We start from the raw sequence: 122915 nt of genomic DNA, 5'->3' as shown, positions 1-122915 counted from the left end.
AGGGGGTCGAGCAAGCAGAGTGGTGATGGGAGCACGCCTGGGCACACGGTGCTGGCAGTGGGGAGCTCTGCTCCAGGGCCAGGAGCCCTCCCAGCATGGGGTGGGCTGGATTTACCCCCCTCAGTTCCTCTCCACGAAAGGCAGGGAGATGTGGCTCCAGGGTGGGGGACATGCAGGCATAGATGCACATTTCCATCAGGAGATGCCAAGTGGCCTGTTGACACTTGGGGGATACCACAAAGCCACAGGAAATCCACAGGGAAGGAGGGGTGGGTTATTCAGGAAATTCGTGTTTCACCCCCACCTGTGACCCCCTTGTGGGGCTGCACCCCCAGCAGAGGAGCTGCTGGTTCCATAGCTCCAGGCTGTTGCTTTTAGACGAAAACCTGTTTGGATTTCTGTAGGGGTGCAGTGTAAGCCCAGCCCAAGGGCAGGGATGGGGCAGGATGAGCCTGGGAGCACATGTGCGGGGTGGAGGGTGCCAGAGCCCCACAGGGAGCCCAGACCCGACCCGTGCCAGCAGCACTGGGTGCAGCATCCAAATCCAGACTGCTGGGACACGAGGACCTGAAATCCTGCCTTGCTGTCCCGAGGGACTGGGGGCTCTGTGTGATCCTGCCAGTGCTCCTGTGCAGGGAGCTGAGCTCGGTTTTTTTCAGACATAACCGTGGGGTTTTTAAAAAGGGAGTTGGAGGATGGGAAAGATGCTTCTCTCCATGGAGTGCATCCCACTGAGTCTCACTAGCATCCCAGGATGGCTCATGGGAGACCTTCTGTGCGAGTTGAGTGTAGGGGGAAAGTTTTCTACATGCCATAAATGCCCCAACGCTGGGTCTGCAGCCCCCCGTGGTGTGGGGCTCGACACAGCTACAGCAAACTCTGCTCCTTTAGATGGAGAAGCTCGCATCTCTGGGAGCTATGGGAAGGGATGTGTGTGCTCTGAACTCTGTGTACATCCACTTAGGCTGGAGAGTAGCAAGGGATCCAGCACCAATCCTTCAAAACCACAGGATTGGCAGCAGCTGGAAACCTCGGCAGTTGAGGACTTGGGGAGCCCTTTCCTGCTCCAGTGCTGGCTCACCCCATTGCCCTTCCTTGTCTCTCCAAGGACCTTGAGCCCAGGGACTCAGGATTAGGAAGCCCTGGGGAGACACTTGCCTCAGCCCTCCCACCTCCAACCTCTGCATCCTCCCCAGGATCCCTGTAGCAAACCCGTGTTGCAGATGGAGCCGGAGGACATCCCACACCAGGAATTTTGGGGAGTGCAGGTGTACCTTCCAAAGAGCCGCCGTGTGCTCACCCCCCTCCCGCCTCCAGCTGTAATTAGCAGCTTCGTCAAGGTCATGCAGAGCAGTGCCAGCTCCAGACTGTAAATTTACCAGGAGCGTTAATTAATCCATGATTGCAGTGGGAGCGGCTGGGCCAGGCGCGGCGGGAGAGCGGGTGGACACGCTCCTGCCACAGCCCTGGGCTGCCACAGCAGGGGCGTGGCTGGGGGACAGCCTGTCCTCCACCACGGGGACATCTCTGTCGGATCTGCCTCCTCGCAGCCCCTGCTTCCTCCAGTTCCCCCCATCCTGCCCAGCTTTGAACCCCCAACTCTCTCTCACTCCAGCTCAGTTCCAGCCCTTTGAAGCCTCCTCCTGCCCCAGCCGTAGCTGCATTCCTTTCTGCTGAGTTGGTGTAACCCAACCCCACACTGCTTTTGGGGAGGGGGTGGTGGGAGACCCTCCTGCTGCCAGGCCCATCCAGGAAACAGGGAAAGCCAAAACTCTGTGCAACAGCGAGTGTGGAAAATGGCACAAGAGTGTTTGTGTGGGAGAAGGTGGTGGGTGTGCTGTGCTCTGTGGTGGGGCGTCTCTGGGGAGAGGGGATGGTGTTTGGAGGCTCCTGGCAGTCTCTGTCCTGTCTCCAGCCCATCTGATCCTTCTCTGTGGCACAAAGCATCCCCCTGGCTCTCCCCAGCACGATCCCTGCAGGTCAATGAGTTCTTCCCCAAAACGTGCAGTGATGGGAAACATCACCATCTGCTCCTTCCCCTCAAACCACGTGGACAGCTCTCAGGTTTGGGGGGTTTGGAGGTGAGTGACTGGGGGCAGCATTCCCCTCGCTCAGCCCAGTCTCTCCATGAGCCCCAGCAGAGCCCCTCTCTCAGTTTTATGGCTCTGGATTGGAGCTGGAGCTGCCTGACGCCGGGATGCAAAATGAAAACCAAATGTTTCCACAACCGCCGGCTCAGCCCGCGGCAGCTCTGGGAGGCAGCGAGTGTGGGACGGCCACGTGAGCCAAGGGTGTGGCCAGTGGGGCTGGGGCTCGTGGCCATGCAGCACCCACTGTCCCCTGTGCTGCCCAAATACCCTGGGGAGCAAAACACCACGGTGGCTTTGTGTCCATCAGGAGAGGTCATCCAGTTCCAAGCCCCGACTATGGGCAGGGACACCTTCCACTAGACCAGGTTGCTCCAAACCCCATCCAACCTGGCTGTGAACACTTCCAGGGATAGGAGCTGCAGGAGGTGCTGGAGGATGCCTGGCAGGAGAGGGGATGCTGTGAATGGGGTGGCAGCCATAGGCCAGTTTGGATGTGGGAGATAAGATTGTGGCCCCTGGGAACAAGCCTGATCCTTTAGGGAAAGGTGGGAGACCAAGATGCAAAGCAGAGGCTGCTCCTGGGCACCTGGATGGGGATGCCTGATTGGAGATGCAGATGGGCAGTGGGAAGCCCCAGGGAGCTGTGTCTGCAGGACCTGTGGGAAGGCACCTCCATGGCTGGTGTGTGGAGGTAAATGTCCCTCCCCAGGTGGATGTGGCTGGTGGGAATTCTGCTCTGGAAAACTCCTGGTTCCACTAAAGTGCCATCCCTGGGCTCCTCTCACAGGTTACAGATCCATGTCCCACTGGTGGTACTGGACCTACCTCCACCCATCCCAGCTATAGGCAGGCAGGGAGCAGTGGGGCTGAGCTCCACATCCCAGTTCCCTCCCTGAAACCCGGCATGGCAGCTCGGCCTCTTGCCTTGGCTCCGGGCTATGGCTCGTGACTCACATCCCCAAAGTGGTTTTAGGCAGAAATCCACCAAGCTGGAGAGCTCTGGAGTAGATTTGGCCCCACTAGGCCTGACTAAGCAGGTTTCCTCAGGCTCAGTGCCTGTGTTGGACGTGCACACACGGCCTGGTGGTAGCCCCAGGACTGGCTGCATCCACCTCTGCCATGGAAGTGCTGTCTCTGGCCCCTCTGGTGCAGGGATGGGTCATCCTGGCTGGGGAACAGGCTGGTGCCGATGGTTTTTGGGAATCAGGGAAAGGCTTGGCTGCCCCAAGGCTTTCCCAAGCCTCCTGTTCCTGCACACCTCACCACCCCAGCGGGCTGTGACAATTTGTGGATGAAAAACGGTGCCACGGTCCTTAAACATGCCACGAGCTGGGATTCATGGGTGCTGCAGTGGCCTCTGCTAATGGTTTGAGTAACCTGGCTGTCATCTTTGGGAAAAACTGCAGTCCTTTTCCATATGAAATATTTACACTGGTCTTTGCTTCATCATAACGGAGCCGGAGAGTCAGGAGTGGAAGCTCACGGCTGCCTCAGCTCAGCCCAGCTCTCGTTTATGGCTGTAACACCAAGCAGCCAGATGAAAACCTGCATTTGAACCCAAAATGCCAGAGGGGAGATCTGTGTGAGGGATCTGGGAGTCACCAAAGCTCAACCAGGGAGCAGGAGCCCCTCTGAGTTGGGTTTCCTGGCCCTGCACCCAGACCTGCTGGAGATGGGTTGTCATCCCCCCGCTCCCTGGGATCCCCAGCTCCATCTGTCTCTGCTCTATAGGGATGGACCTCTCAGCCAACCAGGATGAGGAGGGTGACCAGGAGACCTACCAGCTGGAGATCAACAAGGACACCAAAAAATGCGCCTTCCGGACCTACACTGGGAAGTACTGGACCCTCACCTCCAACGGGGGCATCCAGTCCACTGCCTCCACAAAGTGAGTCCCCTGTCCCAAGCAGGGCCATGCCTGGGCTTCAGGAAACCCTCTGCATCTCCCAAGGGAATCCAAGGGGGATTTTCCAGCCTGGGTGCTCGCCCCAAAACGCTTCCCAGCACAGGCAGTGAGTGCATTCCCCAGAAAGCCAGGGATGGGCTGGGGTTTGCCGCCCACGATGCTTGGCAAGTCCCTGGGGTCACGTAATCCTTCCCGGCCGGCTGGGGCTGTCGAAATGCTTTTCCCTGCAGTTCAACCCTGACAGCCAGGCGGAAACCCCAAAAGCACATTTGGCTGCCTGCCTGCCTCCTGCCTGCGGGGCAAGGGCTTCCCAGCAGGATGGCCACCACAACACGGTTCATCCTGCAAAAACAGATCGAAGCAGGGTCTCCTGATCCAGCCGTGGCCCTTTCCAAGCCAGCAGGGTGGCACTGGCAGGGCCCCCATCCATCACATCCCGCTGACCGCCCTCTCTGCCCCCCAGGAACGCGAGCTGCTACTTCGACATCGAGTGGTGCGACAAGCGCATCACCCTGAAAGCTGCCAACGGCAAGTACGTGACGGCAAAGAAGAACGGGCAGCTGGCAGCCTCCATGGAGACAGCGGGTAAGGCACCCCCTTGGGGACCCCACCCCGCACTGGGGCGGCAGGGGATGAAAAACGTCCCCTCCCTGAGCCAGGCCCTCCTTCCAAGTGATGCTCAGGGATGCAGGCAATAAGTTTTCTTAGTGAGTGTTTCATGTGAAGTGAGACGGGGGGACGTGGCAGGGGTGAGAGGCGGGTGAGGGGTGTGCCCCTCCTCCTCACTGCTGCCTACCAGCTGTGGGGTCTGCTCTGTGCCCCTGGCTGCTCTCACAGCCCCTCTGCCCACAGGTGAGACGGAGCATTTCGTGATGAAGCTGATCAACAGGCCCATCATCGTCCTGCGTGGCGAGCACGGCTTCATCGGGTGCCGGAAGGTGACCGGCACCCTCGACTCCAACCGCTCCTCCTACGACGTCTTCCAGCTGGAGTTCAACGACGGCGCCTACAACATCAAGGGTGAGTGTCCAGGGGTGGCTGTGGGGTGACGGCCATCGGGGTCCCCATGGTGGCTCACGAGGCCACCTTGTCCCCTCTCCTGCAGATACCACTGGGAAGTACTGGATGGTGGGGAACGAGTCATCCGTCACCAGCAGCAGCGACACCCCCGTGGACTTCTTTTTTGAGTTCTGCGACTATAACAAAGTTGCCATCAAAATCAATGGCAAATACCTGAAGGGGGACCACGCCGGGGTCCTCAAGGCATCGGCCGACACCATCGACGCCTCCACCCTCTGGGAATATTAATGCACTTTAGGGTACCTCCCATTGCCAACTTCTCTTTCCCTTCTTCCGTCCTCTTTTCCTTTGGGTTCTGTTTCTCCTCTCTGTAACAGGATTTTCAGACTGGCTTGTCCTTCCCTCCTGCCGTAGAGTTGGTGCATTATGTGGGAGGTGGGTCTCCGTAAATCCCTGTAAGAACTGGAAAAGTGGTGGGGCAGCCCGCCTATAGCTTTGTAGAAGGGTCTGTCTCTATCCCCCATCCCTGTTTCCCTCCAGGTTTGCTGGGCTTGGAAACCGCCGTATCCCCCTCCCAGCCCCGAGCATCACCTTAGGTAGTTGATTATCCTCTCCTTGATTGAAAAAAGGGAATAAGATCACCTCTGAGCTCACTTCTGCCATATCAGCACTGGCACTGCCTCAGTCTGTGCTGCCAGTGTCCCCTGGAGCATCCTCCCATCCTGCCCTGCTCCAACGAGGGGCAGAGTGACGGTGCTGGGCTCAGCCAGCTCCTCCCGGCTCCTCTGGCAGCTTCTCTCCCCTCCTGGCTTTCAGGGCAGGTCCATCCCCAGCTGAGCTGTAAGAGGTGACCTTACATATCACAGCATCCCTGGGGACGGGGCTGGTGTGTGCTGGCACACATCCCTGCAGAAGGGCCAGCAAGCTGCCCCCTCCCCTCCCCATACACCTGGAAATGATTCTTTAGGGTGATCCCGTCTGGAAAGCCTCAGCCTTTCATCTCATAGAGCCCTGCGCTCCTCATGTCCCTCTGCCCCTCCTCACGCTTCTGGCTCTGGAGGAGCACCCCAGACCCTGATGGTGGGTCCAGCCTGGCAGGTGCCTGCCCTGAGGCTGGTCCTGCTGCTGTGCCTGGAGGGGGGGGCGTGGGGGGACACAGAGCCAGCCCGTGCTGGGGTGGGGGCTTCATCCAGCCCACCTCTCGTGGGGCCTCGGTCCCAGCAGGAGCCTGGCTGGCCCACGCGACCTCCCCGGGGTGGTGGCTGGAAGCATAAAGTGCAGATTTTGGTTTACAGAATAGAAAAGTTCCTTAGCAAACTTTGCACAGTGATACTTGCTCAGTACCTTTGTTGTTTTTTTTTCTTCCTCTCTCATAAAATACTGGAACAGTGAAGTGAATCACTGAACACCTAATGCTGAATTAGGAAGCGCCCGCTCCTGCGGGCTCCCCTGAAGGGGCAGCTCCTGGTCCCACCACCCCCGGGGCACCTGGGCTGGGCTCTCATGAATCACAACCCTACTGGAAAAGAAAAAAAAGAAAAAAAGACCAAAACAGTATTTTTGTTAGTCTCTATTTATATATGCTCTCCATGGCACTGTGTGACCAGCTGTTGTCTGTACTAGGTCTGCATTAGAGTTTAACGCTGTCTGTAATGGGTGATGCTACGTGTTCTTTAGGGTGTTGAAAGGCACTTTATCCTTTGGGGCCTTCCCAGGGCTGGTATTTGCTCCCTGCAAACACACCAAGGAGCCTTTTCCTGCGTGGGCCCCCTGCGGGGGGGAGCGCTGGTCCCAGCCCACGCCAAGGGTGCTCGCGGCATCACTGCCGTGCCAAACCAGGGCCGGTCCCTCTGCCAGAGGCCAGGCAGGGGCTCGTCAGCCTTAAAGCCATGAGGAGGGACTCCCTCCGTAGGAGCTTGGTGCTAAACTCAGCTGGGAGAGCGAGCGACTGTCCCCTGCCAGGGGGACAACTCCGGGCTGGGATCCCTTGCCGGTGCAGGGGATCCCGGCTGGGACTCTACCTCGGCTCTGCACTCACATCCAGGGGCTGCCCGTGCCCCCCTGGCTCCACGTGCCCCCCCGGGCACCACGCTGCCCCTTGAAGGACCAAGTGTCTTGATGAAGCCCTGCGTGACCCTGTGACTCGACACACACTTTCGCTGGCCTTCACCCCCACCCCGTGTTGCCTCCTCCCCGTCCCTGTTGCAGTTCCAACCATGTAATTCCCGCTCCAGCTTCTCCCGTGTGACACTAGGTCAACATCTCTCCTGTTTCCTCTTATCGGGTGTCGTGACTCTCTGAAAACATCTCACTCTGAAAATTTAAAGTTTTGGGTTTGTCCATTTTTTTTTTATTATTATTATTTTTTTGTAAGTGCCATTTGTATAACTTAAAAAAAAATAGCTTCAAATGGAGAAAGATTAATTAAAAAATAAAACCTGCATTCGGATTCAAACTGGTGTGTGGTCTGTTAGGGCTGCAATGGCCTTTAAATGAGAGGCATGAGCCCATGGAGATTTGGGGTGGTGGAGCCTTTGGGGACCAAATTGCCTGACAAAGATTGGGCTGGCTCTAGGGGGCTGAGGAGTTGGTGGGAAGGGAACGGTGACCAACAGGCTCATCTCCGTGGAGCAGGTGTAAAGCCAAAGCCAGCTGGAGTCAGGGTCACCTCTGGAGATGCCCAGAGCAGCCTGAAGTCACTGAGCCCACAGGGCTTGTCTGGGAATGGGTGACACATGGATGGGTCAGGGGGAAGCACCAGCAAACCATCTCACCTGCAAAACCAGCTCTCTTGCCCTTGCAGTCAGGAGCAAAGCCATGCCCTCAGGGAGCTTTTTCTCCTCCTGACTCCAGTGTTTCACCTCCATACCACGGCCCAGCCAGGAGGGAAGAGCAATGGGATGTTGGTTTTGGGTGCATGGTTTAGTGGGGGTCAGCAATCAGCCCCCTCTGCTCAGTGATAAGGAGAAGGGGAAGATGGACTAAGGAGGGAAGGAGGTGGGGAGCCCAGCCCATGTGTCCTGCCAGAGCAGCCTGGATGGCTGGGATGTGCCCACAGCCCTCCAGAGACAGCTGAAACCGGCCCTGAAACTCAACCAACCCACTCTGGTGTGATGCTGGGGCCGGGCCCAGTGCTGGCTGTGCAGGGGGGGTGCAGCAAGTGCTTACGGGGGACTGGGGCCAACTCCTGCACTGAGAGCAGCCACCCTTCACCACCACAGCCTGGCTGGGCACCTGCAGGGAACTGGTGGGCTCCTGCTTGGCTTTAAAAAGGTAAAGCTGGTTTGAAAAAAAGCAAAGTTTGGGAAAGGGGAAGCTCCCCCCAAACACACACTGTGGGGGGAGAGCGGGAGGGCTTCGCCTGCAGAGACCGTCACCATCAGAGGGGGGTTTGAGCACTGCAAGGGCCAAAGGAAGGAAGGATGTTCATTCCTGACTGTAAACAGGGAGAAATCAGGGCAGAGCAGGAAACGCTGAGCAGCTCCAATTGCCCTCACTGTGACACCCGTGTGTGCCTGGCTGTGGCACCAACTGTGACACCAACTGTGACACCCGGCCTGGGGAGGAGGCAGCTCTGCCAGCTCTGGCAGTGGGTGCCTGTACAGGGACGGGACTCTGGAGCTGCAGGAAGGACTCTCATCCTTCCCCTCTCCCCCAGCTGCCAACACACATTTCTTTTTTTCCCCTTAAGGCCGGATTCTGCATTTACCAACATTCACCAACACTCCTGCAAGAGGGGAACCCCCCTTCCTCCCCATCCTGGTTTCCATTTACAGGAGAGACTGGAAACCATTTTCTACCCCATCCAGTTTTATCTTGGGAGCATGTGGAACATATTAAGCTGTTCCAGGAGGGTCAAATGGGTTTTGCCTTGCGACCTGTGGAGCTTTCACTGGCACAGGCTGGGATCTGGCCCCACGCCCTGGCATTATACCAGCACCAGGCTAGCACAGGCAGGATGGGAGGATGATGTTTTGGCTGTTTCAAAAGCACAGAGGTAAAAGCCAGAGTGCACAAATTTATTTACAAAAATTCAAATTACAATATAATACAGGAACTTTTTACACACAGAATATTAGAACTGTTTACTACCAGAATGTAAAGAAAAATATTTTTTGGGGTTTTTTTCCTTTTTTTTTTTTTTTAAATAAACCACCTATTTATTTTCAGCTATTGTTATACAAAGTTGCAGAACATGCACATCTTTACAGGTTTTTTTTCTTTTAATACAACATTTTGCTAAGTGCAAATACTAAGTTTCTCTCTCCACCTTTAAGGCAAGTAAATGGGACACTGCAATTAGCCATAAGAAGTACCTGTTATGGGATCAGCCTGGGCACAGCAACCTCCCCGATGCCTTTTGACCTTTAAAACCTTTAAACAAGTGGCTCCAAGGACTGTGGGGCAGGAGGGAAAAGGGGATAGAGGAGTTAGAGACCAAGTCACAGCTGGATCTGGTGGTTGTGCAGTAAGTTTTGGGGCTTTTTTCTTCTTTTTTTTTTTTTTTTTTAATAAATCAACAGAGACTCAGAAACCACAACTCAAGGTCTCTCAGGTTAGGGGGGAGGAGCAGCCATGAGCTTTGGCTGCAAATTTTTTTGGTGCCAGGGGTGTTTCCTTGGGGAGAGGAGCAGTGCTGGGAGCCCAGAGCCAGGCACGGTGCACATCACAGACCAGGCATCTATTGATCTTCTCTTGGACCCAAATAAGCTCTTGGTTTTGGAAGGAGACATGGGAATCACAGTCCTCTCTTCCCCTACATCCTCCAGGCTCCTCTAGGACCATAACCAGGGCAGCAGTGACCCTGATGGATCAGTCACCAACCTCTGCCTGATGCTTCTCCATCCCTCCTTGCTCTCTCTCTGCACTTCCCTCTGCCAAGGCTCAGTTCTCCATGCCCACACACCTCTAGACACACACTAAAAGGTGGGACTGGACCACCAGTTTTGGCTGGATCACCATCGTATTTCCTTCATAGTTTGGGCCTCTGGTCCAGCAGGTGAGCTGTGCCCCAGCTGCTGCCCCCCACACTCCTCTGGGGAAGGGCCACTGCCTCGGGGAGCCTGGAGGGCTCACCTAAACCAGCCCTTGAGCCCAAAGAATCTCACCTATTAAAAAAACAGGATTGCCTTTCAACAAAGGAAGCCCCCCCTGCTTCTTCTGACCTGTCTCTGTTTTCTTACCCCCTGCTGCTGCTGTGACACATCCCTCCCTCCCCAAATCCAGCAGGACACCCTGCTCCTGGCTGCCACAGGACTCACTCGGTGCAAGGCAGCATTTAAACCTGGCTAAAACCCAGCTGAGCAGCAATTCATAAAGCTCCTGCAGCCCCCAGAAATAAATTAATTTAAAAAAATTCCAGCAGCAAGGGAATAGCAGTTGGTTATTAATGCCAGAGAGACCACGGCATGGACGAGCCGAGCGGAGCAGCCACAGGGTATGTTCGACCCATAGGCAAGGGGAAAAATTGCTGTCTGAGCTCCAAAAGGCATGGAAGTCCCTTCTGGGAGACCTTCCTAGGGACAACAGTCCCCAGATGCTGTCCCAGGCTCCTGTCCAGGAGCATCCCACCGACACCCTGCACCCAGCACTCCCTGCACACCCAACACGGGCTGGGGTTGCGGAGAGTGGCACACAGGGGTTGGCAGGAGCTGTGAGGTGGAGACAGGGAGTTTTACCTGAAAAAAAACCAATTAAACCCACAAAACACCTGGATGCTCAAATACAGGGGAGAATAACAGGAGGAGAAATGCACCCAGAGGGTTCCCAGCAGGACAGAACAGGATGAAGCCCAGAAAAAACCATCTGGAGAACAACAGCACAACTGGGCTGCTAAAAGCAGTCCAAGAAGAGGGGTGTTATTTCACTCCAAATATTTTCTTTTCTAGAAGGGGCCTGTACCAGACAGCAGAGCCAAGGGCTGTGGGGAAAAGGCTTTGTGCCACCCTCCTCCCACAGCCCAGCACTGCACCCGCCGCTTCTCACAAGGAAGTTTTGCTTTTCCCTCACTTCCTAAGCCCCGCAATACACAGGTTTAACTTTTAACACGCTTTTCCAAAGCCAGTACAGCTGACACACGCATTTGCAGAAGTTATTTAGTGCCATGGAAGCAGCCAGCTTCCTGCAGCATGAGGCTACAGTTGCCTGTTGGGTTGTGGGGGTTCAGGGACAGGGGCTCCTGGCCCACCCTGTCTGCATGCACAGCTATGGGAGTCGTTCCCACTTTTCCTACTACAGCACAAAGCACTGCCTACACATCTATCCGGGTGTTTCCCAGGCAGTTTTTGTAATAAAGGGCACAGCTTCAGCTCCAGGTGGTTCCAGCTTCTGTCTGAGCACTGCAGCCAGAAGCTGGAGGAGGTTTGGGATGCCAGAGGAGAACAGCAAAGCAAAGGCAACATTTTGGAAGCACCCACCTCTGGGGGAAAAGACTGAGCCCTTCAAAGGGGGGAAAGTTCAGTCCAGCCAAGGATTTGGGTGCCCAAATCTGCCACTTGCTAACACCTCCCAAACAGAACATGGCTCTGGGCTTCCCACAGATCTCAGCAATGGGATGGCTGCTGCAGCCCCTCACTCCACTTGCAGAGTGAGGAGTGCTAAAAATGCAAGATTGACTTGGTTTTGAATGGTTTATTTCTGCTGGGAGGTGCCAGCAGGGTCCAAGGATGCTGGAGAACATGGGAACCCCAACCCTGTGCCTCTCTGCAGGCAGAAGGATGGGGCAGCCACCTCCTGTTACCTTGTTCCTGAAAGTCTTACTCAGATGCCAAGTCTCTCCACCCTTCTCCCAAGACTCACATGACTGTGCAGCAGCTGCTCTGGCCAGCAGGAAGGAGGGATTTTTGGAAAGCCCCCGAGGAATGGCTGTATCCTTGTGCTCCACAAAGTCTCACTTTCCCTCCCACCAGCTGCCTGAACAGGCTTTGTCAAAACAAAACATCTGGATGCCCAACACAGGGTGGAATTCCACCCCTTGGAAATGCAGCACCAAGCCCTGTTGCAGCAGGGTTGCAAATGCTGGATTGCAAAGGTTTGGAGAAGCCCTAGAGAAGGTGCAGTGCAGGGACAGTGAGTCCCCTGGCTGCTGGCTAAACCCAGAGGGGCTGGAGAGGGAAGAGGGTGATGTGACGGGGTGGCTTTGCCCTGCAGTGACTCTCCAGGTCAGAACCGGTGCCGGGGCTGAGGGCCAAAGTGCATAGGCAAGTTGGGCTCCAGCTGCACATTGATCTGGGGAAAGTCAAAGTTCACCCTCATGTTGGGCAGTGGGGGCACGTAGGGAGCGGGGATGGGGCCGATGTTGAGGGGGATGTTGTTGTACATGGGCCGGACGGGAGGCAGCGGGAAGGGCGGGTGCACGAAGGGGTAGGGGGGCATCCGGGGTTGATGGAAGTTCTGAGGGACAGGTCTGGGGATTACTTCAATCCTCTGGATCTTCTCCACGGGCTTTTCCACGGGAGGGCCGATCCGCTTGAAGCTGTTCTCTGCAGAGGAGGAGAGCAAAGAACCAGTCACCCCACAAACCGAACTCCCCAGGCTCCAAGGTCTGACATTTGCCATCGGCCTCTTCCATCCCCAGCACAATTCCAGAGCCTGTTTCTCCCCACAGCATCACTGCTTACCCTTCCCTTGCTCCAGGTGCCACAGAGCACAGCACCAGCTTTCCAGGTTGGCTGCTTTATCAATGCCACCCCACAAAGGGGAACATCCCCTTCTCTCAGGATGTGGGGCAGCCCTTGTGCTCCCCACAACACAGCACAGAGGATTTGCTGCCCTTCAGCTACTTTGCCAAGTGGAGAGGGGACAGGTCTGTGTACCCACGACACTTGGTGCCACATCAGAGCTGGACACAAGCCTTGTGCCTGCCCACAGTCCCAGCAAAAGTCTGCAGGCAACAGCACTTTAAAGTTACATGGGTTTCTGGGAGGAACAGAAGCCAGTGAAGACACAGAGACTTGTCAGAAGCTGGGAACCCTATGTTGTCCCATTATCCTCAGTCTGATCCCAAAGCACAGCTACAGACTGGGACTTACCTCCATTCTTCTTCCTTTGCTCCTCTTCAGCCTCCTTCTGAATCTCCTGGATTATCTTCTCATCGTCTTCCTGGAAATCAGAGGAATACCCAAAGTCAGTGGGATAATTCCTGCTGCAGCAGCCTTCTGTTCTCTCAGTGCTGCTTTTCTTTTCAGCACAGGGAAAACAGAAAAGGGTGAATTTGGCTGCATTGTCCTCCTTTGGGGCTGGCCCAGGTCTAGCCAAAAGCAAGGCTGCAATGGGGGAACTGCAGCACAAATAACCTGCACTCTATGGAGTATGACCAAGAGGCTTGGATCAGCTTTCCAAGGAGATCAGCACTAAAAATCATTGACTTGATGGAAACCAGAGAACTGCAACCCAGTTCCACCCCTCTGAAGAGCTGTTAATCTTTTAAATGGCAATAGTCTATTAAATATTTACATTATACTAGCACTTGTAGAGTTTTTGGCCCAACAGCTGGAATTAACACAACTTAAATCCTGGCTCTAGTAGCTAAATGGTGCCATTTAGATCTTATCTGTAACTCTTAGAAGGGCATAAATCGCAATATGTTTCTTTAATGTCTGTCTGGAGGTTATAGCAAGAATATTCAGAGCTGCTGCTGAGAACACAAGGACAAGCCAGAAATTGAAATTGTCCTTCTGCCTCTCATCAGCCTCTGTTCTCTCGACGCAAAGGAGCATCGGCGAGATCAAACGGCGCGGTGAGGCCTCGGGTGAGATTCTGCACTGCACCACACAAAAAACAGCTCTCAGGGTCACAGAGCCCACAGCTCTGAGGACAGAACTCCCTCCCAGTGCCAGGCACTGCCATATGTGCAGCGATGGCAGCAAGGTCCTGCCGATCCCTGCAGGGCTGAGCTGCTGCTGCTCCGTGTCCCTCAGGGTGAAACCCTACCTGGCGCTTTCAGAGGGAGCAGCCAAACCTCCTGGAACGTGTCTGATCCTCGGTGCTGGTTATTAGGGAAGGAAGGCAGAGAACAGGAGCTGTTGGGTGACACATAACATCAGGCACTCTGTGCTCCTGCACCCAAAGGAGCGTTTGGTTTGCTCCAGCAGCTCTCCTGCAAGGGGACCAGGAGAGTACCCAAGAACCCCACAAGGTACAAGGCTCTGCTCTGTCTGATTCATCCTAATTTCAGTACTGCCAAAGCACACAAATTTCATCCTGAACGCTTTCAACATGGAAAATTAGGTATATTTTGAAGAGTGCTCTGGAACTAAATTCAAAATATGCTTCATGTGTGCAGCTATGTTGATATTATTTTAAGCTTCCCAGTTCTCATCTCACAGTCCTGCACGTGTCCAGCAGCAATGCCTGGGAAGCTTGGGGAAAAGTCCCCTCCTCCACCACCAGATAAGGTTTCCCTGGGAGACTGCAGTTATCTTAATGTGCAGAAAGCAAAAAACTCAATACTTCCCTCCCTTTTATTTTCCTGTGAGTCAATGGTTAAAATTAAGACTTTCCAGGACATGCCTTTTTTCTTTTCCAAGCAGGCTGCTTCCATGGACTGTTAATTACAGCCTATCTATCTCCATAAAAACTGCTGAAGAATGGCTCTTCTGAGCCTATAGGGAATGTCTAACTACCCCCCTTGTATCAGATTGTGATGTTCCCTGGCTGGAAAACCACCTGGGCATGTTCCACAGGCAACCAAACATCCCCTGCTCCTTTGCTGCCACAGAAGTGCTCTCAAAGTGTGGCCCCAAAGCTTTAAGACTTCATATTTTTTAATTCTCAGACTATCTTTTTGCAATGCTGTTGAAAATGGAGATAATCACCACTCACATTTTATTGCTACTTACTGAAAAAGATGTACTTGAAGGTGTTTTGCTTTTTTTTTTAGTTATAAGACAGGAAATATATTTTAAGCTCAGTTGAGCAAGATCACCCTATCTCCTTTCCTCACACAAAGGTACAAACCTCACCTTAAAGCCTAAAAACGTGCAGAAGTGTCTTTTAACTTCAAAATAAAAAGCTTTTACTTTAGTCTAAGTCTGTGATTATGAAAGAAATTCTTTCCCATGAGGGAGGTGAGGCCCTGGCTCAGGTTGCTCAGAGAAGCTGTGGCTGCCCCATTCCTGAAGTGTTCAAGGCCAGGTTGGATGGCTCTTGGAGCAACCTGGGATAGTGGAAGGTGTCCCTGCCCATGGCAGAGGGGTGGAGATGATTTTTAAGGTCCCTTCCAACAAAAATCTACGATTAACCCTCTGAAATGGTGCTTTCCAGGGACACCACCACTGGTGATGCTGCAGTTCCAGTCAGCCCTGCACAAACCTGGAGAATCAGACACACCAAGAGCACAACTCTGCACATCCTCCTGCAGCAAAGGCTGCTCGACCCTCCCAGTTTAAACTGCAGCTGACCTCCTTCCTAATGGGGCTGGACACATCCATCTGCCCCAGGGCCAGGAGCCACCTGCACCCTCACCAGGGTGACGCTGCTTCAATTACTGCGGCTCCCAGAGCGCCACGGGAAACACGGAACAGCAAACCCCATCTGCCAGACCTCCAAGACGACTCCTAACTCCCAAGGACAACATAAAACACCCCCCACAAATGCAGCAGCCAGAGGTCCCCACTTAACCCCTCTTGGGTTTCAGCTCACAGCACGCCCCGGGTGCAAAAAACCTGCCAGGAACAGACCTGGATCAGGATGATGAGTTCCTGACTAATTCTGCAAATTGCAGCAGAGGCACAACAAACCATGTGCCCAAGAACAGCACTTATCAGCTCTGTTGCTTCTCTGCTGATAAAAGTGTATTTTCCCATTGGAAGGTTAAGAAGTGCTTACGCTTAATCCCACATACCAACCCTTGGCCTGGAATTTTTTTTTTTTTTTTGCATCAGTATTTCTGAAAAACTGGTATCCATTAATATCAAAAGAACAAAAATACATTGCACAAGATGCACCTTCCTACTTAAGAGGTTGACATTAAATTTGGCAAGTGATGAATACACAGCACAGTTCAATAACTGCAGTATTTAGGAAAGAGCCACATCCCCGATGGAACAAAAGAATTGATGATATGTAAACAGCAAGATAATTTTAGGGTGTTCCTGAAAGAAAACTGATGCCACAAGTTCTACTTAATACATATTGTGCAGGTTAGAATTTAAAAAAAAAAGTCTCAGTGCTATTTTAGTGAATTTTGCAAAACACCTCTAATTCTTTGGTTGTTTTTTGATTCCACAGTAATTAGAGAGAGATGACAGATTCATCGAAGGGTGAAGCACCCACACCAAAAATTAAGATTTCATTAGCACACTTATGGCTGGTTTTGTGGTGAGAAACCATTTAACATCACATGAGGTGGAGGCTGCAGATTTCAAAAGCTCCTTGTGTCCGTTTCCCTGAGCAGGTTCATGCCCCTTAATAAAGGATTAGATTATAATTTTAATAGCCTGTTCACAGGCTGTGTGGACTGAGGGGATTCATCTTGTCAAGTTACCAGTCATCTTCCTGTCAGCTGCTTTGCCTACAGCAAGAAAAAAAAAAAGGGGGAAAGAAAGAAGAGAAAGAAAAAAGCAACCCCCCACACCCTGAGGGAGTCTCAGCACTGGCCAGCCCATGTGTTTTTGGAGCAAGGATGTAACTTGGCTCTCCTGTGAGAGCAGAAATGCAGGCAATGCTCAGCACAGCCCTTCCCCACACTCCGCTGCATCACGGGAGAAGGGAGGTGGCCAAGAGGAAAATGCAAAGATCTCTGAGATGTATTCACCCTCTTTATCTGCAAACACTGCAGAAAACAAAAGTGCTTATTTAACAGCAGCTGTGTTTTCAAGAGGCAAAACAGGACTGAGCTTTGCCCCAGACTCACCGTCAGGATGTTCCGTGCAGGAGCCATCCCCAGTCCCAGAGCCAAAAAAAATAAACACTCATCCCTGGTCAGTGTGGGAGCCTGCCCTTGGATCCCCCACCTGGGAAAGGATCTGGGCATGGAGGAGGCTTCTCCTTTCAGCCCTCTCCCATTGAATCCAGGGAATGCGGGAGCACGGAGCCAATCACAGCAGAACGGATGGCTCAGTCTGTGGATGGATTAGCTGAGGAGACGGGTTGGGTTGCTAAGAGAGACACTTTTTCATGGCAGGGAGGCCTGTTACAACAATGCTGGTGCAGGGGAGCCTCATCCAGCACCCACACAGGGTCCTGCCACATGCAGAAAGAGCCCAAGGAGAAACAAGCTGCCCTTGGGAATGAGAAAATACAGCAGCAAAGGAGATAAAAGCTCAGCAAGTCACACAGAGACAACCTCCCCCCAAATAAAACCTCCTCTGCCCAGAACAAAAGTGCCAGCCAGGGAGCTTTTGAAAGCTCTGTTTTTATCTCCTGTGCTTCTCGTTATCTTTAATTATTAAGTGTCACAGGAAAGCGGCTGCCGCCTCCTGAAAGGAGGGAAAACAAGAGACCTGGTGACTATTTCTGGGCTGTGCAACCCCTCCCCTACTTTAGAAAGTGCTCCACCACCACTGCCTCCCCCCTTCTGCCCCCTTTTACTGCTTTCTTTTTCCACGTACGTGTGGCCGCAGCCGTTACTAATAAACTTGAAATGATTTTTCGCGACAGAGGCTTCCAAAGGACTAAGGGGTTTTGTTTCAAATCATTCCCAGATCAGCTGCGGAGAGCCTGAGCAAGAACAGGCATCGGCTGTCTCCGGCGTGTTCCTCCATGCAGCAGGAAGCAGGGATAAAAGCAGGCTGTGTTGTAACTGGAACAGGGCATCCGCAGTGCTGCAGGAAAAGGGGGGCCGGGATGGGGACGAAGCACACGCTGGCGTTTAAGAAATGCAGAGTTATTTTAGCAACAGGCATTCCACATGGATGGCTTTCTGCGAATTCCCTGGATTAACCGTATGCTTATGACCGAGGCATTTTATAGCAGTTAAAAAAAAAAAACAAACACCCAAAAAATCTACCACAAACCCCACATCCTAAATTTAGGGGAGTTTCCCCCCCGCCTTCCAAATCCTGAAGGCAGCGCCGTGCACTTCATGCATTTCCTTAATGCATTTGAAGTTTTGCACAGTGTTCGCTCAGCATCATCTTTTTACGACACCAGAAGGAGGGATAATTGCAAACACCTCATGATGATTAGCCTTCTGCTTTGAACTTTAGCAATGAGCCTTTGGGAGGGGTTGAAGAGTTTACCGAAAACATCTTAAACTTTGAAGCCAAAAAAAAGCCTCTGTGCAACATTACTGATAGCCCAGAGATGAGTATTAAATTCAAAATGATACATTTGAGAGCAGAACCTGGTTTACCAAAACAGCCAGAATGCATTAATCAAATTGCATCACGGGATTTGTAAAAGCTGGATAAAATGCACACAGCAAGCTCAGGTTTGCCACAGATATTTAGAAATCAGGGTAAACACAGCCCCCGTGTCCCAGAGCCAATTTATAGAATCTTAGACTATCCTGAGCTAGAAGGGACCCATAAGGATCATCCAGTCCACCTCCTGGCCCTGCCCAGGTCACCCCAACAATCCCACCCTGTCCCTGAGAGCACTGTCCAAATGCTCCTTGAGCTCTGGCAGCCTTGGGGCCACGACCACTGTCCTGGGGAGCCTGTTCAGTGCCCAGGCACCCTCTGGGGGAAGAACCTTTCCCTAATATCCAACCTAACCCTCCCCTGACACAGGTTTGTGCTGTTCCCTTGAGTCACCAGAGAGCAGAGATCAGAGCTGCCCCTCTGCTGCCCCTCATGAAGAAGCTGCAGACTCTGATGAGGTCTAACCTCAGCCTCCTCTTCTCCAACTGAACAGACCAAGTGACCTCACCTGCTCCTTGTATGGCCCCTCTAGACCTTTCCCCATCTTCATGGCTTTCCTTTGGATGCTTTCTAACAGCTTTATTCCCACTGCTCCTTCCCTAGCTTTGTCTCTGGCAATATTGCATCAGCCCCTCCTGCAGCTCCCAGCAAGCCGAGCCAGAGCCCCCATGGGCTGCAGGACAGGCACATGAGGAGTTTTGGCCAAGCAGCTTCCTGGGAAGATCTCCTGGAACATGTTCACCTCCTACAGGGGCACAGGGCACCAATTAGCTCCAGAAGAAACGCAGGGATTAAACAATTCCTGCTGCCCACAGCCTGACTGCAGCTTGTCCCAGAGCCAGCAAATATTGCAGCGATACTCTTCAATCAGACTCCAGCCTGATTACAGCGTAGGGACAAGATTTTAACTAACCTTTAATTATGGGAAATGTTGAAGCTTCTGCTTTACTCTCTCAAGATCACTTGAGACAAAGACTAAGAGATGCCGTTCCTAGAGGACTGTCTTTAATTTGTTTTTAACCCAAGCTAATGAATAGGTTTTACTTATACTTTCACAAGAATCATTTCAGGCTCGGAAAACATTAAACATGTGGAAAAGAACAAGGGTTCCCCATTTTAAAGAAACCTGAATTTTGCTGTAAATAATAGGGAGCGAGACCCAAACCAGATCCTTCACAGGTGGAGATCATCCCTGACAATGGACAGGACACTGCTGATGCAATGGTCTTTTGCTCTTTCAAATCCTCCAATTCCTTTCTCCTCTTCACACCCACCAGGATAACTCCTGTTTTCACATCCCATATGAGAGCACAGATCACCCAGGAAGGGCTGGGATGGTGTCACTAAGCCCCTTATGAAGGAGGAAAACACACACAGGTACCCACCACCATTTCGGCTTCAAGCCAGCAGTTGAGTCTCACGTTACTCTTTGCACTGCAGCAAGGACAGTCACCCAGCTTCACCTCCCCAGCCCACCAGCGCTCTGTCATCCAAAAAATAATAAAAAAATACAAGGGCAGGCAGTGCCAGCCCTGTGCTGACAGCGGGAAATTTTTCTTTGCCACAACATCGGTTAATTAGAGAGCTGGAAAGGGCCTGGTGACAGTGGCCTCTTTGTGCTGCTTATTTATTTATTTATTTGAAAGTACAGTACGAGCTTTTTGAGGGGCCTCATGTTTTCTCTGGCTCTGAACAAATGCCATCACCCAGCACAATCACCAGCCTGACGGGAACAACGGATGACAGCGCTGCCGGACCCTGGATTCGCATCCTGGTGGAAAATGGGGAGCAGTGGGACAGGAATCCCAGAAGCACGTAACCAGGTGTTGGAAACACTAGAGGGGTGCCTGGAAGGAGGTGTCTGTGTTGGTTTAACAGCTTACATTGACAGGATAATGCAGGGAATAAAAGCAGGCAAGCAGAGGACTAGGAAGTTTATGCTGGTTGAGACATGCTGGGAGATCCCCAAGAGCCTGCAGGTAGAAGGGAAGGATTTAGAGTGGCTTTTCCTTGGCTCCATGCAGACACAGGACTGTGCACATCCCCTGCAGAGAGGGGGGCTGGGAGCAGCCTGGAAAGCTACAGAAGCCCGAGACAAAGAAACACTGGGAAAAAGGAAGCTCAGACAAGCCCAGGGAAGGCAGATCCACATTGTTGCTCTACAGCTTTGCTGAAATCAGGAAATTCAACTCCTGCTCCTACCAACATTCCTTCTAGATTTCTGGTATTGAAGACCTCTATTTACAGAGATGCTGCAGCAAGTTTTCCCATGTCTGTCACAGCTATGAGCTGTATTAAGTTACTACAGCTTCTCTCACAGCTCTCTCCATGCTTCAGCTCTCCCTTTGCAGCTGTTCACAACAGCCCTGAGAACAGACTCAACTACAACTCCAGGCTCCCAGACAGCTTTCCAAAGGTTCCATCGCTGTGATGGGACTCAGAATCAGCAGTCAGATGATCTGGGCACCAAAACCACAATTACCTTTCCCTCCAGATGCCAAGCCATGCCAACACCATCTCAGCTGCAAAAGTAGAAATGAGTCCCAATAATCCCAATGCCAGCTATTGTGCCTGGAGCCAGCAGCTCCCCACCAGCTCTTTCCACAAGCCTTGCTCCCCCAAACAGTGCTCAGAGCACTTCCAGCCCTCATCTGACAGAAGCTGTTTTACCTAAAGCGACACAAGCTCCTTCCAAGCTGTGGTCAGATGTGACCCTGTGCTGATGCAGGACAGTGTGGTTTTTAGCTGCCCTTGGGAAGGGAAAAAAGTTGAGTTGGCTAAAACCAGCTGTTCTCCCCAGTGGAAGGTGCATATTTCAATGTGCCGGCGTGCAACGGTGATTGAAACTGGGGTGAGAATCATTCACAAAACCCCTTTGTTACTTACTGTGGGATCTGTCCAGAGGGAGCACTTGGCACAGTCCTGGCAGGGCGCCCCGGGGGAGCGGGGGTGCTGGCAGAAGTGGTCGTAGCCGTTGATGGCAGCCCGGCAGAGGTAGCACATCTGGGCGCCGCAGCGGCACGACATGCGGTTGCAGCCCTCGGACTTAATCAGGCCGGTCCCACACTTGTGGCATTTCCTAATCCGGGCAGCTGTCATCTTCTCTTCTCTGCAGGAGGAGGGAGAAGAGTTACCAAAGGGGTGTTTTGACTCACCAGCCTGTGGTACAACTACTGTTACACTGCCCCAGCGATGCTTTAGCCCCCTCCTCTTTCCTCCTACACCATCCCCACACTCCACCGCTGTTCCAAAGAGGTCCAGGCTCAGCTCCACTTGGAGCCAGCCCACGACAACTCAAGAACAAAATAAGTGAAAAAAAAGTCAATCACTGGCTGCATGCTGCAGCCCTGATCCTGGTTTCCATGAGAGCCAAAGCACCAGGCTCTGGCTTGGGAGGAATTGGAGCAGCAAGTTCAAGGGCCAAAGGGCACGTGGATGCTTGACTTGGCTGCAGAGAAATACAGCCAGGGAGATAAAGTTCGGGAAAAGCAAACCCTTGGCTGTCACCTCTAGCTGGTTTTATGTTGCTCTGGCTACAAGTTGCCACGACCATACATTCTTTTCCAAGCCTGGCTGCTACGCTCCAGATTTATTTGGTTTTTTGTTAAATTTAAATCAGGAAGTGAAAAATAGTCACATCTTTCCCCATAGTCTTGGCTTTCCCTCTTCTCCTAAAATTCTCCTAAGATTTTCCAGAAAATTGGAAAATTGCTGTTTTAGGTTTAAGAGATGGGTTCATTCTAAACAGAGCACAAGTGGGAATCCAGGACAAAAGCACAGTCCCTGTTCCCAAGGGACACTCTGGCAGCGACACACGCTCCAGCACAGGCTCAGCTCGCAGCAATACTATTTTGGCACAGAAATGGAAGAAAGCCTTGGTCATTTAATTAAAAGACTTAAGAATATAAATTATCATCCTAAGGGCCAATTTCCTAACCGCTGGAGATCATGTTACGCTTTAGTTCACAACCTAGAAGTGAGATTTGATGACAGAAGAGCAAAGACAGAGTGTTTTCATGGAGGGAAGCACAGTTCTGTGCTGGCCTGGCAGTGGGGAAGGATCATCCTTAGCCAGGCATCTCCACCCAGCTACTTCAGCTACTTGGGAGATGGCAGGGAGGTATTTTGAGGATCACAGCCCCACAAACTGCTCCAGCAGCACAACCAGAGGAGTAGGGAGTGGTGAGGTGGGAACTTCTCTGCTTTGCAGCCACCCAAAGCTCCCACACAGTTATACCCAGCATGACCTGCACTTGGGCATTTGGAGATGTGCTAAGAATAGAGACAAAAAAACCAACTTGAGACTGACTTTCCTCCAAGCTGCAGCTGCTCTTCCCTCCTCTACTCAACAGGATGCTGTTGATGCAGATTTTTTTTTTGGAAACTTTGAGCAAGGCAGGAAGTTTGGCCTGAACTCCAGCTGTGCTTCCCTTTCCTTATGCAGGGCTTCAAAAGGAAGTTTTTATTGTATCAGACAGTAGACTCATCTATGCACAGCAACATTCTGCTAAAGGTTTTGAAACCTGTATTTTTTTTCCTTATTAGGGACATGACAACTCGTTCCTCCTCCCTCTCACCCCTCTTTCTTACAGGGAAAGGAGTGGCAGAGAAAAGAAGAGCTATCAAATCTGTAAAGATTTTATTCTGAATTAGGGACTGAGGGATGAGCAAGCAACAGTCATTCAAATCCCATTCAAAACCTCAACTCAGACCAGACACACTAAATCAGAGGAAAGGATTAGGCAATGTGGGCAAGCCCCACTTGGCTGCACCAGACGTGTAACCCCATGGATGAACCTTCCCTTATTTCCTCAAGGCAGAGGATTTTGTCATTTATTGTAGCAACAAGAGAAATTAAACTGAAAAGAATTCACGGAAACACTCGGAATTGACACCTGCCCATTTCAAAATGTGACTCCCTTCTGTAACAATTCCTACAAACTGGTTAGAAACAAGGACAAGGTTCTGTAAGAAAATACATCCTCTCACAAAGCAGCAGCTGAGCAAACAGTGCAGGTCTCCACTCCAGATTTTCAAAGGGTAATAAGGACTTACTGTGACTCAATCCACTTCTTTGCCTCAGTGCAACACCTCCCTTCTCCCCCCAGCAATGCTAATGGGGGTTTCTCACCTCCAAGCAGGAGCAGGTGCCAGCCTGGAGACACCGGGGCAGCCAGAGGAGCAGGCTGGGCTGGTGACAACTTTCCCACATTCTCAAATTACCAGCTGGATCTGCTGCCAAGTATCTTTCACAGACAGAAATCCCATCCTGGGAGCCGCCTGACCCCTCAGCTCTGACATCCCCAGGACCCCTCTGGTGGAAGGCAGTGACAGCCAGCAGAAATTGAGGGTCACGAGGGCAGTGGGGGTCTCACCCCCTCCACACCATTGCCCAGTGTACTCTGGTTACCAGTTCATCCACACTCCTGTTTTTCCCTGGTTATGGAGTTCACTTACATGGATGTCCTGTATTTGATGTCGTCCTTCTCAGCCAGCTGCTCACAGGTGAGGTTCATGTGCTCCTTCCACAGCCCCTGGCACTTCCGGCACGTTTCCTGAGGAGGACAACAAACATTAAGGGAAGAAAAGACCCAGCACACCACTAACAGCACCAGGAACTGGAAGAATTCCCATCTCTTCCCCCACCAAGCTGCAGGTTCTCAGCTGAGGATGGTACAGAGGTCTGCAGGTCTGTCCTCTGCTGAAAACCAAAGTCCATAAATAATTGGAGCCAAGGGACAAGGCACAAGAAAATGGATACAAAATTAATCCATAAATCCTAGTTCACCTAAAACTCTTGGGACAGCTGCCAGGTTCACTGGTTATATCCCACAGGAGACTGCAGAGGTGAAAATGTGGTGCCTAAAGTACATCAAGTTCATCTGTTCCCTGACCAAGAACCTCCTTCATATAAAGGGCTTTTAGTTCTGTAAGCGATGGAAACCTTGCAGCTGCATCAAAAACTGTGCTTCACCAGGCATAACAGCAAATATATACATATATAAAAAAATGTTTTGTAAAACCTCACAAAATAAAGTTAAAGCAGTTTACATGATTAAACAGCTTAGAAAGGCAGAACATGGAAAAACATCCATAAAACAGAGATGAAATATGAACAAATATTTACAAATTTAACCAGAATAGCTGAACTATACAAGTGACTGAGCTCTCTTGTTCTTGCAAACTCTTAAGCAACAAGGCTCTAATACAGGACTGGTAAAGCTGCATGGAGCAGGATTGCTGTGGAGGCACAACTGGCATGGGAGCTTGGACCAACACTGGGGACAGAGCTGATTTTTTGGCTGGTTAGCCAAAGAAAACATAATTTTGTTTTGGGCCAAACAAGAGATTTTTCCTTTAATTTGAGGAGGATTAAAAAACATCCAGATCAAACTTGAAAAAAATACATGTTTTACAATCCAACTGTTTCATCTCCAGGATGGCTGGGGTTCAGGCTCTCAGATCCAACTTTCCCCCTGGCAGGAAAACCCATATGGCTGTGCAGCATCCTCTTCCCCTGCACACCAAAGAAGGTCCTAAAAGAGCTTTTCCCAGCCCTGGTCTCACTATCAGCAAAAGACGACGACGGCAGAGACAGATCTTATTTGATTGCATTGCCTTAATTTTATTTTAATGAAGAAATTGGACGTTTATATGAGACACGATAGAAGGAACTGCTTCAAGACACACGTAGGCAGCAACGCTCTTTTGATCGCGAATCAGACAAACAGGATGAAGGCCAAAGCTTCCAAGGAAGCCACCCCAGGAGGGGGGAGTGTGAAATGTGGACTTGTTTGTATCTGTGCTCGCTGGGAGATGCCCAACAGCTCGTGCTTTCATCTGGAGAATGAAAGGCTCCTCGTCCTGGCTGCTGAGCTGGACATGTTTGCAGACTGCGGGGTAAGGGCTGGAGCAAGAGCAGAGCCAAGTGTATGACTGGGTGTCCCAAAAGCTCAGCAGAGGATTTTGTGATCACTCACCTTGCAAATGCACTCCTTGGCAGGCAGGCCCTGGTTTTAAGGGGCAGTAAATACCTTGGTTCTACTGATCTTCATGAATCATTCATCACACCCCTGTATTTTCCTGCTAAAGCTGTTAAAACAGGCACCATTTTGTGTGCATTTTTGGCAGCCCACATCTGGCTGTTGGAAGCATTGGAGGATCAGACTTGGAGCTGCTCACATACCTCGATGAGGACCCACCTTCCCCCTTTATTCCCAACACCTGGCCACATGCCATTCCAAGATCAAAAGTGCCTCATGGTGTTTTTTTACGTACACCAAGGGTTAAAAAACAGCCTTTGGAGCCGTGTTACACAGAACTGCTTTCACACGCCAGCAACAGAGATTTAACAGCTTTTTGCCAGGAGGGTTGGCACACTTTCCAGCCAGGAGCCTGCTATTCCCAATTACTTAACTCCAGGAGCCTCCTCTGCTGCCGAATTAGAAACTATGCCCTTCTGAAGCAGATGGTGCCGCTTAGACCTTCGTCCCGAGTCATTCCCCTTGCCTCTTCTTACTGCCTCCAGCCTGGCAGCTACTGGAAACAACGTTCTCCCTGGAGCCCAGGCTGCTGTTGTTTGCCAAACAGTTGTCTCCTGCACTCAGGAAAAGGCATTTCTGTGCACGGCCATGGAGATTCCTGGGATGGCACGACAGGAGGTATCCGGTTCTCCGTGTGACTGCAGCACAGCGGGTCCATCACAGCTGTGCACATTTCTGGGATCCCTCCCAAGCCGTGTTGTCCTCAAGGAGCTGCAAACCCACAGGCAGCTCTGCCTGTGCCAGTGCACCCCGTGCAGGGGATGTTCCTGTGGCTTCCAGACTCCCGAGTGTCACCTGGTGCTGCCTCTGACTGTGCCACATCCTCTCCAGAACACAGGCAGGGGAATATGGACCATTCATGTGTCATTAGCAGAACCTGATGGAACTTTTCCCTCTACCCAAGACAATGGCACGTTGTTGGTGGTTACAGGAGCTCGTGTTGGACCCCTTCACACAGAACTGGGAGGGAGCCCGTGGTTCAGACAACGGCAACTGCTCCAGTGCTAGAACTGAGGCCACAGCCCTCGCCCAAGAAAAGTGAGTTTGATTAATTTTTACTGAGTCAAATCCAACCCACTTGACTGATGAGGGTTTTGCACATCTCACACGATGACAATTCCGAACTCTACAATTTCCACAATGGGTGCTTGTATTTTAGAATCAGTTTTTTGTTTGATAATGGAACATACTCTGCCATTACCATATTAATTAACCTAAACACACAGTAGAATAGATGATTTTTTTGCAACCAGTCTAGATTATTTCCATGGGAAGAGTAGTACTTGGCACTAAGACTGGTTACAGCAATATCAGGCACCACCTAAACCCACACAAAGAGGGAACAAGTCCTTCCCAGCCCTGAAATCTACTCCAAAGTGTAGCAGACAAAAAGCAGGTCAGTCCACCAAAATAAAGATCCTTCCCAACTTTTCTGGCACTCGGTTCCTTTTCTGGTACCCTACTGTATTCATGTAGGAGTACCTGAGTTTTAGTTTTAACAGCACTTCAGCTAAATGCATTGTTTCTGGATGGTGAGAATTCCATGTGTTCTGCTGCCTTCCCCTGCCCTCGTAGGCAGGGACAGCCAACCCAGCTCCCAGCTTCCCCACGAGGGAAGTTTGCAGAAGCCTTGGCATTGGGAAGCAGCTCCAAACCAGGCACGGATACAGGAGATTAAGTATTTGCTGCCTGTTACATCTGCCCGAGCTTGGCAGGCAGCCTGGGACAGCCCATTAATGCGCCCGGCCGAGGAGGGGAGGATGTGATGGAGAGGGTGTTTAATCGCACCCTGTAATCTCCTCACTGTACATCTGTTGGGGGTAGTGGCTCTGCTTCCTCCCCCCTGGCTGCCAGGAAGCAGCCAGGATTAGCACAAACATGTTTGGGTTCAGGAGGATCCTTTGTTCCCAGGGTCAGCGGTGTTTCTGTGCTCAGGGCCAGCCTGGCTAAGGGTGGCCACTTGGTTTTTAGCACCACAACCCTTAAACGCCCTTGTCAGTTGTCCCAGCACCTAAAAGTGGTAGCAAGGAAGTGTTTTATGCAAAACCTACCACCTTCCTTCCTCAGCACTTCCAATGGATGCTACAGTTTTAAGCACAGCCTAAACTTTTTTTCTTCCAATCTATCATCAACTAAAAATGGACCTCTCCAAGGTCCAACCCACAGATCAGGAGGTGAAAAAAACCCATAAACTCCAAGGAATCAACTTCTCCCCGCCAGTCTCCACGCCCTCTTGGCCACAGTCAGGCTGTTGTATGCACTGCTGGCAACTGTAGATGCAGCAGCTTTTCCTGACTGCAACCCAAACAAATGCCACATGGACAGAAACATCAGATGATACCCACGGATCCCAGCCCGACTGCCCACGGCATTCCTGCCTGTGCCGTAGGAGTTTACACGAAGCCACTTACTGAGCAAAACGCAAAGGGGGTGGGGGAAGCTCAACTTAAACAACAACAGGCGATGGACCCGGCTGTCGGCACCGCCCTCCCCTCCCAGTGGTGGCTCTGGGCCGGGTCCAGCGCTTCCCTCAGCTTTCCATATGTTGGTTAATTAAATCCTTGTGCTGCCGCTTCGATTCCCTGCATCCCCCAGGAAGGGCGAGGTGCTCACTCCAGTGGTCTCTGCCGGTTGCACACATGGGGATGTTTGCTGGGAGGGAGGTAAAACGCCCTGTGAAACGTTAGGATGGAGCCCCAGTGATTGATTCGCTGCTTCCTCCTGCTCTCGGACACACAATAGCACAGGCCAACCTCAAACAGGCCCAGTTTTACCCAAAAGCAGATGTGAATGCAAGTGCCTCAGAACAGCACCTCAGGGCCACTCCGTACTGCGCTCGTTTAATTAAAGAGCTGCGATTCCCAACCAGATGAGTTAATGGGAAAACAAAGAACCACACAGCCTTCCTCCCCACAAAGCTGCACAGACCTTAACTAAAAATGGATGCAAAAGTAGCTAAATGAATACAACCTTTAAGCATGGATAAGCTCTCATGAACACACTCCTTCAGGGCTGTTTCTGGGATTTCCTACATGTTAAGCTGGGATAAAGAGACTGTAATCCAGCCCAAGACAATCCGTTTGGGTGAGAGACCCCTCTTTAGGGAGGTACAAACACCCAGCATGGGGAGGTGGGACCCCAGTGCAGAGAGAGCTCCTTCCAGCACCAATATTCCGGTGGGAATATTCTGGTCCCGGAGCTGCCGGCAGGTACCCACCCCAAACACACAAAATCCAGGCAGTGTGGAGAAATGAACGCCGTGCCTTGGATGGGTGATGGGGTGAGGAGCAAGGGGCTGGGAGGGTGTCTGTGGTGCCAGTGGGTGTGTTTGCTGCTCCCCCGGGAGCTCGGCTGTTCCCCGGGCAGCGCTGCCGCTCAGCGGCGGCCGCTCACACCACAGGGACAGGCAGGAGGAGGAGGAGGCAGCAGCCAAGAGAAACCCGGGAAAAACTGAGGTTTCCTCTCCTGAGCATGGTTTGTTCTGCGAGGGGAGAGGTTGCCAGGAGAAATAAAGCAGAGGCACAAGACTAGGCTGTAAAAACGCTCCAGGGTGTAAAAACAGAGACCTAAGAGTGACTGAGAGTTAAAAGCTTGATAAAGAAAATATGCATTTTTATCCAACACCACCGAGAACCATAAAATAGAATCATTAAGGTTGGAAAAGACCTCCAAGATCAGAGTCCAACCTTTAAAAAGGTTGGTTAGAGCTTTTATATCAAGCCCCCTTACCAAACATTATGAGTCCAAGGAACGCCTCCTGTTTTGCCTGCTCTTGTTAAATTCAGCATATTGTACTCCCTCCCCATCTCTAAGGCACTGGGGATACTCAGTGCTGTTTTCCTTTCAGAAAAGTGCTGGCAGGCTGGTTCCCACGAAGTTTTGGATCATTTGTGTTCAAATCAGACAACCAGAAATATGTGGTAACTCCCACCTCTTGCCTAAGTCAGTAGGACTATCTCATATCTGTAATTCAGAAGTTCCTGGAACACACAGACCAAACCACAGCAAGCTTTTCCTCTCCCCAGAGCTTGACTTTAAATGGCCAGATCAGCAGCTGGTTTGGGTGAAGTGGTTAGAGACCTATGGAGCAAAAATATCTGCAGCTTCATGCAAGAAGTGCTGCTCAGCACCAGCATGACCCTGGAGCTGGTCAGAGGTGGAAATGGTGCTAGCAAGAAATTGCTCGCTCATCTCACACTCAGAGTACAAAAAAACCCAGCTCTTTCACTGAGAATGATCATGATTTAATTTCAACTTGTACAAAACAAAGGCTTTTTCATTATTTGAGTTGTTTAAAAAGAAGTATCTTTGTTTCAAAGCTACTTTCTCTCAAGCTCCAGGGGTGTGAGGAACACATCAAAAGGTATTTGCATCACACATCCATCACAGCAGGATCCCTTCCCCTGAGCTGAGGAACAAGTGTTTCTCACAAGGATAAGCTCTCCCTCCCAAAATTACATTTTTTCAGAAGCTGAGCAGGTTGGGATCACACACAGCATCTCTCCAGCTCAGCTCACTGGGAAGTTTAGGATTGGCTTTGTGACCTACCCAGAGGTGGTAACCCACCAACCTGAATCCACTTGCACTGCAAGTAGAGGAAACCACTGCTTGGCCACTTTATAAAGACAGGTTAAATCTAGCCTGGGACCTCACACTGAAGATGTTGGCTCCATCACTATACCTGAGGTCATATCACTCCTTCCCAGGGAAAAAGTTAAGAGAAACTCGGCACATGCTCCTGGAAAGGCATCTGTAATTGTCAAGCACAGCTTTGAGATCTGTTGGACTGATTGCAGATAACAGTTACTGCCTTCCCAGCCAAGGTAAATAATTAAATACCAGCAGAGGAGTTCAAAGCCTCAGCAGCTGCCCCTCCTGCTCTCCCCCAGTGCAGATTCCCCTGCCCCATTCAGCAGAGATCCAGGAGGTTATCCATGTAATCCTCTACACAATCTCACACAAAAATGGGATGCTGCTTCCAATAGCTGGAACTCAAGTGATGAAATCTAGCAAGGCTAAATATCTGTGGAGCTGGTGGAAACAATAGAGACCTTGGGAGAGGAACAGACTTAGATTTCAAGACAAGCAGCTTGATTTTTAAAGGATAAGTCCAGGAAGGTCACTCCAGGGGTTGCACCCAAGGACGCCAAGAAGGTTAATAAGGCCAACCAAAGCAAGGTATCTTATTTGCAGAGGTACCTGCTAACGATGCATTGTGAGACTTGAGAGGAGGAACAATTACTGAAGTTAATTTTGAAACTTCCCTCTTGCACCACCACATGATAAACAAATCCCCCCATCACCCCCGCCCCAGACACAAATCCCTACCCAGGGCTTTGGGTGGCAGGAACTGGAGAGAGCCTCCTCCAGATCTGTCCTGTTTTTTGATGGCTCCCCTGCAGTGTTCCAGATTTTGTTTTATCACAAAAGGATCAGCTCAAGGAGCTCTATTACAGGTGTCCTCTCCTCCATCAACAGTTGCGTGGAGACCCAGGTTTATGTAACACACCTACAAACCACTTTTAAGGAGCCTCTGCAATAAGGCAATTTTGATGGTAATTTAGCAGCATTAACCCACTTCGCTTTCAATTTAAAGCCTTTTTAACTGTACTCTCTACCTACAGCAAAAGTTCACACTCCAGGTCATCATAACACCAGCAAGGGATGGGAAAAGGTGAACTGAGCAAGAGCAATGCTGGTAATTAGCTTTGGTCTAGGTACAAATCCACCCTCACAAACTGGGCAAAGCACAGCTTGCTCTGCCAGGGAAATTAAAGCCAAACGAGGGGTAGTGCTCCTAACGTTAAACTGGTCAGAGTAAACCAAAAATAAATAAAGTGTTGGGGGATGAGCAAAGATCAAGAAAATAGAAAGCAAACTGATATCTGGCCTCCTTGAAATCTCAAAATTCAGATGATTTCTTGCTTTAGCGCCTGTGTGGTACAGGGTCACCTCTCACCTGCTGCTGCTCCCCACACAAGCTCTGTGCAAACAGGGCAGATTTGCACTCCTGAACTGAGCCACACAGCAGCCAGCCCTGAAACTACAGTATTTATAGCAACAGTATTTACAGCAGAGCAATGAAATTGGCCCTGTGAACTGCTCACCTCCACCTTCGCCAGTGTGACACTGACTCATCTGTGGCTCATTCACTTTGCTAAAATAAAGCAGTGGTGAAACCAGAGCCCCTGGCCTGCCCAGCAGCTGCTGAAACTTCTAAAAAGGCAAAAGCACTGAAAAGTGCAGTGTGATAGAAGAGCTCACCCCAAAGCTCCAGTGTAGACGTGCACTGGATTTCTTCTTGCATCACAAAAACTGTTCAGATGCCTGTTCAAAATAGTAACAACAACAATAATAACAATAAAAGATATCAAGTAAATGGGTATACACCAAAATAAAAGAAAGTGCTGAAAAGTAAACAGGGAAAGAGATGTGCTGGCAACTGATTCCTCTTTCAGAGCCCTTAGGTGATGTTTCCATTCCCTCCTGTACCTAAAGCACCCACCAGCTGGGCCTGGCTTTCTGTTTGGTGCAGAAGTAGCAAAAAACCACCATCAAAACTGCAATTTGTGGGTGGTTTTTCAAGCCCTGCTAAGGCTGTTTAGTCCTGCATGATGCAATGTGCCTTCCCAAGGCTGCAGGGAGCAAAGGGACACTGGGAAGGACCCACCAGCCCCAGCAAGGAGCAGGGCAGAGGGGATACAGAGATCCAAGACCATTGAGCAAAGTGCCTGCTGACCCCGAGCCCAGCCTAATCTTGACCAAAGCCGATCAGCCGCCTTAACTCCTACAGGAGGACAGGCAGGTTAATACAGCAGTGCTGCAATGTCCTGCCAAATGAGGGTAATTCAGGGCACATTTGTCTTCTACATCGAAGAATTGCTTAATCTGTAATTTAATTTTCAGTTAAGTCACATAATCCCTTTCAATTCACCTTTTTTAACAGTCACAGAAAAATGCGGGGCTTGGAAACACTTTGGAATAAGAGAAAAACCATCTCAGATCTGCAGACATTGAAGCTAAACTGTGTTAGCAACTCCAAAGGGAGTCTTCTCCACCTGGCCCAGCTCTGAACAACAGCTGGTAATGCAGCAAGACAAGCTCACTTCCACACAGCCATGTGAGACCGGGCAAGAGGCAGCGAAAATGAGACCAAAAACAATGACTGCAACACTTGTGAGGTCCCAGTGTTGAGCAGAAGGGCCATCACAACAGAAGTGAGATGGGAAGAGCTGCAAGCCTTGGAGTTGTGAAACCCCAGAGTGAACAGTTCCCTTTCCCTTACACACACAAACACTGATCACAGACAGACCTGTTCCCCTCTCCCCCCTCTTGCTTCACAGAGCACTCGAGTTTAACTAAGCGTGCTGTTCAACCATTTGCATGGCATGACTTGTCTACAAACCAGAGCTGTTGCAAGCCTGTCATTTGTAAAAGCAGAAAAAAACCCCTCCAAAACCCCCCCAAAAAGCACAAGCCACCTCGTCTCCAGGGATCTGTCTGAGACCCAGTGGCCATTCCTCAAGTAACAACAGTCATTTCTGCCATGACCCAGCCACGACAGCAAAACAAACCAGAATATTTTGTGTATTGCTGACATCAATTCAGTTTTGAGGGGAGAATCCTGGCTGGTTTAGGAGAAGGAAAGCCATCTTAACACCCAGGGCTGCCAAGGAATGCTGCTCCTGTTGCAGGACAGGGGTCCACTGGTCACCTTTACTGCACGCAGAGCATCTCCCTCCTCCTTCACTCGTACAGTAAGAAAAAAAATACAAGAACGGCAAGTATGGAGCGCTTTGGATGCAGGTAAAGATCAAGACTGGTGTTTTGGGATTACTTTATCCAAAGGGAGGATTATTAAGTTATGCTGTACATGCAGGTCCTCCAAAAGGACTGGTATGACACCCTCAGAGGGGAATGAGCCATGGACAGAAACGCAGAGCGTGGGACACCAAAAGATTTAATCAACCATTCTGGCAGCACAAGTGAGACATTTAGAAACAGACCAGTTCCAGCCACTTCCCCAGCCCCAGAGCCACTTCCAGATCCTGTTCTCGTTTTCCCGGGATGTCTATTGTAAAGACAAGGAGAGGAAGGAAAAAATAAAATGGTGTGATCTCAAACACCCCATCGTTAAAACAGAGTTGAAGAATATGCGGATGCTACTCAAAACCACTTCCAAAGTGCTTCTCCAGCACGTGGGGAAGTGTTTAGCTCCTACTGACCAGCTGGTAACCCTGGGGAAGAGGCTTTCTGTGTCAGCAAACCCCACTGGCCTTCCCATAGTCAAGCCTCAAGGAATGGAAACACCTTTCCCCAGAAGAGAAGTCCCAACCTGCAACCGGACACCGTGATCTGGTGAGAGGTGGTTGGAATGAAACAGTCCTGGGAACATCACCACAGACTCTCCTAACAAGTTATTCTCTTTTTCCCCCCCCCTTTTAATTTCAGAGCTGAAGTGCCACATTAGAACCAAAACTGAAGTGTCAGGCCAACAGGTTCTGCAGGAACCAAACACGAGCTGAACCACTTAAAAATGGAGCAGTTAAACCGAGTGCCAAACGAGCCATTTGCATTAACCTTGTGAAACAGGATATGAAGCACTTTGTAGCAAGAAACAGGAGACTGACTTTATTAGAAAAATACTTTTAAGGTTCAAATTCATCAAACCATTTGGAGCCAGGGATGATTTGTAAAAGACATTATTGGCTGACAAAGCTGGCTTTTGGCTTCCCAACACCATCAGCAATTACCACCTAGAGGAATATTACCTGTTCTCAGCTAATGAGTGCCACCAGTACCAAGTGCCAGGCACAGAGACCACATTAACTGCTGTAGAAAATGGCTCTTCAGGGTCAAACTATTCCAAGACATCTGTAATAGGCCAAGACATTTTGCTTGGTGTAAAGGACTGAAGGTGATTGTAGGAAAGAAGTGTGTATTGTCCTCCTGTGCTTACCTAGAGTCAATCAGAGCTATCTAGACTCAATCAGACTCTGAAAACCACCTTGGGTTTGGACGAGATAAACTTCTCCCCATGAAATTAAGGGGAGTCACAATTCCTAATTGTCTTCAGCAACAAAACTAAAAACCTATGGCACCCCTCGAACAAACCAACCCAGCACCTCCTGGTAGATGTTGTAACTTGGTTTATTTTAGCCTAGAATTTATTATGTCGCAAATCCCATCCCCACCCCCTGGGAGCTGGTCAGACCAGCCCCTTCCTCCTCCCCGACTTCTCGCTTCCACTTCTGACCCAGGATTTTATTGCAAAGGGAAACCAGGGTTATTTGCCATAAAAGGAAAAGACCCATCTGTCACATTTCTTCGGAGGGGAGTCAACAAGGAGGAACTTAGGGGACTTCCTTAAAACTCCGGAAACACCAGAGGCCACAACCATCCCCCCTTATAAGGATTAAAGGGTTTTTCTCCCGCTTCCGTCAGGGACGCATGTGGGCACCAACACCAGACAGTGGAGGAGCACAGATGTCTCATTTTGAAGGAAGACAAAAGGGGAGGGAAACAAAAAGAGATGGCAGCAAACAGGCAGAGTTGAGCAGTGTTCAGAGAGCTCTGCCCCGGGCTCCCGGGTAGTCGGGAGCCTCTGTGAGGGCACTGCAGATGCACGACGCACCCTTTGCCTTGGTGACCCAATATGCACCTTTCCACACAACCCTGCTTGTGCTTCTGCCAGAAAACGATGCTTAACAAGCTGAAAATTTCATTTACATCAGGAATGCATTTGGCCTTTTAGTTATGGCATGTTTATGTTTGCTTAACAAACCCCTGCATTTCCTCATCAGACATTATTCTGGATTGCTGACCTCAAATGCGGACATGCTCAATCCAAAAATACCAGGAGTCAGAAATTATACAATCAGGAACGTTAACTTTTCCTTTTATTTTTTTTTAATGAAAAAGTATTCTCTTTCCTTTACACCAATAACCACAGCCATGCTTAAACCCACTTACACAAAGATGAAGGTGAGATGACCCTGCACTGAAAAAAACAAAATCGCTCACTGGCTGCCATCAGCACACTGCCCCTTGCATTTCAGATGCATCAACAGCAAAAGCTGACAGGAAAATTTCACTTTTGTTTCACTTTCAGAATCACATCAAACAATACAGCAGTACCAGGTGGAAACCACAGACCTGATTATGAGTCCAGAAGTAAAAGTTAACCCTGTTTGTCAGGTCTTATTAGGGCAGATAATGTCAGCACAGCAGTGTCTGGGGAGAAAAGTCAGTGTAATGCTCACAGGACATGTTAAGATCTCAAGACATCATTTACTGTCGTTTTTTTGGGGGGGAGTTTGCTATTATTGAGAAAACTACACAGTTGGAGCTTTATCATTTTAAAGAAAGTCAAAGAATCGGTGCTTTGTACTTGCAGCAGCTCCAGGTTTCTTCCTTACAGTGGTTCCCACATGCACGACTGGTGCATCTCCCCTCCCCAGCACCAGCCTCTCAAACCAGAAGAGTTCCAGCCAGAAGGGAACCAGACAACACTGAAGATCTGCCTCCTTACCCTTTATCCCAAAGGAAACACTGCTCTGTCCCACACCAGACCTTAGGACAAGCTGCTTTACTCTGGGCATCTCCTAAAAGTCTCCCCTTGATCTCCAGGGAAAATCCCACTAGTAGAGCATCCAAGACCACTTCCAGTATTTATTGTGAATTTCATTTATCCATGTTCAGGTACATAAGCTCAACCTCTGGTAACACATACTACAGACAGGTACCTTTGTGGGAGGGTTTGGTGTGGCAGGTTAGTTGCTGCCCAGCAGCCACAGTGAGCAGCCACTGAGACCCTCAACCCTCTTCCCCCTTTTTTACCACATAAACACTAGTACTTGACTTCCCAGGAGCACAAGGAGGATATGCTATAACAGAAAACCCACAAAATCTTCACTTTTTGGTTTTGGTCACCAATCTAGAACTTCTCCCTTGGAAGAGCAGCTTTTCAGGAGAAGCCTGAAAAACATCCTATCTTACAGCAGGGTCTCGTTACAGGACAGGAAAAAGTCCCCCTCCCCAAGACACAATAAACCACCAAATTAAACAGGTCAGATAGGCATCACACAGCTTCAGGCTATAAGGTTTCTTTGGGTGTATTATTTGAAACACATTCTAATTAAATCAGATCTTCACTTCCTTTGGCTGATTGCAGGTCCCTGCTAAACCTGATGCTGATGTTCCCTTGCCAGCAAGTCAGTGGCCTGTGTTACTTGTCCCAACAACTTACAGCACCAATTTATTTTATGAGGCAAGACCTTCATGCATCTTACTCAGAGGAAAAAAAAAAAAAGGCACAAAAAAATCAGGTATGACACCTCATTTTACTGTTTTCTAATGCAACCCCCCCCAAACTCTTTTTGACACGAGGCTCCTAAAAATAACACATCCTGAAAAAGTCCTGTTATTTTTATACAGTCACAAGAATCACTGGATTGCTTCTAATTATCCCATCCTTCCTTGGAATGTCTATTTGTGAGCAACAAGACACAACTGGCTGCGACACCAGTGGAATCATAACACATTTTGAATTACAGGCAACTGGGTAAGTTCAGTTTCTCCTTGTGAACAGTTTTGAGAGAACGACAGTTAAAAAAAGCCCGTTTTACTGTGGACTTTGGGGTCTGTGTTAAAAAGTGCCAGGTCTAAACAGAAAACAGATCTTACACTGGCCATGACTGAAAACAAACCCAGTTTCTCACAGGGATTCACAGTAGGATTAGAAACATTCCACCTAAACAGGATCAGCAGGGAGATTCCTAAAAAGCCCTTACAGAAGGACTAGTCTATGGGACTTCACTATCTTCCCTGTAAATACACCCTTACTGCCTCTGGCTTCCAGGGGACATTGACTACTCCAGACAGTGGTAACACAGAGGAATCTGCTCGGGGCTCAACAAAAACATAAATAGTTATCCATCTGCAACATGCCTGACTGTACCAGACTGGCAGCTGGATCTGCACTGGTAACCAGGCTATGAGTGCACAGTCCCAGTGTCTCTCATGGTGCAGTCAGCACTCAGCTATTACTGGCACTCATTACTGCACGTCCAAATATTTGCATGGAAAACTTGCCGGACGCTTACTCAGCGGAGGCCTGGCTCCTGCCTGGCCTTCTAAATGCTCCTCAACACCCCCAGGGGAAGAACAGTTCCAGAATTAGCACCTAGAGCCCCATGTTCTTCTAGCAAGCTGCATCTCTTAAGGCTGGAACTCACACCATCTTTCTGCTCTTATTTTACACTGTTTTTCCTCCTTTGGAAACGTGGTGCCTTTATCTGAAGAGTCATCCATTGCAATTTGTATTGTCATGGCAACACAACTCCCTCCCCTGCCCAAATCCATCCCCAGCCTCATTGTGTTCGTTACCAGACGGGCACACAGCACCCTGCATACAGATGAACCTCTCCCTGCATCTGTACTGACACAGTTCCTGCTATAGGGTTATGGTTGCAACAGGAGAAAGGGAAAAAAAAAGTCTTACTAAATCAAATTTCCTCTGTTCAAAGAAAGAAGCTTTATTCGAGGCGTTTTTGTAGTACGGTACATTTTTGTCGTACTGATTAAAATTAAAAGACCAGGTTCATAACTAGCCTGAGTAGTGCAATAAAATAATAATAATATTTACAGCAGGCGTAAGAGGATTTTGCTAGGGCAGCTTGGACACGCTGACAGAGAAAAAGGGGAAGATCACAAAGGATCCTACTCAAGAACAGGGCTCTGGAGCCCTCTTATGGTAGCTTGCTCTCAGCTTCCTCAGAGCAGAATTCCATGTTTTCCTCACAGTATTATCTCTGTGTAGACAAGGATGCAGTGCCGTTGAGATTGGGTGGGAAAGAACATGATCCACCTGCAAGGCTAAGCTTTGATCCCACAAATGTGAAAAATGCACACTTCCAGTACCTTGAGTGATCCCTGAGGAGTGTGCAAGGACTGGACAACCCCCATGTTTAAAGGGGGACAGAAGACACTGAGACCAACCTCCTCCAGAGCTAAAGTGCTGCTTCAGCAATAGAAACACCTGAGGGGAGCTAAGGAAATGACCAAATCCACTGCTCCAGTGCCAACAACTGCTGCACAGGGATGTCAGGCTGCCCAGTGCCAGGCAGGAAAGGCCAGACTGGTTTCACACCAACTCTTTCTCCAGGCCAATAAGTTCTGACAGAGCCACAGAGTTCAGTTATGGACAGGTCCAAAATCTCTGTCCAGCAGCCACTCAGGGAGCACAGAGGGAGGAGGCAGCTCGCCTTTAGCAGGGAAAAGCACAGCTGCTGGGCTCCTAAGGGGTTACAGAGATTCAACAGCAGGGAAATATTTATGGAGAAAAGATGCTGAGCTGTGCATGTTTCCCAGGCTGGAGATGGTTTTAATTTACCTCTTGCAAAGGCTGTGATTATTTGCTGCTGGTTTTTGTTGAAAGCAACTATTCGAGGCTCACCTACTCCCTCTGGTGTCGCAGCTCTGCAGCTGAGCCAGAACAAAACACCCCCCAAACACACACAAACTACAAAGAATCCTGCTTTTTTCCCCCGTTCTGGAAAAAAGGAATGGTATTTTAAGCATTAGTGATCACCACAGCCTTGCCAGGCACAAAGCATTTTTTGACTATAGCACGCTAAGGACAGTACAGATATTTCTTAGAGTTTAAAGCCAGAAAGTTTCCTTTTCTTTTCCAGCTCTCCCCTTTGGAGACTGGTCTCTGACTTTAGCAAAACTGCAGCATCCACCACACTTCCTCACTAGATATCCCTCCACAGCAGCCCCCGAGTCCATGGTTCTGGTCAGCACAGACATGAAAACTATGAGAAATTTTAAAACTCGGAAAGTATCCTCAGGATTACTAGAGTCAGGCACCCAATCCACCTGGGACTAGCTGTACCCTGGGGGAGGAATCTGTACCTCATCAGTCCTCTCAGATCACTCCATAAATTCCAGAAACCTGCACAGCCCCACAGACAAAAGGGAACCAGTCTTCACCATGGTTAAAACTATCACCTCCCTTACCAGTGCTGCCTCCCCAGAATTTCCCAGATGCCACTTTGCTTTATGGCATGGCTCTTCTGCTTCCTTCTTGCAGCCTTAAGCTGCTCCTCCTCTGCTTTGTCTGTGTTTCTTCTCCTTTCACTCACTACTGAGCTGCCATACAAGGGCAACTGAGACACAGGTTCTTACCCTCCCTTTTTGATCTGTAGCTGCTCCTCTCTCCATTCCCACCCGGGGGGTGCCCCTGCATCCCTCCCTGCACCATCAGCCCCACACCTTTTCCCCAAGCCAGCAGAAGTTTACCAGCCTGGCAGCATCCCTGAGCCCACGTGAGCAAGGTTTCCAAGCTCTCCTCATAAAGCATCTACCCCACTTCACATTTCCTGATTAATACATACCTTGAAGTGAACCATAAATATTTGCCTGGATTTTCTGTTAATCTTGCTCTGACATAGCTATTAGGATTACTGGAGTGCAGGCTGATAAGCAATGGGGTGAGTGCTGGAGTGTTTTGGGAGATGACAGTAACACCTCGCTGTATTTCACTGATGTGGATGCCTTGGTGACCTGCACTAATCCACTTGGAAAATTACTATGAGAGAACAAAGAGTCTTGCAATACGAAGCAGGAGGTGGAGTGCTGCAAAGAGAAGTTTATTTCCAGACAAGCCTTTTCTAAATATATGTCTGTATTCAACACTAAGGGGAGAGTCACAAACAGAAATGAGCAGAGAATAACCCAGAGCAGGACCTTCCTGCACACCCACATCCACGTGCACTGGTCCAGTAGGAGAAATCCAGGAGCCCTAGTTTATAACATGACCTTTCTCTCAGTATACATGTACTGAAATAACCACCCTCAGCCTGAACATTTAACAAACCACCACGCCAAAACAAAGGCTGTTTTGCAGAGTTCAGGCCAAAAAGCAGAGTTTTGGATGCAGTGATGACCTACAGCCCTTTTCACACAGATCTCTTGCTCCTGAATACCAAAATGGTGCTTAGTTTCTCCACAGGATCCTCAGGAGAGCGTTACCTACCGAGTCCAGCCTCCCCCTCCTTGCAGTCTGTCAGCCAGCCATGTCTCTTCACACCTAGCCTGGCCAATCTAGCTGGATCACAGCTTGAAATCACAGGGCTACAGACTGTGATGATGTTACAGCAATAGACTTCAAGGCAGAATGAGCCAGAAGTGACCATTAAATAGCTAAAAGCATCTATTCCCTCTATCAAAAATTCTGTTTATAATTAAGTATAAAGTCTCCTCCTTCCTCCTTCTCAATCAAGATATCCAACTTGATCCAAAAGCTCCAAGATGACTCAAAGCATGGGTTTTCAGCCAGCTTTGCCTTTTAGACTTTTAATACTAACTTATCATTATCTGTTACATTTAAAACATTACACACATCTCTGGAGGTGTACCCTGACAGACTCATCAAGTGATCTCATAACATTTCTCCTTAAAGACTTAGCTTTAACATCTTACTGTAAGGCAGATTTCTAGACTGCAGAGAATAATTTTAAACTTTTTTAAGGGTCTTCTGGCTTCCTGTCATACTTGACTAAGGATCAGAACAAAACACTTAGTGTCCCTAATGCCATAATATAAAGAAAATATGATCTTTGACTCTGCGTGCCCCACCATGCAAGTCCAAGGACTACAACAGCTTTCCTAGTGATTGGCATTGCTTGCTTTCACTTTTACGTAGTGATGTGAGGTACTTCAGAGGAACTATCCAGTCCAAATTTTTGGGATAGCACATCATCAGGTCCACAGACAGCGGCGAGAAGGTTCACTGACAACACAGAGAGGCATTCCGGGCAGAAAGCAAACTGGAATAACACATGCAAAGAGATCATGGGAATTTTGTATCTTCCTGACAAGCAGCTGTAATGATTCCATGTGGGAGACAAGTCAGAGGACTGTCAGAGGTCTGTTTTGGTACGGCTGTGCAGTTGCACAACTCATTACACACAACAACAGTCCACTCAATGTGTTGAGTAAATACCTCTCAGTTTTACATAGCCAAATCAGCCAGACCAGCCTTTCCCCCACACCCTGCAGCTTCCCAGTGCCTTTGGGCTCCTCGGGGCCGGGGCTGTTTATCCAGTCTCACAGGCAATGAAAAAATTAAAGCACAGGCATACAGGAACGGCAGGAGAGTGTGTATGTGCAGGCACACACACAGCACCCACACTAACTGCAACACTCATTTTGCATATACTTTCTGGGCACTGGTGATGACAGATATCCCATTTCTTTAAAAAAAAAAAACCCAAAAACAATCTGAAGAATAATCCTTGATTTCAGAATAATAATTGATCGCTGTCTTAGCCATGGCAACTTGCCACCTCTAAACGGATGCAGGCAAAGCATAACATGTCTCTTATTCAGCAGCTACTTCATTCCCATTTACTTTCAGAGCTCGCAGGAGGGAACAGAAAAGCCAACAGCTACAGCTAATGCACAGCAGCTCTCTCCTGATCAGGCCATCTCACTGCTCACCCCAGCTCTGCTCGCAGCTGCACTGTGAGGCTGCCCCTCGCAGCGACAGAGATTGGAGCCCACTGCACTGTTACACACACGGCTGTGCACAGCCATCACTTCCCAGCACTGCCCTCTGCCACCAGTCACCCACGCTGGGATGGAGAGAAATTAAAATCTGTGGTATAGAGTCAGTTATCTCCTTATGGGGGTAAAGCACAAGGAAAGTAATTGCAAGCATCACAGCAGTACGTGAGAGTTCGAGTTTCAGACAAGGAACCTGATCCAGGTGTTTGGTGAGTACTCAGGGCTTTGACCTGGCCTTTAGAGGATCCCCTACATTTCTCTGTATGATCATTGCTTTGCCTCATTTGTACACCTTGAGTTCATCACAGTGCTTGGATCAGGGGAAGCAAGTATGTCATTGAATGGTTTGGGTTGGAAGGGACTTTAAAGCTCATCTCATTCCAACCCCTTGCCATGGGCAGGGACACCTTCCACTAGCCCAGGTTGCTCCAAGCCCCATCCAGCATGGCCTTGGACACTTCCAGGGATGGGGCAGCCACAGCTTCTCTGGGCAAATATAATTATACACAAGGCACTGCCTTTTGAAAGAGCAGTGCTTGTTTTTTTAGATCAGGGGTCAGCTGGGACTAGGTAAAGGGTGCTTTGCTTTCAGAGACCAGCTCAAACCAGCTGTGTTAAGTCTCCTGTGCAAAACACAGTTTAGTCTGGCAGATGGAGATGCTAAGTAAAACTCATTAATCTGTTAGCACTTTCACCCACCCACCAAAATCCCAGTGGTCTGAAGTCATGGTTTTCTGACACAAATCTAGAAATCTATAGCTTATACAACAGCTGCAACCAGAATAAAGTTCCAAGAAGAAAAAGAACGTTTATTTTAATTACATGGATAGGTCAGAATTATTCTAGACAAAGATCTCATAGCAAGAGAAATTTGTGTCTGAAAGTATCTGCATGCTTGTTTGTGGTACAGAACTGGAAAAGGCACCTGCTGACCCCTGCAAAGTGCCTGTTCTTCACTCTGCACACCTGAAACACGACACAAAGGGTTAAGGCCACATGATAACAAAACCCTCCAAAAAAATAAGCTTTTATTAAAAAAACACCCCAGCTTTCACCTGCTGACAGAACAGCTACAAAACCAACTCTCATTCATATAACCTCATCTCGCTATCCTCTCCCCCAGACACGGAACAGCAAAGACCAAGGCTGCAAACAACAACTAGAAAGCCCAGAAGCTGGCAAGATGTACTCAGGGCTGGCTGTTGCTGAGCCTACCTCCATATCTAGAAAGGTTCAACGTGCTCATTCTGGAAGGCCAAGGAAAACTAAATATAGCAGCAGGCTACCAGCAAACACATAACCTGGCACAGCTTCCAGCTACCTGAACAATCCACTCCGATAGCTGCGATCCTTTCCCTTGTTTGGGGAGAACGTCCTGTAAGGAGGCACTTCCAGGTTTTACTTACATGGATAATTGCACACACAGACTCAGGGATGGAGGTAATGCAATAACAGCACCAGCACTCGGGGGATCATCTGGCTCTTTCAGACCGGGTTTTTTATTAAGCCTGACATCCGCTCACAGACAGGAGGGAGCATCCTCGCCTCACGTGCCAGGAGCCAAAGCCTCGCACAGCAACTGCCTCTTAGAGCAGAGACACCATCCAAGAGCATCTGTTTTGTTTTAACCTCTGCCCTTTAAGGAGGACACAGAAAGGGAGAAAAGCCCAAACCCTTTAAGCTGCAGACCGTCTTTGTTGGAGTGTATGAGGCTGGATATCATGGCGAGGCTTTTCAATCAGAAAAGGCCTCGGGGAGAGCTGCTCACCTCTCGGCTTCTGAATGGCATCTCTGCCATGAACAGCCCGTGGATGTTGTGCTTCAAGCTGCAACCCTGAAGACAGACCCCAATTTCGACCGGGTTTTGAGATTTAGCTCAAAGGCATGCACGCTCCCAACACAAAAAATGAGGTCAAAGAAGCTTCTTTTGAAAAAATAAATAGAGCAATAAAGCATTCTTTCAGATTGGCTTCACAGGGGATAAATCACTGAGCAAATACAACCATCTTATCTCGTTGGCAAATGGCATGTTATAGTGTCCAGCTTTACGGGAAATGTGCTGCTTGGTCGGAGAGCAAACCGACTTCTCATTGTCTAGAAAAGTGCTGCTCTTTACTTTTTACAAGACTTGTTTGTTTTTAAGAAATACACCCATGATCTCTAAGCTGTGCCAAGCCTGCTTTGCCTCCTGCCTCTCGACAACGCTTTCCTGGATGCCTCAGGACTTCCTAGCAACCTCACAGCAGAAACACGATCCATCTCCTTCGACCAGGAGGACAACTTGTTTAGAACAGTATCCCAGCGGCCCTCCTGGCATTCCCACACGGGTGGGACGCAGCAGCCATGGGATCCCACAAAGGCCAAGGCGAAGGGGGTGAGATAGGCAGGGCTCTCCCAGCCCATGGAGGCAAAGCTTCCCCCAGTCCCCCGTTTCCAGCCTCTCTTTGTCCCTTCTAAAGTCAAACACTGACACGAAGGGCACCCAGGGAGGAAGGCAGCCACCCAACAGCTAAAGGGTGGTTACAGAACCATCGCTGGCCGCGGGATCCAGCGGCAGCGGTGCCTGTTCAGCATTTTGGCCCTGATTTATGACAAGTGTGCTCACGTTTCCATTAGCCACAGCTCTCTGAGCTGACCCCTCGGCTTGGAGAGGCAGATTCCACATTAAACTCCCATCAGCTTTCAGTCCCGCTGACCTCAGCCCCAAAACTCGCAGCGATGTTTTACATCAGCCGGGGCCGACACATTCCATTAATGCTCCCCCGGCTCGGGGAAACATCTGCTCTGTTTACACTGGTAGCAGCACAGAGACCACTTAAAGCATCACCTCTGCCCCCCGAGCCCATGGTGGGAGGAGCAGCCACGCACAGGCCAGGCCCTGCACCTCCTGACCCCTGGCACTACAACCTGGCCTTGAGTTATTCAGCAGGGCAGGGGTCACTTAAACCATCAAGGCTCAGGAGAGGTGTTGGGTAGCAGCAAAGAAGGTGGATTCCTCCAGGCCAGAAGTGCAAGTTTGAGAGGGGAATTTGTGCTGACCTCAGCTGAAGATGAGCAGGCTGACTGGAAATATAGAAGGATTAAAGAACGCCAGAAAACGATTAGATTTTTTTTAATCACGAGGGTTTTACGGATTCAGGCAGACATTTGGTGGATATGGATGGTTAAAGCTCCACAGGTTAGAACTCACACATGGAAGGCACCTCTGTGGCACCTCTCCAAATGGGCCTCTCTAGGGTGCTGGGTGCCAAACCCACCCCTGCACCCCTCCAGCTCCACAAGTACCTGCAGTGTGGTTCTTCCCACAGCAACAGGAAGAGACTGGATAGCTTCCTGAAAGCAAAGCACAGTTCATCCACAACAATCCCCCAAAAGCACCCCAGACACCACCATATACATTAGCATCCACCAGCTTCTTAGTGGGAAAGCCCAACAGCTCTCAAATACCTGTTCAGGTAGGGGATGCTTATCCATCAGTACCATGTGCTGGAGAGTTAGGGCAGGTCTCCACCACATGAAGGGGATGTTACTACATATTTTCCCATGGATTTTTGACAGCTAAGACCTCCAAAAGGCAAACCCCAAAGACTTGTTGCTGCTATTGTTCCACTGTTAGGGGTGCATTAAATTAACCCTGATGTCCTCTGTTGCTGCTGGAAGCTTTCTTTACTAATAAGCACCTAGTCAAGGCTCTAGCTGCTAACAAGCCCATAAGGACACAAAACATACAGCAGCCTCAGAATATCTGACAGCATCTGCCACAATAGAGACAGAGCACACCACATACAGGGCATTCAGCAAGGGGCATCAGCTTTTAGTATAATGAAGTCAGGAACACAATCGGCTGTTCCCATCTCTGATCATCTCAACGGTTCATGAATCTGCTGCATTCCAGATTTTTGCCCTTTGACAGAGCTTGGGCTATGAGCTCACACAACAGTTAACAGGAGAGGACCACAAAAAGACCCTGACTCTCACAGAGACCACTATTCAAACACCCTCCTGTAAAGGAGCAACAACCCCCTAAACCACCATTTTAATTTTTTCTTGTTTTAATTTTAAAACTGCACACTAAAACTGCACTGGTTTGATCTGGGCTGTGCCATGCGCTTCAGTTGATTTAACCCCACCAATCCTGAATGCAATGACAGGTATTGGGGCAGGAGAAGAATAAAAACTGTATTTGCTCTCAATCTTCTGCAATACATTACAGAGGAGTGACACAACCTACACAAAGACTCCCTGTTTTTTACTTCATTCCCAGTGTGCAAAGTGTCAGCAGGTCACAGCTTTGCCAATTCTACTGCAAAGGTAAACCACCAAATTAAGAAAGCAATTTTATCTAGTTTCCTTTCAACCTAAGAGATGGAAATTCAGTCAAAGAGGAAGAATTTGGCACTGAATGAGACAAATCAAATTGTCCCTTTCCGGTTCCTTAATTCACATGTTAGGGAACAACCACAGCTGGGAATTTCAATCTCTGGAGCAATTAAAGAAAATTAAATTCAGGGAATGAGGCCTTATGCACTCAAAGCTTCATTAACCCTGTTGCCTTTTAATTAAATACGTGCACATGAAATTTTGGACAGAAAGAGCATTTGCCTTACTGACATAGCTCAGTTTTAGTGGCAAATCAGTACTTGTCTTCAGGGGAAGAAAAAAAAAAAGGATACTGGGATAGTAAACTCTAGACCTCTCCAGCTCCACAATGGCTTTATTAAATACAGTAAAAATTACTGCCTATCACCAGCTCCCACTTCGTGGGAATGTTTTCTCTCCCTCAAATGCCCTCAGCTGCACCAGCAACGCTCTGCTTCGGGCTCACTTCAAGATAACAGGCAACCCCACCACCACCAGGGATAAAATATGAGCCAGGACTTAAGAGCCCTACATGTATTACGATTAGTAAGAAAATAAAGTTGGCGAGCTACAGCAGGGTAGATTTTACAGCCCACGGAGAAGAGATTAGAGCAGCCAGCGTCTCTTTTAAATACTGCTCATCCTTACAAAAGGCTCAGGCAGGCGCCGAAGGCGGTGTGTGACTAGGACAGTTTAAAGGATAATCTTTGAAAGGCGATATTGTCAAGTCTGCCCAGCCTAAATATCGAGCTCGCTTTGTGTGAGTTACCATCTGACTTGTGAGGGAGTCACGCTGCTCCCGCCTTCCCGGGGAATATCAATGAAGCAGCTCCGAGTTCATCGGGATGCGCGACCGCCTGGCAGGGACCGAGCGCCGATTGCTTTGATGCTCCCCCACATCCATCCAAAACGGTGGCACCCAACTGATGCACGGGCAGGCCCTCACATGTACTGGGAACAGCAGCACAGAGAGGGAATAAACACATGGTCCCTTCATTGTCTCCAAGAGAGTTCTCGGGAATCTGACACCTCGAGCCAGACATTTCACCCAGAGCCCTGCTCTCACCTCTCGTCATTTGCAAGAAAAGTTATACCTCCAGGAGAGATTAGATGTCAGTTTGTTCTTTTAAGGCATCTTTTTGGGAGAGAGACTTGTCCTTTGCCAGCACAGACTGATCCATTTTGTGGTTGTGTTTTGTTGCTGACCCATGTATTTTAGCTGTTTTGACTACTTGGAGACAACGGTGTGTGTTTGGAGCTTACCTTCCCTGACTGTCACTTACCATAAGAGTCAATACATTTTACAGCCAACAACACTTCCCATTTCACACGTACCCCGCTCTGAAGGGACAAGCTAAGGCAACAGCACAACTGCTCACACAAAGCCTCCAAGGGACACCAGATTCCCAAGTGGATGCTCTGCCCAATTGAGTGAAGAAGCACAGCTCCATTAACCAGAAACAGGCAATTTCTTATGCCCAGCATTCACAGGTTAATTGCTGCATCCCCAAAAGAACGTTCTTGTTCTGGTTTCGTGGCAGCCATGCTGCCTTACACAGAGCAGAGTGAGCTGTTTGCTGCTGGAGGATGCCCTTGGTACTACCAAGGACAACCTGAGCGCGACAGGCTCTCGCTGAATGCAAAACCAAACGCAGCCACTTTGCTTCCTCAGCCTTTGACACCTACCGGGGAAGGGGCTTCCTACTACAGCTCCAGCAACGAGAAGCACATGAATTTTATGATGCTTGAAGTGCTGCCAGGCAAAACACAACACCCATCACTCCATTCCTCTGCTCCTGGAAATTACAGATCCATTAACCCTTCTGTGGTGTGTGAGGTGGTTTGCCCATCTGCAAGCAGCAAATAAGCAAGGAGGATGCACTTAGTGTGCTGAGGGGGGAAGGAGACATTTCCAATGCAAACCTGCTCGTACAGAGTTCTGCTCCCCATTCTGATGCTATCACTTTATGATGACAACATTTCCTGACCCAGATTCTGTCTTGCTCCCCATTCCTCTGCTACAAGTAGTAATTAGTAATGTCAGTGTTCTGGCTGAATTGCTACAGTCCCATTAATAATGCAAGAGTAGTAACAGAGAGAGTAGAAGAAGAGAGGCTTGAAGGTTAAAAGCAATAGAATGTGTTTTGGGGGGCATTGGAAGGGGAGGGGGAAGGAGGAGGAGAAATGCTGGCCTACTGAGATTATACACCATCCACTTCAAAACATATAATTCCTTTCAGGTGGAAGTGGTGGGTGAGTCAGTCATGGCTAATTAGAGGATAATATGCAAATACGAATGACACACAGAGGTGATTTTTACTAAACTAGAAGTAAACTGGTGTTTCACCTTCCCTTTCCCCCCCTCTAAACTTGCTGCCTCACCACTTCATGTTCCTGTTTCTCTGTTACTCATGTTTCAGAGGTCAACAGTAACTGGGATCCCCACACATGACACGCACTGAAGTTTCCTCTCTCTCCAGAGGACTTGAGCAGAGACCAGCCCATACCTGCCCATCTACAGCCAAACCTTTAATGCCACTAATGCAGCTGCTCCGGGCACACCTTAACCTGAGGCTCTCATGAAGCTGTTTATGACATGTACTCTGAACCTAAAATAGAGCTGGGTTTGAACAGGTAACCCAGCATCTCCCTGTGCTTCCAAGGCCAAGGAGTCTTCTCCGGCTGACAGCAGCTCCCTCGACAGCAACAGCTTCACCCCCACATAGGGCACACAAACCTCCCCATGGCACTGAATAAAGCTGCTGGAACTGCATCCTCAACTGCATCACCTGGGAACTAGCTTTTTTATTTTCTCTCTTCCTGCTAAGACCAGCATAGAAAAAAAAGCAATAAAGGAGCCTACAGGTCTGGTGCTGATTTTTCAGCTGTTTCTGTTGTTGAATAAAAACTCACATGGACAGTGGAAGGGCTGAAGTGCCTCCTGCACACGAGGAAGGCGGTGTGTTTGGCACTGACTCAGGTCCAACGCCGAAAAGCAGAGATCTTCTAAAGGGGTTGGTGGCCCCTAGTTTTCTTGAGGATTTATAAGAAATCTGAGCTCCCTTTGAAAGGTTCTCTCTCCTAGTGTTTGGCATTTACAGTTTCCAATGTGGTACAAGGCCTCTTGTGAAGTGATACGGTACAAACCAACACCCGTGCCCTTTCCATTAGCTGAAATCACACACATCTCTCTTGAAATACATATTTCAATAAATCAAGCTTATCAGTGCAATTACTTAACTGCAGCACAGCTCACTCTAACACTAAAGAGAACTACTCCAAAGTCCTCCAGCACAAAGGGCTCAGATGACTACCCAGATGGGATAAAAAGCCAGCAGGCTCATTAAGATGAGCTCATGGAAGAGTGGCAAAGGAGGAAAAAAACTGGAGGGATGAGCTTCAGAACTGCATGGTGTTTTCAGAGACCTTTCAAGTATCACTTCCTCTGCAGAGAGGAAGTGAGAGGAGTTGGAGGATCTCAGATACAAACAGCTTCCCCTCCATGACAATGAGAGAAAAGAATGGGTGTTTTTGCAGTGAAAAAAAAAAAAAAAAGGAAAGCAGGCCAGCCCTGAGCACACTGTGACCAAATTAGGAAACAAACTCTACTGACAGCCTCCAGAATGGCCATGGTCTGCAGCAGCCTTGTATTAGCTCAGGAAGTCTGATGACTGTGTCATCTGCTGAAATCTGTTTATGTGCAAACAGAAAGGAGAAGCAAAACACCTCCTCGCACTCCACAGGCCAGGTTAGGCCATCTCAGGCTCTGGCCTGGAGGAATCATCAGCTGCCCTGACATGATGCTATTCCAAACCTCTGCTGCTGACTCATGCCCCTCCAAAGATAACTCTGCCCTGGAAGCACTAAGGTACAGCAAAATGAGGTGTATGGGGCTTTTTAAGTGCATGTTTTAAGTGGTTAGCTGTGGCAGATGAAGCTGAGGTTAGAGATCAGTGATGACTACGACAGGAATGTGAGGGGGAGGAAAGAGAGGGAAGATACAGCTTCTTGAGTAAGGTCGGAACAATGTTTTTAATTTGGCTTAGGAACAGCCTTTTTCCATCCTCTCGAACCTCCATTTCCACTGCAGCAGCAAAACGATAACCCTGCTCCAATACTCTGCAAACACAGAAGAGTTTTAACCTCAAACTGCCATGGAGGGCACCTGTACAGGGCTCTGCAGCAGTCCCAGGGCATCGTACCTGTTGTGAGGACAGACAGTTGACAGAGGTGAAGCTGCTTCACTGTTTAAAAATAAAAAAATCAAACAAATGAAGAAGTCTGAGCTCTCTGGTCCATAGAAAGATTTAGGGTGACCATGTTACATTACTCCCTCTCTTGTTCTCTGCATGAAATGGAAGAACACCTCTCCTCCCTTTCATTTTCAAAGGGATCTAGGAGGAAAAAGCAAAGCTTCCAGCTCACTTCAGCCTGCAGTGGGTCTCAGCCTCAGCACAACTACAGGTTTCAGGGTCCTTCCAGCCCCAGCAGTTTGGCTATGGGATTGTTCTGCCAACATTCAAGGCAGCCAAGGGCCTTTCACACCCCAGCCAGGGTGCTCTTATCCAACCCCTCACAGAATCCATCAGCTTATCTCCCAATTCAGTGCCCTCACACCGCTGACCACCACAGGTGTGCTGCTGCTCTCAGTGGCCCCTCTGCCTAAACAGTCACAGGCTGTGCTCAGGGAGAGGTCAGACAAGATGCTGAGGCTTAAATTTCCATCTCCACATGAAGTTGTGCTCAGTTTATTACTCCTGGACCTTTCCTCGGCAAAGGACAAATCTCTGGAGGGAAGGTAGCCCTGCTACCCCGTATGGACCTGACACAGAGGTATTCACTGGTCAGTGAACAGCAGGACAATTGCCTTTTCATTGAGTGGATATTGCTATAAAAGGCAGAAAGCAAGCACAGGAGTAAGCTTTGTTGTTTGAAATTGCACTGACTTACACAGTCTATTTTTAAAGGGACTAGTTTGAGTTTCTGCTTTCAGCAGCTTTTCTCTTCCCCTCCAAGAGACAGATACCCCATTTAATCTGACCTCTTTCCTCAGGTCCATTTCCAGGCTGGGCTTCACCCTCTCCTCCTCTGTCAGACTCATTTATCAAGTGAAGCATTTCCACATACCACTGCATAAATAGACTTGACCTTGTTAAAGCAGCAGCAGCACCTGAGCTCCCACTGATGGAGTCTCTCCACCTCACCACAGCAATTAACCCAGCCCACTCCTACCCTCTTTCCAGGTGGGGTATTCTCAGAGCTCCTACAGCCCCTTCCTATGTATCCCCAGGAAGGGTGGCAGGCAGAGAGACAAGGCAAGGAGTGATTTTGAGCTGATTATTGTGCCTCCTTCTCTACAACAGGGCATTTAGGAGTCATTACTGCTGGCACCACTCAATTCTTGTAACTGCTCCTCTCCAGACCAAGCATACAGCAAAAATCAAAGTGTATGGAAGTATCCCTGGCACGTGGCTTTCCCTTGTTCTGCTTGCAGTTTGCTCCCAGCTTGCCCAGCATAAAGCTGGAGATGAGAAGATCTCCTGACTCTCAGCACTCCCCAGGCAACTTTGACCCTCCCCACCTTGATGGGGCAGCCCATGGGGGTCAGTGTGTGTGAGCACTCTTCCTGCACGGCACCACTCTCCTGTTATCTACCTTCCTTGAGGACTCGGCAATAAAACCTACTGGGGTTTTATCTGCTGCCTACAATCACCTCAACCCCACCTTCGACCTTGGTCCCTCCCTTCGGCCCATCCCTGGGAGGAGATAGGGAATCAGGAGATAGGGAATCAGCATCGCCGCTCGCCCGCCTGCGGCTCGGCACCGGCTCCGCTGCTGCAGCCGAGCTCCAATGTCCTTTTATGGAAGAAAAATGAAAATCGCCTGCCCAGCCGTGGAGAGCCTGAGCACAGAGCTGAGCACAGAGCTGAGCTGACAGACGGAAACTCGCCATTTGTTGTGGTTTTGGCACCGAGGGAGCCGAGCACGGCTCGCTTAAAAGGGGCGCAGCCGAGAGCGACGGAGCAGGAGGTGCCGGGGATGCAACGCTGAGGAGAACGTGGCAGAGTCAGGAGAAGATGTGCTGGACTGTTCTGCCAGCACAGAGAAGTAGGAAACAGGCCTCTGGACCGAAGTGCTCCATTCCCAAGCCCCATCCCTGGAAGTGTCCAAGGTCGGGCTGGATAGAGCCCTAAGCAACCTGGTCTAGTGGAAGGTGTCCCTGCCCATGGTGGGGTCTTTAAGGTCCCTTCCGACCCAAACCATTCAGTGATTCTACCAAGACATGTAGTAAGGTTCTCCACACTGCATTTCCTTTTCTTCCTTGCCCTGACAAATCCTCCTAAGCCACACTCCCAAAGACACAAGAGGATGGGAATTTAAACACAGGCGTTGGGCCGTGAGGTCGTTGCCAGTAGAAGGGTATTAGAGGGGCCTGCCACAGCGAGTGCCACCTTCAGCTCTGCTCCCCACTACAGCTGCAGGGTTAAGCTCCAAGTAACAATCAAATCCAAATAAACAGGCTGAAGGAAAAACATACGGATAACGGCAATAAGAATGTCTGAACAGAGAATGAGATGGGGCCACGGGACTCTCAAAATGTTTGTGCTGCTGTCAGGAAGCTGAATGAGACAGCAGACTTCAACAGCTGGGAAAACATGTTGCAAAACAAGGAGAATTAAATAATTCTCCGTATGTACATCCTACTCTGAGGCATTTTGGACAAGCTCAGTTTCTCTACCAGAACAATTTTTTTCTTTTCCATGTTGCATATACACCCTGCCAGCGACAAATCTTGATATAGTTTAAGCCTAAACCCACAGCACATCTGGAGTCAGGCAGGGCAGCTCTGGGCAGCACAGCCCAGCCTTTAACACAGAAGTAATGGGCCCTGTGGTATGTGTTGGATGACATCCTTGGACAGCTGTGTCATCCTGAACACATCCCCTGCTGCTGGGGGCTTGATTGCACAAACATTTCCCCCTGCACCCTATAAAACACTTCTAACTGGACCATAGGTGGGGCTGCCTTGTTACCCACCTCTGAACCTTGCTATACCAGGTACAGAGACCAGGGTGTCACAGCATGCCCCTCACCTCCTTCTGTAACTTCAGGTCTTGTTGATCATGCAACAATTTATTTCAGCAAGACCACTAAGGCCAAAGCTTCTGCAAAGCATTTGGTGTGACTTACACTCATTAACAGCAGCAGTGGTGCCGTGTTGGTGCCCTGCTAAGAGCAGCTGTGTTCAGGCACAGCTCACCAGCCAGAGCTCACTACAAGTTTAAACCTGTCTCGCTTCCAACAGAAAATGAAGGTTAAAAGCAGCTGGGTGCATTTGTTCCCAGCCAGCACATCAAAAATCAATCCCGAGACATTCTAGGAGCTTAACAAGACATCCCCTAAAATACCAAGTCTCAGTGCTGCAAATTAAAGCACACAGGGATTGCTGTGGCCAGAGAGGCTAATCTGAAGATGAAAAGGTGAAAGAGCAGAGATTTTCTCCAACTAACACAGGCACATCAACACTCACTTGTCCAGTGTGGCAGTTCAGGCACCCAGCAGACAAAGGCAGTCCCCAAAGTCCGCTAAGGATGGACTAAGGAGCTCTGCACAGGAATGGCAGCTGCCCAGGCTGAGAGCAGTGCTATTCCACACTGTGCAGCCATCACCCCTTACACCCTCTGCCAGCACTGAGACAGACAACTCAGTACAATAAAGTAACAAAAATACTATGCCATGCAAAGGAGTTTTAAGGAAAAGTCTTGGAAATGCAAGTCCCTGCAGTGTGGCCTGGCTATGCAATGAGTGCTGGGGGTTTCGAGCTCTCCTCTGCTGCTCCGTGCATGCATTATTTCCATGGCAACGGCAGCTTTCACCTCCCCATCTCTTGCTGGCTGAAAGCCCTGCAGTGCTTTGTGCTGAGACTGCAAAGAGGGGAAACCATCTCCCTCTCCCGCAACGCAGCGCCAGGGACAGCGGCAGCAGCTGGGAAAAAAAGCCTTGTCTTCAGCAGTGTGGGGTCCTGGGAGGAGGGAGGCTGAGCAGAGAGGATGGGCTTCCTTTTCTGGTGGGAAACAGCACTTCCCCCACCGTGCAAAAGTGCACGCTCGCTTCCCAGTGTTGCACAACTCCACGAGCAACATGTGCCTCTCCCTGTTTTACAGAATCACCAGCTTTGGGTTCCCCTGCAGTGCTGGGAGGAGAAATGCACATCATGAAAAGAGGATAAATTTGAGCACTGCTTCCATGCAGGGATCCCTCCAAGATGGAGGTTGACCAAGCAGGCTGGAAAAAACTCCCGTCAGTGGGAAGGCCAGCTCTGTGTGCACTCAGCAACCCATTATGGAGCAAAATCTCCATACTCAGACAGGTCTGAGTGAAAGCTGCCTCTGCCCAGCACCAGCTCACACTGCACACACGCAGAAAGGGTGGTTTGCACGACATTTTTCCTTGCCTGAGCTTTTCCTCCACCCTGCTGTTTGTGATATTAAGATTCAAGCCCTGGCCACCTAGCTAGCAGCCAAACTTAACGCCACACAGCTGGAGCCAGAGTGGCCCTGGCAGATGGTGCCAGCTCATCCCCGTGCTCTCTGTGCACTCAGAGGGCAGCAGCAGCTCTGCCCCTTGCCCAGGTTACAGTTTGCCACATTTTGGTCCCTGCAAGGCTCAAATGACTGAAACTACAGGTGAGATGCATAAGAAGTGACCTGGGTATGTGTAGAGCTCTTAGTGTGGAGCCCACATACAGATACACAGCCAAAATTAAAGCTTCCAGCTGGTTCCCATCACTTGCTTTACAACATATCCATAACTGGTGCAAATATGAATCAACCTCCCTGCAAGATTTGAAGGAAAGCCTGAGAGTATCAACATGAACTCCCAAAGCAAGACAAAGGCTCAGGTGATGGAGCACAGGAATACAACAGGTCCACCATCTGGTCCTCCTCTCCCCACCCTTGAAGAGCCCTGAGGTTTCGGGAGAGGCACATTTTGACCTTCCCCTTTCCACACTTCCCCTCACTTTAGGTTCAGCTGTGCGAGTGCAGTCCTTCCAAGCAGAGAGGGACTCCTTCCAGAATCAGTCATCACCACCACAGAGTCTGCCAGAGGCACTGCTAGCAAAGCCAAAGCATCCTCTCCAACCTCTGTGGAGTTCCCTAGATTAGCCCTTTCCTCCCTAAGGGCAACTGTTTCCTGCAAGCAAGAGCATTAACTGAAATTCTCCATTCTGGAGAGAGACTGAGATAGCGGGAACATGAAGCACCACTGCAGCTGATGCCGTGAGACACCACATCCTGCTCTCCAAATTCCTCACCCTCGACTTCAAATCCTAAAGTCGTTAAAGACTTTTCCTAAGAAGAGCACAAAGCTACTCAGCAGATTTTCAGCTAATGAATCAACACAAGCTGTCCAGGAAACCAGAAATCCAGCCCACTGGAATGCTGTAACCCCGGGAGGGGGGGAAAAGGCAGTACACTGGGAAGGAAATGAAACAGCAAAGCAGAAGGAAAGGAACACTTCAGCAGTGATCCCTCTTACCACAGCTACTCTGCTGCATTACACATTTCAGGGAAAAAAACTTCAATTCGTTTTGCACACTGAAGGGTTCAAGTTTTTCAAGCCTAAATTCTGCCTGTGGTGCTGACACGTACATTTTGAAAACAATTCGGTTTTTGCAAGAGCAGTAAGAAAAAAAATTGATATTTAAACGTGAATCAACATTGCCACCTAGTGCCTAACAAACGTCCTTGCTCCAACACTGGGACAATCTATCAGCTCTACATTCCCTTCCCACACGCAAGGGGTAGATGTCAGCAAAACCTGTCTGGAGATTAGAGATTTAAAATGGAATTGTGCATCTTTCATAAGCAGATTTCTCCCTGTAGCAAGCTCAATTTTCATGTCAGAATGCAAAGTCCACTGCTGGCAACTTCAGCTTCTCCAGACAATACAGGCAAACGGGGATACCACCTCAGTGTGAGAACCCAAAGCTACGGCAGCTACAAGTGCAGGGTTAAAGCTCTCAAGAGGAATTTCAGTGGTTTGCAGAAATCTGTGCTGGGGGACAGACAGTTCCCCAAATCAAATTCATTGTTGTGGCTACAGTGATACAAGAGGCCTTGTAGCTTCAGTGGCAAACACTGATCTGCCCTGCCTTGGCTCACTGGCAACGTAAGAAGGGTCCTGCACACGTTCACAAGACTGGGAAACACATTTCTGTGCTTCTGTTATTCCCTGGAACAGATGGTGCAGAAGCAGCAAGTTTTCCCTCACTCCATCCCCCCACTTGGCCTGATGATTCTCCTGTTATGGCCATTAGCAGACTGAGAGGAGCACAAAGATCTGGTGCCCTTGGAATGGCTGACATTTCAGTGAGCTCTTCCAGTCAGTTTTTTTGTCACTTCCAACGGGATCTCTATTCAGGTGACCACATGAAATAAAAATGCAGGTTCTAATTCCCTCAAGGATTGCATGTAAGGCTGTTTCAGCTCATTCTCCATTACGTTTTATTAGATAAAAGATTACAATTTGGTTTTGAATTTTAAACGCCCAGTTCCTTGTTCACCTAAACCCCTTCTATAAAGCAAGACAACAACCTGCACCATCCATAAGCTTCTTTAGCCAACATCTTTCAAGACAAGACAGGAATCCTGCTCTTTATCAACAGCACCCTGAAATTCATCTGTCCAGCCACACACTTAGGGAGTATCAGTAGGATCCAGCAAACACTTTGGCTGCTGCCCTGTGGAGCCACATGAGATATTCATTCACCTGCTGCTAGGAGGTATGAGTTGTCCTCCCAGCTCTCCTGCCCAACACTCCAGAAGAGACCAAATGGCAAATATCCCCCAATTACCTTTCTGCAGCGGGGATTAGGGCAGCTGAACCGCTTCACATCGTTGTCCAGTAAAGCTGGGAAGTTACAGAAGGGACACCTGCAGCCCAAAATAAGATGCCATTAATGCAGAGTGCCAAACATAGCTTTGCTGAAAGCAGATTTAGTCAAATAGCTGTGTGGAAGTTACTAAGGCTGCCAACCCAACGCCTGTCACCAGGATGTGCTGACTGCTGCCTTTTTGCTCATATTTCTTCGATCACTTCCCTGTTTGCAATCAGAATATTATATGCTCAGCACTGCTTTTGACCGTGTAATTTAGAGGATCAGCACAGAGCTGGCAAGCAAGTCTTGGGGGAGACAAGTCTATTGAATTTTAATCTGCTCCTAGTCAAAGGCAGAATAAAAACAGACCTGGGAAGGCAGAAGCCTGAATTTATAATCCAGCTCTTTGAAAGCTGCCTATCTCAGAGTCAGCATGCATTTAGGGTTTCAGGGAACAATTTTCTACAGCAGTAAGTGCAGTATCCTCTGCAGGACACTCACCTGACAAGCTCATCTGCACAGGCAGCAGCCACCTCCTCCTCAGCTTTCCTCTCATAGTATTTACAGAGGATGTTCTCTGGAAGCACTTTCTCCAGCTCACTGGTGGGGAAGGAACATGTGCAACTGCCTTCCATGCAGCTGAGCTCTGACTGGGGTTGGAAAGAGAACATTGTTCAGTATGATACAATCAAAAAGCAAAACTCAGTACCCAGAACATTACCAAATAAACCAGTGCAGAGCCTTGCTCAGAGAGAATAAGAGTTTAAGTCAGCAGATTCCAGAATGGTTTGGGTTGGAAGGGACCTTAAAAAAAAAAAAAAAAAAAAAAAAAAAATCAACCAGTTCAACCCCCTGCTGGCAAGGAAGAATCACTATCCCAGGTTGCTCCCAGTTCCATCCAACCTGGCCTTGAACACTTCCAGGGATGGGGCAGCCACAGCTTCTCTGGGCAACCTGTGCCAGGGCCTCCCTACCCTCACAGGGAAGGATTTCTTCCCAGTTTTTTTTTCCCCAATACCTAATCTAAATCTACCCAAGATGACTGCCAGAGAATGGGTTCATTACAGAAAGAACAAGACTAGTTAAACAAACCAGGCCTCAAACAAACACTGGGCATGAAGATGCTGTTGACAGCTGGGATCACAGCTCACTCCAAATCCACTGTGACCACGTCTTGGTCCATTATTATTGTACATTCTCTGCTGAGAACCAGCAACTCTGCTCACGAGCAGCATGGTGCATTCATTTCAATTAAGTCATATAAAATACAGCTGCCAGTTTATACATTTACATGAAACAGATCCCAGAGCACAACAGCATCCCACAGTTTGAGCATCATATCCTGAGGCAAAGGAGCACATTTACCTCAGTGAAGGCTAATGACTTGTTTATAGCTCAGCTAAGTACCAGGATAATTGCTACCTAAATCAGAGGCTAAGAAGGTTAGTAGTACCATAGAGGTACCAACCCCCAAATTAAGTTGGGATCACATTGATATTATGAAGGATAAACAAGCTAGGAGGAGACCAGCCAAGTAAGAGAGAGGTAAGTGTTCTCTGTGCACATACCACTGGTTTATTAAGTAAAAAATAAAACCCAGACAAGTTGTTGTTGTTACTATTGTTGCAGAAAGTTACTATTGTTGCAGAAAGTTTTCCTAATAATCAAGTTGCTAAGCACAGAGCACAAAAAATGGAGGTTAGTAACACTGAAATCCTGAGCAAAGATCTCGTGAAGTCGTTGGCTTCGCGTGATGGTGAGACCGACTTGGCTTTCAGGAGACCATTCCATTCAAATATTTCCTGGGAAGCACATCTGTTTTAAGCAACAACATGAAACAAACAGCACTGTCATCTCCCAACAGCAATCTATCCATCTTCCCCTTGTTCAGTTGTGAAATTCTTACCTTCCCAGAGCCAAAAACTGCCTCCTGAGCATATTTAATTAGGCACTCCTTGCAGAACAAGTGACCGTCTGCACACTGAGTCAGCTCTTCGAAGGCAAACTCCCCGTAGCAGCAGCGGCACTCGATCATCTGCCCGTCCTGCAGCCACCAGAGGAACCAGCATCAGCATCAAAACATCCATAGCTATAGCAACACACACATACACACAACTGCAAGCCATAAACAATGCCAGCATTAATCCTAAAAACCAGCAACAGATATACACTGTTCCGTCAGAGATCCTGTTTGGTGGTCAAAATTCCCTAAGCACCACCAGAAACTCAGTTTTAAGTCACTTAATAGGCACTTGCCCTGCTTGACAGGTTCCAAAAAGCTACAGAACACGTGGTAATTAATAATTCTTAGCCTATAGGCAGAGAAGCATCTTGGGTTTGGGAAGCTGCAGTCACAGGGAAGCAGCAGAGTGTACACCACTCATAGGAAAACCCAGACTCAGATCTGTTACTCTCTAAAGGAACATTTACCATCTGCCTGGAGAGACCTTGTCTTGGCCTCTTCACTGCAGAAGTGGAGAAGCTTGCCACTGCTAAAAAGTTCTCCAAAGTTTGAAGAGAAATGGGCACTGTGACCAAAAAGGTAACCCACAGCTGCTGCAGTGTTCTCTAAATTTTCTTAAAGTGAAAGACCTGATTTTCACGTTTTTAAAGAATTTTTTCTGCAAGTGAGGAAGGCCTTCCCACTGGCTGAGCTCCAACAGCAGTGGATCTCTTTTAAACAGCCATAATGGTGGGAGCAAGAGCCAACCTGGTGCTATTCTATTGCAATGTTTGTTCTGAGCAGTGAAGATACAAGCTGAATTACTACAGATCATTACGTGCATCAATACTGTCTTGCTGGCCTCAGCTCTTGTCTACCTTTCCTAAAAGCCAGCCAACACACACTACACAGGTCTTGCCAGCTCAGCAAGAGCAGCACAGTGCAAATACAGCTTCAGAAAAAGCTCCATTCCAGAAGCCAAAAGAATCTGTGAAGCGGGAAGTGCAAAATAGTGTCTATGCATAAGGTGAACTCAACAGATCACATTACAGATACTGACCTTCTGATACTGCTCCTCATTCATCTGCAGAGCCAGGAGGAAGTCTGCATGCTGTAAGAGAGACGTGCATCTGTATTTACAGAACAGATAAAGCAATTTTCCAAACTCTACACTCATTTACATTATCTCAGGACTTGCAAACCACCATAAAAGGCTCGCTGTCTGCTTATAACATCACTCAGCCCAGCCCTCCAATCCATTAAGCTATTTATGATTCAGCTAAAACAGATGGGAGAAGCAAAGGCAGCAAGAACAAAGAACTAAATTCTATATTATGGAGGGCTGCTGGTTCAGGTTTCCACGGGCAGAGATGATCTCACCCAACGGGCCCCTCCAGAGAACATGAGCTTTGTGTTTGAAAAGAGACACTATCCATCTGCCTAGGAGACAAGGATCTTTAAGGAGCTGCTTTAGAGAGGACTGTGGGTGCAGAGCTGTGAATTCAGTCCTTCCTCAGCCTATGAGGGGAAGACAACACACGAGCGGGTGTTGCAGGGTTCTGCTTCAAGACACACAGTTCTCAGCACAGGACAAGCCGTTCTGGAGCCACAGGGTTGCCAACTTGTGGAAGGGAGAGTGAGTGGACAGCCTGCCTTGGGCCTGGTCATTACTCACCACCACCACTGAGCTGCAATTACAAGCCCTAAAGCAGCAGAGAAGCCTGCTAGCAGTTAGAGGAAAGAATTAGTAGAGTTTTTACCACTTTGCAGCAAAAAAAGGCCCAGAATGGTGTTTGCACAAGTAGCAGCTGCACATTTAAGTAAATATGAAACTCTGTGCTTGGCTTCTTTCCTTCAAAATTGAGTTACTTGGGAAGAGACATATGTGTTAACAGGTAGGGAAGGGGCAAACATAGTTATTCAATATTTGGTTCAGTGTTTGAATTTCTGTAAGAGACAGATTTTCACATTTAGGGCCAAAACCTTGACAGTTGTTGAAGTTGTTTGCACCAGAAGATCAAAGCAGCTCCTATCACTCACCTCTGCCATCTCTTTCACTTTCTGCTCATAGAATTCCTGCTCCAGCAGCACCGGTGGGAGAAGAGAGAGCTTGTCATAGGACCTCCAGTGCCGTCTCTTATTCTCCAGGAAGAACATCCGCTTCTCAATTTTCACATCCCCTGAAGCAGAGTTAAAGGCACAATGAAATGGGAATGGAGCAGCCAGAACAAAGCTTAAACCCTTCGTCCTCCACCTGCCACCAGCTGTGTAACTTCAGCATCTCAAACAGCACTGTACCAAGCAGAGGCACTAATGAAGAGGATCTCCAAAACAGGTACCAGGCAGTGACAGAAACTCAGCTGTTTTGGGACCATATCCCCTTTTTAAGAACAGTGCTTTGTGCTGCAAGCCTGTTCTGTTCACAATAACGACACAGAGAACACAACACACGCAGCTTGGCATTTACCTTGCTCAAATTTGAAGTCTATATATGAATATTGATTCATTTCTTTCCTCCTTTTTCGTTTCCCACTGGTTTCGGGAGACAGCTCCTGCCATTTTTTGATAGCATCTGAAAAGGCCTAGAAAACAACAGACAGACTTAAATCCTGTGCCTGGAAGAAAGCAAAAGCATATACATCAAGCTGAAGCACAGTACAAACATTGGCATAGGACTGATCCAAAACTAAAAAGCCAAACACCCAATATAGAGGCAATTTTACGTCCTCCCTTTGCTCACCTTGTTATGTACTCATAAAGTAATCATTCCATAAAAACAAACTAGTTGAATGGTACTTCATAACACCTCATCTAATAACTTGCATCATAGTGCAGTATTAAACAGAGTTGGTTTGGGGTTTTTTGTGGCTGAGTTTGGTTTTTTTGTTTAAAAAACTGAGGTTAAAAATACTCAGTGCTCAATCAATCAAGTGAAGAGACAAGAAGCTTTTGTTTTAGTTAAGTCATGGAATAGTAGAGAAAGAAGCTCAAGCAAGGGGAGTGTATCAGAGGAGCAGATCCAAGTAAAAAGCCTGAAGCCACACTGACATTCAGTTTGCTGATACTTAAAACAAGTGTCTTTGCATCTCCATTACAGCAAAGCTCTTATGTGGAATACAGGACTCATTCCACAAGTCATAATAAGAAGAAACAGGACACTGAGGCTTGGGCTTCTTTTCAATTACATGCAGTCAGTTAACTAACAGCAGCAGTTAAATGTTTGAAGATTTAGCTAAATGTCTGGGTTTTATTGGCAATTATACTGCACTTCAGCAGCAACCATAGGGGAACACTTCCCAGTTTAATGCATCACCCACCATCATCTAGACAGTGTTTCCCCAGCTCTCCCATTAGAGAAAGTAAAAACTTCCTGCAGCATTCTGTCTGGTCAATAAATTTCAAAAATCTCTACTAAATGGATTAAAACTTCTTAAAAGGAAAGGAAGATTCTTATAAAACCCATAATCACACACTAGCAGATGGTACAGTAAGGCAAAAGACATCTCAGTGCTCTCTGCAGACATGGGAGATAAGCCTAGGAAGGAAAACAGACTTGAGGTGGAGAACCTTTCGTGTGATTGCATAGTGTCCCTTGAGCTCGTGCAGTGCCCACTTGATGTCCTGGCTGCTCAGCATTTTGAAGTCTGCCATGAGCAGGTCAGCTGCCTGGATAAAGCACCGCTGGTCAAGGGGGGCAAGTTTGGAAAAGTCAAAGTAGTCCACTTTAGGCACCTAAGGAGAAAATGAAAGAGATGAAAAGGCTGCTATAAACACACACAAGAACACCCCAAATCACTCTTTCAGTGATCAGGACCTTCTGCAAGACCACCCAAAATTCAGGTTACATGGCACCCAGTTTGAGCACCTATGTAACAATCACCTATATAACCAGAGCATGGCATAGGTGTGCAGCCTATTGGTCTGTGCATCTGTGTAGGTGACCTGCACAAGGTAAAATATCATCATCATCATCATGATAAAGGGTGAAGCTTTATTTGGCTCAAGTTTGAGAGATGCTTCCAAGGGTAGAAAGAGGTATCCAACATTTCTCTCTCAGGCTACAGAGAGCTACTTCAACATACTCAAAGCTCAGAGAATTTTTTTGTCAAATGGACTTTTAAAAACAACTAAAATCAAGCAGCTGTAGGGAGATTTTCAGTTGAGAGACCAAAAGGCAATGCCTAAAGGCCTCACAAGAGAGACCTGAGGGTCGAGGCTACTTCATGGGAGAACGACTGTGGAATTCTTGTCTCAGTTATCAAAATGAACACTTCAGATGGGGCAGTGACAGGCAGGGCAGAGGGGCTCGCTGGAGGCAAAGGAGCAGACACTGCAGCTATGCCACAGCAAAACAGCAGTCTTGGAAATCGTCTTGCAAGCAACTAACTATTGCTATTTAACACCGTCTTAAACATGCCCAGGGGCCTCCTGTGAAAGCACAGCTCAGTCAAGCACTCTGCAAACACACACTAATCAAACCAGACATCCCAAGGTCCACTCAGGCTGAACAGACTGGCCCAGAGGCACACTGGAGATGAGGATACTCTCACTTGCCTTTGTCTCATCTTGGCTGGCAAGCAGGCTGCTGCTGGGATTCAAAACCACTCTGCCTTCCTTCTTTGGGTAATCTGGATTTTCCAGAAGAAAGTTACAAAGTCTGAAAAGATAAATATAGTTACTTCAGGGTTGGGGAGCTCAGGTTCATTTCTCACTTGTCCAATTTTTAGTATCCTGTAATTATGAGGCTACACAGGCGAGTCACAGTCTGCTCTGGAAGGATCAAGGGAGGTCCTAGACTTGAATAAACTTCAAGTAAATGACTGAGAATTAAGTAAAAAATGATCAGCTGTGTGGCTGCATAAGGAAAAGCAAACAGATCTGTCTTTCAACAAGTAAATTTACATACGTGAAGCTTGTATAGGTAAGCTATTAATCATCTATGGAAAAAACAGCCTAAAAATCCCTACAAAACCTGTGAAAGGTTGAGGTCTTCCTGAACAAAATATTACAGCTTCAAATTTGAATTAAAGCCTCCATTCTCAATCTATCATCACATTAAAGCAACCAGAGCAACCTGGTCTAGTGGAAGGTGTCCCTGCCTGTAGCAGGGTGCTGGAATCAAGTGATCTTTAAGATCCTTCCCAACTCAAACCATTCTGTGATTCCACAAATAAAGCAGTGACAAAAACATGTTTAAACTATGTGTGCATGCAATACACACTCTGAATACAGGTTTCATTGTAATAAAGCCTGAAATTACACCAGCGTTACCCAAATTCCAGTAGAAACTGGTCTGGCGAGAACAGCACTTAGAAAATAATCACTAAAATTGCTGACAAAAATTGCATAATAGCCTGTAAATGCAGCATGCCTGAGGTCCTATCACAAATAGTTATGACTGTCAGGTAAATGTAGTTTAAATGACTATTTTAGCTTAGAAAAGACTCAGCAAGCGGTTTCCAAATATGCAATTGCTGGAGACCACAAACACCCCAGCAGCCCTTCTGAAAGGGCAGCCTGCTGCAGGCTGTCGGGCTGAATCAGACTCTCACAGCTTGTTCTCAGCCCTCACCAACCAGCTGTGCTGGCTGGGTCAAGTAACAGAAGCTGTTCCTCAGTTTCCCCAGCTGTAGAATAAGATCCCTCTGAAAGGAGCCAGGACAAGCAATTAACATTTGTAAAACTATTGGAATGAGAAGGTGCTAGGCTGCAGCAAAGACATAATTGCAGCTAATTTACATTCCTGATGTCAGAAATCAGGCCCTAATTAAGAAATCTGAACTGGCTGGAAGCATTAACCCACTATCAAGGCACGATTACTTTAGCCCTGCTTTCACATTCAAAGCAGGGGCATTTCTTTTTGCTTAATCGGGTATTGACATATTGAGCCAGAAGCTTTTGACCGAGTGTGAATGCTCCCGCACACAAAAGCTGAATAGATGATACCCTGCTAAGAGGGGCTCCCACATCTTATCTTTCACATCAGTTGGGTTTTAAGACTATCATTTGGGGGGGGGGGAAACAACAAAATATCTAGGCATTGGGCATTTAATAGCTTTCAGCTCCCAGCTCCCCCCATCCCTTTGGTGAAAGATAACTGTTTTAATCCAACACAACGGCAACTTCAAGGAGCTCAAACCGCAGCTCAAACGGTCAGGATACATTTGAACTACCCTGCATGCTGCCATTTCAACACTCAGGGTTTTTGGGGATGTTAACCTTCAGTGTCTGACAATTAGTTAAGTGGGTCCCGGCGCACAACCACACACACTCACGGCACTGTTCATTAATATCTGCACCACAGGACACAGAGCTGGTTAAAAGCCTCATCCCTGCCCAAACCCAGCCACCCTTATTTATTATATTTCAAGCCTGATTCAGCTTGACACACCGTGGAGATCAAAGAGTCCCTGCCAGCGAGGCTGACCAGTGCTTTGACCCATTTGTTCTCATACAAAAGCTGCAGTGACAACTCAAAAGATAGTTTGGTTAAAGGAATAAAAATATCGAGAAGAAATCTTTATCATCCAGTAAGTGGGTAACGCACCGCTGAGCAGACACTGTAGCTGCCTACAGGGAAGCCTGGAAGCACCTTTTCATCTCACTGGGTCTGTGGCACACAATAGGAGAGAGGAGATTTCGGGAGCAGAAAGGGAAGGAACACATTAAGACCGATGGAAGCCGATAGTACGATTTAATTCCATCAGGCTTTGCTAAATCCCTGCAGGACACAAAGATGAGTTTTTTCACACAGTCTGCGAGGGTCTTGCAGCCAGATGCCCAACCTCAACAGACCAATCACCCCAAGAAATGGCCCTGCTGGTCTTCTACACCCCCACCACAACCATCCACACTGTCTGTGGTAGGGACACCCAAAAGTTGCTCCACCACTGCAGGGAAAGCACTTTGGAAAGACAAGAAAAGTTACAGTCTGATGACTTTTTAACCAAGCCCTACTTTGGAGACACTACTTCACAACACAGGCAAAGCAGCAGAATAGGAAATCTATGCCCAATGGATGGGATCATCCTTAGTTCCTCGTCAGTTAACTTATTTATGGCCCAGTAACTAATTCTAAGCCTCACGCACTTAAATACTGCTTAATTAGTGCCCCAGTTAGCTGGAAAGGGCATTGGATTTATACAAGTGAATACTCTGGCAACCAACACCTATTCTTCATTCCTGTATAATGTGTTGGAGACAGCAGTGACAGTTGCAGAGAGAGAAAGAGAGGCCACCAAGCATCAGAAACCAGTCACAAGTGATTTACTTCAAACCTCTCTCCCCCTGGTGCTGCTGGTGCCAACACACGCAATCCTTCGCTCCTCGGCTCTGCAAACTGCACCCAGAAGGGCAGGGAGATGATGCAACTCAGCAATAAGGTTAATCACTTTTTTTTTTAAACTTTTGACTCCAACCTGACTCCCAGAGATCTCCAGCATGATGAACACTAGGGTACCCCGAGCCGTTAACACAGCTCAGAAAGCAACAGTCTTCGCACTGATATTTCTTTCAGCTCCTTTTATTTCACTTCTTAGCTCATATTTCTGCTCAGTTTGACCAAAATTAGTACTTCACCAAATCTCTAGAACCAATCCTACCAGCCCTTAAATGTGCTTGCTCTACTTTATCTGTAAAGAGTGATGTGAGAGAACTCAAGCAGCACCGCTGCTACTTAAGCAAGTAAAGGGGATAAAAGCCAACATCAGGACACTAAATAATGAAGTCCAAGCCAGTATCAGCTTCACCTGGAAAAAGCCAAAAACCAGTGAAATGAAGAGGTAGGGAACCATTTTCTCCCACTCAAAACTCAACAACACACCTTCATACCGTGTTTTATAAAAGTCATCTTAACACCTTAATCCTGATACTCATCCTTTTTAAGAACCCCAGTATTAGATAAGACTAAATTATATGCAATATCTTTAAATTAGCAAATGATCTTAAAAGCAGAGAAGCTACAGCACAATATCAGAATTACAGAGGATTTAAGAACAGCTCTACTACAAGTAGAAACCAAAACCACTCTGCTCTTTTGCAGTATCAAGGCAGTGCTGAGTCCCAGACTGGATGTGCTCTGGAACAGCATCACTGGCTGGTGTGGACATGGAAATGTGCTGCAGGTTGTAGGACACATTGTGGTTCCTGGCTCTGTACTTACACATTTAAGTCATAGCAGTTCTTGATGATGATTAATTCTTCAATATATTCCTTCTTCACATCTGGGAATCTTGCTTCCTACAGTAGGAAAAGCTAAAGGTTACACAGGTATTTGAGGAGCTGTGTAGCACACGTAGCAACAGCACCAAAGACAGGGATTTATAGGTAATTATCTGGCACACTCCTGAGACTGGGGACAAAACAGTCAAGAGACCATTTACATCCATCCAGCCTGACTACTGCAAGCTGCTGGCTTTCCTTTGCTCCACACCATGATTGCTAACAGCTCTTTCTCAAAGGAAGAGTGTGGGTAGTGATGTGAAAGGCCACGAGCCCTAAGGAGAGATTCAGACTCGATGGAAGCAGAGGAGGCACGGAGGTATGACCTACAACACAAGGAAAGCTAATATTTACCTTCAGCCAGACCTTAAGGAGTTCTAGATTGTGTGCTGAAATACAACATTCCAAAAGGAAAAAACCAACACCACAAATACCCACCCAAAGCACCCAGACACACCAGCAACGAGACCAGGACAGACAACAAACCTTTACTGGCATTTCTGGGAAGGCTCTCCCAGCATTTGTCACATAGTAGAAACACTCTTTGCTGATCTCTCTCACATTTCTGTACAAGTATTGCAAATGATTGCACCATGTGGTATTTTGCTTTACAAGACTGGACTGGTCAGGGTTGTCAAGCAACCCTGACAATGCAATAGCAGCTTCTTACCCATCTCAAACAAAGTCACTGATCAACGAGGTCTTACTTGGAAAGAACTGAATTTTGTTGAACTGCTAGGAAAAAAATAGCAGTAGAAAAAAATAGAAAAAAAGATATTTTCCTCAACCTCCAGTTTTCCCAAGTAGAATCAGATATGGGATGTAGAGGAAAGACCTGGAAGGGCTGAGGGTGGTGTAAGATATAGATGCAGTAGAATAAGCTTGTTTGCAAAAAAATACTCAATAAGGCATCAAGAGGGATCCTTCCTCCCTAGCAATCAAGGGGAGGAGTGTGCAAACATTAGACACATGAATCACCACATTCTTATTTTACTTTATTTTTCAAATTTACAGCATGTTGCCCAAGCTGCTGAATATACCAACAGATAAGGAGTGCCCTTCTTGGTGATTAAGTAGTCAGTACCCCTCATGCCAACCTTCACATGCAGAGTCAGCAAGGAGCATGTGGAGTTAACATACATGAGTCCTCATGCTGCTTATCCAGTTATCTTATCCCTCAGTGCTACTGCTTGGAAATCCACACTGCAAGGGCAACTATTACCCCTTGGCCACAGACCAAACTACTGCAGGAGAGGCAGCTGAAAACAGTCACAGTCAGTTCTCAGCCACGTGTCTCTAAGCTTTCTCTAACCCACCCTCTATCCCTTTGCCAGTGTTTGGGGTCTCAGGTTTGCTCAGTTAGCTTTACATCCATTCCTAAAACAGCTCTGCAGAGTTGTGTTAGGAATCAGCCAAACAAAACCAAACCAGCAGATCCAACAGGGCAGAAGCCTTTCAGGGAACCAACCCATGTTATTTCACCCCAAACTACAGTTTTCCAAGACAGTTCATCACATGCTCCTCACCTGGTGCATGGCTGAGCATCAGCCAAAGCAACGAGGACCAGCAGCTGGAGCCACCAGGGCTGTGCTCTGAGCACGTGACACTATACACACCTTGAAAAACCTGCCTGAAAGCATCACACACACAGGAGGCAAACGAGCCCTGGGAATACTCACTGTCTCTCTGATGAGCAGTGCAGTGAGGTCCTGCTCCTGCCCAGCAGCTCCTTGTTCTGGCACGTTGCTGGAGCCAAGTTCCTGAGAGCCCTGTGCGGGGAAGGCCGGGCCTGGCTGCTCGTTGTCCCTCCCTCCCTGCTGACCCGTCTCCTCGGGCGGATGCGCCGGCTGGGGAGAAGCAGGGCCTGGAATCCCGTCCTGCTGTGGCTCCGGCCGGGGGAAGGCTGGCCCAGGAGCCTTCTCTCCATAAGCCCTCAAAGATCCTGGATCTGCCTCTGGCTGCCCTTGCTGAGGAGCACAACCATTTGCTACAGCACGTGGCTCGTCTTCCGGCATCGGGAAGTACCGGTGTCCCAGCTGGCTGTTCTCCTGGTCCGTGCTGGTTGCAGCAGCTGTTCCTTCGAGGTTTTGCTCTGTCTCCACGTTCTCTCGCCATTCCCGGGCTTCCACCTTTTCCTCCTCTTGTGCTGGAAGGTCTGCATTCTCCAGACTCACAGTTTCTGTGTTAACTAGAGGCTGTGGACTCATCTTTACTGGTAGCACCAAACTGGGACCAGGCTCCTGCTTACTTGTAAGTTCAAAGCTGGGGCCATTAAGCTCAGAGGGTCCAGCCTGCTGCAGTGCCAAGTTCACACTGTCATCCCTGCTTGGTCCAGCACTGCCCTCCACCACACGATTATACCCGTCTCCCTGGCACAGCAGGGCTGAATCCTGCAGATCCGTGCTCCTCAGGGCTGAATCCTGCAGATCTGTGCTCCTCGAGGGCTCAGCAGCACTTTCAGATCCTCCTTCTCCCCCAGTGCTTGCACCCTGCCATGGAGCAGCAGGTCTGATGACATTGGCACGCAGAGGCTGCTGATGCTTCGGGGTCTGAAAAGAACACAGACAAGGGGTAAGTAGGAATTCCTGTCTGCATGTCAGAATCCTTGTTTCAGATGCTTTTGCATCTAATCAAACGTCTGATGGGAAGCAGATACAGAGTCTGTTTAGCAAGATGCTTAATAAGGCACAAAACTGCAACTCACACATCTTTGTTTCACTTTGTTTCACTCCACCCTCAGCCTGTCCCCAGGTGCTAAGAGAAAATCTGGGCAGAACTGAGGATGCACAGGACTTTCAGAGTGGAACAAATTCCTAAGCTCATCTCAGTATCCACTTCCCTCCCAGTAAAATAGTCTGGGAACATGGAACTAACTGATGACATATTTGTCTTCTCACCAACTTATTTAAACAAGCAGGAACCAAAGCTCAAAACATTAATCTCTGGCCTTGTTCTTGCCTCTGGCAGACAGACTGCTGTATGCCAACAGAGCCTGAGTGTTCTCTGCTACTGTTTTCAACTAAGAAACAGAAGGCTCAGCTTTGCAACCTATTTTCTCAATGCTTTTGGTTAATTTAATACAAAAGTGGAATATATTCTCAAGATAATATAGATAAGAAATGCTGCAAAAATATAAGTGCATGCAACAGCCCAACATGAATGCAAATAGCATAGAGGAATATTAAGCATACAAGGTGTGCATATAAATCAAACAAGGCATGGATTGAAAACCCACCTTCTATGGAAGATCAAGTCCTCTTACACAACACACCACCTCTGGATTCAGACACACAACTTTATGGGAGCTACAACCTTGGTTAAGTAGAACTTCAGCTACAATGTAGTTTAACAATCTAGTTCTCCTCTCTTGTGCCCAAATATGATTAAATAAAGCCAGCAAAACCCCATCATTTCAACATTATTTCAGGCATCCTAAGTAGATTGCTATAACCACACAGGACTCAGAGGAATGCATCAGATGTTTGCACAAGACTTAGCTATACAGGCCATGAACAAAGCAGAGCAGCTACAAGAATGAAAAATTACCTCTGCCAAGATGAACACGTCATCATCATCATCCTCCTCAGGCTGCTGCTTTTCTGGCGTTTCCAGCAACAAAGGCAATTCTTCATCCGAGGAATCTGATATTGTGATAAGGCCTTCGTCCCTGCGGTCTATCCAGTCTGCAGAACAGCAAGTAAAGCTGAAATTAGCTCTTTGCTCAAGGTAAAACTGGAATTTACAGGGCACATGTAGCACCAAAACACCTGAAAGAGCCATCTCCACATCTGCACTGCAGCAACAGGGAAGAAGCACTCGGAGGTCACTGATCCCTCTGCAAGTTACTCTTACAGTCACTCCTCCCTCCCCAGCCCCTGAGCAAAATGCCTGCACAGCCCCAGCTGACCACAACAGCACCTGCAGGAACAGTCACTGGCACTCATGAAGAGGGTCTTCTATCCCAAACTTCAGCACAAGTCAAGGTGCTGCAGATGTTACTCTGAACAAGCCATACTTCTGCAGAGAAGTCCTGAACTTTCAGTACCTCGGGGGCACTGCAATTTCTTTTACTAATGTGCAGAGCATTTTAGCAGAGAGATAAGGTTCTCTGTGCAATTTGGCCTCTTCTGGAAGAGTGAGAATTTGCAGGAGTGCTTTATGCAGGGCTGAGATAGGGCCTGTGGCTGTGGGTGCAGAAGATATCCTTCTATTAGATGACAACCTTGTCCTCAAGGTCTGTCAAGAGTGGAATATAGATGCTACTGAACACAAGTGATATATTCAAGGCAGAAACGGGGTTTCTGTACTACAGAGAGAACATACAACTATGCTTTTCCTCAATTTTGACAAGTTTTGGTGTATTTTTTAGCATGAGTATTCATTTATCACCTTTCAGGCATACGGAGAAGGCATAATTTTGAATTGCACTCTTGGAGGAACGGGTGCCAATGCACACAGCCCTACGAGGGCACAAATGCACAGCCAGTCTCTCTCCTGTGGGGACCTCAGGAGGATGGATCCTCCTTGGATCTGCTGAAACACCTCCACATGGTGTTCCCACGAAGTTAGCAATCTCCCTTAAGGCAGTACAACATGAGAAAGACAAGAGCCAAATATTTTGCATGCCTGCATAACATGAAAGAGCTTTCTGGAGGTGGCTAAGTCAGTGTAACAGAGCAGCGTGTGACAGGACAGAACACACCACCAGCAGTTCCCAGCAACGGCACTCCTGAGAGTTTAGTGACTCTGAATCCTGATGATTGTAAGCAGAGTTTTGGAAATAGGCACAACTCAGTACTCACCTTTCCCTCTGTGACTGCGGAAGCTGTTCAAGTTAATCACTTCTTCATTCCCACCTCTCTCTGCCATTTTAAACAGCTGTACCCACAAGTGTCAGTGCCCAGGCATGGCAGGCAGGCTCACATGAGGAACTAGAAGGTAAAATAAAACCAGGAGAGGGTAAGGCAAACTCAAGGGCACCCTAAGCAGACTTCCTCAAGACTAGGCCACTAGAACATTTTGGGGCTTCTCCTGGCTCTTCCAGCTCAGTCTCATCATGAGGATATTTTTCTGTACCCCCTTCTCAGTATCTAAGAGCAGACATGTCTATTTTCTGTTCCAAAAGTTAAGAAAGTCAACTGAAGAGTGCAATCAGGCCCGAGAAGTTTCTCTGGAGAAGACATGAAGATTCTTACAGCTGTGCAATCACAAAGTGAGGAGAGATGCAGTTCTGTCCAGACAGGACTCGACCCCTCCCCATATATGGATATTCTGTTTCCAGTAAGTCCAAAACTTGATGTACCAATCCACACAGCAGTGTTCCTTCCACCATCAACTGGAGAGAGGGGCAAAAGCCCCTTGCCTGAGCAGTCACAGGGCAGCTCCACCTAAACCTGCATCTCAAACATCCCAGCTGATGTTATTACAACCACCCCTGCCACCCTTAATGCCATGAAGTCGAGCTCACTTCCACAACACCCACGTTACTGGCATGTCAGAAGGAAGCTGCACCCCTGGCAGGGCAGTATGGAACAAGTCACATTACAGAGCACACGTTCCTGCCACCATCTGCTATCCTAAAGAAGAGATTTCCCTGATTTACAGTGAGTGTTTGGTACAAATTCCAGGATACACCATCTGCTCTCAATCCAGAAAGGAGAACATGACAGGAATCAGGTTCCTTCACAGGACTGAGCTTTTGGGACTAAATGTTGCTACCCCAGCCTGTTCTCAGAGAGGCACAATGAACCAGAGGCTCCCAAACAGGATTAGAGGGGCAGAGGAATCACTGCAACCTGAACAGGAGGTTTCCATTTTATGCTCTGTCAGCTTATAGCTCTCAATCCCTATCATGGAGAGGCTGAACAGATGCAGAAACTCTGAGCACAATTTGATCACTGGAAGGAGAATGAAGAAAGTCTTTTTATTGAAAAGTATTCATCTCCTTATTGCAGCACAGAGGAATCTGTACTATTAAATATTTACTGATGCATAAGTTGGAAGAAAATGATGGGTCTGCTATAAAAATCCTGTTTGCTAGTACACAAGAGCAGTATAAATTCCTCCTCAGTAATTCTACTTAACATCCCCTGCAGGGAACAGGAGTTGCAGCTAGGGCAGTAAAATGAAGAAATCAGTTCAGATGCACAGGATACAATAATAATAATAAAAATGTATAATTTAGCACTTAAGAAAGCTCAGCAGCTCAGCTCAGTGCCTGAAGCAGCCTTTTCCAGAGGGAACCTCCAGCAGAGAGGTTTCAAGGCTTGGCTACAAACAGCCATGGCTTGGCTACAAACAGTCATGCTCACCTGATCCCTGAACTGGTGATGGTCCAAATTTAGTGGGACATTGGGTGAGGGAACTGCAGAGGCCTCTTCTAACCAGCATTACCACAAATATGCAACCACCTCTGTACTGAGCCCTGAGACCTCAGCAGCACACCCTGGTCCCAGCAAGCAACTCCAAGATTATCATGGGTACAGTGATGCTTTGAAAGTGTCTGAAAAACAAGATTTCGGCAGCATTTCCACCAGGTTCTTCAGCTTCTGCCTTATAAGGAGAAACAAATCTTACTTTATTTGCCAGAATGGCATGAAAGCACTGTTCTCATCATTGCAGGCAGGTGCTTGGGAGCTGGGTCACTGTAAGTGTGCTTGGTGAAAACCCTGGCCTTTCTAAAAGGTCACACCCACATTATTACAGTTGTATTTTCCCTGGTGCTCAGGAATAGCTACCACCTAGTCCTGTGTTATTACTCTTCCATCCTTAGCTCTCTGAGTCATTTAGCAAACAAAACCAACACGCTTCTTGCCATTTAAAATACAGAGAAATGGAGGCACAGATGGGACCAGCGTGGCCAAGGTCACCGAGCAAACACTGCGAAGCAGCACTTGCAGGCTGGCTGGGGAGGAACAAGGACATTTGTGAAAGCCACAAATCAGCTCTCAGAGCATCAAGCAGTGCAGACAGAGGCTGGACAGGTGTCTGCTCGGATCTGCTCCAAGCAGAGCTAAGTGGCTGGATATTCCTCCCCTTCAGGGACATGTGGTTAGCAGGGCTGGGTGTGCAGGTAATGAGGGTGGGATGACACTGCAAGTGCTCAGCACAGCCACCAAAAAAATCTTCTCCTAAACAGCTCAAATGGTGCTTTGTTCAATGCTGGCTAAACCCCAGCTGTTCACATACAGGAATGATGGATAAGCCACAAGACATATTAAGGTTGTATTTTCTACAAGCTACTCCGATCCTGTAGAGAGGAGCTTGCACACTTCAACCTTCAGCATTGAGAAAGGGGTACAGGAAATACTCTGAAATTAAATTTGGGACAAAAAACTGTCTACCCTCTCATACAAGACAAAAACGTGCACACATCACCAACAGACTCATGGTGATTTAAAAGCAGGAATATAATAAATAGCATTAACAGTATACACAGTCAAAGCAACAAAAAAAAGAGCCAAGCCTGGAAAGAACTGGCAATTCTTTCTGCTTCAAAACAGACTGAATAAAAACCCAAGGAGCTTAATAAAGCCCTGCTTTGAGGGTAAAAGCCAAACTTCCACCAAGAGCTAGCAATTCATTTTGTCAATACTCAGTACAGAGCTGAAGTTTAAACAAATATCTATAAGCATGGGCCAGTTCCATCTAGTGGCATGAATAAGAAGTTTATTCATGTTTATAGCACCAGGCCGCCAAGAATGTGAAGTAACAAGATCAAAGCCACCCTGGGGTCTTGCCCTACATAAACAACAATAAAAAAGCAAGGAAGACAGATGGAAAGAAGCTATTCCATGCTACCTCAGTGATTTCAGTGTCTATTTATAGGTAAAGAATAAGGCTACCTATAAGCAAGCTCTAACATGCCCATCAGCTTTTCTGCAACACAGTCAAGGACAGGAAACTAGAGCTGTTTTAAAAGCAAAGGACCTGGCAGCAGCCAGATAAACATTTTGCAAGCTTTTTAGTTTTTCTTTTTTTCTTAAAAGGTTCCCACCTGCACTATAGCACATCAAGCTGGATTTGGGACTGGAATCCCTATACAGTATCCAGGTGACACAAAATTCATCATGACTTCTAAGATTGACAGTGCAGTGAAGATCACCCCAGTTCCACCCAATTTCACCTCCACTTTTCATATTACTCCACATATTCATGGTTCAGAATCACAGAATATCCTGAGGTGGAAGGGGCCCACAAGGATCATCCAGTCCAACTCCTGGCCCTGCACAGGACACCCCAACCATCCCACCCTGTGCCTGAGAGTGTTGTCCAAATGCTCCTTGAGCTCTGGCAGCCCTGGGGAGCCTGTTCAGTGCCCAACCACCCTCTGATGCTGCACATTCGAGTTATGTCACTGCACGGGCAATAAAATCCTCCCCATTATGGATTTTCCTACAGCAGTTTGAGAGGAGAAGGACCCATTAACAGAACAGCTACTGGGAAAACCAGAGACCATCAGGGATTTACCTGTAACAGTCCTCTGAACTGATTAGACCTCAGACTGACAGCTGAAGTCACATGTACTTCCCGACAAGCTCCTCAAACATGCAAAAATATAATCCACAAAACCACTGGTCCCAACCACTGCTGTGACTTAACGGATCAGCTGCTGTGAGGTGAAGCAGGTCTCGGGAGCACACAGAATGCTTACACAAGGATTTCCAAAACCCAGGCAAAATCCTTTCAAACACCACATTACATATTTTTAGCCTAACCTAAAAATAGGCACCATCAGTGCTGTGCATATATTTAATCTCCTGGTATATGGAGGAGTTTCTGGGCTGCAGTAACTGGAGCAGAACTCAAATCTGCTCCCTCCACCTCACATTTGTGCTGTGATGAGCATCTTCAGATGGTGCTGGTATTTAAAATGACAGTCAAGGGGAGACCCCCCCCCTCCTTACAGTGTAATGTATTTTACCCCCCACTTACAGCATTTGAAATCTTGAACTCCCACATACCCAAGATGGGACTAGACTCAAAGTGTTCTTTCCTGGCTCCAGCTCAAGGCAACAGGACCAGACAGAAAGCACTGCAGGGGAGGTAGGAATTGGGATCCAAAACGAACAGGGGGAAGAGTGGGGGGGGAAAAAAAAAAAAAAAAAAAAAAAAAGAGCAACTTGAAAGAGATGTCAGCAACATCAAATCACTGTGTTTTAGCCTCTCCCCCACACAGCAATACCACTGTTGCTCACCTACATTGACAGAAGAGCATCAACTCCTACTTTGTGCCTGCGGGCAGCAAATGTGTCTGCTGGTAGCCTGCGAGCAAGGTGAATTCCTGGCTCGTTTCAAGCTGCTAAAACAAAGAGAAGCTACTTAAATAATGCATGGCTTGTGACAACCAGCAAAATGAAAAGCGAAAAATTCAGTCCTTAAAAAATGTAAAAAAAAAAAAAAAAAAAAAGGCACGACAGAAGGGAAATAAACCAGCCTGACTTACTGTCAAGCATTTCACCGAAATATTTCAAAGGGTTCACAATTTGCTGGGGGCTGCTCCTTGTTAAGAGTCACTGAGCAAAAGCAGGGAGAGTTTAACAGTGGTTTATCGTGTTAAGTGGCATCATCCCAAGCAAAAATCAGAAATCCCCTGATCACAAGCCCAACAAGAACTGCTGGGCACAAACGAATCCCGTTTGCTATTCCAAGGCAGTTACAGTCACAGCATCACATCTCCCAAAGGGACAGAGCCAGAGGTGGACATTATGAAGAGGGACAAGAGGGATGAATCATCAAGCTTTTCTGGAAGCAACCACAGCTTCTAGTTCCTTATTCCTCACCCTTTCTTACCTAGGAAGAAAAGCAGTGAAGGAAGCAATGTTCTTTCCACCCAGGCTCACCACTGGTCACTGCAGAGTCAGCAGCAGATACTCAGATCACATCAGGAGACTCTGATGTGAGAGGGTCTGTGGATTAACAGGGGATGAGCCACATCTATGTGTCACTGCTCCAGACTAATGAGAGTTGCTTACTCAGGAGCAATCAAGAGAGCAGATATTTAGAGATTACTTGGCTTCAAATCCCCAACCAGATTTTTCCCCATTTTGTAACTCCACTCAGGACTTACAGGAAATATCCTGACTGCCTGTACATCACAAGACTTCACATCAACCTTATTTGCAGTTCATCATTCCGTTAAGGTCACAGTATCACTTAATAATAATTTTTTAAGTACCCAATTGCCATTTTTATTGCATCTAAACCACAAAGTACAAGAGGAAAGCAATCTGCCCAGTTTTACCTAATTCACCTAACAGTGGGCCACATACATTGACACCAGTTTTCCTCCCCAAACCTGCAAAATATTTGCACTTTCCTGGCAAAATCTCTTCTCTGTGAGCTCCTCTCTAAAATGTACAATGTCTTGCAACAGCTGCATTCGTTTTTCACTACTGGGCAACTTAACTGAAAGTTTCAGATTCCTTTGAGCTATTCCCTGGTGACTGGCATCAAGGTCAGCAGCTGGACACTTGAGTGCCTTCCCACGACCCCTGTCAGTCCTGCTAAAAGAAGGGTTCTGTGTCATCACATCTCCCTGACCAGCATGAGACTCCTCATTTTGATACAGGCAAAAAAACCACTCTCTGCACAAGAGGTGGGGAGCTCTGGATCAGTCATTTGCCTCTCCTATCGAACTGAGTTCTGAAAAAAGTTGAATTGACAAAGTCTGGTTGGAAAGGAGAGATAATGCCATCGCCTTGAGCAGCTCATTTTATGTGCAAAGTGAAAATTCGAGGCTCTGAGAGGAAGAGGCGTCCCTGCAGTTAGTTCCTGTTAAGGGCAGTACTCTGCCTGGCATGTGCAAGATCATCCAGTATAATCCCCTAAATCCAAAACCTCCCTCCCACATCACAAACACAGGTGCCAGCTTGGCATTTCATGTTCAAGCAACAATTCAGGCACCAGCAGCTCAGCCCTTGGCTACAGCACATACACACAAACCCGGCCTCGCTGGGCTCACAGAGCCTGTCTCCCAAACCATCATTTTAAAGAACTGATTTATTCTGATTTTGTGGTATAAGGGTGGAGGGGAATGCAACAGCATGTGAAGCCATGTGACTTGCAGCTCTGTCGCTTCCAGAGCAAGTTTTACTTCCAGTTTTCTTTCCCTGAATTCACGTGTCCTTTGAGCAGTGCCCTGACTCAGACACCACACAGAGCTCCAGGAGCTGCACATACCTGTCACAGCTCCACACAGCATTAACTGCAGCTGCCTTCCCTTCCCCACAAACCCAGCAGCCACGTGGAAAAGAACAGGAGAAATGCCCTGTGTGCCCCAGGGTACACACCAGAGTGCTCCTCTGTTACTTGTACTTCACAGAGCTCTCCAGGAGAAAGGATTCCTCTCCAAAGCATTTCCTCTCCAAATCCTCAGTAGTTTTTCTTCCTTTTTTTCTTTTCTTTAAGGGATCCTGAATCTCACTTTAAAAGGCTTAAAAGAAGAAATAAATCCAAGTGCAACCTTTTAAGTAGTTATTTAACAAAGTTGGATGCACATCATCAGGAACCTTCAGGTTACCATCTCAGCATTGCTTTTCACTGGAGAGGAAACAGAAATAAGGGATTTAAGGCTACTGGGACAGGCTGTGGCATTGACATTCACACAGAGCCTGCTCTGCTCACAGCCCTGTTTGCAGGGGCACTGGGAGCAGGGAGAGCCAGGCTGCACACAAACAGCAAACTGCTATGAAAAGCAGCAGCGAGGGACTAACTAGACCAAAGCCAAGAGGGTTGGAAAGCACAGAGTCAGGTTTAGTTCCAGGACCAGCCAGAGGACTTTAAAATCACAAAGGATTGATAATCTGTGATGGCATCCTGGATGTTGAGAGGCTGCCCAGCAGACCAACTTTGGAAACCATCTAAACTGCACTTGGGAAGTTGTGCTCCAGAAAAAAAAAAAAAAAAAAAAAGGCATAACAAACCACCAGGAACAAATGTAGAAAGAAAGGTGCAGGTCACACTTAAAATAAAAATACAAAAATATCCCCTATCACAAGAAACTTTGCTTTCAAGCATATCACACCTCACCTCATTCACAAAGCTGCTGACAACACAAAAGGTGAGACTTGACCTTGAGGTAGCACAGGAGGGAAAAAACCCAACTGACTGCAGCAGCCCACCTTAGCTGAAAGGAAGGTGTCCATGTCAATCTGCACAGTGCTTTTAGAAGTACTGACTTCAAAGCCTGCCACCGACCATTCCAGGTGTCAAACATCCCAGAGAGAGGGACTTCCAGAAAGAATGACCTCACAGGTCACATACTCTGGTTATTACAGCCATGCCCTTTTTTTAGAGCCATGTTAAGCATCTGCACTTGCCATAATTCCAAAGGTCAGTGGCCAGAAGCTGTGGCTTCAAGTTCAGAAGGGCTCCACTGCAATGCCTACTTAAGGTGGTCACATTCCCACACCACGGTTTGTCTCCTCCTCTCACACAGTTCCTCCAGCATTTCTGAGAGCTTTGAAAGGAAATGCCCTGGAAAATGTTTTTGCAGCATTCAGATCAGATACTTTCTCTCCCACATGGTGGAAGTGGGAGAACAGAAAATAAACTGAAGGCAGGGAGAAGATCTTAAACTGCGGCCACAGCCAGTACCTGACTAACACTCAAACTACACGTGCTCCTACTCTAAGGTCAGGCACTGCCTCTGAAAGATGCTTTTACACAATAAATTGATAGGTTTAAATATGTATAAGAGCCAGTTTAGAGCCATAATGGGCCAACAGGCCAAGTTCACTCCACAGTGAAACAAGGTTAAACAGCCTAATGTACTGAGATACCAACAGAAACATTGTAAGGCAGGTGCAACACCCGGGCAGCAAGGCCACACTCTGCACTAATTTCTGCTGGAAAGGGTAAAAAATGAGCTGCATGTTGCACCCACAGAACTGCTACTATGTCCTTGCTGCTCCAGCACCTCAGATAACCAGGTGTCAAAAGATTTTCAAGCTGGCTGGCAACAGCTTTTGTAAAATCAGGTTTAGTTTTGTTTGCAGCCACGTGTAACCTTGTGGCCATTTCCATCCCAGCAAGCTCTCAGCAGTGAAAACCCAGGGCAGCCTTCCAGGCTCACCACATCACAAGGCACTGCCACTGTGGGGTTTAGGCAGAGTGAGCTAAAAGAGCAGAAAAGCAAAGAGGTTGCACTCGAGGCAAGTGCCACTATATGAGAACTGAGAACAGTGAAATTAGATTGTGGCTGGATTTACAGATGCTCCACCTCCAGCATGAGTCTCTTCTGAGACCAATAAAGTTCATGAATGAGTGAATTATCAGCTAAAAAGCAAGGGAAGAAGAACTGCACGTGAACTCTCCAGGTCCACAGTCACACAGATTCACAAGGCTGCAAGGCACCCACCGATATCATCCCAAGGCAAACAAACATTTTGCATACACAAGACACAAAAACCATCACGGGCCACAGCCAAGGGGTTGCCCAGGCTGCAGTCAGAACTTTCACCAAGGACACACTGCTTGCAGGCAGCGAGTCCTGTGCCCACCCTTAGTCATTGCACTCAAGTGTCCAACACCGGTTTGAGCCTTCACGCAGCAGAACAGAAATTCTTTCCTGGGTGTTGCAATAGCAGAAAGATTATTTAACCACCTGGGATGGAAGGTGAGTAAAAACAGCCACGAAGTGCTAAATAAACACAAGCCCATTCAGCTGAGGAGCACCCTCCAGACACTGTGTTCAAGGAAAAGGTGTGTTCCAGCTGCTACAAGCTGGTCTGTGCTAGTCCTGGCAGATCCAAGGGTACCTCCCAGTAGATACACAATGAAGCCTTCTCCACTACAATAGGATTCTGGTTTAACAACCCACAGAGAGGACATGAACTATTTACAATAGCCAAGTTACTGCTCACGGGTCTTGCTCATCTGTAGCTGGAAATCCCAGCAGCAGGGGAGGGATGAAACGCCCTGTGCTGCTGGTTTCCTGAAAGGGAGAGAAAGCTGCTTTTCCTGCCTCCCCATTATGCTGCTGCTGTCATCTCCCTCAAATTGCATTACAGCACATGATGGCGGAGCAGGGAGGGAAGGAAAGCCCTCAGCAGCACTGTGGCTGTGCTGCAGGCAGCTGTCAGCACTGCTGCCCCTTCCCTCTGCCAGCCCAACGCGTTCGGCCAACAGCAGCTTGCACCTGCCAGGGGTACCTGGGCCAGTGCTCCTTCCATGACCGGCCTTCAGGTAAAAATCCATGTACATGAAGCATTAGGGAGAGTTTTCCCTCCCCCCTCTATCAAATACAAAAACACATGCTGTCTTTGGGATGGGGTTTGGAAGCAGAGGTGTAAATCTGTTCCTAACTCCAGTTTTGCAAACGCTGCAACAAACCAACCTCTGCCTTCCTTCCTCCAAGGAACAGCAGGAGCAGTGCCCACAGCTCGGTAAGAGCGTGTCAGTCTGGATAAAGCAGCACAGGAGCCTTGTGCAAGGAGTGCTTCAGACAAAACATATTACTAGAGGCTGTTTTCCATCCTTATACTCTCCATACAAAGATTCCAGCTAGTGCGAATCCCGATCACCTTGTTCTGCAGAGCGGTATCACGTGATGACTCTACAGATCCTGTCCAAATGTTTCTCTGAATAATGCAAACAGTAGCTTGGCCTCCTTACAGGGGGAGCAGGCCGAGGGTGAGCAACACCACTGAAGCCAACTGAAAACATTTCAGGTCACCCTGACACCCACATTCACTCACTCCCAGTTTTATTTCAGCTCAACAACTTTGCTTCTCTTTACAAGAGACAACCACAGCCTCCAAAACTCACCTTGGGAGCAGCCAGGCACCATCAGCACCAGCACAGGAGTGAGGCTCCCCAAAGCCAGCAAGGAAGCCACACTTAATTTAAATTCCCCCTGACCTGGATCAGGAACACTGGGAGGTGGCACCATGACTCGGGGCAGCAGCTGCCCTGCGTTGAAATCTTTCCCCAAAGCCCAATGCTTTTTCTAGTTAATCAGGCACTGACAGCTCCCCTCATGAACACAGGGAGGGAACCACAGTGGGGCTGGTAATTAGGAGAGAGGTGTCATTCAGAAGGAATATCATTTCCTGTCCTCAGGAATTAAGCTTTCTCAAGGATCGTTACAAACTTTAAACCACTGCAAGCTCTTAAGCACTGAGCCAGAGGAAAAACATCACTCCCAAGATATTCCAAAATAAACCTGAAATTCTATAAAAGTGACATGAAGGCTGCTGAGCACGAGATTGTCCCAGCTCAGTGAAACATTCCTTATTATCTCACATCTCAGTGCTCTGGCAAGGCTAACTTATTCAAGCCACCAGGATGCTGCTAAGTGGCTTTTCCCCCCCTCTTTTCCTGTTTTCTCTGCCTACTCCTCCCCAATTTCCCAGACTTCCCCATTCCAGTAACCTGCTTAAAAACAAAACTACTCCAGACTAATGTTGGTCAGCACATTATTCAGCCCCACTTCACACACAGGAACTCCCAGTCACTACACAAATAAGGTTATCTCCTGTGCTTCTACTAGGAGATAGCTGGAGTCTGCAGGCAGATGTGTTTCACACCTTCCACTGCTCACTGTATTTAAAAAGGCACCTATCCCACCAGGATAGATCCCAGCAAGAATAATCTCAGTTACATGGAGCAGCTTAAAAAGCCCACCCATCTACCAACAACAATAAAACACACCATTGTTTCAGTGCACACACAGACCTCTGAGACTATTATTGCCTTGCCTTTAAGCAGTTACAGCGATGCCTGAATTCAATAATGTAAATGGAGGCTTAAAATATCTCCACACCAAATCCATCTGTAAAAATCCCCAAAATTCCAGTGACAGGAATTAGCGGTGCAGTTCTGTCTGTCCCAGAAGGAATGCAGCCAGTGGCAAGCCCCAACACCCAGCGCCGTGACACAGTAAACCACTCACAATAAAAAGATATAAATAAAAATAAGACACCCATTCCAAGCCAATGAATGGGAGCTTCTTCCAGCAGGCACCAAACAACACCCGAAGGGCTCCGCATCTCTCGCACTTGGGTTTGTGCTGCTCCCGGTTGTTAATCAGCTCCTGGCCCCTGGGATGTGCTTCCTGTCTCTCTCCAGCTGTGCTGGAGTCCCCGGAATTGCGTGCTCGCTCCACCTATTTTTGCCACAGGACTTTTTGGTGATTTGTGTCCAATTTCAAAGCACAAGTCACGCTGCCAGCGATCCCAGCTCCCGGTGGCAGGAACGCCCACTGCATTCTCAGGCAGACAAAGCACTGCTCTACCCAGGAATTTGGACTTCCCAGGCAGCTCCTGAAACTCCAACCCTGGAACAGGCTGCCAGCACCCCGCTGGAAACCAGAATGTACCTTATCACCCATAACACCTGCCCCAACTGCTCTTCCAGGGCCTGCTCTTTGCACCCTGGCTGCCCAGCTGCAGCCAGGCCAACAGGAAAACATCCTAGGAAGGGAGAAAAAGAGATGGAAGAAGGCCTGTTACCAAAATGCAGAACCACAAAGCAGGCTGAATGTCTACAGATCTTCAGGAAATGCGTCTGAGTCCCTTCCCAAGTCTTGGTATTCAAGGCACAAACTCCTGTCAAGATGATTGTTTATTAACATCGAGTCACACCAGCAGACACCCAGCACATGAAATCTATTAACATGTTTACAATTGCAGAAGGCCTGATGTGAGGCAGTGGAATTTTTGCACAGCATTCACCCTAGAAATTAAAAGCTGATATTAAAGCTGTAAATCCCACAGTCCTGGGATTAAAAGCTGTCCCTGTAATCCTGCAAGTCCTAAAGAAAATGGGTTCCACCACATGGTTTGAGCTGCATATTCCCATGTACCTGTTCAGGGATGTACCAGAGCCTGCTCGAGATGTGAGTCTGCAGAATGATGGGTCTCAAACATCCCCCCCTTGCTTTCCAAACAGGTTGCTGGAGGAAAAACCCTTATGTCCCTCTTTGGAAGCAGGAGAGGCCACCTTAACTCAGAATGCAAAGGCCAGTCTAAATGCCTGATAGGGGACACCTGCCTTCTCTTCCACTGCTACTGCTGGAAACCTGTGACAGCTCCAAAGTGCATCAGGTGAGAGAGCAGAAATTGTAAGAAAGAACCAACCACCACAGAGACAGAATAGAGAAAGAGGGATCTGCTCACAGGTCTTAGCACCAGGACTGCCTGTGCCCCTCAGACACCAAGGCAACGACTGACTGCCTTCAGAACTGCTGCCCAAAGCAAAGCAGGAGCCTGCTGTTCCATAGGGTAGGAAGGGAGATGGGAAAGAAACACAACAAAGAAAGCTGTGAAAAGCACATGGACAATAAGCTGAAGTCCCTCAGCATCACACCTTGAAAACAGAAATAAAAGTGCACAGCAACACCAGCTTTTCTCTTTCAAAGTACCAGAGGTCTCACACAGTGACCAAACCATAACACCATGTAAGAAAATGACCCTTGCTCCAGGAGCTGTAAGGAAACGAACAAAACCATGAACCACTAAACTTATTTGCATGAAAACTACCACCCTAAGTATCTTTCAGTAAGACCTTAAGGTAAAGTACAGGATGACTCTCAAAGACAACACTCTGGGTCAAAAAAGCACAGGTGAGATGAAAAGAAAAACCCCGTGGGCTGGACCCACAGGTGCAATCAGCCCTTATCCACCCAGGCCTCCAGCCAGCACAGCTGCAAGGCCAGGGATCCATGAGATGAGGGCAACTCTTAAATGGTTTTAAAGAGTTGCCTTTTTGCCCACCCCAAGGTGCCGTGTGGGCACTGCCCGGGGAGCTCGGGCTCCTCTCTTTGCACACACACTGTAGTTCACCACAGCTCTTCAGCCTCGGAAGCCTCGGGTGGGATCCCGACCTGCCTCCAGCTGTCTAGGGGGGCAAGGTCAGCTCCAGAGACAGAAAAACTCACTGGACACGTCCCCCACGTAAAGGCAGAGCGTGTTAAAACTTCCAGGCTTTGCTCTCTCTCCACCGAGCCGAACCGGCACTCAGATAAACAGAGAGGGAAAGAGGAGGAGGAAGAGGAGTATCTCTTACACAGATCCCTCAGCTCCGGGGACAGCTGTGTTTGGGTTTCCTTCCTGCAGCAGCTCCCACGGCAGATACCTGAAATGTCGAGATGTCCCAAAGGCACCGAGTGGTCCCACACCGCGGGGGGGTAGGGGACGGGCAAGAGAGAAGAACAACCTTTTATCCTCCTGCCCCCACCAGCTCCGGTTTATTCCCGAATACAAACACCTGGCCCGGGGTACCCGGAGAGCAGCACCTGTACCGGGGTGTCCCTCGGTGCTGGGGGAGGGAGGGACCCCAGGGCCGGCAGGGGGTGGGGGGACCCCCTGAACTCGTTGAGGGGAAGAGGGGGAAGGGAAAGGACTCGGTTCTGAGGGAAGCTGAGGCGGGACAGAGTGTCCCCGATCCCGAGGGAAAGCGGGAGGGCCTCAGGGGAAGGGGGAGTGGTGACGGACACGGGGACGGACGGACGGACACAGGAGAGCCGGCTCTGAAGGGAAACAGGGGGAGAACGACCTGCCCCTGAAGGGAAGCGAGGGGAAGGACCCGGCCCTGAATGGACGGACGGGACGGACACCGGGCCCTCAGGGGTGGGGGGGACACCCCGGGCAGGCCCCGGCCGGGGGTCCGGCGAGGCCCAGGGACGCCCTCTCTGTCGCTCGGGTCCCGCGGGCACGGGCGGCACCGGGGGAACCCCCCCCCCCCCGGCACTCCCGGACCCCCGCGGGGGTGTCGGAGCTCCCCCCACACTCACCGGCCCCTCCGGCCCCCGCTTCATTTAACCGCCGCTGCCGCCGCTTCCGCCCGGCCCCGCGACACGTGACCGCGCCGCCCGCACCATAGAGAGGCAGCGGAGAGAGAGAGCGCGCCGGGAGACGGCAGCCCGGGAGGGCCCGGAACGGCCGACCTACCATAGAGAGGGGGAGGGAGTCCGGCGGAGCCGCGCCACGCCCCTGCCGGGTGGGAGGTGTGCTCGTGGGGAGGGGGCGGGGCTTGAGGGAAAGGGGCGGGGCCAGGCCCTGCACGTGTGTCCTGGGGGCGGGGGGACAGGGAGCCCTCGGGGGCTTCCATGGGGGGACAGGGACCTCGTATGGGGGTCTGTGCCCCCCCTGTGGGGGCTCTGCTGAAAGGGGGACACACGAGTCCTCGACTCAGACTCGCACCCGTCCTCCTCCGCTTGCAAAACATTAATAATTACAGAAAACCGCAACAGAGAAACAGAGACTCATCAGCGTTAATGACTCTTCTTCCAGCTCTCGTTAAGGGGAAGATCATAATTTCCTTCTGGAAACTGAGGATTTGGAAAAGTAACAGGGCAAATGATAAGGTAAGAAGGGAAAAAGGTTGAGGCTGGTAATTAATCACCTGAAGAATGAAACAAAGTGTTCTGCCTGCAGGGGAGGACTTTCATCTGGGCAGTCCGTATAGATCAGTTAAACCAGTTGTATTTCCATGCTTTATCCACTCGATTCCCATACATTTAAAAAATTTAACAACCCTTAAAAAAAAATCTGTTGGATACCAAGAGTTTAAAGTTGTGAGTTTATTGCATATGTAACAAAAATGAACATGACCTCCTGGGTCCAGCCTACTATACAATCACTGTTTATTCCAGCTGGTTCCATAACCACATTAAATAGAACTAGTATTTCTTTAAATACTTTGATTTAGACATAAAATGAAACATTAGTGTACAACTTTCACAAAATAAATCTGCAATAAAAACAGTGGGAAGAATAACAAGGATAGCAGCAATACTTAAAACATGACATTACAAAATAATAATAAATTAAAAAAATACATTATAAAGTGGTTGAGGAACAACAACAACAACAACAAAAAATTAACAAATTAAAACCAGATCCATACTGTGTTTCTGGGAACTTGCTGTACCACACGGCCCTGAACCTGGGCACTGGCTCCAGAGGGCCCGGTGGCTGGATCAGTAATTTACAGAATCTGCTGGATTTTAGAACCACCTCGACTGGAAGCGAGGACAAACTGCTGAGCGAGCGCCGGTCGCACCGTCTGGAGCCTGGAGCAGCCTTTGTGGAGCAGGGTCTCCTCTGACGTAATGCCCAAGTGAACACTCACACCCATCCAACAGTCTCGTTTCTTCCCGGTTGGAAACACGAGCAGAGTGGTGGTTTTCCTACATCCCTGAGCGTAGAGTAAAGGCTGAGGAGCAGGATCAGGGCACGGCAGGGCGGTGCTGACGGACCAGCTGTACCTTGTATTCCCTTCGGGCCAGATCCAAGAGTATCCGCGCACAAGGTGGGACGTGGAATGACAAAATGGACACCGGACTCGATGTTATTCTTTGGGCAAGTTTGAGAAGTTAACAACCAGTTCAAGTGCTGGCAGACCGAGTGGGAATGGACACACCAGTTCAGACAGCTGAGGTTATCCGAGACCTCCGGGAGCCGCTGGCTCAAGCCACACAAACTCCTGTTTGCACTCCGTCCTTCCCTGGCCTCGGAACTGGCCTCAGGAAGAACAAGCCATGGCTCCAAACCCTCTCTGCCTCGCTTCTTGCTGCTCCTCCATCCACCCAACCAGCTTTAAGGCCTGCCTCAAACGCACGTACAGAACAAGACAGAAAATGTCTTCGTCGTCACTGAAGTGGCACGAAATTGCAAAGACAACACGATGGGAGAGGTGGTGAAGCTGTTGGAAAGAGAACTGAAATAATTAAAAAGACAGTGCCCCATTCTCGTCACCGTCGGCATGGAGGAGGTACCTTGACAAGGGCTTTAAAATACAGCAAAAAACAGACGGACTTCTCGGAACAACAATCCTTGCCTAATCTTATGTTGTGCATTCAATAAAACACTGACCTAGCAAAGACATTAGGAACTATCATATGCCAACTGTGTCATTGACATAAAGCTACTTGACCTACAGATCTCCAAATCAAGGACTTTTCCCTTCACCTTGCTTGGTTTGCACAGAGCCACTTGTGCTGCAGGTAGAGCTTGTGTGATAGATTTTTGTTAGGGCTGGCCTTTAGTATCTGGGTTTGGGGTCTTTAAACTCCTTTAGTGAAAAATCCACATGAGACTGCATGCAAAGCTTTTGGGCAATAATCCATTTTGCATTTTTCCTATCTGACTGGTTTATTGCACATTCAAACGTACTGAAAGGATTAAATACACTCTATGAACAGGTCTGACTTCGAAGCCATTTGGAAAAAGCCTGGGCTGTGGGGACTCTGCTGCTCAACCCGAGACCACACGGGTGCTCTCTGCCACAGTTGCATTTCCTCTCTTCTCTGCAAGAATTGTGTGGTTTCATTTACGTCCCAACAACCAGAACTGCAGAAACTGGTCCCCAAGTGCCAAAAGATCCCTATAGAACATGGGTCTGAACAGGTCTCTCCTGTAGAGTCTTGCAGGATGAGCATCTTCAGCCACCCCCTGCAAATCTCACTGTATGGTACAATTTCAAACCTCCGATGCAACCCTTACTCCCAACAGCAAATCACAAGAATTATGGTCAATGGCAAAAAGAAAACCACAAACAAACAAAACAGAGAAAGATGCCAGGGTTTTGACACGTGTCTACTTTCTGTCCTATCACAGTTTAAAGCTATTATCAAATTCAATTAAAAAAAGACAAAATAGAAGTATTCCAGTAGACGTCTCCTAAGAACGATCTCTTACCCACAGCTGAATTTCAATGCACTATTCCATAAACATAACATCTGTTAAATGTTTCAGTAATGAATCTCTCTAAATATCAGGCTTGCCAAAGAAGAAAAATCCTATACAAGCAAGTCTGCTTGACTTAGGTCTAGACATGTTTGATAGATAACTGGGTCTCTCTGAAGCCGTGTTATTTGTTAAAATACTGTCTCGTCTTGGTGTGCAAAGTGGAAAAAATGTTAGTGATTCAGGTATTTGATTTGCTTTTGTTTCCCCCGTGTTAGAGATCAAACCTTTTAATATTAGTTTCAGATATTTGAAAAAATAGCCTTATATGGCTCTCTGGAGAAATTTTCATCCCTACAGAACTGAAGTCATAAATTCTTCCAATAGCTTTCCATAACATTTGAAATGTACTCACTATATAGTTCACCTTTTACCTCGACCTCCAAATAAACCTTTCCCAAGGCCAAAAAATTTGAAGCAGAAGTTTGCTCTGTTAACTTGGCTTTTAGTGATTTCCATGTGAGTCTTTAGAATTTAAAGTCAGGCAAATGCATCTCGGGTAAAACAGTGGCACAGAAATCACAGCTCTGGGACTGAGCGGATCTTTATCCTCTGTCTCCTCCTCACAAGGCTTCTCTGCAACCTACTTACATCTGAACAAATTATAGAAAGTAATTTTGCAGGAGGAAATAATTGTTTTCATGTGCAAAACAATTAGATTTCAGCCAGGACAACCAAAAAAGAAACCATTCAATACCATTTAAGCTGTCTCAGATTCCTTCACTTTTCTCAAGGTGAGCCACAGCTTCCACTGGGAGCTTCCTGCTAAGGCAGAACTTGGATTTCTTTACCTTTCAGTTAAGTGTTCATATGGAGGTATTTTCTGCTAGAAGTTTTACTTTTTAAACAGGTGTTTAAAATGTGCAATGCAAATTCTGGTGCCAGTCAGACACTCTGCACCTGCTGGACTCTACAAAGGCTCAAGTTTGATTTAAGACAAACTAACCAGGTGCACCTACCCCGTTGCAAGTTCTCAGCAAATTAAGCTCATTCCTAATTAGACTTTGATTCTCCTATTAAAAAACCCCACAGGTCGCTCACTCTATCACAATATGTGTTACAAATCTAGCAGAATATCCTGTGTAACCAAAGCCAAATGCTGAACTTGGCTGCATTTCGTTTCGGGGGGAGGGGGGAGGATGGAAGAAGAGGGAAGGGGTTATTGTAACAAAGGGGAGAAAACAGAGTTGGGAACCACCAACAAAAGCCCCGACCCCCCACCCCTCATCCACCAGCGGCGGAAGGGAAACAGCCCCATCTCTAAGTTGTCAGAGTTCTGATGCTTCAGACAGCTTAGCAGGAAGTTCACAGCAAGCTTCTTCTAGCTTTTGATTTGGTGGTCCATGAGCTAGCATCTGTTTCCTTTGGTTGCTTTTTCACTCGACAGCAAACCCACATGTCTCTTCCACAGCTGTCAACAGCTTCTCATAAAGCTTCTCATATGACTCATAAGGCGGAATGTCGATCCGGTTAAAGCTGCAGGGGAAATAACAACACACTGGTGAATCTGAAATATTTATTGGGGGGGAAAAAAATGCTGGAGCAGCTACATATAGATAGAACTTGTGAAAACTCAAAGAAAGCCTCAGCCACTTCAGTGGCCAAAGGAGACGAGATGAAAACCAGCTATTTCTGCAGCAGGAATGCACAGCTTAATAGGGAAGCATTTGGGAGGAGGAGGAAGAGGAGGAGGCCGATGCATGAGACTCGCAAATAAAGCAAGACATGAGGCAGGGCTGCTCCCTGCCCTGCCTGCAGACAGTCTGTGCTGCTGCTGAAACCATTTCCTGCCTCTGATGGAGTGAGATTTCCGTGCAAGGGCTCAGGCTGTGCCTATACTGCACCAACAGCACGAGCTCCTGACGTCTGACATCTGACAAGGATGTAGCTTTGTAATAAAGAAATAAACTTACAAATGTCTTGCTATCCAGAATAATCAACTCAGGGATAAATGAAAACCACAGAGAGCAGAGAAGACAAATCAAGTTTTAAGAAAAGGAAATTATTTTGCTGACTGCAGAGTACAGATATTTCCAAGCTAACAGAGCACACCTGGAGTCATCCATGTGTATCCCATGGCTAATCCATACCCAGTACAAATAGAGATGACTCCTTTAAATCAAGACAAATGGAGAGCAAGCACTGCTGTACAGTGTTTCCATCTTACCAAGTGTGGGCTTTTGGAAGGTTGTCTGTGTTTGCATCTATTAAATGGATGGTAAACAGTCTGGGTCCTGCAGCGCCTGTAGAACCTTAGACAGACATTCTAGTTAATGCACTTCAACAAAACATCATTCACACACACAAATTTTGCTGCTTATAAAAAGGCAAGGGAGGAAATTACAGTTCCAGCTGCAAACCCATGTATGCCCTGGGCTAAATCTGCAGAGATATTTGCAGCTGATGAAGGGATGGCAGATGCAATAGGGCTGCTCAAGACAATAAATGTGCAGACTGATAGTTTGGAAAGCTGCTAAATTTGGTATTAACAAAATTGCACCTTCAAAAATGAAAAGACTGAAGTGCAAGAAGGTTTTCCTTGTAAACCACAACTACATATTTTAATTTTGACCATCAATTTACTGTCAGCCAACAAATGGAATGTGATCAGGAGAGCACAACAGCCAAGGCACTGCCACCTTTTCAATGACAAAACCTGCGACTTCCAGGAACTTGCTTTAAAGTCCAATGGTTTGTTGCCAAACTAAGAAGGGAGTACAATTCTCACATGAAAAAGTCGTTCAGTCAGCTCTATATTCACGTGGATGTTTGCATGCAATGATTTTAACATCAGTCCACAGCACTGGAGGACACTGAGGAGCCAAAGCGCCGCATGGTAACAGATTTACCAGCTTCCCTCCCGCAATGTCGGGCAGCCCCAGAGCTGCTGACACATGTAACTCTGCTCTCAGGCTTGGAAGTTTGCAAAGTGCTTAAGTATCAGCCTTACTCTGATACTTTACAAGGGGCCCGTAAATACCACATGGCTTTTATCTCTTTCCCCCCCCCCAGATTAACTCGGCCTCCACATCAGTCACCTTGTAAAGCCTTGAAACCTTGAAGTGGGACACGCGTCGACCCCGTCACGAACTGCAGCAGCCTGGCCCTCCTCTCCTCATCAAAGGTCTCCACCGCCTGCCAGAACCACTTCACGATGTTGCTGTCTGCCATGCAGTGCTTTAGGCGGGTGTTGGACTTCCAGTCGTTCAGGTCTATCTTATCCAGCCCTCCTATGATGAGCTGTTGGAAGATTAGAAAGCACTTTAACATTCGGAGTCATTGCACGGTTATAAAAACACACATCCAACCACGTCACGTGAAGCCTGGAATTGTTTAGGTGCTTCAAGCAGCTTTTTGGTGCAAGGTAGCACTCCAAGCCAGTATAGGACAGGCAGTAAATCTTTGAGTTTAACTGCAATGAATTACCAGCACCAGAACTTTTCACAAGGAAGTAGAGTCAGAGGGCCATGCAAGACCTGCTTTATTAAATCTATGTTACCTGAAAGGTACAGCCTCTCTTTATGAGGGTACAGCACAAACCTGGAAGAAGACAAGCCATCTGCTGCCTGACACAGCATCATTGTCCTATGCAGGATTGTCCCAGAGGTGCCAATAACAGCTATGACAGAATCCTGCTCGGTTTGTGGGAACATCTGAGCTGCTTTGTTGTTCCACACCAAACTACAGAAACTTTTCATCTGTTTTCTGCCGCCATTTGTGAGAGGCTCTGACACACACCAGACATATCACTTCAATCTCTTTTCCAGATAATGCCAGGTTGCAAAAAAATAAAAAAAGGAAATCTAACCACCTCCCCATCAACGAAAATAAAAGACACAGAGAAAACTTCATCCCTCAAAACAAAACATGTCATATTCTAAATTTCCCCATACTGTTCCATACTGAGGATCACATTTCTGAGAGCTGCCATTCAGCAGCAGCCTTGATGTGCCACCAAGGCAGCACCCACTTACACTTGTGCACATAATCAGGACAGTTGTGACTGTTCTGACGTGGACAGTATTGAAATATTTAATGGATTTCTAATCTGCCTTTTTAAGCAAATGGAATGCAATAACTTTGTGGGATTAATCAAAATGAATGACTGACTAGCACAAAGCTCCAATACCACAAATGCTTGCTATTCCACAAGTTGCCTTATTTTTTTAAAAAGGTAAACCCAAAGAAAACAGGTATTACTTTAAGAGCCTTCTGCAGCTCAGGATTTAATAATAAAACAATTATTTCCTTTTGTATATGCTCTACCCTTCTATTTTAGTCCCTGTAAACCATGTCCTGTGTGCATATAGAAACAGCCATGCATGAAAAGTTACTGGACAAAGCAAGTCCTGGGGTAGGTAACATGTCAGGTCTTGCCAACAATTCCTCAAACTGGCAGTGCTCCCTCCCTGTTCAGACCACCTGCCTTGAGCATTAGTCCTTGCACAGACACCATGGTGTATTTGTCTTTCCCTGTTTAAGTAGCCCTCTCGATAATATTAATCCAAAGAATGTCTAAAATAAACCACAGAGGGTTTGGTTAAACAAATACCCTGCTTTCTGGTATGTAAATTGGAATAAGTTTTGTGGTGGTTTTTTTTCCCTTGGTTGGTTTGGCTTTTTTTAATCAGTGCTTGATTGTGGATCAAACAAGTAACAAAAAAAATACTCCATGTGGATAAAACATACCTCAAGTTCCTTCTGGTCGAAAGGCTTAAGGAGATGTTGAGGAATAAGTTCATTAAAACCTTTCTGCAGAGCCAGGAACTGTGCCTCTATTCCTCTCATAAACCGCCAGTTCACATACAACCTGTGGTGGGGGGAAGAAAAAGTCAGGGATGATGAGCTGGATGGGACTGGGATATTTGCAGTAGAGCTGGGAAATGCTCATTTTACAAAGAAACTTGTTTTAATACACACATTTTGTATTACGAAAGAAGTGCTTATCGGTTCTTTGCACCATCAACAATTATTGCACCATCAACAGAAAAACCAGTGTACAGTTCACAGCTTCATCCTCCCAGGCAATACAATAGTGCATTGTGTGAAAACATTCATGTCATTTATGACTCAGGTATTTCCACCCAAAATACTCATTTCACTAATCTCACTCTATACAAAAAATGAATCTGTTTACTACCTCCTTTCCACTACATTGGCAGGATGTCTTTCTGCTCTGCAATACCTGACATATTCTTTCTTGTTCTCTTCTGTCACTTGAATATTCCTGCCATTTGGTTTGAGTTCATGCTGTAAAATCCTCCCGAAAGCGTTGTGTTCCACACAGAAAGTATGGTCCAGGACAGGGGTGATGTCATTCTCTCTGGGAACAGACAGACAGAGGGTAAACTTACTATTTTTAATATTTTGGTAACTCTCAGTGGTGATGCTGACAGGTATTTGAACACTTAGGTAGTCTTCAAGCTAAACCCATCTGCATTTCACACACGAGAGGAATATTGCCACAATCACCTATTTCTGTATAGGTTAGAGCACGTTGAAGAGCCTCATCAGATATGGGACATCCATCTAACTCTAGCAGAACTCAGGATAATGAATAAAACCAGATACACAGAACCCTCCCACACACATATACATAAACCCAGCAGGAATCTGATCTGCTGTCACATATCAGTGAGATTAGGGAAGAGATCACACGCTGTGAACTCAACATCATCAGTAACTTCAAACACAAAATTCAAACAGCATTTAGGAAAAGAAATTGGGGGAATGCAAAGCAGTGCTGAAGAGTCCCAAAGCTACACTGAATGTTGGATTTTGTTCTGAGCTGTAAGCATATAGAAGCCCAAATTACTTCCATTTATTTTAATTTTAATTGAAGCTGGTTTTCTTTTGAAGGCAGTGGTACTTCCCCTCAGAGCTCTGTCCCAAGTTTGGATTTTGCTAATGTTATATTCTACCACACCCATGCAATGTTTAACAATTTAGTATCTACTTCACTGCAAGGTGAGTGAATATAGAGTTTGCAATGAGAACTTTTCCTCAAGTACCTTGAGCTTTCTGACACGGAAGCAGTAGTTTAATGATTTTGTACAGATCACCACCATTACAGGTTTTTGCAAATATTTTCTGTAAAGTGTTATCTCACTATTGCCAACAAACTCTACCCCATTTTCTCCACAGTGAGACTGTTGACAAATGCAGTACTTACAAGATCCAGACTAAGCTTTTGTGTAATTCTGGGTCAACAGACTCCAGGTCAGAGAGCTGGATGGGCTTCCCCAGAAGCTGCTTGTAAAAGGGCACCGTGAAGCCCCCGTTGATATAGTGTCCATGGAACACAGCCAGACCCATTATCCGACCCACAAAATGGAAATAAGACAAATGGTCCTGCAGGGAGAGAGGAGAGGTTGGAGAGAGAGGAAAGGGAATCAGCCTCTGGGAAGACACTGACATCTTGTGGCTCCACCTGAGCCCTCGGTGGAATGTTCAGTACATCCTGCAACCCTCCAGGCAGGAGGAGAGACAGTGTTTGCCCTCATAACACAACCAAAATGATTAAATACCTCAAACAACTCTCTGTGCATTACTTAATTAATAAACTGGACTCTAGACCTCTCAAAGGGCAAAACTTGGAAAAAGAAAATCCCTGTAAAATCCCCAGGATCCAAGAAGATATGACAATTCCAAACAAATTAGTTTATTCTTTGTTTAACCATCAAAACGTATTTGCTCTTGAGGAAGCAGGCCACGTGCTTGTTTCCTTCATTCCTTTCATGTTCCTTTTAGACTGACTTTTGAAAACTGAGGTGTAAGTCCTATGGTTGACATTCTTCCAATCTCCCTCATCTTCCAGTGCAAATGTCAGGAAATGTCATGTCAGGAAGAATTCCCTCTACTAATACGGAACTGCTGCTCCTTTTAGGGTCTGCATCAATATAAATCCTCCAGTAAGAAAAAAAGCAAGCACAGGAGTGTAGCTGAGAAAGGGCAAGCAATGGATACATCCCCAAAAGTCACGGGGTGGGCACTGCTGGGAATGCAATGCTGTGTGCACAACCAACTGCTCACAGTGAGATGAATTTCATCTGTGTCTTGTCTTCTCAGAATCACTGTGCATCCCAATCAGTACTGAGGAGTCTCAAAGAAATCAGGTACTGATCAAAGGACACCTCCTTTATCATGTTTTTAATCTCTGAACAAAACCCCTCTGCTCCATACCATATCAATATAAAACATTAACACCACCTTATTCTGCTTCACCCTCCAGTTTAAACTCTTTTCGTGGAAGAACAGCTATAAAACACTGCAGGGGACATCTGTTAAAGCAGGAATGTCACTCAGAAATTACTACTTACAGGATTGATAGAAGAGTCTGGATTGATTTGCAGCATGTAAATATTATCTGTGGAGTACTGGAAGAGTCCATAATAGGGATTCAACATTTCATGGCACAGCAAATACAACCACTCTCTGCCCCAAAAAAAAAAAATAAAAATTTAGAAGGGTGCAACTTCCACTTAAGTTTCAGATAACACAATTATTGTGAATTATCAGTTGTGAAATGCTTATTTCAAAATCAGATCATTCTGATTTTGCCCTCCATTTGCAGATCAAAAAGGTATGATTAAAAACCCAGAGTGTCCTGTTCCACTCACAGGCAGACTTGGTTTAGGTTAGAAGCACTGAAGGGATTATCATCAATTAGAGAAGCTACAGCAAACTGTCAGACAATGCCATCAACTAATTGAGTCTGAACAACACAGGCTTCCAAAAAGATCCTGACTTTGTACAGAGTTCAGCTATTTGCAGCCTACACGATCTGCTCCCCTGCAACCTGTACGGGATAAAGAAGTATTCCAAAAATCTGTTGTTTAGAATCAGTTCAATCACTGGTGATCTTTAGAAAAGCTGTTTTCCCTCCAGTTTGGTGACTAGAGAATCTCTGCTTTCAGCAGAGGCCAGAAGAGATGGAGACCAAAGAGGAAGGGTTGGGTAAATTCTCTCAGTAACACACAAGGACCAGAATGGAACTAAAGCTATTTCTGACCTTCCACCTCACCCTGACAAATACCTCTTTGTTGTTAAATTTGGACACTCATCCCAGGTCCAAAATATTCTGAGAGAAATATCCATTTTAATGCTTAGAAGTGGAGCTGTACTGATCTGAAAGACTCAGTTGCAACTAATGGGCAATTACGAAAGACATCAGGGCAACAGGATGCCAACACTGGAGCCACCCAAGGTTGCCTCGGGTAAGGCAGCTCAGAATGTTCCAGCTTCTTTCCTTTGTCCAGGGATTGATTACTGAAGGACACCTAAGTGGGCAATGCAGCCTTTGTGGATTTGAGAAATTTCTCAGTGAATGTACACAAAGCACCTGAGCCACCACAAAGGTGAGCGTTTCACTGATGCTACAATCAGCTCCAGAACCTCAGATCTGAGGCACCCGCAGGGAATTATTGTTATTTTTAAGAGGGAGGCAAGTCCTCGCTAAAATTTTAGCCTTTGTTTGGGATCAGTTCATCTCCACTGCTGCTCCAACAGATCAGAGGGCTCTCCTGAATGTGCCCTGGAAATCAGAAAGGTGTGTTTAACTAAACGGTTTCCATGACCCGGATCTGACTTCAGAGTCTGGACACCTCCTGAGAGACCTCACAATCTGAGCTGATCACACTTTCCAGTTTCATGACTTTCAGTGGGACAACTATTAAATCATAAACTTGCACTTTTCCAATCTACCATGATACAAAGACCGAAGCTACAACCTCTGCCTGTAAAATACACCACAAATGACTTACACACACCATTAACAGATAACTCAAAAGGGAATGGTATCAGCCACAGGGAACTTAAAGGACAATTTTACAGTTAAAAAGTGTCAGACAAACCCCCAAATCTCACCTTGCTACTCCTCCATAGTCCAGGCCTTCCTCTCCTCGAAATTTCACCATAAGCCTCTTTTTCAAGTCCTTTGGCCTCATCTTCATTATCTGACGGTAGGATTCCTGTGGGGGGATTTGTACAATTAGATATTTTATTTCCTCACTGTAATTAAGTCTATTAAGATTTCTGTAATACTGCAATTAAAATTTCTGCATTTCTGTAATACACGGATTGTTACTCAACAACAGAAGACATGATTGTGCTTGAGTGCCAGTCTGGAGCAAACTCCAATGACAACTCTGCACCACGTGGGGAGTGGGATTCACTCCCCCTCTCATGAGAAGACTTGCTATAACCAACATACAGTTTTACTGAATTCTTGGGTGACAAAACCTGCTCTTAGTAGTAAAACAAATGAAATACCTCAAATATTTCCTCTCTGGATACTTCAATCCGACAGTGACCAGCCTGAGGTTGCTGAAGAGAGAGCTCATGTCTAAGGACTTTCAACTTTTGTACCAAATCTCTTTCATATCTCTGTGCAGGCAACTCCTCCCCCTCTTCCAGTGATCCCTCATTTGGAGCTGGCAAAGGCTGCTGGCTGGGCTCTTTTAGCTGGCATTGATGGCTTTGAAAGAAAAGGAAAATGTTTATTCTGGAAGCATAACAATAAGGGATATGTAAAACAATGATGGAAGAACTCATTAAGCTTCCCAAGTGTGTATTCAGGTGAATTTTTTAATTTTCTAATTTTTTAATTAAGTAATTTGTGTAGCATCATTACCCAAACATTCAGGGATGTAAGGAACACAGGTATTTAAAATAAAGAGTTTCAGCATTTTTGAGCTCCATTTTTATAGGCAAATAAACTGTGGAAGGTTGTGGAGCATGATCACTGAATGCTGACTAAATCTGTGTGGCATTCTCCCATATGGAGACAACTTTCAAGAGCTTAACACAAAAAGAGATCTCTAATGGAACAAACAACAGCTTTATAAATGGAACTGTCTAACAACTGCAACTAATTTTATTCCAGCTCCATGTAAAATGAGGCTGGGGATTCCAACACAGTAAAAATACTGCATCTATGGGTGCCAAAAAAAAAAAGATGTACTTGTCCCAAATAGCTGCAGCTTCATACATTCAACTATCCTTATCCATCAGTGCTTTATTTGGGTTGTGAAGCAATTACTTTTCAGCTACAGAGATTCCCCAGCTGGTTTCAAGCACAGGCAAGTCAGATCCAGGAAAAGTCTGATCTTGGGCACAAGCAGCACTGCTTCCAGGGTCAGTTCCACAATAGTTCAGCTGCCTTTGCATGATGCAGAGCTTGATCTTACTAAATCCTGCTAAACCCCAACTGGCTGTGCACAGCACCAGTTGACCACACTCCAGCTGGTTTTATATTCCTGTTGTCTGGAGCTCCAGGGAACACTGAGCCAGTCCAGGTCCAGCACAATCAGCACAGAGCTAGAACTGCTCATCCACACAGGCAAGAACTGAGTGATGGGGAACCCCTGGCAGACCCTCGACCCCACACCCCAGCAATTCCAGAACTGTGCATTTGCTCCAGCACTGCTGGGGGAAATTTTGTCAAGCCAGCTTAAAGAGATTAGTGCTGTGCCAAAATAAGCAAGGTCTCCCTTAAACCTGAGCAGAGTCAAAACCTTTCTGAAGAGTTTCTGCAAAAAACTTTGATAAAACCAGCACTGAGGACCAATGCTCAGACCCTGAGTACAGCACTGGTTGCATCTGTTCCCCAGCATCATTATCATTCAGGTTTTCAGCTCCCCATGACTCTCAAACTGTAGCTAAAATTCACGGTTTAAGAATCCAAACCAGACAGGAATTATTTATCAGGCAAGACTCTTACTTCATGATGTGATGTAGTCGTGGATCTGTGAATTGTGTGGTTCTGTTGTTGTGATCTACAAAATATATTCTTCCTGAAACTGTACTTCTGACTTCCCAGCCTGGGGGCAGAGGTCCCAGTTCATCACAATTCACACTGTTAAGGTCTCTAAAGAGAAAAGCAAACAAGATGTTAATGCACATCTGAAGTTAAGATGAAACCACTTCACACAGAGGGGGCAGGAGGAATGAATTTGGTGCTCAGTGAGGCCATGGAAGTCTTGGGAAGGACAGAACACATTTAGGTGTTGACAGGGACTCTGAGGGCTGTAAAAGGAGGAAAAGACTTTTTTTTTCCACAGCAAAAATTTCACAGAAACATTCCCATTAACGCTAATGAGACCCATGTGCAGAAAACCAAACAATTAAACAAAGGCCTCTGCACCAACCAAAGTCTCCAAACACCCCATCAGTTAGAGGCTAAAGCAGCCAAATACTAAGGTCACTTAAAAAATAAAAATCACCTCTGAAGTTAGACAGAAGAACCCTCAATCCTAACTATTTGACTGATAAATCACTTATAGTAAGGCTTTACCAACAAATTCACCCCTTTCACCCTAAATAAATTTCAGGTATCACTTCCAGGTAGTGTTTGAACTCAGTATGTAGGATGTATTTACATCTAAGAAATTGAAAATTAGGCTCCAGTTCCCTAAGAGAGGGAAACACTAATAGTGGCAAGAAAAGGGAGGAAGGAAACCCGAGGATTATTTTTAGGCACAAAAACTATTGTTAAGTAAAGCATTCTCCAGACAGCTGGCATGGATTCAGGGTTGAAGGCAGCACTTAATGTATTTCCTTACCTAAATCTAACCATGCAACTTCTGCATAAATGAGTTAACTGAGAGGCTTTAGAAAGGTAGAAATGCTTTGTACACCGGAGGTTCCTTGGTGTCACAGTGAGTATAAGCCAAGGGGATACACAGGCAGACAGACAAGCCCTTGTTAGGCTCCTTAAAGAAGATTATGGTTGGAACCATTTGCTGTGATCAGCTGTGCATCTGAAAGTACTGCAGAGATCTGACTGCAGCAAGTTTTAACCTACATCTCTGCTGAATGCCAAGGTTAGGTTTTTGCACCACAAGCCGGTAGAAGGAGTCACCTTTAACTAAAATAAGTGTGACCTGTGACTCACAAGACACTGCTGTGCCCACTTATATTGCTGGTCCTGAAACCCTGGCTCTGGGATTTGGGCAGAGAAGCAGCAGAACCTTTCATTAGGCTGAACAGATCACTTGAAGAAGAGACAAGGCTTTGGGCAAAAAGCCTGACAGGAGTGACACAAATGAACAAGCACTATCATTTCTTTTCCCAACAATACCAGCTAATCTAACATCAGCTATTTTCTGCCTCTCTCTCAGCTTTATTTTTCATTTCCTTCTATACACTGTGCTTTTATCAACACTTCTGCCTGCACTACTTTATATCATTTCTCTAATATCCTGTATCACACTCCTGTATTATCCAGGCAGTGCAGCAGCTGAGAGTTACAAACTTATTGTTTTACTCTTGAATCTGGTGTGCAGGTGGTCCATGGAACAGCCCAGATCCAGAGCTCCTCAAGGAAGAGCACCAGACCTTGCTTACAAAGTCCTGGATTAATTGCAGGTTAAGGTTTAAAGAGGCTTTGTTAAATTAATCATGTGAAGGATTCAATTTTCCAGCTGCAAATCACTGGCCTAAAGCATAAAAAACCTCAACTCCAAGTTTAAATATAACAATCTCTGCTTCAGTTACACGTAAGTGAGCAATAATAAAGCAATAGTTGCAAGTTCAATACTCAAGAAACAATTATTTTAAGAAAGTAGACATTTTTTTCTTCAATTTGCAGTCCAAACTGTTTTCATACAAAAAAGTAGGTAAGATTCAGAGATTTGTAGCTTCACCAAAAACCACAGTCACATCGACATTTTAAGAAGAATTTTTCAAACAGGAATTCCTGAAGGGCTACATATTTCCCTCCTTTTGTTTTACATGATTTACAAACAAATAATTTTTTCTTTCAAAAAGAGTAATCCTTGATCTCTGGCGAAAACTTAATTAGAAAGATCCAAAATTACTCTTCTGCTGGGAGTTCCCCCTTTAAATTTAGACAGCCCATTTCACAGAGCAAAGATCCAGCATCCTGTCACACACACATATCCCAAAATCCCCCTGACTTTTAACTATAAATACATACCTTGGTATCCTTGGGTCATGCCATGTGCTAACTCCAGTCTGTGTGTGCAAAAAATAAACCTGTCCCTGTACCGTTGTTCTTTGCTCTATTAAAAAAAAAAAAAAAAGAAGAAAGATTGTTTTAAATTACAAATCTTGAAAAAAAATCTGAATAAACAGTTTAAAGCCATTAGAAATATTTTGTTTGTCAGATGTAGGAGAAAGCACTGGAGCCATCCCCCTGATCTCTGGCAGAATGGACTGGTTTGTCCTTCTAAAATTTGCTCTGACTACACATTTCAGCATTCTTTTGAAACTCACAGATCCATGCACCAACATGTTTTAGCTGATGTTTTTATTTTTAGATTTTGAGACAACCCAAACCCCCAAACTAGATTTCTTTACTCCTAGATTTGCTGTGTTCTTTTCTGTGATTTAGATTCTCCTTAATCCCATCCTCCCTAATCTTCTGTACTACTGGCTGCTTTGTTGCTTTTATATTTTCCTCATCTCTTCTCAAACGTGGGCTCGAACCTACACAACATGCCAAGGGGGAAGGAAAAAATAGCATTATACTGCTCTAGTTTAAAGAGCTCTTTACATTCGTTCTCCCCGGATACACAGCCAAGATTAGCAGTGAATCCTCTGCACCAGCATCATACCACAACCTCATGTTTAATTTACCACCAACCCCTCAGTGTACCCTGGCACAGCCCGATAATTAGCCAGGCTCAGACTCCCATCTGCACTGCTCAGTTCCTCTTCCAAAACACAGTCCACGAGGTGCACGTGGATGCTGCTTGTTTTAACAGGTAAACCCCCTTCCGTGTATTAAAACTGGAGGGTTTTTTTTTTGGTTTTGTTTTGTTTGTTTCTCTGAAATCTTCAGAAAAATTAAAAAGGCTTCAGCGTGTCCAGCCGTGGGACCCTCCTACCGTAGCCTTCGGGCAGCTCGGGCGACTGGTGCCCGTGGGGCCTGTTCTGGGGGGTCTGCACGTGGGCTCTGACTTCGGGGGTGCGGAGCCGCTGCGCCTGCAGCCGCTGCTCCTGGCTGGGGGACTCCCCGAAGCGACAGCTGCCCCCTCCGGCCGCTCCCGTCGTGTCCGTGTACGGCGCCGGCTCCTCCATGAAACAGCTCAGAGGCCTTCCCGGCCCGGAATCTTCATAAACCGTTCTGAAAATGGGGAAACTTCAAGAGTTTCCATCACAAGAGAAGGGAATGCAGAAATAACTGTTTCTCTCTCTCTCTCCCTTAGGTCAAGCACTGTGGCTTTTAACCCAATTTGTGCCGTTTTCCTAATGCTTTAATACCCAAATTTCTCAGGGAAGTGCCACAAGCACCGGTAACAAAAAAAACACAAGTCTTACCCATAAGCAGCTAAGCTTATTTTCTTCAAGTAATTATCCTTACTTTCTGGATAACTGATAGTAGATAGTGGATACATATTCCCGGGCAATATATTAGTCACACTGACATTTAATATTTCTCATGTTAATTACAGCCTTTCCACATAGAAACCATTTTTCTAATTAAGTGCAAAGAAAACAATCCTTACCCTTCATTCTCCAAAAGCCCTCTGCAGTCTACTACAGAACCTCCTGTGCCTATTCTGTCCCGTGTCTGTAAACTGACTGAAATAAAAAAACCACAAACTCAGGTTAATAAAAGAGCAACTGCTTCCTTACAAACAACAAAAAGCTAAACAATCCACATTTTTACAGGGGAAAATATTAAGGAAAGCTCTATCCTACTCAGGAGAGCACTTCACTTACCAGAACTCCTTCTATAACCTTAAAGCATTACTGATTTTTTTAAAAAGGAGAAGAGAAACCAGAAGCTCATCCCCTCAAAACTTGAGTTTATTTCTGTAAATATCAAACATGTCAGGTTCTACATCTGGGTTTCATGAGGATCCAGAAAGGGAAGCTGGAAAAAAATTGTTCACCACTAGATGTCATCATTAGGGTGAGAATTTGGGGTTTGCCAAATACATTTATATATCACTGAGACTCTTGGCTTGGGTGGGGGTAGCAAACGTGGGGTGAATTAGCTGTAAAACTAGCACTGCCTTGCTGAAATTTGGAAATGGGTTACATCAGTCAAAAGTATTAAACCAGAAATTTATAAAATTTCTCTTAGCTCCTCCAGTTCCTTTTTTCCACCTATGGTTCCCTCTGCCTGTCACCTTGGCCAAATGCTTGAGTTTCACAGTGGCATTTACCCTCCCCGAGCTGCTGCAGAAGCCTTGCCAGACGCATTCCCTCTTTTTAACAGTTTCCCATCATCAACTGAGAGGAAACAAACTCCTGCACGGGAGCACAAGGAAAATTTCCAGGTTATGTAACTTAATCTCATTAAAATCAGAAGAAGAGGTTTCTTTTTTAACACAACCTTTGTCCCCATGGGGATTTACCAAGTAGCTGAGACCATTCTTACCCACTATTTGGCCTCGGACAGCATCGGTGTCCGTGGGGTTGAGTTTGCATAGATCCAAACGCTGGTCTGCAAAGGAGAATGGGAAAGATCAGCCCTGGGAAGGGGTGGGGGGGAACACTATTCACTACTCAGGCACAAGGCACAGAGGGTTCTTGATCACCCCAGGGAGGAATTGCTCTTACATCCAGTATCTTTTAGCCTGCTGATGGCATTGGAGAGGAGTCGGACACACCCCAGGAAGCCAGCTCCCTGTTTCTTATGGATTTTTTTATGGTTCCATACACTGATGGTTATGGAATCTGTTTTCCCGACATACCTAGAAAAATACATATTAAAAGAGTGATTTTAGAAATAACAAGCTCTTTTTACTCCACAGAATCGATGCTGTAATTGGTACAAATTCTGACACATTTTAGTACATCAGTCATGCCTCTTTATTATAAATACACAAGTGCTTACGCCCGAAATGCTGTTATTAATGAATTACTGCACAATGATTTCACACAGCATGGGAAATTGATATTGCTGCAGCATGAATTTAACTACAGCCAGCCTCATTAAAAGCTAAACAACAAGTCAATTAACAGACAAAACTTTAGAATTTGTGGTTCTAATAACTTTAAGGAAATAAATCATTACAACAAGGACAGTCTCCTGTAAAAGCTGGATGGCACTGCTCCAGCAGAGCTCACTCCAAGCACTTGTGTTGTGTACCTGACATGCAAATATTTCTGGACTGAAACACCAAAAAGCAAAGTACCAATCCTTTATTAACAGGTGATTTTTTTGCTGAAAAAAATCAGTACTCTGAGAGGGCAGGATATTAAGATATCCCATCTGAGATGGGATATTAAGAAGAAATTCTTCCCTGTGGGGGTGGTGAGGCACAGGTTGCCCAGAGAAGCTGTGGCTGCCCCATCCCTGGAAGTGTCCAAGGCCAGGCTGGACAGGGCTTGGAGCAATCTGGGATAGTGGAAGGTGTCCCTGCCCGTGGCAGGGCGTGGGACTGGATGAGCTTTAAGGTCCCTTCCAACCAAACCATTCTGTGTTTCTATGAAATGTGAACAACTGTTGCTAACACAAAATAAAGTTGCAGTGCCAACCCTGCCTTCCAGATAAATCTCTGGCATATTGTTTACTTATGACCTTACAACCAACTCACAGATCATAATGCTGGTTCCATTTGGGGTCCAACGTGTTCTTCACAGTGTCAGTGGAATGGCACTGACCTGACCCGTCCACAACTATTTTTGCAAATGGGTCAGGAAGTCCTGTGGAAGGGAAAAGGTGCTATTAAACACAGCCCTTTGTTTTGGTTCTTCTAAGACAATGCCAGCATGAGCTTCTGCTCCCCCCTCCAAGAAAGGCAAGTTGCCATTATCCTAAAACTATTTTAGTTAATCCTGTCTTTGAGATGGATGCCACTGGTACCCTCCAACACAGAGCTGTGAGCAGCAGACTGATTGTGGTATCATCAGCCAGACCTTCAACTGGAATTTGGGAGCCCTCAGCCTTTTCACCCCTAAATTCTACACAACCTACAACTCAGAGCTACATGTACTCATGTAGTAATGCAGTGCTCCTGCAAGAGGGGAACCACAGAGCAAATGACACACAGAGGAGCCACCACAGTAATGCACCATCTACAAACAAATCTGATTAATCCAGAGCAGAAAGTTACACAATTAGGACATACTTACTGAAGAAATCTTTCTTTGCAAGATTCTTGGCACATAATACTGCAAAACAAAACAGCAGATAAAGAAATCTTAAGACCATAAAACAAAGCTTTCTGGTAATCACATCAGTTAAAATAATACCTGATCATAATTCATAAAAAACACCTAAATATTAAATGTGAGCATTGTTTTCTTTATCTGTGATTGGAATATGGATTTACATAAAAATTCCTTTGCTGCTGTAGTTCTATTGTTACAACACACAGAAGATTTAATGAATGTCCTTTTGCATTGAAACCTCCTAATTTTCTATACTTTATGCTTACATAAATGCTAAACCAGATTTTTGTTGTTGTTTCAGAATCCATCCAGTTTAGAACAAGGATTACACAGTTTATGAACTAAGAAAATTGAATTCTCAAGTTCTGGGATTCCTGGAAGAGACCTCTATGCTAAGTCCCATCAAATGCAGTGCAACCTCCTGCTCCTTGCACACAAAAGGGACAGGATACATGGTGAAACAAGACATGGGAGGAATCCTACAAAAGAAAAAGCAATCTGTAAACACAGCAAGGTTTGGGGGTAAGTATGACAGGACCTCACTCAGGAGAAAAATAAACATCCTGGAAGAAAAATCTGCATCGAGAAGTTTTCCTTTCAAAGAGCCACAAATGAGACACTGATTCCCTCTCTCCAACTCTACTCACCAGCACAGTAGTTTAAGAAAAAATTAGATGAGGAAACTCACATCAATCTCCATTTCTACCAGGCCTATTACCAGCTACGAGGCTAATTTTGCTTTTCCATAAGGACTGCTCAGTACGATCTCAGCAATCCCAGTTGTTTGGCATCCATTAAAAACAACTCGGGAGCCAAAGATGAAAACATTAGAGCTTTAACTTATCTCAAACTAGGATCCAAGAGAGGAAGGTAACCATAAAAGACCTAATTACTTCTGAGGGAATCTCTTTCCTCCAGTGAGGAAAAGAGACCTTTCAGGATGAGAATGAAGGCTCAGAATATACTCAATTCCTCTTGTATAAGCCATGCCTCCCTCTCATCTCCATCTTACCCTGCTCCTGATTTACCCTCAGCCTCACTGTAATTCTATATTGTGGAAAGGGAAGGTGCAAAGGAACAGATACTTTATTTATTTATTTTTTATATACTTCTACTAGAATTCCACCTCTCAGCATTCCCTACCCAACACAGCCAGTAGAATAAAAACTGTCTCACCTCACGTGTCAAGTAAACAGACCAAAGAAATCCACTATTTAACCCAGAAGCTCATGGAAAAAAATACACAAATCCCCGTCTTAGCAATAATTAAAGCAGTCGCACAGGAAACTATTTTTAGAATGGATTAAAAATTACTTATTTCTTACACTGGCAAACTGTATAATCAGAGAAAGCTTCTCTTGTATTTTTCCTTTTAAACAACTGACAAAAAAAGAAAAATCTACAGGACTATAGCAATTCAATGGGAAACAAAACAGGATCGCAGAATCACCATCCACTGCTCTATGGAACCACGACAGAGCAACCTTTTAACTTCCTCTTCCTTTTGTGAGTGCTTCAGAGGAAAAAACACCCAAAGACCAGGGACTGAGTACAGGTGAAATCAGAACTTTTGTGTGCTAGTTTCCAGACAACAGGAATTTTAAAGTTCCTGTGAGATTTTTAAAACCCAATAATTCATTTCAATTTGCCATCCCTAATTTTAAGAATAATTTATTGAGCTGGAGAAGCATGACAACTGTAACTTTGTGCATATGGTCTGTCTATGTAATTATTACCTTTATATTTTCAGGTGTGCCTTCTAGAGCTAAATAGCAACATAAATTTCTAAAGCTATTATTGAAGAATTATATTTTTCATTTAACTCTTTTCCCTCTGCCACAGCCTTTCAGTCTACAGCAGATGAGCTCAGCTGCCAATTTTCCACTCGTAGCCTGTGAAACCCTCAATTTTAGGTTGCAAAAATCATTACCCTTTCTTGTAAGAAAAATATTGGCACAGCAGCTAATAGCTGAAATAAACCTTTATGGAGCAATCTCCAGGATCAGGCTGCCCGAGATGGACCATTGGCTGCGTTCCACTATTTGCATATTAAACCCACTAGAGCAAAAAATATTTTCAAGAGCTCTATCTCTTAAAAGCCATAGATTTCTAAATTCTGGTAAAGAAACGGGTGACAAGGGTCAGCAAAGGGAGACTTGGATGTGAAACCATGCCAGCAGTGGAGCAGACAGCCCCTCCCTGCTCCGCAAAGCTGGGAATGTGCCAGATTTCCTTCTTAAACGCATCGACTCCAAGAGGAGAGACCTGTCAGCTGCTACTTGAAGCCTGAAATCCATGAACTCAGGTAGGTCTACCTACAAGGGCTTAAAAAGTTATTAATTTTATCCCTGGTTCAGAGGTGGTTTAGGAGAATGGGATGGATCCTTAACTGGAAACCAGGTGCCCTTTGCCCAGGCCTTGCCCAAACCCCGTCTTTGCCCCTTTTCCAAAGTGTTTTTTCTTTCGGTTTTTCCTTCGTTCAAACGAGAAAGGTTTCGGGCTTGTCAGCAGGAACGATCTCCCTGCATTTGTTGCAATGTTACAAAAGGTACTAATTCTCCTGACTTGGGCATTTACATTCTGCCTCCTCAAAGTCAACCGACTTGTTTGAGCCTGACACAGGATTTGTTTATGCTCCGCTCTGGATCGCTGCACAGCGCTGCACAACTCCTTCTTTTAATACAACAGATCCCAAACACCACCGAAACAATGTCTGCACATCCAGATTATAATATTTATAAAGGGATGGGAATGTTTTTTTAAGTACCTGACATTATTGAGATAATTTCAAAGGCCAAATTAGCCAGCTGGGTGAAGTATTAGCGTGAAAGCATATTTGGCAGGAGGTGAAGAAAGGACGAGCCTTAGACAAAGTCAGTATCCACCCTGGGGATGGAACTTGAGTGAGCTGAGAGGTTCCTCTGCCAGCCCCTGGTTGTCCATCCCGCTTCCAAACAGAAATGAATCATCTGCTGTGGTTCAGGAGGTGCCGCAGGAGCAAGACGGGTGTAGTAAGGAGAGCCCAGAGTGGCACCAATGTCTGAACAACCCAGCTGAGAATTGCATCAGAAAGCTGCTGCTCCACCATCCCTGCAGCAGGAGTAGCACTTTCAGGAAGGAGGCACAGTCTGGGTGAGGACAGACCCAGCCTAGAAAAGCAAAGCCTTGGAGTGTAAGTTCTCCTCCTGAGCTGTCAGCACTCAAAAGATGGATGTTGGTCTGTGAGAGAGTCCTCACATCACTGACTCTGCATCAGCACTGGATTTATTCACATACAACACAGAACACCTCAGTTTGGAAGGGACCCATAAGGATCACCAAGTCCAACTCCCATCCCAGAGCACTCTGTTAAGATGCTGCAACTGTTTCCAGCTGCCCAGGGTACAAACAAGGCAGTTGTGTTTTGAGACCTGGGGGGGGGAAAGTAAAATAAATAAGGTAAGCAATGAAAATATTCCGTAGGTCCCAGCCCGTACCAATGCAAAACAGCAGGCAAATCTGCACCTGGGCCTGCATTCATTCCCACTTTGCAAGTTAAAGGGACAAGCCTCCTTAGTCAAATGAAGGACCTTTACATGTGGATATGATCTGAGCTACCACGGCCTTCAATTTAGTACCCGGGTTAATTCTGGAGACAAGACAAACCAGCAGTACGTCCACATCTCCCTTAGGAAAGGTGTGGGGGAAGGTTGCAGTGAAAGATCCTGGCAAATACACCTTTCAGCCATCTCTGGCCTTCCCCTGGATATTCCAGGTTAATAATTTATGCTTGTACAAACAGGCAGCCAGATTCCAGGATATATTGGTTTTACTTTCTGACAGAAGATAAACACAGGCCAGCAGGCTGATGACACAGAGAGGACTTCACTTAGTATTTCCTTCTCTGTAGACCATCTTTAATCACAGAGATATGCAGAATAATCATTACAAGCATCACAGGTTGGTTGGTTAGAAGACAGAAGCAAAGAAGAACAATGAGGCTTTGGAAGAGAAAGTAATAAAAGATCTTGACATAAAATGAAACTAAAGTTACTGCATACTACCAAAATATGACAAAAGCCACAAAGCAGGTCAAATTTGATGCATCCAAGTCATGGAAACATCTCTGCTAATGCTTCAAAGTCTGCCCAGCCTTTGACTTATGAAGTTGCTACCCTGTGTTGGAGGTAGAGTTGCTTCAGCTCTCCTGTCCAATAGCAGGACACCAGCTCACAGCAAAAATCCCACCATTCTGAAAAACAGTTTTTGGAAGGTTGCATGGCAAAAATAATGTGCCTGAAGTGGGGAAAAAGTCTCCCGAAAGAAGGAGAAAAAAGCAAACATCAGCTCTTCACCACACGCCGCTCTAATGGCCCGAAGCTCACGGGCCACAATTAAAATCTTTGCTGAATCTGTTCTGTGAAATCACGTCTCATCCAAATGGTTCCGGGTATTTTGTGGAAAAGACTCTGAATACCACAAGCCACCCCTTCTGAACTGCCTTTAGGAACAACTCTGCTTATCCTTCTGTTCCTGCACATAACCTTAAACGAGACTTCTCTGCAGATAAACGTCTGGGTTTAGTTCTACTGGCAGGCAACCCTGGCAGTAGAAATGCGAAAGTTTTACGTGTCTGGCTTCTTTAAGGGTGACAATCATTTATATGTGGCAGGGTACAAAAAAGTGGGGTTTATGGGAAAGATGGCTGAAGGCACCAAGTGTGTAAAAATGCAGTTTCTTTACAGCTCCCACATCACTGGACTGAAATCCACCACTTTATTCACAAATTGCAGTTTAAATCGTCACCGCAAAGGCCAAGGTTTCTATTCTAGTCCTTTTTTTGTTTGCTTTAGGAATACTTTTGGTCTTTCTCTTCGTCTGCTCGAGACTGAAATGCAGGAATCCACAGACGGCTTTAACTTCCCAGTAACCGAACCCAAACCGCTGCAGCGCCTGCAAGCAGGGAGAGAAACAAACCCACAGCCAAATAAACCAATTAGCTGTATGGAGCTAATTTCATACTGCCATGTACCCTGAGTGGCCTTCACTAATGATCTCAGCATCACAGTGCCAACGAGATTTGCAACCTGAGACATAAGCCCAGCAAAAAACCCCCAAGACCCCTCTGACGTCAGGCCCCGCGTTCATGCCCTGACATTGGAAGACTCGCCCTGAACTCGTGTTAAACCAGACCTTGACTACCAGATTAAAGCAATGCTTCATTATAAACCCCTCAGTTCTCAAAGAGTCGCTGGAGTTGATACATGAAGCCTTTTTGTGGCCCTTTTGTGTAGGCTGCAGTAAAAATCAAAGCCTCTTTTCAAGGCATGATCTCCTCGTGGGTTGGAACTTGGCTTTGTGTAGCCAGTTGCAAACACTAGACAACTTTGAAGAGATCTTCAAAAAACCACACACCCAGAAAGAGCCATTTTTATTAGTCCATTAACATGTCATTAAAGTTTCTACTTAGCCAGGAATCAAAATTCCATCCTACCTAAGCAGAAACTAGTCACGAATGAGAGGCAGTTCTTGTAGTGCAAACAAAACCAAGTTGACAAAACACAAGAGTTTCATCTCCAGGATTCCTAGGAATTACTCAAACTGAAACATTCTCCTGGGCACTGACCAACCATAAGTCTTCATATCCACACCAGCAAGGGCTGATTTAGCTCTCAGTAACATAAATCATTGAAAAACCCAGCACAGGGCTGTTGGAAGAACAACTCATTAAATTCCCAGTTAACTGAGACTGTTAACACAAGACCAGTAAGGCAAGTTTAAGAATGAACTGACTGAGATGTAAAACTTGGAGAAACACTTAAGAGTTATGGAATCAGCTGAAGAACTTTGCAGGGATAAAAGAGGGAGATCAACAGGAAGCTGAATTAATGCTGATGTACAAAATCAGAGAAAGACACACAAATCAGAGGTGGAAATAAGCTTATCAATTATCCCTCATACCAACTGTTCTTTCTCTTCTTCCCCCTCTGCTCACCCATAAGAAATGCCTGAGATAAAGGTTACCTCAGATTAAATCTTTCATTAAATCCCAGCTACTGCATCCATTTCCTTATGACTTTGCTACACCTTCCTGTAATCCAGGCCAAGAACCTTGTCATCTGCTCCACAGAGTTCCCTATTTCCTAGATAGGCATAAACCCCAAATATCCCCGAGTGCTTGAGTCTTACAGACCTACCCATGGGATTTATCTTTTCCATGTACCACAGGGCAAATTCCAGCCACATAAAGTTCCTATTTCTCACTCAAATTGTACTTCCAGGGGCTTTTTTTTTAAATGTTGATTTTTTTTTAGGGCAAACGTTTAATAAACTGCTGTTTCACCACCTTTAGCTAATTATTTGCCCTTCAGTGGCTGCTCAGCTGTAAGAAATATAGATGGAGATGCTGGGAAAAGAGTGAGACTGTAACTGGTGACACCTCCTCTGTCATCAAGATGCCCTTGAATTGTCACCCTCCTTCATATCCTTCTGCTTTTTCTTTGCAGACTGTCCCCAAACATGTCCACAGCACAACCACTTTCTGTGAGAACTGGAAGTTAAGAGGTAAGTCAGGTATTGCTATCACCATTTTACAGCCATTTTCAAAAACACCTCATCAATTACACAATTTTACCAGAAAATATGTTAACAGAACATAAAGTCATTTATGCCCACTGCTTTTGAAACTCAGTCCTCCACCCCCACCTATACATCTGTCAGAACCACAGCCAAGTGGGATAATGATGTTGTAAGGAGAGATTTCCCAAATTCAGTCAAGTTTTTGCTTTGCCAAAGAGTCCACAAATGGTCTCCCAACTCCCTGAAAACAAAGGACACACTCAGGCTTCAGCTACAGCATCAGCTTCTGTACACACGAGTGAGATACAGAAATATCTGTGAAGAACTAAAATATTCCGTTAAAACCACACAGAATAATATCCTGTTCTCAGGGCAAATACAACCTCTTAGCTGAGAACTAAACAAAACCAATTTCAATGACAAAATTCCTACTGGAAATACAAAATGGCCTTTTATATTTCCTCCACACTTCCCTGCGCAAGTTGTAGGTACTGGGATCAACACAGCTCTGGAATTCTTCCCTTATTCAATCTCTTGCATCTCCAACCACGTGCACTTGCATTGAATAATTCATATTTCCAAGCAAGTGGTGTCTACCAGGACAGGCTTCTCTGCAAGGCTTGCACATTCCTGTGCTCACACTTTGGATCAGACACCGACGTGCGCTCGGCGGCATCATCACCATAATAAAGCTAAAAACACACCAGGAAACTATGTGGCTCAATTTTCTTAAACTGCATTAAAACTAAGGAATAAGTCCATGCTGAAGCCTCAATACTTTGCTTTTATAGTTACCCAAGCACTGCGAAAGCATCTGGAAAAAAATTCCTAAAGCATGAAAAACACGTTCCTCCACCCACATGCACTCATAGCTCGGATTCCAAACTGACTTTTACTAAGATGGCCAATATTTTGTACTTTTAACACTTGGGAGTTTTCAAAGCATCTTTTTCAACCCCCTACAAAATGTCAGTACCTAACGGGACCATAAACTCATCCCAGTGTTGCTCACAACAGGTTCCAGGCAGAGCAGGGGACTGAGCTCAAAACCAGCCCAACTCCCAGAGTCCCAGTAACAAAAAGGTCCTTTCTAGAAACACTGTCCAAATATTCAGATGTATGGATTTCTTTCTCTGGAAAATGTGAGATGAACAACAGTGAATCAACAATCAAATACAGAAAAGAAAACTTGAACACTCTAGATATTACTTGGGCAGAAATTAAGTATTAGTTGACACTTCTGTAGTGGAGAACGAGGGCTCCTGTGCTCAGTCAGCATTTCAGGGAGGTGTATTTCATTTAACATGCCTCTGATCTCCACTTTCCCAAGTTAAATGTGTAAAGCCTTGGATGCCTTATTTTCATTACCAAAAAGAAGCCTGGAAGGACTCTCCCGTGCAGCTGATCATTTGCTTACTAATTCAGTACATAAAAAGCTTCTCCAATAAATATTATGTTCGCTATAAAACACAGAAATTTAGATTCCCCTTCTTTCCAGATATTCTCTATGGGGGTACCCAGGCCACTATTACAGCTCTATGTTTTATAACCAGCTTGTGAGGCTCAAGTTACAACTATGTTTCTGTACTAACAGCAGCTTCCCTCCCCCCCCTCCCAGAAACACCATCCAATTAATGGACTTAGAGCTTTTACAAGCCATTCATTTAATAATTCCGTGAGGAAAACCTGCACGACTGCTCTCTGCTGCTTTATAACGGAGAAAAAGTGCAGAACAAGAGACCAAAACCAGAAGCAACACATTTGCGGGTGCTTAGCAGGGACCGGCAATTATTAGGAAGCCCGAGCACTCACAGCACTTAAAGCAGCTCCAGCCCTGGGGTCCTGTCCGTGGAGCAAAACAGTTTTGAAATGTCAGGAACACAACACACAACTTCTGTATTTTCCAACCCAGTATTATCTCCAGCTCTGCTCCTATTTATATATTGTCTTGCCTCGAAATATCTGCTTGTTATGCAGAAAGCAGAAAGGAGTCTGCTCTGCTGCTGCGGAACACGTGTAACCTGTGAAAGCAGAAACCCTGGTATTGAAAATCTTGGCAGTGTTTGACCAGATACAGCCAAGCAACAGTTCAATAGAAACATTGAATTTCTGTCAAACAGCAAAATGTCTACAACTTCCAAGGTAAAATGAAGCAGATTTTTCATTTTAAAACCTAAAACATATGTTTTGTATCTCCAACGAGTGGCTGGGATTTACATCCCTTCACATACAGGTAATGTCAGTATTTCAACAAGGCCATTTGAATGTTAAACACTATTTTAAAGGAGGAAAAAAAATGCAATTTAACACATTCTCAATCTCAATTTAAAACTGAGATTTGCTTTTCCAGACAAAGCCAGTATTTGGCTTCTTTGATATCTTCCTGCAATTAAACAAGGTACAAAATCAACTTTACAGGAACAAAAGGTTCCAATGGGGGTATTTTAATAAACAGCAGAAAGTTAATGTCTGGTTTTCATCAAGTATTAAGTAGATTGTTCAAAAGTAAGAACACTGTTATTCAAAAAATGAATGGTGTTATGTGTAAGTTGTAAACTATGTAAACTATTAGTTCATCCCATGAGGGCTTAAATGTATCAGCAGAAGAGTTATAGTTAAACAATCCACATGGAACTTAGCCTTAATGGTCAGTATTCAGGTTTGGCTCTGGGCTGCTTGGTGTTAAAACTGCCTCTTGTGAACCAAGAACAGGAAGCTGGCAATGGAATTGCTTAGGTGACCCAGGATGCTGCTGATCCTGAGATTAAATAACTGCCAGCAAAATGAAGAGGGAAAAGAATTCCCATTTTAAAAGCACTGAAAATACAAAACAACAAATTTTGACAGAGTAGTTTTTAGAAGTCGTAAATAAAAGTATAAAACACTGCTGGCCACCACGGTCACAATATTCCCATTTCTTCATTCCTACTGAAGCACTTGAGCACAGAATCTCCAGTACAAGAAATTCCATAGAAAAAGAAATTTAGCCTGTATGCTATTGGGTATATGAAAAGAAGAAACCTCAGGGAAAAGCAGCACACGGGGCTTAAGCTGTTTCAGTGTAACACACAATCTTATAACAAGCAGTTGCTAGAAATCTACTGCAAAGAGTAACACTTACCCAGCACCTCTTCTAGCACTACTAACTTCAGTAACTGCTACCAGAACAAATTCCAGCAGGTACTGGACGACTTTTCAAGAGGCACAGTCAACACCCCAAATTTTTCTGCAAGTAAATGAAAAGCATTCTTTCTTTCAAGTAAGGCATCAGCACCGTATCACTGCTGTAACACCACATACCTCAGGTCAGCAAATGCCTCAGAAACTTTCCCTGATTTCCAGCACACCTCGCTGTTTTCCAGGCTCGGATTTTAACCGAGTGCTTCTTGGCATGCTCGGAGGGAAACATAAAAAGCCTCAAGTCTTGTCATGTAAAGCTTTTCAAAGCCACGGGCCTTGCTGCCAGAGAAACTTTTTCATGCTCTTACAGCTTTTGCCTTCCTTATTCTCAAATCTGCTGTTTGTTTTGTGGTGAGGATGAGAACAAACAGGTGAGATGGAGCAGTTCCTTCCGAAGTGACCCCAGAGCAGGCTTGGAATTAAAACTCAGGGTAGTGAAAGACCATATTCAGTGAAGAGTTAAGAGAACACAAAAGCCTAGAGCCATGGGTTCATTTTGTTCTAGGCTACTCAGCAAGTGGCCAGAAACTGAACCAGCTGGAATTCATTCAGAAGTACTTCTTTCTTCCCAGAGCTCCCTGGGCTGTCGTTATCAACCTGAGGATAACAAACACATGGATCATCAAGAGGGAGTTGGTGCTGGAAAGAAGTGGCAGAGCCTAATAGCCCATAATAAATAAATGAAGTTTTGATCCTAACTTGGATCTTAGAACTGAGGTATAAATGTTTTTCATGTCTTAAGGGGAAAACTGCCCACACTAGATGGAATTAAACATTCCACTGACTTCTTTTCTTGATGGTTTCCTTGTTATCAGCTCTTACATGCCTCTATTTTTGTCTTCATTACCATTCCATATTCAAATTATATCCATCAGGTTCCAGACGATTCAAGAGGCATGTGCAAAAAACTGGGAAAAATTACACCTTGACCATCCAGATAAAATTTAAAAAAATAATTCAGGCTGATTAAGTGCTGAGCTACAAAAGGGAAAAATGACTTTAATTTCCTATACAAAAGCTAAAATAGAGGTGCAAAGTTTAAAATCAGGAAGAGGGAAGAAAAACTGTGCTTGCCCAAATTAAATTCTTGGCATCACTTCTCTTCTGGAATAAGGTACATCAGCTGCTTTACAAGATTGTTTTTAATTCCTGGAAATTTTTTCAGTCTCCAGTAGTTTGTCTTGTGATTATTCAGCCTGTTTTAATCCCTTTCAACATCCGCCCAAGAGGCTGCAAATCGCTCTCCACTGTCTCTAGTCTTTCTTTTTTTGTTCAGAGAACTCGGCTCGAACCCTCCTTGTTGACAAACGAAAAAAAACCGAGGGAGCCCCAAACACGCCCGTGTTTGTGAAGGGCACAGACGGTAAAAGGTGAGCAGCCACCTGGACAGCAGCCAGGGAATCAGCTCGTCTGGGCTTTATCAGCCCGGGCCCTGTGCCAGCCCTGCTGAACTCACCGGGGGGAGCGGGAGGGGACAGAGGTGGCACCGGGGAAGGAGGGGGCTGCCAGTGGATGTGTGGGAATAACGAAGCTGTGGCAGAGGGGAAGGAGAATGGGACAGAAACGAGGCTTGTTCCAAAAAGAGACTACAATTACAGAGATATTAATAGCTTTGGGAAGCCAAATTTTTACAATTCATTCACCTCCTTTTGTTCTTTTGTTAACACCAGTAGAGAATCGCTGTTTTCTTCTATAGGACGTTTGTCCATCTGTTGCAGGAAAAACATCCCTATGTAACAAACTTTCCAAAGAATTAGTAAGAAAGCTTTTATGTAGAGGAAAAAAGTCTGATTTAATAACCAGTCCCATTGAAAAGCGACAATAAGAGAATGATGCATAAGAGACTTTTTTTGGTGCTGCCATTGTTACAGGGTAAGCCCTGTCTACAAGAAGCACGTAGACACACTCCCTCCAATCCACCTAATCACCTATTAGTCACCCAAGTGGTAAATCCCTAAAAGCACTTTGGCTGGGGCCCTGCAAACTGCCAGGGTGAACCAAGTGACATCAGCTCCCATCTGATTTCCTGGCAATGGGGTGCACGTGACGGCCGCTGTGCCCGAGGGAATGTGGGTCAATCCGTGCGTGTCCCGGTGCTGAACGGGCAGGCTCTCGAGGGACACGCAGCAGCACCGTGACTCAGGAGCAGCCCCAGCAGTGGGATCATCACTGCTCCGTGCTGGGCCCTTCCCAGAGTGCTGCTCGACCTCTGGAGCGGATCTGGGAGCAGCCTGGAGCTCACACAGCAGAACGTGCCACGTGTCCCCCGGCCACGCTCCATCCACAGCCTTACAATGATGGAGAAGAGAAGGCTGACGGGCACGGGGCACGACAGCAGCCACCACCAAGAGGAAACTTCTTCCTTCAGAAGTCACTAATCACCCCTTGTGTTTGGGTGTAAACACCCAGATTTAACAGCCCTGTGTTCCTCTCTGCAGCAGCGAGATGGACAATCCAAAACTGCTGCTGCTTTGGAGCTGGGAGTAACACTGCCAGCCTGGAGGTGGAGCGGGATTCCTCCCAGGACATGTCCTAGCTGGATGTGGTTAACCAGTAACCTCAGGGTAGCACCCCCTTCTTCCAAACAGGACTTGCAATTAGTATCAAAGTTCAGCAGATCCACATTACACTCGTGTTATCGCTCTCTTACACAAGCAAAGCCATCCCCTTCAGGTATTTTAAGCAAAATGTCTCATTCTTGCGTGACCTAAGGGAGGCACAAAACTGAGGGCTGAATGGCACCAAACAAGATTCCATGAAAAGAAGGCTTTTATTCCAAATAAAGCTGTATCAGCCTATGTGTTACTCCCTTGTTCTAATCATATAGGCCAGCATCTATTTAAACTGCCAAGTTAATGACTTCAAATTTGATCAATAGTCTCTGTTTATTCAGCCCAGTGCTACTGACAGTCACCAGGGCTGAACAACAAAACAAACACACTGGTCAGGGCCAATCTATGGCTGAGGAAGAAAATCCAGTCCATGACAGCAAATCCCCTTCGATGGAGTCGGAAGGTGGGGAGGGAGGTCTGTCCCTACGGACACGGACACAGCCCCTGCCCTTGGTGCCCACTAAACATTTATCCACATTATTCTGCTCACAGCCACCTCGTGAGGTGAGTGAGCTCAAGCAGAACTAACATCACAGATCCAGGGTGACTCCAACTCTTCTTCTGTGCCATCAGGCTATGCTAAAATACTTCCATTTGTTTCCAGATTAAGCCTAGTAGGACATGACAACAACAAGGGGATGTCACTAAGCCTTTGGACCATAAGCAGTGATTTCCCTCACTGTCACCATATCCACTACAGAAGGAAATTTCCTTTGGAGAAGCTTCAAGAAAGGCTGGAATCATCTTCTTGAAAGCAGGATGAAAACGTCCTTGACTGAATCTCCAGCCAAAAGATGCTAGGAATGTTTTAGTTACAGACTGGCTGCAGAGAGCAAAATAAAAATAGAGTTTAGAATGAAAACAGATAAGTAGAGCATGCCTGTAGCATTCTAGCACAGATTTTTCTTTTTTAAGGAATAAACATTTTCACTGCAAAGTCAGTCTCTCAACAGTGGCTCAACAACAATGTGTGGACCCTTCTCCCCTGGGCAATTTTTATTAACAACTTGCAAGCTACTCACTAATGGAAACTCCCTTTCCAATCCTAAGTGAACCCACAGTCACAAAGGCTGGGATCTTGGTGAAAATGCTGTAGTGCATTATTCTGACCAGGGTGTTTGGTCACAATTTTCTCAACATTATACATTCATCACTCTGCCTGCAACAGCACCTGTTTGCTGTTTTCCTTGTACAAAATGTCAGTCTCCATCACATCAATAAATTCTAATCCCACTACGGCTCCGAGAGGCCTTGATCAAAGGTATTACATAAATAAACTGGAGCTTGAAGGAAAAGATATGATGCCTCTTCCAATACAACCTTAATGTCTGTGTTTCATATTCAGACACAGGATTTTATGCAAGTGACTGACCACTTGGCTGCAGGAGACCCTGCAACAAAAAATATGAAGAAAGCTCTCTTAAACAAAAAGTTCTTTAGCAAACTACTGTATTAACACATCCAAAGTCCCAAATTTAACATCTAAAAAAACCAATACATGAGGACAGCTGGTTCAGTCAAAGCCTAAGACGTTTGCTTTCCACTTTAAATTGATTAAACAGATTCAATACACTGCATTTCGCATGGATGGTTAACAGTGCTAATATTCCAGATAAAATGAAATGCTGTATGAGGAAAATTCTCACTAGGGCTACCTCCCCCTGGATATATTCCTTGCTCTCACAGTAATTTAGTATAACGGAGGCCTAACAATTTCACTGAACGGGATTACAAAAACCAGCTCTTCACAGTTCATGGCACAGAAGCTCCCAGAAATATCTATTTCTCCACTACTTTCTCCACACAGGGAATGCACTTGAAAAACAGGCTGATGCGGCTTTGTGGGCAGCATGTAATAATATAATGTTTGTCTGTTGATTTGTTTTTATTAAGAAGGTGATTCTTGTTTATCAAATAGTCGAGATATTAAAAGTCAGCCTTTTGTTTGCATTCATATCACTAAGAGCACACCTCAAAATCAGATATTGTCCAAGCACTGAATGACAAACTCTAGATAAAACCTAAAGAGAGTGAATTTTAATAAAAAATTTTCACAAGAGAAAAACCTTTAAACACCATTTCACTCCTTACTCCAATAAGCTATGTGGCACTAATTTGAAGTGATAGTGCTGTTCTTTTAATTAAAAAATGCCAGTAGGAGGTTGATGCAGTGGCTGATGCTGGAAGAGACGTGCTCACAGGGCACAGCTGAGGCTTTGTGTAAGGAATTAACACAAGATTTCAGCTGGGTTAAGAGGCAAAACAAAACCCTTAAGTCAAAACAAACATATAGGGAGTGTTATTACAGGTGCTTGATAAAGTCATCTGGATGTTTGCCTCAATGCTGTTAAATTCTGGAGGAAAAAATAAACCAAGAAAAAACCAAAACACTCTCACTGCAGTTGTGCAAATGCATGAATCTTGGTTTACCTATTTATGTGGAGGACTTAATTCATGTATATCCCTCCCCTTCCTACCTCAGAGCTCCTCTCCCACTCTCCTGGGTTGTTCCTTCCACATCTCCTGTCCACAGGGCTGGGGCCAGGACCTGGCACCCCTCCTTGTCTCCTCTGGCAGATCATGGGAGGGTGGATTTGCTCTACCAAGCTACTCATCCCCATGAGTCCTGGAGCCCTGGTATGCTTAACATCTCTGCCTTCATCAAATTTGACTGATATCAGATGAAGAGCCAAAAATCAGTCCAGAGAAGAATGACAGGTGAGATCCCTTTTCAGCCTGGTAATTTTTTACTCTGGAAAGAAGATTAAGCTTGTCCCTAAATTTATCCTCTGTAGACAGCTTCCATGTGCCAGGCTTCACTGCTGATTTGTGAAACACCAAAAGCCTAGAAAACCAATAAATTTAGAAGAAATCCTCCCCCCCCCCCAAAATATTTGCTTGATCCATTTTCCCCTCGGTCTTGCAACGTTTTTAACTCCACCAGCCCAGAGGAGGCTGGCAGCCACAACCAGCACATAAAAGAAGAGCTGTACATTGGCATCTGGGAGCACAACAATCCTTAAAACTGGCAGCTGCTCCTCCTGATACAGCCTCCCTGGGGAAGGAACATCCCAGAAACAAGCAGGACGTTCTGCCTTCACTTGGCATATGGAGCAGCAAAGAGAAGTCAGCTTATCCAAAGGCTTCTCTTATATTTACTCACCACTCCTACAATGACTATTTCAATCACGTTTACACTACCAGCATCACCTCAGACATCACAGATAAATCTGTTTTCTTCGGCTGTTTCAAAGTCTGTTTTCTCCCTGCACACTTGTAGGATTTACATCCTAAGGCAATGAGAAAAAAAACCCGTTACTACTTTCCAACTGGGCTTTATTTTCTTTTTTTTTTTCCCCTTTCTATCAAAAATAGCTCTCATCTACGTTCTAGTTCAATTTGGAAGTAGCACATGCAGACTTGATAAGCATCCTGCGAAGGAAATGCCTTGAATTGCAGACTACTTACAACACATTTTCCCAAGCAACTTTCTATAAATCCCATTTGATGGCTGGTTTGCTAATTTCTATTGAAGTTTATCAAAACATTATTTGTAGACAAGCCCAATTACTTCTCTGATTGCACAAATAAAAAAATTATAAAAGAAATGACTGTGGCTGGAAGTCTAAGCCAAGCTGTTGGGTTACACTGAAGTGTTATTTATCCTGTTAGCCGACAGACCTTTAACTGCAAGGAGGTATTTAATTTTAAACTAAAGAACACAACACAGAAAAGCACCTATTTACATGTTTCTTTTGTCTGACAAAGTCTCCTTCTCGACCATGTAAAAGCACTGCTAAGAGCTGGTGACAGCCCAATTATTGGAGCTGATTCCATTACCCTAAGCAGATCTAGGGGTTGCAGGTTGGTGTCAGGCTGCCCGGCTGCCTCTCATAGCTGTGCTCGTTTACTGTGCTGGAATAGACACACTGAAAAACATCTCTTAACATTCAATTCCTTAAAAATCTTGGAAAGAAGGAATAAAAGACGTAGGTGTTCCTATTATGGTGTATTAGCTGTAAATGTAACATACTGTATTTTAGTTAATTATTGCCCAATGTGCAGAAGTCAGTCTTACAAAGAGCCACACACTTATTCCCACAGCCTGTGCTTTTTACAGGATGTTGGATTATTGAATGAGTGACAGGATCTCTGGGAAAAGGGGCAGAGATGTAAATCCGAGTCTGGTTACATCACACAACTTGCTTACATCACACAATTAACAAGTTGTATAAAGTCATTAAAGCCTGAGTTCACCACTGAAGCCCTTCTCTGAGTCCAGAACATCCACGGGCTGATGGACCACTCCATGTTTCAAAGAGCTGAACCCCTCCCTGGCACCTCTGAGCTTCCTAATTTCACTCCTGCCTTTTAACCTCATCCCACCTTATTTCAGCACTCATCTGTGCAAGGGGGGTGCTCAGCAGAAGTATTTTCACCCTGG

General features: G+C 46.7%; 3 protein-coding genes across 13 annotated transcripts; 1 reads left to right on the top strand and 2 right to left on the bottom strand.

Annotated features, from left to right (window-relative positions):
- The first annotated feature begins 3011 nt into the window (after positions 1-3011).
- FSCN1 (fascin actin-bundling protein 1) lies at positions 3012-6544 on the top strand. The gene is made up of 4 exons (XM_029957847.1): positions 3012-3978; positions 4460-4581; positions 4849-5016; positions 5102-6544. Exons 1-4 carry the CDS (start codon positions 3824-3826, stop codon positions 5302-5304), a joined length of 648 nt encoding a protein of 215 aa, XP_029813707.1. The 5' UTR covers positions 3012-3823; the 3' UTR covers positions 5305-6544.
- A 4336-nt stretch (positions 6545-10880) lies between these two features.
- On the bottom strand, positions 10881-86153 carry RNF216 (ring finger protein 216). Of its 8 annotated transcripts, none has more exons than XM_029957899.1 (19): positions 86075-86108; positions 85348-85416; positions 76536-76639; positions 72141-72269; positions 70885-71021; positions 69018-69887; positions 67280-67356; positions 63673-63775; positions 62686-62850; positions 61586-61700; positions 61159-61298; positions 60179-60229; positions 59083-59220; positions 57678-57826; positions 57153-57231; positions 23778-23875; positions 21207-21429; positions 13047-13116; positions 10881-12497 (listed from the first exon to the last, which is right to left on the bottom strand). In XM_029957899.1, the coding sequence occupies exons 4-19, from the start codon at positions 72205-72207 to the stop codon at positions 12178-12180; spliced, it is 2802 nt and encodes a 933-aa protein (XP_029813759.1). In that variant the 5' UTR covers positions 72208-72269; positions 76536-76639; positions 85348-85416; positions 86075-86108; the 3' UTR covers positions 10881-12177. The 8 variants fall into 8 exon arrangements, with proteins under 8 accessions (XP_029813759.1, XP_029813762.1, XP_029813761.1 ...); XM_029957902.1 differs by having other exon boundaries at positions 76536-76636; positions 86075-86093; XM_029957901.1 differs by lacking the exon at positions 85348-85416 and having other exon boundaries at positions 76536-76636; positions 86075-86135.
- Positions 86154-88862: 2709 nt separating this feature from the next.
- Positions 88863-106177, bottom strand: SMURF1 (SMAD specific E3 ubiquitin protein ligase 1). 4 transcript variants are annotated; one of them, XM_018067271.1, is made up of 17 exons: positions 106083-106177; positions 105545-105653; positions 104565-104698; positions 104383-104448; positions 103502-103577; positions 102881-103134; positions 101968-102052; positions 99751-99897; positions 98301-98505; positions 97896-97999; positions 96350-96464; positions 95203-95381; positions 94216-94353; positions 93720-93840; positions 92069-92270; positions 91198-91282; positions 88863-90506 (listed from the first exon to the last, which is right to left on the bottom strand). In XM_018067271.1, exons 1-17 carry the CDS (start codon positions 106159-106161, stop codon positions 90407-90409), a joined length of 2199 nt encoding a protein of 732 aa, XP_017922760.1. In that variant the 5' UTR covers positions 106162-106177; the 3' UTR covers positions 88863-90406. The 4 variants fall into 4 exon arrangements, with proteins under 4 accessions (XP_017922760.1, XP_017922761.1, XP_017922762.1 ...); XM_018067272.1 differs by having other exon boundaries at positions 91198-91273; XM_018067273.1 differs by having other exon boundaries at positions 102881-103119.
- Between the last annotated feature and the right edge of the window lie 16738 nt (positions 106178-122915).

Source organism: Manacus vitellinus, unplaced genomic scaffold (genome assembly GCF_001715985.3).
Source record: "Manacus vitellinus isolate BGI_N305 unplaced genomic scaffold, ASM171598v3 scaffold_12_pilon, whole genome shotgun sequence".
Classification (NCBI taxonomy): domain Eukaryota; kingdom Metazoa; phylum Chordata; class Aves; order Passeriformes; family Pipridae; genus Manacus; species Manacus vitellinus.
Note: the sequence above shows the minus strand (reverse complement) of the source record. Positions and strands in the feature narration are given on the sequence as shown.

Coding starts and splice junctions, on each gene's coding strand:
- RNF216 (XM_008928055.3), bottom strand. CDS start 72,207: ATGGCAGAGAGAGGTGGGAATGAAGAAGTGATTAACTTGAACAGCTTC. Junction 60,230..61,158: donor AAGTGAAAGAGATGGCAGAG/GTGAGTGATAGG, acceptor TCTCTCTTACAG/CATGCAGACTTCCTCCTGGC. Junction 12,498..13,046: donor GCAAAGGAAGAAGAATGGAG/GTAAGTCCCAGT, acceptor CCTCCTCTGCAG/AGAACAGCTTCAAGCGGATC.
- FSCN1 (XM_029957847.1), top strand. CDS start 3,824: ATGGACCTCTCAGCCAACCAGGATGAGGAGGGTGACCAGGAGACCTAC. Junction 3,979..4,459: donor CAGTCCACTGCCTCCACAAA/GTGAGTCCCCTG, acceptor TCTGCCCCCCAG/GAACGCGAGCTGCTACTTCG. Junction 5,017..5,101: donor CGGCGCCTACAACATCAAGG/GTGAGTGTCCAG, acceptor CCTCTCCTGCAG/ATACCACTGGGAAGTACTGG.
- SMURF1 (XM_018067271.1), bottom strand. CDS start 106,161: ATGGTCTTAAGATTTCTTTATCTGCTGTTTTGTTTTGCAGTATTATGT. Junction 99,898..101,967: donor CATGACCCAAGGATACCAAG/GTATGTATTTAT, acceptor TTTTCTCTTTAG/AGACCTTAACAGTGTGAATT. Junction 95,382..96,349: donor CAGACTCTTCTATCAATCCT/GTAAGTAGTAAT, acceptor CTCTCCCTGCAG/GACCATTTGTCTTATTTCCA.